Raw genomic sequence first — 144,179 nt, 5'->3', positions numbered from 1 at the left:
TTTAAATGAATAAAAATTCTTATAAAATTAATTAAAATCAAATAAATTCGTGGAAAATGGTTTATGGGCTCTCTCTGTCACAAGGAACAAGTTTGGGTCTTAAAAATATAGGCCCATTAGCAAGAAAATTCAAACTCCTTCGCATTTTTCCCTCCAAAATAGTCCAACTTTGACAAGGCCTATTTCTCTCAATTTTTGAGGTATGGAAGTGTTCTAGGATTTTTTAGAAACCTTAGAGAGTCCTCTAACTAGTGTCTTTGGTCTCATATCAAAATTATTTTCTATGCTTCTTGTGTGTCCTTTTGAAAAAAGTGACTTTTTGTTGACTTTTGAAAAGGACCTGTAATGTTTTGGTCCATATCTCTCAAATGAAGCATTTTTAGACTTGGCATGTGAGAGACAAAGTTGTAGAGAATCAAATTTCCTTCAAAATAAGCTTTGGATGAAAAATTTCTGATGTTCCATGTGAGAGTTACGGCTGGTCAAAGTTCAGTTGACTTTCTCCTATGAAAACCCTAATTTAGAAACTTTTTGATTTATTGATTTTTGATCTTTCCTTGATGAACCATGATCAATTCTTGATCAAATGGTGAATGATACTTCAATATGAGGATGTTGACAAAAAATTAGGAGTTTTGACTGTATTTTGACCACAGTTGACTTTTAGGTCAACCAGTCGATTATTGATCGTTTGGGCCATTGAGTGAGCAATCTTTGAGCTGAGACTTGATACTTGTCATGGAGGTAATGTGAGATATGTTGAGCCATATAGGATGCCTTGGAGCCATTGATTCATTGTTTTTCCTTTGAACAACCCAATACCTAGTTTATGAGCCTTGTATAGGAGAATGTGTCTAGGAGCTTTATGTGTTGATTTGAATTTGTATAAGAGAAATAGTATGGGCAAACTTTGGGGTATGACAACCTGAAATCTCCAGAAACGCGATCCGCCTGAAAAAGTCGACTGTACAAGATCACCATTGACTTTTTGGAAATTTTGGTCAACCATGACTTTTAAAGTTTTAAATCATCAATATATGATATTTGAAGTCATTTGATCAAGAAAAATTAAGAAAATCAATCAAGAATCAAAAAGTCAAAAGTTTGACTTTTCATACTTAGAAAATTTTCTAAGTGTTTTCAAGGTTTTTTTCCAAACTTTGGAAGGGAATATCTCAAAATTTCACCTACAAACTGAAAAAAACTTCCAACATGAAAGTTGTAGATTTTGATCCAATTAACAACTTTGTCACATATAATTTTTTTCCATAAGATTAACCATTTAAGAGATATGGAGCTTCAAAGTTGGTATCTTTAGAAAAATTCACTAAATACTTCATTTTTTCCAAAGTTCATGGATCTTTTTCACCCATTTCCTTAAAGATCTTGAATAAGCTTTCAACTAGGGATTTGAAGTACATAACAAGAGCTTTCTAAAATGTCCAAGAGCATGACAAAATATTGAGTGGAGCTATGGTTTTGAATTTTGCCATTAGTGACCATTTCACTTGAAATTACAAACCATTTTCACAAAGTTATGAACACTATATGACCTATAATACAAGCAATGACCTCTTGCAACTCCAAAGGGCAAGATCAAAGCATTAAAGATTGGATAGGAAAGAATCTCCAAACACTTGAGATTTTTAACCATGGTTAAAGGTTTTAACCTTTTGCATTTAATGCAAAGATGCCATTTTATCTCTTAGTGTCAAATCATCATTCTAATCTCAACTTGCAAAGCTTAAACTTCAGAATTCTTGGCCTATAAATAGAGGTCATTTCTCCATTCAAAATCACACCAAAACCTTCCAAAGCATAGGTTTTCTCTTTCTTTCTTAAGTTGCAAGTTTCTTGAATTTCAAAGAGGTAGAAATCTCAACCTCCAAATCCTTGAAGTTATGGCCAAAGTGATGGTTCTAACATCTCATAAACATCATATGGGATGTGTTTGATCCACTCACACACCCCAAAACACCCTAAAACTCAGAATCATCATCTCACCTCCATGTTTGCATAAAGTGAGCCTTAACATGCCAATTTCCATTCTAGCTCATTTCTGTCCAAATTAACACTTAAAACATCATCCATATATCACATATGAACTATCCAAACAATCACATATAGCCTGTAACCTCATAATCATCAAGCTCGATTCATACTTAGCCCTACTGCAGATCGGGTTCCACACTTTGATCCAGATGAATTCAATTCATTCCAAGCATCCAAACATGTTCCATAAGGTCCATTGAAGCTGTCCAGATCAAGAAACAACATCTGTAACACCTCCAGGCACGAATTCAATTTCCAGTTTTGCAAACTTTCAAGGTAAGTGCTTTGAACTTCAAACTCCATCATACATGCATCATAAATGAAAAATTGATTTGCCATCATGTTTCTGCATATGTATGGATCATTAACCCTCAATCAATTGCTAATTATCTTGCACATACACGATTTCATGATCAATCTCATAATTAGGGTTCTTCGTGTTCATCAGAAAATCAATGATCTTAGAGTGAAAATAAATGAAATTAAATGTTACCATCATGTTCCTTGTGAAAAATCGAGCAAGTTAGGCTATTCACTTGATCAAATTGGTTCAGTTTTAAGAAAATTCAAAATCAAAATAGGGTTAGTGTTCTTGGCGCCATTTTTGCGAAGGAAATTTGAAAATTGAGTTTGAAATATAATCAAATGAACGCGTGTTACTTATAAGCTGTGCGCGCAGCTCAGTTGGCAAGTGTTTTGGTTGATAACCTCCAGGTCGTGGGTTCAACACCCTTAGGGACCAAACCTTCTTTTTTAACACTTATTTTCTTCATTTTTTTTCACAAATTCAACACTTGTTTTAACCAATCAAAATTCATCATTTTTACTTCATTTTTTGTACACTTCTCATTTAATATACATATTTTATGAATATCCTAAAAAAATCACAAAAAAATATTTAGTTAATATAATTTTATTAGGTTTAAAATGACTTGTTTTTAAGTGTTTTTTAATACTTTAAATATTTTTTTAACTTGATTTTCAAAACCTAATCACTTGTAAATATTTTGTGATCAAACCCTAATCACTTAGGTCTTAATTAGGTATAAGCTTTGTCTTTATCTTAATTAAGTTGACTTTTGTCAAAATTCAAACCGTTTTCAACAACGATCAAAGTTTTTCAAACGACGAAACCTCGCGTTTTTAACAAAACAATCAACCATGTTTTATAAAATAAAACATGGGCATCCCTTATGGTATAAGTCCTATTCCTTTGTATAAAATTAGGTTTTTCTCATTGTATATATACCTATCTTTTTTTACCTCGATCAATTTGATTTAAACCCTCGAATAACAAATCAAAAATTAGGGTTTTCTTCAAAATCTTCTTGGGCCTCCCTCAAGGTATAAGTCCCAACCCCCTTTGTAAATATTTGTTTACATAGCTTTGAATAAACTCATTGGGCCTCTCCCCGAGTATAAGTCCCAATTCCCGTGTACATAACCTTGTTTGACAAGCCGTTCATCCTTAAAGCTATATTTCCTTCATAAACTCCAATGTACACACACACTTTGTCATATATGTACTTGTTCATATACTTGTTCATGTTTGTTCATATACTTGTTCATACTTGTTCATATGCTTGTTCATGTTATATATGTTTGTTCAACTTAGTACAACACTAGGTTCCCCATAGCCTCCTATTGGGCTTCGTGCAAAGAATCTCCCTTAGCTAGGTTAGGACATAGAGTATGGTTTCCCGGTGAAATCGCTCTAAGAGCTCAAACCAACTATACCATGCCTCCTCTTGGGCTTCGTACAAACGACTGTGCCTCCCATAGCCTCCTCTTGGGCTTACAATGCAAGGACCCTCGATTGTCCCTCCCATAGCCTCCTCTTGGGCTTACAATGCAAGGACCCTCGAATAGCCTCCTCTTGGGCTTCATTCAAGGACCCACGGGCTTCTTATAAGCATCCCCATATCCAAATCAAATACCCTAGGAGATTAGACATTTATCATCTCTATGATAGGAGTATCTCTTCTATATCATCACAATCAAACTTTCTTTTTGCCACAAGTCTGGCTAATTAATCAAAAGTTTTTGCCACAAGGCTGGCTTATCAAAACTTTTTGTCACAAGGCTGGCTCATCAAAACTTTTTGCCACAAGGCTGGCTTATCAAAAGTTTTTGCCACAAGGCTGGCTAATCAAACTTGTTTTTGCCACAAGGCTGGCTAAACAAAACATCTTTATCATTCTAAGAACCATAAGTGGCACAGCCCAGGTCTTATAATGAAAAGATTCAAACAAAATCAAACAGATGTATGTGATGAAATAGAGTAGATACATCGAGCATTTAGATGACATTTGTCTCTTATCCTTTGCTTCCACTAGCATAAGTGGGAACTACGATTGCTCTGACTTTCTCAACATCCCTTTGAGAATACGTAGGCACAAGGTCGTATCCTTGGCGAGCAAAACTTATATCTCCCTCAAACCACTCAAACCTTAGCACCCGTAGACCCCGAGCTACAGATGCTCTGATTTCCTCTAAGGGATATGTATGCAGAAGATTGCGATGATCTTTGCGAGCATAATCAAACAAACACCTTAGGTCCCACCTATCTCACAACAGAAAACCTCCTTAATAGCATAGCAAGAAATAAACAGACAAACATAACAAAGAAACCTATAGAGTACTATAGATACGTAGGGTGCTAATACTTTCCCTTCGTATAACCAACCCCTTACCCGGAATCTCTCCCCCTTTTTTGCATTGCTTTTAATTTTGTATTATTTGCTTTGCATATCTTTTAAGGTTTGTGCAACTTTTTTTCCTTTTCCTACTTTGGAAACAATAAAAAGTTTAGTCGTGACAAAAAAACAAAAATCATTTTCTTGAGCACTCGAGCCCAAAGAAGGCATCTGGTGTCTCATCCCGATTTTCACGCGACAAACATGGAATGCAACCAACCTCAAACTGTATTTTAGCTAAAGTTTTCTTCTGAATTGCACCTATGTAGATCAGAAAGAACTCTCTTATGTAATACCTTTGAGGTAAATAATGCAATAATCTCTGTTAAGTTATATGATTGTTTTTCCTAAATATAGAACAAGACACACGACCGACACGGCAAAACCCAAAATTGGACGTTTGAAGATACATTCGACATACCCCTTCTTGGTATATAGCCATTAAAGAGGTGGTGGAGCCCCTAGGTACCTTGACATCGAACCAATTTTTCACTTGGGCTACACCGCATATATGATGAATTAAAATCATACAAGAAGATATGATGAAATAAAATCATGAAAGAGTATTTGACGAAGATAAAATAATAGAAAATTATATGATAAAATAAAATCATTAAAGACTATATGAATAAATAAAATCATGAAAGACTATATGATGAAATAAAATCATAATAGGCTAGAACAACAAAATGAAATAGATCGAACGCGGGGTGATGAAATATAATCACCTATAAAAGAAAAGCAATAAGTAAAATTCATGCAAAGGAAGGAATTTAATCAATTATAAAATAAGAGTTATAAAGTTCATGTAAAATTCTATGAGAGAGGACAAGACGAAGTTTTCATTGAAGTAACGGCTCCAAAAAGTCTTGGGAACAGTGAGCACACAATTCATTATCGTGCATTACGTCCTACAAAAGTGGAAAAGTGATGTACTGTTGTACCATGTTTCTTCTTTTGTAAGTTTCAGATCGTTCTTCAGTTGTGATGTACTTCTTATCTGAAGTAGAGAGTGCAGTGAAAAGATCAAGTAACATAGACGTTCCAAGAGAGAGAATCCTTCAGATACTGAAAGAAGTCTTCAGAGTCAAAAGTAGCAGTCTATCTGAACGACGCATTCTGATTTCTGAACTGGAAGAAATAAGCATTTTTGAACTGAATTCTGATTTCTGAATAGTCGCTTTACTTCAGTATATTTGTAGATCCTTTTTCTGATGAGTTATTCAACATTCTTCAGAAATGTTGATGTCTCTTCAGAACTTAGATGAATAGTTCTTCTGATGTGTGATGACGCTGATTCTGATGATTATCTGGACAACAATCCTAATCAACCAAAATAGTGAATCTGCACACTTAAGAACCTATTAGAGTACAATTTTTTCATATAAATATATGTATTTTTATCATCAAAACTTAAAGATTGAATGCAGAACCAAATCTTGTTCTAACAATCTCCCCCTTTTTGATGATGACAAAACCATGTATTTTGATGTAACAATTTTACAGGGTAATATCACAAAAATAAACAAATTAGAGTTTAGATAGAGAAAACTCCCCCTAAGTTGTACACACTCCCTCTGAGTCAAAGACTTACAAATTTTATAAAGAAGGGATAAATGAGCATTGTTTGGAAGACTCCACCTAAGTTAAACAATCTCCCCCTGAATCTAAAAATTAAGACTTTAATAGAGATGAAGGGTTCTTCTTAGCCATGTTAATATTTCATCTGATCATGTTATAAGTATTCACTTTAGTCAAAGCATCAGATATCAGAGCATTTAGATCTTTAAATGAAGGAGCTTGTGATTATTCATAAGTTAGAGTACATATCTCTCATGCATCTCAAAACTTGGTTAATCATATCAAAGTGCAATAAAATCATATCATACTTGATAGAATAGTATTAGAAAATTTGATTCATTCATATCAAAGTTAGAATATGTGAATAAAATATTTATGGTCATCGAAGTTTGTAAAATTTTTTATCTCATCAGATAAATTGAACATCATGGTCTCTGCATATCTTTAGATATTCTGAACAACATATTTTTATCAGATATTGCTTTTTCAGATATTTCTGACTGACTATCAGAAGTTTTCTTATATCATTCAGAATATAATTCATATACCATAATTAGTGCATTCCTGAATCTCATTCTAAATCTCATTTGTTTAATTTAAAATGTAAGTAGCGAGATTTGTTGAGAATAGATATTATTAAAATTATCATTTCATTTCTCTCCCCTTTTTTTCATAATCAATAAGTTAAAAAAAATTAACTTTGTCATTAAGAAACATTCAAGAGAAGGTTTTGATGAAAGAAATGGTCTTGTCACATGACCAATCTATCTTGAAAAACTCAATGTATTTTAAACACATTAAAAAAATTCAAGAGATTTGTCAGAGCAATAAATGCGACGAGACACAAATTAGTAAGTATAGATGACTGTGTTTAATTAGATTCATCTTTTACTTAAAACGTGTCCAAAAAAAGGGTGAAACATAGATAATTTTAGCTATTCTCAAGAATATTTTGCACTGCTCGAGGTTATGTTGAAATAAACTAATATGATATAACTGACATAAGTCAAATAATATACTCTTATTTGAGAACATGTGACTTAATATTATCCGAGTCAGGAAACAAGCAGATTTCTGACTGAATGTGTTTTCGATCAGGACATCTTCTAAATTGTAGAAGTATTGTTTGTCAGAAAAGTAAGCTTTCGTAAGATTAAATTCTTATTTTCCTTAGAAGAAGAAAAACACATATATTCAAGATTCATTCTGGACAAAAATCTATCTTCAGCTAAGGATATTCAGTACACATATATCCATTTTCATATTTTTCAAAATGAACAGAAATATATCTTCATCTAAGGATTTTGTAAAAAATATCAGCTCATTGATGGTTTGTATCTATAAATTTTAAAAGAAGGTTCCCTTTCTGAACATGATCTCTTATAAAGTGGTGCTTGATTTCTATGTGTTTAGCTTTTGAGTGTAAAATAGGATTTTTACTTAAGCAAATAACAACAGTATTATCACAAAAGATAGGAATATTACTTACATATATTTGAAAATCTTCCAGCTGACTCTTCATCCAGAGAATTTGGATGCTGCATAATGATGATGATATGTATTCTGCTTCAGCAGTAGATAATGCAATTGTTGATTGTCTTTTGCTTGACCATGAGATAAGATTTTCATCCAGAAATTGACAGTTTTTGGAGGTGCTTTTGCATTCAATTCTATCTTCTACATAGTTTGCATCACATAAACTTAATAGCTTGTATTCTGATGTTTTCTTATACATCAAGACAAGGTTAGTTGTTCCTTTCAGATACTTTAGGATTCTCTTAACAGTTGTTAAGTGAGTTTCCCTAGGATCTGATTAAAAATGAGCACATAGACAAACACTGAATAGAATATCTGGATGAGAAGCAATCAGATAAAGAAGAGAGCCTATCATACCACGATAGAGCTTCTGACAAACCTTTGTGCTTACTCTTCCTTTTCAAGAATACAAGTAGGATGAATAGGAGTCTTTGAAGGTTTACATTCTTCCATTTCAAATTTCTTCAGGAGCTCTTTTGTATACTTACTTTGATGAATGTAAGTAACACTTGGAGTCTGATTGATTTGTATACCCAGAAAATACTTTAACTCTTGCATCAGGCTCATTTTGAATTCGGCATGCATAAGCTTAGAGAGTTCTTGACAAATAGATGGGTTAGCATAACCAAAAATAATATCATCAACATATATTTGACATATCATAATATCATTTCTTGAATTTTTACACAATCGAGTAATGTCTACTTTTCCTCTCGAGAAGCCATTCTCCAAAATAAAGGCACTTAGTCTATCATACCAAGCTCTGGGAGCTTGTTTAAGACCATACAATGACTTCTTAAGTTTGAAGACATGTTGAGGAAGCTTAATACTCTCAAAACTAAGAGGTTGGCGAACGCATACTTCTTCAGAAATATATCCGTTTAGAAACACACTTTTGACATCCATTTGATATAAGATAATATTATTATTAACATCAAATGATATTAAAAGACGAATAGATTCTAACCTTGCGATTGGAGCAAAGGTTTCATTGTAATCAATCCCTTCTTATTGACTATAACCTTGTGCAACCAATCGTGTATTATTTCTGAAAACTTCACCTTTCTTATTTAGCTTGTCTCTGAATACCCACTTTGTTCCAATAACATGAGTTCCTTTGGGTTTCGGAACCAAATTTCAAACATCGTTACTGGAAAATTGATTCAGCTCTTCTTGCATAGCCAAAATCCATTTATTATCTTGAAGTGCTTCTTTACATGAATTTGGTTCTATTAGAAACACCAATCTAATAAGAGTTTCTTCATATTGCTTAATCTTGGATCTACTTTTGACAAGTCCAGTCTTGTCTCCCATAATTGATTCTTTAGATATTGTTTGCCTTTGTCTTGGCCTTTTCTGAACTGATGCAACTCCAGAGGGTTCTGATGTATCATTTTTATCAGGAACATTTTCTTCAGAGTCCTTGATCTTTTGTTCAGATCCTTCGAGTGTAATCTCTAGATCTGCAAAACTTTCAAACAACTTTGACTTTTCTAAGTCAAGCTTGTCATCAACTTTAACATGAATTTATTCTTCAACAATGTGTATTTTTGTATTGTATACTTTGTAGCCCTTTGAGCATTCTAAGTATCCCAACATGATACACTTTTGTGCCTTAGAATCAAACTTGTTCAGATAATCTTTAGAGTTCAAAATAAAACAAGTACATCCAAATGGATGAAAATATGAAATGTTTGGTTTTCTTCCCTTTCATAATTCATAGGGAGTCTTTTCAAGAATAGGTTTTACAGAGATTTTATTATGAATATAACATGTTGTATTCACAACCTCTACCCAGAAATGCTTAGCCACATTTATTTCATTGATCATGTTTCTATCCCTTCCTTGCAATGTCCTATTCTTCCTTTCTACAAATTCATTTTGCTGAGGAGTTATAGGACAAGAGAAATCATGAGATATGCCATTAGAATCAAATAGCTCTTCAAACGGTTGGTTTTGAAATTTATCACCATGATCACTTTTGACTCTAACAATCTTAGAGTCAAACTCATTTGCACTTTGGAACAAAAACTGGTGAATGTAGAATGTGACTCGTCCTTATGCTTTAGGAATATCACCCAAGTCCAACGATTATGACAAGTCCATACTTCTTACCATTGAAAGATGTAGTTTTTACTGGACCGAACAAGTCAATGTGTAGAAGCTCCAAAGGTCTAGAGGTGGAAACAACACTTTTGAATTTAAAGATGCTTTAGAAAACTTTTATTTCTGACATGCTTCATAAAGAGTATTTGAAGAGAACTTCAGCTTAGATAAGCCTCTGACTAACTGAATTTTGTTTAGCTGAGATATTATTCTCATGCTAATATGACCCAAGCGTTTATGCCACACCCATTGATCTTCATTTCCATACATTAAGCATTTTACATTTTGAACTTTAAGATCAGAAAGCTTGATTTTAAAAATGTTGTTTTTCCTCTTCCCATTGAATAGAACTGTGCCATCCTTTTGACTAACAACCTTACACAATTTTTGATTAAATATAATGTCATAACCATTATCACTTAATTGACTTATGGATAATAAATTATGCATTAGACCTTCAACATAAAGTAAATTAGAAATAGAAGGAAGAGATCCATTACCAACTGTTCCAGATACTCTGATTCTTCCATTCTGATTTCCTCTAAATCCTACGTAACCAGCATCTTTAAGTTCCAGATTTTGGAACATATACTTTCTTCCTGTCATGTGTCACGAGCATCCAGAGTCCAAGTACCATGATAGGTGTCTTGACTCTACTACACAGGATATCTGCAGCATAAACTATTTTATCTCTTGGTACCCAGAGTCTTATGGGTCCTTTCAAATTAATTTTCCTAGAGTTTCTAACAACTTTGGGTTCTTGTGCATCAATGATATTTTGTGTCTATGCTTCAGGATATAGATAAGAGAAAGGAGAAAGGGGTTGGTTCTTTTTAGGTGATTTACGATCATCATCATAAGGATCATAACCAATTCCTCTATTTCCATTTCGACTAACACCATAGGTCATTGAAGCCATCATGCTTCTATCTATGTTGTTGTTTAAGAATTTCTGATTTTTTTTATCATATTTATATATGATAGTATCAAATGATGGAGGGGATTTAGAAAGGACTTTTTCAAGTTTTGAACATTCTTTATTTAAAAACTCATTTTGATTTTCTAAAACAAAAACATTTCCTTTTTGTTCAGAAACTTCTTTCTTTAGCTTTCCATACTCTTCAATTTCATATCAATGAAACTTTTTGAGGTTCTTGAATTTTCGTTGAAGCTTCTCATATCTTTTTAAAGATTCAGATAAACTTAGTTCTAATTCAACACGAGAGAGTTCAGAAAATACCGATTCTGAGTCAGACTCATTTTTTGATGAATATTCCTTTGACATTGTGGCCATGAATGCCATGTTAGCATGCTCCTTATCAGAGTCAGAATCATCCCATGTTTCCACGAGACCTTTCTTTTTGCCCTTGAAGCTTCCTTTTCTGAAGACTTTAGAGCAACTGATTTTCCTTTTCTCCGAGGTTCATCTTCTTCCATTTCTATTTCATGACTCCTCAAAGAACTGACCAGTTCCTCAAGAGTTATGTTGTTCAGATCCTTATCAAGCTTTAGCACAATTACCATAGGTATCCATTTCTTGGGAAGACTTCTGATGATCTTCTTAACATGATCAGCAGTAGTATAACCTCTATCCAGAACCTTGAGTCATGCGACCAACGTTTGAATCTTTGAAAACATAGTTTCCATTGGCCTTAGTTTCCACATTCTTCTTCCATTTTGAAGGCCTCATATTTTTGAATTAAGGCCAAGGCCTTAGTTTCTTTAACTTGAGCATTTCTTTCATGTGACATTTTTAAAGAATCAAGAATGTCTTTTGTTAAATCTCTATTTGTAAAATTCTCATATTCATTATAGGATATAGCACTGAGAATGATAGTTCTAGCTTTTTGATGGTTTTTAAACATACGTTTTTGTTCATCATTCATTCTTCTTATGGGAATGGGAATACTAGCAGCAAAAATAAGTTCTTCATAGCCATTTGTAGTCTAGAAAGAAACTTTCTAGTCTATCTTTCCAGTAATCAAATCTATCTCCATCAAAGACTGGAGGTTTATCATTATAATTATCTCTTGTATGATTGTTAGCAGCGGCAGAAATTTAGAAGTTTTTATCACACTGGACCTCTCTTACACAGTTAAGTGTTTAATAGAAATTAATCAAAAAGTCGGGGCTCTGATGCCAATTGAAGGTTGAGAAAATCGCAAAAAAAAAAAGGGGGATTTGAATTGGGTTTTTTAAAAAATTTATTCTTTTTCAAAAGGGTTTCAAAAGATTAGAGAGATAGTTCAAAAGGGAGAAATAAAAGAACACTTTTGGTTATCTAGGTTCACCTTAGAAAAGGCTAATCTTGTCCACCCGCCAAGGTGATTTTGCCTTAGAAAATGACGTAATCCACTAATCTTGAAAGATTACAAACAACCTCTAAGAGTCTAGAAAGAAACCTTAGCCCTCTCAAGTATATAGACTAACAACCTAGTCACTTGAGGAATACAAATATCAATAGATTTACAAATGGAATGGTTACAAGATTTTGCTTCTAAAAAGCAAGTTGAAACATAAATAGTTTAGCTCAAATGTTAACACAACCTACGAGCAACAGCTCTTGTGTTCTTACAGATTCTTAGAAACTAGATTTCTCAAAATGGAGTGTTTAATGCAGTTTCTCTAAGATCTTTCTTTCTCTCTTTTTTCTGTTTGAAGTTTATTTGCTGAGTTTGAAAATATTACTTGAGTAGAGTTGCAGCTCGGCAGCTTCTTCAAAAGAGAGTGTCTAAAATATATAGTTCCATAAAAAGATGACTTTTGAGAGAACAAGACGATCAAGTAAATTAGATGTTCCAAGAGAGAAAATCCCTCAGATACAGAAAGAAGTCTCAGAGTCAAAAGCAGTAGCCTATTTGAATAACACATTCGAATTTTCTGAACTAGAAGCAATAAGCATTTCAAAACTGAATTCTAATTTCTGAATAGTCTTTTTGCTTCAGTACATTTGTAGATCCTTTTTCTCATGAGTTATTCAACATTCTTTAGAACTGTTGATGTCTTTTCAGAATTGAGATGAATAGTTCTTCTGATGTGTGATAACGTTGATTCTGATGATTATTTGAACAACAATCCTAATCAACCAAAATATTGAATTTGCACACTTAATAAACTATTAGAGTACAAAATTGTTTCATACAAATATGTGTATTGTTATCATCAAAACTTAAAGATTGAATGCAGAACCAAATCTTATTCTAACAGACCTTGCCCTCAAACGATCGCCCACCATTAGATAAATAAGATGGTCCCATTGTCTATTATAATTGTCTACCATCAGATCATATTAGGAAGGTTTTAACCTCCCACTCTATATGAAGCCTAACACACACCATTTCATGGATTCTCTCTTCACACCCTTGATCCACTGTCATGCACGAGTCAAAAACGAGTAATTTAATCTGTAGTGAGGGAAGAGACATTTGATGTACTGTATCTCAAGGAATCTTGGATTATCATTAACCAACTAGAGAGATTATGGGGGGTTTGTTTTGTTTAATAAAATACAATAAATAAGTTATTATAAAATAAGCTAAAAAGTTAATCTGCTGATTCGGTTCCTACCTATCATCAATTATTGTAATTCCAATCTCCTAAGCAATTATATATTCCTATTCAATTACAAAGCTCATTGACAGTCGCAATTGATATTGTGTTGTTGCACCCTAAAATTTACCCTCCTATATCATGTATGCATTACTTGTTGTCTTGATACATGTGCATGTTTGACCTGAATAACATGTATGTTAGCTTTGCTTTACCTTTGCTTGCATGTTTGGCCTGAATAACCTGTATGCATTGCTTATTTTTGCTATATATGTTTGACCTGAATAACATGCTTAGCATTTACATGTTTGACCTGAATAACATGTATGTTCACATTGCTTTCTTTGGTATCACGTGATTGAATAACATGTAGGCATTACTTGTTTGCTTGATACCTGTGCATGTTTGACCTGAATAACATGTATGTTAGCTTTGCTTTACCTTTGCTTGCATGTTTGACCTCAATAACATGTATGCACCTGCTCGTTATCTTTGCTATGTATGTTTGACCAGAATAACATGTTTACCTTTTACATGTTTGACCTGAATATCATGTGTCATACCCCAAAATTTGCCCACTATATTTCAAGCTTTGATTCACAAAACAGCTCAAATGGTCAACAGTCGACTGATTTGACCTAAAAGTCAACTGTGGTCAAAGTACAGTCAAAATTCCTGATTTTAGGTCAACATCCTCATTTTGAAGTATCATTCATCATTTGATCAAGGATTGATCATGATTCATCAAAGAAAGTTCAGAGATCAACAAAACTTAAAGTTTCTAAATTAGGGTTTTTGATCTAAAAGTCAACTGAACTTTGACCAGCCATAAATTTCATATGGAACATAAGAAATTTCCCATCCAAAGCCTATTTTGAAGGAAACTGAATTCTCTACAAGTTTGTCTCTCACATGCCAATGCTAAAAATGCTTCATTTGAGAGATATGGATCAAAACATTACAGGTCCTTTTTGAAAGTCAACCAAAAGCCGTTTTTTTGTCAAAGCCCATATCATCAGGATAAAATATTCAAATGGAAAAAAGGTTCCAAAGTGGCTTTTAAAGGACATCTTGAGCTTTCCAAAAGATCCTAGAACTCCTTCATATCTTAAAAATTGAGAGATATATGCCTTGTCAAAGTTAGGCAATTTTTAGAGGAAAATGTGAAACAAAAAGGCTTCAAAATGGATTTCTTTGCAAAGAGGCCCAACTTTTTATGATCCAATATTGATCCTCAAGTTATCCAAGGCCTAAAATCTAATTGCCACAAATTTATAGGTTTTATTTGAGTTATTATGAATTTTTTATCCATTTAAAAGTGATTAAATTCAATAAATCAAGCAAAAAATCAAAGATTCTATTTGGCAAGGCATTCCAATCATATTCAATCATCAATTAGGCAATATATTTGAATCAATTTCGTGGAAAGAAGATTGGTGAAAGAATGAGCAAAATTGGCTATAATTAGAATATTTCAAAAATCAAATTTTACCAAATTCCAATCTTTGATTCAATAAAGATTTGATTCAAGTTTGTACCCTAAAATCCTTCTACTATATAGGCATAAGGAATCCTAATGAATTTAGGACGAAAAGCTGGCCTGAAGAACCCTAAAGAAGTCACCCAAAAATTCCAAGTTTTAGGGCACATTCAAAGTCAATCTCCCGGCCGTTCTCAGTCCATCCTAAGGGTTAATTCATCTCTCTGAGCCTTCCAGCAATTGATCCAAACCTTTACACAAGCCAAGGCGTGCCCGGAACCACCTCCACAAAGTTGCACCGTTGGTAAAAGTTCATGAATCTCAAATCTTTGTTTTACGCCAAATAAATGATTTTTATGCATTTGTTCATGTTCATATTAATGTTTGGGAATGTTTGGAACAATCGTTTGTAAGTTTCGACGCCTAAATTGAAAGCCACCATGATTAGGGCTTCGGAGCTCTCTTCTTCGTGTAGCCTGTTACAAGCATTTTCAGGACAAATGGATAGTACCATCAGACTCGCAGGGTTCTAATTAGTGGACTAGGGTCCTTTTTGCACTTGATTCCGTTCAGTTTTGCAGGTTCCATAATCAAGCTCGTCGGAGATGATGGAAGAAACCACCGCCGGTGGTGGTTTGAAATCTCCAGGAACCGGTCAATGAATGTGTGGCGTTTTCGTGTCATGCCATTGGCCAGTCTGAAATATGAGTCACATCTCTCCTCACTTGATTGGCCCGTATGAAAACCGTGGGGCCCCCTTTGACTTTGTTTGTTTGAATTTCAGGTTTTGATAATTCTTTATATTTATTAATCTGAAAGTATTTTCTTAACAAATAAATGATGAAGCATGGTTGGTGAAAGATGGGTTTGTGTAATTCTCAAAACCTGGGTTCGATACCCAGGTGAAGCGTTTTAATTCTTTTTTTTCATAGCTTTCCTCAGATTCCAGCGCGCTTCCCCCCATGAATTCCATCATGCGCCTTCAACATAGGGCCATCAGATTCTGTTCTCTTCAGATCTAAGGGTCCCAGATGCACAGGCTCACCATAACCCTCATGGACTCACCACACCAGATTCCGGTCCAGGTTTTTGTGAATACATTTATTTTTATTTGTTTTTTCTTTTTTATTAAAATCTTTTATAAGTTCTTTTTTTCCTTTTCAAACTAAATTCTATTTTTATGAATATAGAAAAAATCAAACTCTTTTTTATGTATATAATTTTTAATTTAGGTAACTACTTTAAATTAAGTTTAAATAATTAATTTAGGATTAATTAATTTTAATTAGGTTAAACAATTTAGATTAATTTAATCAGGATTAGTCGATTTTAAAATTAATTAGGTTAAAAACCAATAATTAATTTTTAGAGTTTGTCTAGACTCGATTAAATTAAAATCCTAGTAGCCACAGGGGTCTTAGGTAGGTGTCGTCCATTGACTTAGGGTCGTTTTTTTATAAAACCTCATTCCCTAAAAAAATCAGGGTTTACCCTGACGTTTTCAAAAACCTTTTATTTTTAATTTTATTTACCTTCTTTCTTCAAAAACCTTTGCTAAAAAAAATCAGGGTTTACCCTCTTTTCAAAACTTTTTGTTTGCCTCATACCATTTGCCTTGCCCTATTTATTATTTATTCTATTAACTGTGGTTAACTTGTTCCCCCATTTGGGGTATGCTTTTATTATATTTTTATTTGCTTAATATTGTATCTGCCCCAAAGCCTTGTAATAGCTTAGGGTTTCTATTATTTTGCCTCTATTCCTCTACAGGTGTTTATTGTAATAGTTTAAGTTTTCTTTTCCGCCTTTATTTTTCTGCCCACAGGTGTTTATTGTAATAGCGTAGGATCTTTATTTCTGTCTATTTTTCTGTTGTGGTTAGTAATATAGGGAGTGCAAGCCTGCTAATAAATTTAGTTTGCCTAAATTATAAGATAAATATAACTGAATTGAATCACCTGATCGTGACACACACACACCTTTAGGGTAACCCTTCTTATGCTGCCTGTTGCCTTTTAATTACGATTCTAAAATAGTCAAGTCCCTCGAATACGAGGATACCTAAGCAAAACAAATGTTACTCTCAATTCATCATCATAAGATCATAGTCCCTTCGAAGTTGCCTTAACAGTAAATGATCTTGTCCCTCGATGTTGCCTCGGTAATGATGATTGTCCCAATTGCTAAGGCATCCTCGCCGGTTGCCTAAAGATTAAATGACTATTCTATCCTTCCCCGAGACTGCCTACCCTCTATATGGTAGGGACAGTTTTATGGCGAACGATAATTTCTCGATGACGCTTAACATCCAATGAAAGGACTTCCTACCCTCTCATGGTATGGATAGCCTTTTCAAACCGAAAAGCTAAAAGAACAATTTTTCTAACTTAGAGTAGGTGCTCCTGATTGCTTACTCTTTTCAAATTCAAAACTCTTTTTCCCACTCATTTTCAAATACTTTAAAAAACAAGGCTACGCTTATTTACAAGCTAAAGCCCTTAACAAAGTTTTACTATTCACACACTACACTTCAAACATTTTGAAAACAAAGTGAGCTAAGCAATTAAGAGCCCATGGATAACCATGGATACAAAGGGTGCTTACATCTTCCCTTTGTATAACCTACCCCCCGAACTCAAAATCTTTTTAAAAGATCTTTTCCTGTTCTTTTAGCCTTTCTATATATTGGATAAAATAAAAGTCGATGGCGACTCTTGCTATCTGCAACATTTCTAAAAGTCAGTTCTCCCACCGTATTACAGAACTGGCGACTCTGCTGGGGATTTCTAATAAAAAGAGGGGTTACCTTAAAGTTTAGGATCACTTAAATGTTTTCAATAGTTAGTTTTGCTTGCTTTATTTTAAAGGTTGCTTGGGAATTAAATGAAGGACGAATCCTATACCCGGATTCAAGTACACTTAAGATAGGAGCGGCATAGTCATGGAGACCTCCCTTGTGCATGCTTGGGATTGGTCAATATGAGAGTTCCCGCTTGAGTTAGGCCTCCACTGGTTATTATGCACCTCTTTTGCATGAGAGAGGTTTACGTATATACCTTTAGGTGCGTCGGAGCTCAAGGATCTTTAGTCACCTTTAACCCATCCTGACTTTTAGGAACGTAGTGGGAGGGCTATTCTTGATGCATGTCAAGTTATGGTCGCGACCCGATACGACAACTCAGATAGGTTTCTTCTTAAAGTATCATTGCGTGGTATGCATGTACCATGTTCGAGGGTGCTTTAGAAGGGCTGGCAATTCTGAGTAACTGGTAGAACGTTGTTACTGAAATCTCTTTACCCATAGAAGTACCTTTGGGGAAGGGTATCTCACCTGGTCAAACTCCATGCAAGCCTCTAAACCTAAGGACACTTGTGTGACTTGCTTGTGTGTGCTACTAACCCTTTGGTTTCCTTGCAGGTTTTTCTTGTGGGACTCACTCGTCCTTATTACCTTATGTTTTTCCTGATACATTACATTCGCATGACATCATAACATAGCATGTTAACTAACCCTTTCAAGGATCGTAGGAATTTAGGGCTCACAATCTCAGGTGCCATTATCATAGACTAAGTTCTCATCAAGGGGCAAGAGGATTTATTTTCCTCTAGCCACATACCTTCTAATTCAGAGACTCAGTACCGATCAAGGGGCAAGAGGATCTATTTTCCTCTAGCCATGTACCTTAAAATTCAGAAGTATCCCGAATCAGAGGCTATGACCCACTCGATATGGTGAGCTTGATTCTCAAAGAAAGGACGTTCCAAGACGAAAGACGGAGTTCTTCAGACAAGGCTGCGACCAATTTAATTTCTAAATGTCGTGAACTAAATTTCCTAAAGATCCTTGAAAACATTGCATCTGCATTCATAACATCGCATAACGGGTTTCCTATGATGGGTTTCTCATCCTTCCTTGCTGTTTATTTCAGCATCATGAATCTCGAGTAATCTGTCAGAAATCTCCAGGCTCAGAACAACCAGTTCCAAGAGATGATCCTTAACTTGGCCAAGGGGCAAGAAGAATTGAAGGCACTACTGTTATACCCCAAAATATGCCCGCATATTTTTTCAAAAAAAAGAAGGCAACAGACTTCTGTCTAAAAATTTGGAGTTTTATATAATCTTGGATTTAATTTCATAAATATCCTGATTTTATGAATACCCAGTTTTTAGAATATTTTTATACGGTATTTTGGTTCGCTGTTGAATTTATTCTTACACAAGCGCCAAATACTGTTTATCACTTCACACGCTGTTTATTTGAGATTTATTTTCAGATAAATAATACTGACGCAATTGGTACAGAATCAAATTTTGCAGGCGCAGAGTCCGGGGATTCAGACTGTACTGGTAACAATTAAATTATTATTGGTTTTTTGTTTCCCACTAATTTTTTGTACTATATTATTTTCAAATCTATTCCTTTCTTTTCAAATCTCTTTCTTTCAAATCAAATCCTAACTTTATTCCATACATCTTTCTTTTCAAACCCTACCATACACTTTCTTTCAAAACCTACTATCATTCAAACTTTCCTTTTTTGTACGGTATCACTTTATTCCCCAACGTCTCCATCCTTCTTTTCTCTCTATAAATACCCCTCATTTTTTCCATAAAATCTCACATCAAATTTCACTCATTCCCCAAATTTCTATCATACTATCTCATAATTATTTCTTCTTCTTCCCCGGCAAAAAATGGCAAAGTGGGTGGATATGTTTTTTCTTATGGTCATCACTGTTTTTACGGTGTTCATGTCCTTTTTCTGTCTGCATAGTCCTGAAAAATGCGGACCTGGGATGCTTGCACTCCCGTACATCTATATATTATTGTTTATAGCATGGGTTTTTAATCGTCATACTTAAAGTTTGTCGTATCTTTCGCTTTCAGATAATGTACCGTTCATTATATTTGTCGTACTGTTCGCTATATTTTTATGTAATATTTGTACTGTCAGTATTAAATATTATACTATCTGTTATACCGTCGTTTAATTATCGAGATAATATTATGTGTGTTTATTGCTAGTTAAATATTTATTTCTGTGCATTAAATCCTTTTCAATTTTATTATCGGTAATTTCGTTCGCGTACGGTATATTTTAATTATTTATTATGTTTGTGTTTTTCTAACAACTCATGTAAATAATTTTTTCACCATTAACACAACAAAAACAAAAAAAAGAAAAAATTAACTTTAACTATTAAGTTTTCACTTTAACTGTTACGTTAATACCCAAACAGCTAGTTAATAGTCAAACCCGCTGACAGCACGATTCTCCGTGTTTTGTATCATCATTCAAATCAATCTTTCACATTTCAAAATTCCAAGATTTTTTTTCTAGAAGTCTTCTGATAATCACATGATCAGCAGAGACTCAACACTGCACAAAAATCAGGTACGCTTAACTGTCTCCTACACAAACAGTCCCTAACTAGGGTTTTTGTTTTTTTTCAGGAGAACAAGTTTTTTGAGACCTCAAATGGATTTCATGGATCTCCATATGTCTCAAAGTACCATCAGACAAATTTTCAAACTTCGATTCGCTCGGACGCACAGTCAGCAGCTCAAACAGTCAACAGACGACCAGTTTGACCGAAAAGTCAACAGACAGTCAAAAATGAAATTTTTTGTCAACATCCATTTTTTGTCAAAAGATTCATCATTTGATCAATGGTTGATCATAATTCATCAAGAAAAGTTCAGAAATCAACAAAACCCTAAGTTTCAAAATTAGGGTTTTCTCCTAAAAAGTCAACTGAACTTTGACCGGCCATAACTCTTTCCTCATTCATCCAAAAAATCCCAACGAAAGCTTATTTTGAAGGAAATTAAATTATCTTTCAAATGAAATTGATCCCATGGTCATTGGATTTACCATTTAGAAAATATGAGCTCAGACATTACAGGTCATTTTCAAAGTCAACAAAAAGTGGTTTTTTGTCAAAGCCCATAACATCAAGATAACTTCTCCAAATGCAAAAAAGCTTCCAAAGTAGCTTGTAGAGGACATCATGAGGTTTCTAAAAAGTACAAGAACTCCTTCATATGATCAAAATTGAGGGATTTATGCCTTGTTGAAGTTGGCTATTTTTTGGAAAAATGCATGAAACTAGCATTGATTAAAATTGTTTTTTTACCAAAAGAGGCCAAGCATTCATGATCCAAACATGTTTCTAATGATGTTAAAGGGCCCCCACGACCAACATTAGGCCCATGACATTTTTATTTCTTTTTTAATTTAATTTTATTTCATTTAAAGTTAAATTAAAAAAGAAATGGTTCAAGATAATGATTCAAGGCTTTTGTCCTTAGCTTGAGTCACCAAGTTTGATCCAAGTTCTGCAGCATAGAGGTATAGAAGACCTATGGAAAGAGGGGTGAAGAAAATTGAAGCCATGGCCAAGAAATTCAAAGCTTTTATTCATAAAATATTCAAAGATTCAAAGGCACTCAAGTATGGAAGAAAAGCTTGTTAGCTTAAGTTTGCAGCACTCCTATTGCTTATAAAAGGCTTGGAATACTTCAGCAAAAGACACACACGAAAATCCACCAAAGAATAGCCAAGAAACTCACAAAATTTTCAAAAAAATATCAAAACTTTGTAATTTTCGTTTTCTAGTTTCCAACCATTATCAATACAAACTAATTGTCCAAATCATCTTCTAAGACATAAATTAGTAAGTTTGGATCATTACTCATGGCTATATGCTCATAGAACTCATGTTTCAAAAGTAACATATTCATGCATATTTTCAACTTTTAATATCTCCATTATAAGCATGTTTAAATGAAAGCTAATGCCTTTGTTATCTTTCTGAGATCATATGGAGTAGGTTTAACGTATCACATGTGAGCTTAAAGCCCTGAACCATGGTGTGCCATGTTTGAAGCTCAAAGCTTCAATCTTTTCGTTTTCATATTTAACATGCTCAAATGAAGAAACTAACCCCATATTCATGTTCAGGAGGAAATTTTAAGTGGATCTGGGCTGGTTGTTTTTTTTGTTGGTTCCATTTTTGCAGGTTATGAGCACATGTAAGTTATGGCGTTTCTGCGAAGCAAAAAAACGACGGTTTAAACCGCCATAATTCGCGCAGAGAAAAAGCTGAAGGAGACGGAGGTTGAAGACGACCACGCGTCCAAGCGTGGTTCGCCAGTCAATATTGACTCCTCTCTCCGCTCGTGTGGCATCTTCTTGCTGGCCAGTCAACTTTTCAACTCTTCCTCCCTCAATTTCCATTGGTCCACGCAGGATGTGGTGGGCCCAGTCTGACTTTGGTCACCCCCACTAATTCAATGCTTTATTTTTTCCCAAGACTACCATGTGCCTCAAATCACAGCCCTTGGATTGTCACTGTATCATCATCACACGCACATAAACACATGAACACCATACTCCCTCATAGATCAAACACACAGGATCACAGATTTAAATATATTTTCTATTTTATTTAATTTTCTTTGTAAAATTATTTTAAAATAGTTTAAAAAATCAAAAAAATATGCAAAAAATATTTTAGGTTGATAAAATATTGTCTTAATTTTTGACACAAAAATATTTTATTTTTCTTAATAATTAAAATATTTTGTTTAATTAATTAGATAATATTTATATATTTATTTTTTAATTATTTCTAACCTATCAAAAAAATCAGAAAAAAAATATTTTCTTTTTATTAAATTAAGTTTATATATTATAAACTAATTTTGTGCATAATTAGAATATTTTTTCCTTTAAGTTTAATTTATGTGTATAATTATTGGTATAATTATATGTTAATTAACTTAATAATTTCAAAATCATTTCAAAAATAAAAAAAAAATTAATTTTATTCTAAAATTAATTAACAAACAACTTAGACTTAATTTTTTTTAGGTTCAAATTTTATTTCTAATTTTTTATCTTTTAATTAAATTAATTATGCCTTAATCTTAATTAAAATCAACCATCCAAAAATCCAAAAATATTTTCCCTTTATCTTATTGCAATTTAAATTCATAGATAAGTGTATAGGTTGTCAAATTCATGTAAATAGCGTAGTTTACATTTCTCGCACAATCGATGTAATAGCGTAGATTTACTTTCTGCATTTTACATTCCCGCACTTTAATTCCTGTACATATAAAACTGCGTGTATGGCAAGAATAAAAACTAAAGCGCTAGATCACTAATTTCAAAGACAAAAATATCTGAAAATAAATCACAATCACACTTGCACCTCTTAGGGTAATCCCTCTGCTACTCTTTCAAAAAATCAATTCTATTGTTCAAATACAATTCAAATTTCTTTCTGTATCCAGTCAAAGAAAATTTTCTAAAAAAAATGGGAAAGAACCTTATGAACTTAGGGTATACCTCCTAATTGCTTGCTCAATCAAAAACAACAGAAGTTCTTACACATCACTGTTTTTTCAAAACAAACTTTCAAAAAGACAACACTTTATATATATCCAAACAAGGATCATTACGAAGTTAAAAATCTTTTTTTCAAACCATCAAAATATCTTTCGAAAGATAAACACTTTGTATACATCCGCACAAGGATCATTACAAAGTTAATTCTTTATAAAATATTTAAAACCACATACAAGCATTTCAAAGCAAGACAAACGATTCAAACAAGTGAGCTAAGCAATTAAGAGCCCATGGATAACCATGGATACAAAGGGTGCTAACACCTTCCCTTTGATTAACCTACCCCCGAACCCAAAATCTCTTTAAGGTCTTTTTCTGTTTCATTTATAAACCTTTCCTTAAATTGGATAAAATAAAAGTCGGTGGCGACTCTCTGATTTTCACAACTCAAAAATAAAAGAAGAGTCAGTTCGCATCCCACAAAAAACCGAAGACGACAGAACTGGCGACTCTGCTGGGGAATTCAAAAACAAAATGTTTTCAAAAGGGGTTACCTTAGAGATTAGATCACTTCGATGTTTTCAATTGCTTGTCTTGTTTGCTCTATTTTTCAAAGGTTTGTTTGGGAATTGAATTTACTTGTGTGAAAGATTCTAACCCAAATCTCGAGATACCTTAAGTATGTGACAATAGACCAAGGAAACTGTACGGCATGTACCGATATGGTTAATCTGGTAGTCACCGTTAGTGCGACACTTTGGTCTGTACTGATATCCCTTGAAAACGATCAAGGAGTATGTTAGGCTTCCGAAATGTCATCAAGCACTAATTTGTCTTAGAACCTTTAGTTGAACTTGACTTATGGCCTATTAAGTGATTGACTTTGAAATTGATCGAAGTTGGTTGTCCTCAAGGAATGTTTTGATCGGCCGTCCGAGTGCCGTATTGAGATGTTGTCTCCAAGGATCATCGAACCCGAATACCATTCTAAGACAGGTTTAAACCAACTCAACTTCAGTGGGGAGGGTATCACCTATGAACCTCGTGCAAGCCTTTAAACCTAAGGCTATTGTGTGATTTGCTTGTGTTTTCCACATGTTTGACATCATAACATCATAACATCATAAACATATCATTTTTCACTAATCATTTCAAGGATCGAAGAGTTTACCTTTGTTCTGTTGTTGCAGGTAATGGCTCCCGCTACCAGAAATTATATCCGGATCAACATCTCAACAGTACCATCTGAGCTTAAGGAATTAATATCAGAATTTCCCAGAAGTGCTCAATTCACCGAGAGGCATGGTCACCTACTCCATTTGGTTACCTCAAAATTTAAAGAAGACATGATACGGGTCCTGTTCCAATTCTTTGATCACGAACATCATTGTTTTACATTTCCTAATTACCAGCTAGTACCCACCTTGGAGGAATTCTCTGAACTAATTGGGTTACCTGTTCGAGATCAATTACCTTTCACTGGTTTAGAAAAGATCCCAAAGCCTGAAATCATTGTTGCTGCCTTACATTTACGAAAGTCAGAAATCGAGTCTAATAGGGAAACAAAGAGTGGAGTCAAGGGTTTGCTTGCTAAGTTCTTAATGGGAAAGGCTCGATCAATATTAAAAGATAGGAGTTACCAAGCTTTTGAAGAAGTTGTGGCTCTTTTGATTTATGGGTTGGTTTTATTCCCTAATCCCGACCAATTCATAAGTGTGCACGCTATCAACATTTTCTTAACCCACAATCCGGTACCTACGTTGCTGGGAGACATTCTACATTCTTTACACACTAGTACCATGAAAAAGCGAGGAACTCTTATATGTTATGTACCACTACTAGCTAGATGGTTTACATCACACCTTCCCCGATCAGTGTTGAGAAACGAGCAAAGGATGCAATGGTCTCGCAGGATTATGTCTTTGTCTCATTCAGATATCCGGTGGAACAACTTCTTTCAAGAAGACATCACTCTTATTGACCATTGTGGGGAGTACCCTAATGTGCCACTCCTTGGCATTAGGGGAGGTATCACCTACAATCCTTCTTTAGCTTTGCGCCAATTTGGATATGCACGAAGAAATGGTCCTCACGACATGATCATCCACGGCATTTTGTTCGACTACGAAGATGATTCCCAAAGGTATCGACGAAGGTTTATACATGCTTGGGGCAGTGTCTACAAAATAGAAAGCAAGTCTTTATGGAGCCTTACCTCAAATGGGTGCGTGCTCGTGCTCAGAAGGTCATCATGCCATATCCCGCTATCCTACCTGTGACCATTGAGCCAGAAGTCGAAGGGGAGGAACCTCGAGTTATTCTACATCCAGACATGCCAACTGACCTGGAAGAGCTGAAGAAATCTTGGGTTCAACTAAAAGGAGAAAGGGACACCTTCAAAGCACACTGTCAAGACTATGAGAGGAAAGTGTTGGAGCTCACCAGACAACTCCATGAAGAACAGCAGATCAACACGTTCCTGGGTGCAAAGAGAAAGCGTCCATGGGAGGCTTGAAGAATCCTTTATTTTTTAAGCCCGAAAGAGACAAAAGAAAAGAAAAAAAATGTTTGACTAATAAATGTTTGTTTCTCTTTTGTTTAAACAAATTTAAATTCTAAGATCCTTGAAAACATTGCATATACATTTCATTCATAAACATTGCATAACAGGTTCACATAATAGGTTTCTCATCTCCTCGCTGTTTATTTCAGTTAGAAGGGATGGATTCCGAAACAAGCATCAAGAATCTCGAGGCACAAAACGCCCAAGTTCAGATAGCAATTCTGGAGCTAGCAAAGGGGCAATAGGAACTAAAAGCCCTGATGACCAAGAAGAAAAAGAAGTCCAAGGGATCTATAGGTTTAAGCCACCTCGTGAGGAAAGTCAGAGTCCCAGCCAGGATGCCCAGAAAAGCGCCAATCCCTGAAAAAGTCGGTGAAGGTGATCAAGAAGACAATCACAGCAACCAGGGTTCTGCCAAACTCTCTCTCTCTCCTGACGAAGAAGATTATCACTCCGAAGACGAACAGGGCGATAGCAAATACCAGCAGTTGGAAGAACGCATGAAAGCTATGGAGATACAAAAAATACCTGGTTTAGACTTCAATGATCTTGGACTTGTCTCAGATGTTGTTATCCCTCCAAAGTTCAAAGTTCCTGTCTTTGCAAAGTATGATGGAGTCTCTTGCCCAAAGCTGCATCTAAGGTCCTACGTGAGAAAAATACAACCTCATACGGCGGATAAAAAATTATGGATTCATTTCTTCCAGGAAAGTCTGTCAGGTACACAACTCGAATGGTACTACCAACTGGAAAGTGCAAAAGTTCACACCTGGGAAGATCTGGCTTCTGCTTTCTACAAAAAGTGTCAATACAACGCTGACCTTGCACCAACCCGTACTCAACTACGGGGCATGACCATGGCACCAAAAGAAAGTTTCAAAGAGTATGCACAAAAATGGAGAGATCTAGCTGGAAGGGTTCAACCTCCCTTATCTGATCGCGAGCTAGTCGACATGTTCATGGGCACTTTAACTGGCCCTTTTTACAGTCATTTGCTGGGAAGCTCGTCGTCAGGTTTCACTGACCTGATATTAACTGGAGAGCGTGTCGAAAGTGGCATTCAAAGTGGAAAATTTCAAGTAGGCTCCTCCTCTAGTACTACAAAGAGACCCATCAGTGGGAGAAATGAAGTCAATACAGTGCACAGTCAGAAAGGTCGCAAAAGTGAGCATCACCAATCTGTAGGGGCTGTTTTGATCTCTGCATCTACACCTCAAAAAGAGCAACCGCCGAAGTATACGCATCGACCAGATGCACCGAGAAGAAACTTCACCAAAATCAATATGCCAATCTCTCAAGCATTGCAGCACTTGTTAAAAGCAAATCTGATTACATTAAAAGACCCTCCAAAGAATGTTAACACTTCCTCTCCTAGTTATCGCCCCGACGCAACATGTGCATACCATTCCAACTGTCCAGGACATTACGCAGATCACTGTTGGGCCCTGAAAAATAAAATCCAAGACATAATAGATGTTGGGGAAATTGAATTCGATCCTCCAGAGACTCCAAATGTCATCAGTGCGCCTATGCCAAAACACGACAAAATCGTTAACGCTATCATGGATACCGTTTATATCTATGATGTGATAGAACTGTCAACTCCGCTCCTTGAAATCAAAAGAAAGCTAATACAAGCTGGTTTATTTCCAGGTTGTGACCCTGATTGCTTTTACTGCGCACACCTGCCCAATGGTTGTGAAAATCTGAAAAGAGGAATTCAAAAGTGGATGGATCGTCGTATCATTATGTTTGAGAAACTTCCTTCTATAGACAATTTGTGCGAAGTTTTTTTAAATGGGATGAAGATAGAGGACGTCTCAGTGGTTTCTAACATACCATTGAAAATCCCTACCAAGGCTCCCTTCAAGATTTCTGCTGCACCCAGAGTAGCATCTGTAATCATTACCAATCCGGCTCCATTTCCATATTCCTCAGATAAAGCTGTCCCATGGAGTTATGGCACTAATGTTTATGTCCATGGAGTTAAACAATACACCTTGACTGAAGAGGCCGTGAATTTTACTAATCCAACTGTTGATAATATTGTGGGAACTAGTAAGATTACAAGAAGTGGAAGGATCTTTTCGCCAGAAATTTCTCCAAACGTTACTACTACTCCAGTCCAGGTCCCGGTTCCTAATCAAAATGTCAATGCTCGAGGCAAAGAGACACTAGTTGAACCAGTTCAAGTACCTGTTGAAGTCACTATTGATGATCCATCGAGGCAAGAAATGGAGGAAATATTGAAAATCATCTACAAAAGTGATTACAATATTATTGAACAACTGGGGCACACTGCTTCAAAAATTTCAATGTTATCTCTGTTAAAGTATTCAGAAGCTCATGCCAAAGCCCTGATGAAATTCTTGAAAGCTGCACATGTACCACAAGAGATTTCAGTCGACCAATTTGAAAATTGTGTTGCCAGTCTAACAGTGGATAACGGTCTCGGTTTCTCTGATGCTGATTTGACCCCTGCTGGGAAAAATCACAATAAAGCCCTGCACATTTCTATTGAATGTAACGGCACCACTTTGTCTCATGTGCTGGTAGACAATGGTTCCTCATTAAATGTGTTACCAAAGGTAGTACTGGAAAAACTTGACTTCGAAGGAGTTGTGTTACAACCAAACGATGTTGTGGTAAGAGCCTTCGACGGATCAACAAGAACAGTATACAGAGAAGTTAAGCTCCCAATCAGAGTGGGCTCTCAGATCTTTGATTCTACCTTTTACGTGATGGAAATTTATCCAGCATACTCCTGTTTACTAGGACGCCCTTGGATACATGGGGCAAGTGCTGTAACTTCTACCCTGCATCAGAAGTTAAAATATCCTATAAAAGGCAAGGTCGTCACGGTTCATGGTGAAGAAGAATATGTGGTTAGCCACCTGAGTAACTCCAAGTTTGTTGAGATGGATGGTGAATTCATTGAAACTCCCTGCCAATCTTTTGAGGTGGTCCCTCCAGCTATCTCTACTGCCAGACATATTTCTGCTACTCCTGCTACAAGAATAACTCCAACAATGGCTTCTCTCAAAGATGCTAAAGCTATGATCGAAGAGGGTGGTTGCACAGTGTGGGGACAACTCCTTGACGTACCTTACAAGTTCGATAAGCTAGGTCTGGGCTATGCTAATGGAACTCAGAAGAATGATCAAAGTCCTCGTTCTGGAGGATTAATGTCCCATTTCATCAGCCAAGGAGTAAATGCTATTGAAGACGACGAAGTGATCTCGAACCATATTACTAAGCAACATCCAAATGAAGCTCCACCCGTTTCCAAGGAAGTTTGGGATACTTTGGGAGAACCAAGCGGCAAGTACGACTTTCTAGTGAAGTACACTGCTCCTCAGAGTTCTTTGATTGCCATTGAAGACATTGTCCCAACTGGATGGGATGATCAGTTCGAAGATGACATAAGTATCACAGGTTCCATTGCTAAGCAATACCAAAGTCCAATTATTCCAAGAGAAGTATGGGATACACTGGGAGAACCAAGTGGCAAGTATGACTTTATGGTGAAGTATTCCGCTCCCCTGAGCTTGCAAATCGCTATCGAAGACATTATCCTAACTGGATGGGATGAACATTTCGAAGACAATATGACAATCACAAGCCCTGTCACTCCTGAAGAAGTCTGGGAAGCACCAAATGGCGAGGATGATTTTCTGGTGAAGTACACTGCTCCCCAGAGTGCACAAGTCTCTGTCAAAGACATCATCCCAACTGGATGGGACGATCTTATCGAGTATCTCTCTCAGCCAACAGAGGTACCTCAGCCTGGACTCTCATATCCAACAGAGCATCTTGCTCATCCTGAAGGATCAATAGCTCATCTCGTCACCAAAGAAGTCAATGTTGTGGAAGACGAAGAAGACAACTGCAACTGGGGCAACTGGATATTCCCCACTCACAACAATGGATTGAACAATTGGGAAGCTGAAGATGTCATCTCCTTTGATCAGGAGTAAATGCAATTTCCTATTTTCGTTGTTTATATGTTCAAAAAATAAAAATGGTTCCTGTACTATCGAACCATGAACTTAAAAGCCAGGTGCCTTGCCCAAAGCACACTGGTCCTTTTTATAAGAGTTTGTCATACCATGATCATATGTTCATTCAATAAAATCATGGGACGTTTGCATGTTCAAATTTTGCGATCCTTTCTTTACTTTATTCGTTTTCAAATAGCTATGTGTTCTTACACACACCCACATAATAAATGCAGATTCACATTCACTCTGGATCCTGTTGATAACAATTCTGCTATTGCCAGTCATGACTTTGAAAATCCGATCTACCAAACTGAGGACGAAAGTGAGGAAGATTGTGAAGTACCTAGGGAACTTGCAAGGCTATTAGAACAAGAAGAAAGAACTATACAGCCGCATGAAGAGCCAATTGAGGTTATCAACCTGGGCAGTGACGAAGAAAAGAAAGAAGTCAAGATAGGGGCTGATTTAGAAGACAGTGTCAAGCAAAGACTGATTCAAATGTTATAAGACTATGTCGAGATATTCGCTTGGTCCTACGAAGATATGCCTGGTCTCGATACCAATATTGTGGTCCATCGCTTGCCAATCAAAGAAGGTAGCACTCCAGTTAAGCAGAAGCTGCGAAGAAGTAGGCCCGACATGTCCAAGAAGATTAAAGACGAGGTTGAGAAGCAATTCAATGCTGGCTTTCTAAAAGTTGTGAGTTATCCTCCATGGATAGCTAACATCGTGCCTGTGCCTAAAAAAGACGGGAAAGTCAGAATGTGTGTAGACTATAGAGATCTAAATCGAGCAAGCCCCAAGGATGATTTCCCTTTACCTCACATCGATGTACTGGTTGACAATACTGCACAATGCAAAGTATTTTCCTTTATGGACGGATTCTCCAGTTACAATCAAATCAAGATGGCGCCAGAAGACATGGAAAAGACAACCTTCACAACACCCTGGGGAACCTTTTGTTACAAAGTAATGCCCTTTGGTTTAAAGAATGCAGGAGCAACATATCAGCGTGCAATGGTAGCTCTATTCCATGATATGATTCATCAGGAAATAGAAGTTTATGTAGATGATATGATTGCAAACTCCAACACCAAAGAAGAACATCTGGGTCATCTGCACAAGCTGTTTGATAGACTCAAGAAGTACAGGTTGCGACTGAATCCGAACAAGTGTACCTTTGGAGTAAGATCTGGTAAACTCTTAGGTTTCATCGTCAGCAGCAAGGGTATTGAAGTTGATCCTGCCAAGGTCAAAGCCATTCAAGAAATGCCCATACCCCGTACCGAGAAATAAGTCAGAGGATTCTTGGGACGTCTGAACTACATCGCCAGATTTATTGCCCATATGACTACTACTTGTGTGCCAATCTTCAAATTGTTAAAGAAAGATCAAGTAGAAAGATGGAACGACAAATGCCAATTAGCCTTTGATAAGATCAAAGAATATCTTCAAAAACCACCAATCTTGTTACCACCAGTGGAAGAAAGACTTCTGATAATGTACCTAACAGTGTTAGAAGATTCAATGGGGTGTGTATTGGGGAAACATGACGAGTCTGGCCGAAAAGAGCATGCAATCTACTATCTTAGCAAAAAGTTTACCAAGTGTGAAACAAGATACTCACTGCTCGAGAAAACTTGTTGTGCCTTGGCATGGGCGGCTCGCCGACTAAGACAGTATATGCTAAACCATACCACTTTGCTGATCTCCAAAATGGATCCTATCAAATATGTGTTCGAAAAACCTGCTCTCTCCGGAAGAATAGCAAGATGGCAAATGATCCTAACAGAGTATGACATCCAATACACTTTGCAAAAGGCAATCAAAGGAAGTGTGGTAGCTGATCATCTGGCTCATCAAGCAGTGGATGATTATCAAGCGTTGAACTTTGACTTCCCAGATGAAGACATTATGCTAGTTACTGACTACGAACAACCCGGACCGGAGGAAGGACCCGAGCCAGGGTCTCGATGGACTATGGTTTTTGATGGAGCCTCTAATGCGCTTGGCAATGGCATCGGAGCTGTAATCATTTCTCCTGCAGGAGGACATACACCATTCACTGCCAGATTATGTTTCAACTGCACTAACAATATAGCCGAGTATGAAGCATGTATTCTGGGTCTCAAAGCTGCAATCGATCTGAGAATCAAGTTCCTGGAGGTCTACGGAGATTCGGCCCTTGTAATTTATCAAGTTAAAGGGGAATGGGACATGAAGCACCCGATTCTAATTCCTTACAAAGAATATGTGTTGCTTTTTATTCCTTTGAAGAAATCACTTTTGAACATATCCCGCGAGAAGAAAATCAACTGGCGGATGCTCTAACTACCATGTCATTTAATGTTCAAAGTCAGGTGGGATAGTGAGGCGCCAATAATCACTATTTACAGACAAGATGAACCAGCCTATTGCAATGAGATTGATACCGAAGGAGTGGAAGAAAAACCATGGTTCCATGAAGTAAAAAGATACCTCGAAACCCAGGAGTATCCTGAAGGGGCATCCATTAATGATAGAAAGTTTCTTAGAAGATTTGCTGCCAAATTCTTTCTAAGTAATGGAATCCAGTACAAGCGCAACCATGACTCGACTCTGCTTCGTTGTGTGAACAAGAAGGAAGCGGAACAGATTATGAAAGACATACACGATGGTGCCTTTGGTACTCATTCAAGTGGACCTACAATGACTAAAAAGATCTTAAGAGCAGGTTATTATTGGTCTACCATGGAGACAGACTGCCATCGTCACTCCAGAACTTGTCACAAATGCCAGATATATGCCGACAAAGTACATGTACCTCCAGTCCCATTAAACGTTCTGACGGCTCTTTGGCCTTTTGCAATGTGGGGTATTGATATGATTGGAGAAATCAAGCCAACTGCCTCCAATGGACATCGTTTTATCCTGGTCGCTATTGACTACTTCACAAAATGGGTAGAGGCAGCCTCGTTTGCTTCTGTCACCAAGAATGTTGTGGCTCGGTTTATCAAGCATAATCTCATTTGTCGGTATGGCGTCCCTGAAAGGATCATCATAGACAATGGCACAAATTTAAACAACGGGATGATTACCGAACTCTGCACGCAGTTCCAGATCAAACATCATAATTCATCCCCATATCGACCAAAGATGAATGGCACGGTGGAAGCTGCCAACAAGAACATCAAGAAGATCATACAAAAGATGACAGTAACCTACAAAGACTGGCATGAGATGTTACCTTTTGCTCTTCATGGTTATCGCACCTCAGCACGTACCTCAACAGGGGCAACTCCATTCTCCTTAGTCTATGGTATGGAGGCAGTTCTTCCAATTGAAATTCATATTCCTTCCCTAAGGATTATGAAAGAAGCCGATCTAGACGAAGACGATTGGATTCGGACTCGGTTGGACCATATAAACTTGATTGATGAGAAGAGGCTTGCAGCTATTTGTCATGGCCAGTTGTACCAGAAACGTATGATCAAAGCCTTCAACAAGAAAGTCAAAAGTCAGGCATATCAAATCGGTGATTTGGTTGTAAAACGCATCATCTTACCACAGGGCGACCCCAGGGGCAAGTGGACTCCCACTTATGAGGGACCATTTGTAATCAAGAAGGTATTCTCCGGCGGAGCCATGTTGCTTACCACTATGGATGGCGAGGATCTCCCACACCCTGTAAATGCGGACATAGTCAAAAAATACTTCGCTTAAAGAAAAGCTCGCTAAGTTGAAAACCTGAAAGGGCGACTTAGGCAAAAATGAGCGTCTCGGTGGATTGAAAACCTGAAAGGGCGATCCAGGCAAAAATTAGAGACTAAAAAAAAATAATTATCCCGGTAGGCTGAAAACCTGAAAAGGCAGCCTAGGCAAAAGTTAGGGAATAAAGCATACGACTATGTCCCGTTTGGCCACCTACTCACCTTCAAGGTTCAACACATCAAAGGCACCAATCAGTCCAATCATTTTCTTCCAACAAGTGAGGGATGAGATACTCAAAGACAGATCGGCAATAGCAGAGTTGAAACTTGACAGGATTATTTTCACATAGCTATCTCCCTTTATAAGTACTTTTCAAAGTTTTATGACAACTTCCTACTACTAGGATTTTTGTCTCCTTGTACTAATCAGCCTATTACGGCTCTCTTTCAAAATCAATACAGTTCATTCTCAAAATCAATGTTTTCATTTTTTCTGTTTTGAATGCGTAAACGTCCCAATGATAATTTTGAATGAACATATGCATTTAAATATGATTGATGTTTATCGAAAACATTAAAACAGGAATAGCATTCAGGTAATGTCCCAATCATCTGGACGTCACCCCAAAACCAGCAACATGGGAATATCCCCCAAAGAGCAATCTTCAAGGAGTTATCTCCGGATAAGCAAGGCCCAATTAATTCCCCGACGGAATGTTTCATCACCGACACCGAGTACGGGCATCAGAAGAAACAATTCCCCAACAGAGATACGTTTCTCAGCCGAATCCTCAATGAGATTTTTCTCTCCAACAAAATGATTCGAGAAACCTTATTCCCCAGCAGGGCTGTTCAAGATCACTATCCCCAGAAGGTGTGATCCTCCACACCAAGGCTTGATCAAATAGTGCATCGGAGGATTACACATCTCTCTTATTCTCATTCAAGGTGCATCAAAATCAGAACCTTCAAGTTACCTTCATCCCCAAGCGGTAATCAAAGATCCCTCAACAGAGCATCCTGGTCCGTAAGGAAGTTCCCCAGCTGAGTATACTCGAACGAGATAGCAAATATCATCAACAGTCATAATGCCATCGTTTCCGAAATAACAAGCAGGGATTTATTTTCCCAACCAGAAGTTTGATACGCTCTAAACTGCATAAGTCATGTCCATACATCATACATCATACGCATATTCATACATAGCATATAATGTTTCATGACAAACGCATACATAACATGCACGGTTCTCATTTAGTTTGAGAATCTCAACATATACATTACATGCATCATGACATTGCATGTCACTAACTTGGTTTTTCAGGTGGACGAATATCCTCAGCAAGTTATTCTCAATCACATGCAATATTCTCCTGGGTTCTGTCCAGACAAGCATTCCTCTCAGATATAATCAAACCAAAGATTCACTCTGAAGAGCTCTCTCTTTCCAAATCACTTATCAACTTTAAACAAACAAAGCAGATACGGTCTAATGGTGACTCGTTCTGACGCTTCCAGACTATACCACAGTCGAATAAACAACTTCAAATCCTTCAGATCTAAGTCGATACCTTGGACGGTTCCTTAATGATCTACCCTCAGATCTAAGTCGATACCTTGGACGGTTCCTTAATGATCTACCCTCAGATTTAAGTCGATACCTTGACGGTTCCTTAATGATCTACCTTCAAATCTAAGTCGATACCTCATACGGTTCCTTAAAGCAATCAATCTTCAAGATCTAAAAGCGGACATCTCGGACGGTTCTGTAACGATTAACCTTCAAGGTCTAAAGCGGATACCTCAGACGATTCCACAATGATCAACATTCAAAATCTATAGCGGAAACTGTGGACAGTTCTGTAACGATCAACCTCCAAGATTTAAAGCGGTAACCTCGGACGGTTCCGTAACGGTCAATACAGAGATTTAAATCATTCATCAAGATATAATCAATGGATTCATTCTGATGAACAAACCATCAACACATTCACTAGATGGCATTTGAAAGCCCATCTTAGCTAATGTTTTGATCCGCCAACAATATTTCTCAAGCCGCATTCAATGCAAATTCCAGCATCACTTCTAGTGAAGGTAAGTGCAAATTTTCAGGGCATCTAAATATTCGATCATCTTCTACCTTCAGATTCCAATCGGTCTCTTCAGGTTTAAGAAGATTGAATAGGGGCAACTGTTATACCCCAAAATTTGCCCGCATCTTTTTTCAAAAAAAAGAAGGCAACAGACTTCTGTCTAAAAATTTGGAGTTTTATATAATCTTGGATTTTATTTCATAAATATCCTGATTTTATGAATACCCAGTTTTTAGAATATTTTTATACGGTATTTTGGTTCGCTGTTGAATTTATTCTTACACAAGCGCCAAATATTGTTTATCACTTCACACGCTGTTTATTTGAGATTTATTTTCAGATAAATAATACTGACGCAATTGGTACAGAATCAAATTTTGCAGACGCAGAGTCCGGGGATTCAGACTGTACTGGTAACAATTAAATTATTATTGGTTTTTTGTTTCCCACTAATTTTTTGTACTATATTATTTTCAAATCTTTTCCTTTCTTTTCAAATCTCTTTCTTTCAAATCAAATCCTAACTTTATTCCATACATCTTTCTTTTCAAACCCTACCATACACTTTCTTTCAAAACCTACTATCATTCAAACTTTCCTTTTTTGTAAGGTATCACTTCATTCCCCAACGTCTCCATCCTTCTTTTCTCTCTATAAATACCCCTCATTTTTTCCATAAAATCTCACATCAAATTTCACTCATTCCCTAAATTTCTATCATACTATCTCATAATTATTTCCTCTTCTTCCCCGGCAAAAAATGGCAAAGTGGGTGGATACGTTTTTTCTTATGGTCATCACTGTTTTTACGGTGATCATGTCCTTTTTCTGTCTGCATAGTCCTGAAAAATGCGGACCTGGGATGCTTGCACTCCCGTACATCTATATATTGTTGTTTATAGCATGGGTTTTTAATCGTCATACTTAAAGTCTGTCGTATCTTTCGCTTTCAAATAATGTATCGTTCATTATATTTGTCGTACTGTTCGCTATATTTTTATGTAATATTTGTACTGTCAGTATTAAATATTATACTATCTGTTATACCGTCGTTTAATTATCGAGATAATATTATGTGTGTTTATTGCTAGTTAAATAATTATTTTTGTGCATTAAATCCTTTTCAATTTTATTATCGGTAATTTCGTTCGCGTACGGTATATTTTAATTATTTATTATGTTTGTGTTTTTCTAACAACTCATGTAAATAATTTTTTCACCATTAACACAACAAAAACAAAAAAAGAAAAAATTAACTTTAACTGTTAAGTTTTCACTTTAACTGTTACGTTAATACCCAGACAGCCAGTTAACAGTCAAACCCGCTGACAGCACGATTCTCCGTGTTTTGTATCATCATTCAAATCAATCTTTCACATTTCAAAATTCCAAGAATTTTGTTCTAGAAGTCTTCTGATAATCACATGATCAGCAGAGACTCAACACTGCACAAAAATCAGGTACGCTTAACTGTCTCCTACACAAACAGTCACTAACTAGGGTTTTTGTTTTTTTTTCAGGAGAACAAGTTTTTTGAGACCTCAAATGGATTTCATGGATCTCCATATGTCTCAAAGTACCATCAGACAAATTTTCAAACTTCGATTCGCTCGGACGCACAGTCAGCAGCTCAAACAGTCAACAAACGACCAGTTTGACCAAAAAGTCAACAGACAATCAAAAATGAAATTTTTTTTTGTCAATATCCATATTTTGTCAAAAGATTCATCATTTGCTCAATGGTTGATCATAATTCATCAAGAAAAGTTCAGAAATCAACAAAACCCTAAGTTTCAAATTTAGGGTTTTCTCCTAAAAAGTCAACTGAACTTTGAACGGCCATAACTCTTTCCTCGTTCATCCAAAAAATCCCAACCAAAGCTTATTTTGAAGGAAATTCAATTATCTTTCAAATGAAATTGGTCCCATGGTCATTGGATTTACCATTTAGAAAATATGAGCTCAGACATTACAGGTCATTTTCAAAGTCAACAAAAAGTGGTTTTTTGTCAAAGCCCATAACATCAAGATAACTTCTCCAAATGCAAAAAAGCTTCCAAAGTAGCTTGTAGAGGACATCATGAGGTTTCTAAAAAGTACAAGAACTCCTTCATATGATCAAAATTGAGGGATTTATGCCTTGTTGAAGTTGGCTATTTTTTGGGAAAATGCATGAAACTAGCATTGATCAAAATTGTTTTTTTTCAAAAGAGGCCAAGCATTCATGATCCAAACATGTTTCTAATGATGTTAAAGGGCCCCCACGACCAAAATTAGGCCCATGACATTTTTATTTCTTTTTTAATTTAATTTTATTTCATTTAAAGTTAAATTAAAAAAGAAATGGTTCAAGATAATGATTCAAGGCTTTTGTCCTTAGCTTGAGTCACCAAGTTTGATCCAAGTTCTGCAGCATAGAGGTACAGAAGACCTATGGCAAGAGGGGTGAAGAAAATTGAAGCCATGGCCAAGAAATTCAAAGCTTTTATTCATAAAATATTCAAAGATTCAAAGGCACTCAAGTATGGAAGAAAAGCTTGTTAGCTTAAGTTTGCAGCACTCCTATTGCTTATAAAAGGCTTGGAATACTTCAGCAAAAGACACACACGAAAATCCACCAAAGAATAGCCAAGAAACTCACAAAATTTTCAAAAAAATATCAAAACTTTGTAATTTTCGTTTTCTAGTTTCCAACCATTATCAATACAAACTAATTGTCCAAATCATCTTCTAAGACATAAATTAGTAAGTTTGGATCATTACTCATGGCTATATGCTCATAGAACTCATGTTTCAAAAGTAACATATTCATGCATATTTTCAACTTTTAATATCTCCATTATAAGCATGTTTAAATGAAAGCTAATGCCTTTGTTATCTTTCTGAGATCATATGGAGTAGGTTTAACGTATCACATGTGAGCTTAAAGCCCTGAACCATGGTGTGCCATGTTTGAAGCTCAAAGCTTCAATCTTTTCGTTTTCATATTTAACATGCTCAAATGAAGAAACTAACCCCATATTCATGTTCAGGAGGAAATTTTAAGTGGATCTGGGCTGGTTGTTTTTTTTGTTGGTTCCATTTTTGCAGGTTATGAGCACATGTAAGTTATGGCGTTTCTGCGAAGCAAAAAAACGACGGTTTAAACCGCCATAATTCGCGCAGAGAAAAAGCTGAAGCAGACGGAGGTTGTAGACGACCACGCGTCCAAGCGTGGTTCGCCAGTCAATATTGACTCCTCTCTCCGCTCGTGTGGCATCTTCTTGCTGGCCAGTCAACTTTTCAACTCTTCCTCCCTCAATTTCCATTGGTCCACGCAGGATGTGGTGGGCCCAGTCTGACTTTGGTCACCCCCACTAATTCAATGCTTTATTTTTTCCCAAGACTACCATGTGCCTCAAATTACAGCCCTTGGATTGTCACTGTATCATCATCACACGCTCATAAACACATGAACATCATACTCCCTCATAGATCAAACACACAGGATCACATATTTAAATATATTTTCTATTTTATTTAATTTTCTTTGTAAAATTATTTTAAAATAGTTTAAAAAATCAAAAAAATATGCAAAAAATATTTTAGGTTGATAAAATATTGTCTTAATTTTTGACACAAAAATATTTTATTTTTCTTAATAATTAACATATTTTGTTTAATTAATTAGATAATATTTATATATTTATCTTTTAATTATTTTTAACCTATCAAAAAAATCAGAAAAAAAAATATTTTCTTTTTATTAAATTAAGTTTATATATTATAAACTAATTTTGTGCATAATTAGAATATTTTTTCCTTTAAGTTTAATTTATGTGTATAATTATTGTTATAATTATATGTTAATTAACTTAATAATTTCAAAAATCACAAAAAAAAAATTAATTTTATTCTAAAATTAATTAACAAACAACTTAGACTTAATTTTTTTTAGGTTCAAATTTTATTTCTAATTTTTGATCTTTTAGTTAAATTAATTATGCCTTAATCTTAATTAAAATCAACCATCCAAAAATCCAAAAATATTTTCCCTTTATCTTATTGCAATTTAAATTCATAGGTAAGTGTATAGGTTGTCAAATTCATGTAAATAGCGTATTTTACATTTCTCGCACAATCGATGTAATAGCGTAGATTTACTTTCTGCATTTTACATTCCCGCACTTTAATTCCTGTACATATAAAACTGCGTGTATGGCAAGAATAAAAACTAAAGCGCTAGATCACTAATTTCAAAGACAAAAATATCTGAAAATAAATCACAATCACACTTGCACCTCTTAGGGTAATCCCTCTGCTACTCTTTCAAAAATCAATTCTATTGTTCAAATACAATTCAAATTTCTTTCTGTATCCAGTCAAAGAAAATTTTCTAAAAAAAATGGGAAAGAACATTATGAACTTAGGGTATACCTCCTAATTGCTTGCTCAATCAAAAACAACAGAAGTTCTTACACATCACTGTTTTTTCAAAACAAACTTTCAAAAAGACAACACTTTGTATATATCCAAACAAGGATCATTACGAAGTTAAAAATCTTTTTTTCAAACCATCAAAATATCTTTCGAAAGATAAACACTTTGTATACATCCGCACAAGGATCATTACAAAGTTAATTCTTTACAAAATATTTAAAACCACATACAAGCATTTCAAAGCAAAACAAACGATTCAAACAAGTGAGCTAAGCAATTAAGAGCCCATGGATAACCATAGATACAAAGGGTGCTAACACCTTCCCTTTGTATAACCTACCCCCGAACCCAAAATCTCTTTAAGGTCTTTTTCTGTTTCTTTTATAAACCTTTCCTTAAATTGGATAAATTAAAAGTCGGTGGCGACTCTCTGATTTTCACAACTCAAAAATAAAAGAAGAGTCAGTTCTCATCCCATAAAAAACCGAGGACGACAACTACTTATCAAGAAGGAGAAGGATCAGCATAGGCAGCAAGGTAGTCAAGATAATTGGAAATCCAAACCTAAGCGATCATTTACTCTGTTACTCATGCCGCTGTCTCAAGTTCTGCAACAACTGCTCAATCAGAACTTGATAACTATATTGCCTCCATATTCAGTTCCAGCCAATCCTGCTCCTGGGTACAACTATCATGCGAGATGTGCTTATCATTCAAATAGTCCTGGTCATGATACCGAGGATTGTGGACCGTTGAAGCACAGGATTCAAGACTTAATTGATGACAAGATCATTGATTTCAATTCACATGAGGAACCTCATATAGTTGATGATGTGCACAACCAGAAAGGTCGTAATGAATGCAACCAATTTGTTGGGGCAGTTCTGATCTCTACACCAGTTCCACAACAACGACGCAAGCCAGATGCACCTAAGCGTCAATTCACCAAAATTAACATGTCATTAGATCGGGCATTGCAACATCTTTTGAAGGAAGGAATGATTACTGTGAGGGATCCTCCTCAACACATCAACACCTCATCTGTTAAACACAATCCAAACGTGCGATGTGCCTACCATTCCAATAGTCCTGGGCACGATACCAATAAATGCTAGGCCTTAAATATCAAGATCCAAGACATGATCGATGTTGGTGAAATTGAGTTCAATCCTCCTAAGACCCGTATGGTGATCACTGCTCCCATGCCTAATCATGACAAGGCTGATTAATGTCTAGAAGGATGGACTATTGGCTCATTAGCTTTACTTTCATTTGCAATTTCTATCCTGTTTGTTTAAACATTCGACTTATGATAGACATTATCTGTTTTAATAATCATCATCAGTGCATTGCATATGTTTGTCTTGAATAAATTATTTCGTTGTCACTCATTTAAATTGTGTCTTTAATTTGTCTTTGTTTTGTGATATTCAACTCCTGCAAAGCTGTATGCCTTTTGAGGGAGGATGACAAAAATGATACCGCAACCTCATACAATATGCTTTCGAACAGACTATGCTGACGATGCACAGGCATTGTTTCAATTCCTAAAAAGTGGAGATATAAGGATGTTAATCCCTCGTCAACCCCTTTGAGCTTAAGGTGTAGGAATTTTCTTTCACGTGCAAATTGAAACCCTTTAATCATAACCTGGGGCAGGGTAGTTACTTAATTAACTCAATTATACTAGCCGTTGTTTACACAAATAATGATGGGTCCCCGCAACCATTAAGTCAGGAAGTCAATATCCACCAAAAAGAAAAAGATGTTAAGTCAAAACCTATGAAGGAGACTTATCAAAAATCAAAACATCCCGCTGACTGTAATCTCAAAATAAACAGTTCAGGAAAAAGTTAGGGATAATAAAGTCAAAAAACCAAAAGAGGTTGTTATAAATCCTCGACAAAAAAAATATTACAAAAAAGGATGACTGCCTGTCCAAATAAACTTACAACGCCTTAACCATCATCAAATGTCAGTGGTATGACTTCAAGACCTGCTAGAACTTAAATGCAAAGTTAACTGAGCATAGGATCGAAGAACATCACGAAGATTGGGATGGGTACAAATAAACTTTGAGCCATTATCCTTTGTTTCTTAAACCGTGAAACAAGCCACGTTACAACCCTTGAAAGTCCTAACTGAAGCATGGTTAGTTCGAAAGCATACTGTCACAAAAAAGGTATCCTGACTCCTTAAGGTTTACCAAAAATGCTGAGTTGATACAAACATCTTGTCTTTACATACATCACGCTTTTACACCTTCTGTTTTAATGTTTTTCAAAAAAAAAACAAGACAAACATATGCATTGCATCTCATGAGTTCATTATTAAACATAATCTGCTACATAATTTCAAATGTTAGCATCAGAAAGAATTTGCACAAGGTACGACTAATGACTAAAGGTTATCCCGACAGACAAAAAACACTTACACCTGACTCAGTTGACTCAAGTCAATAAACACAAGGGGCATGACATGCTTTGTACAATCAATATGGGGCAATTAAGTCAAGATTCCAAGAATCTCTCAAGAATGCCAAACAATCAGGGGCACGCACCCAAGTGGGTTTGAAGCTACTTCCCGATCAGTCAGGGGCATCACCCTAAGTTTATGAGTATTAGGGGCATCACCCATAATGTATATCTCAAGAAAGCCCTCACAAGGCGAATCTCTCCAAGGTCCCTACCAGCTGGGGCAAAGCTACGCAAGGCATTTTCAACACTTCGATCAATACTCGTTGGTGTGCCCTAATCAATATAAGTCCAGGAATGGCAGTTACTATAGCTACTTGGGGAAATATTCAAGGCACTCATGTCTTCCCACAGTGTCGGTTTCACAAGATCATATCTCCACAGAGTAATCCTCAAGAAGGAGACTTATTTCCTCAACAGAGTTTACATCTTCGACACTGCCGATTCTCCGATACTTTTTTCCTCTTCTCCAAGCAGGGTTATTCATCTCTCTTATCCCCAGTCGTTACATCAAGATCAATCATTCAAATGGCTCTCATCCCCAAGCAGAAATCATAAATCCCCAGCTGAGCATCTTCAAAATAAGATCAGACATCAAAATCACAATGATATAGAGATTTGTTTTCTCAATCAAGAAAAATCACTAATATACTCCAGATAGCATAAACATATTCATACAGTGCATACATTACCTCATAATAAACATGCAAGTTTCTCATTTATTTTGAGAGACTCGTCACATAATACATGTGTCATGACTAACTTTACCCTTTTCAGAATACAGGTACAAGAAGATAAGAAATATCTCCAATTTTCAAAGATCTAATTCAGTTACCACAAACAGTACTGACACGATCGACCTCAAAGGTCTAATTCTACCACCACGGACGATGCTGACACTCAATTCAGAAAAGAACATGGCAATGAAGTCACGACAATGGAGTCACGACAATGGAGTCACGACAATGAAGTCACGACAATGGAGTCATGATACTGAGTCACGATAATGGAATCACGACAATTGAGTCACGATCACGACAACTGAGTCACGATAATGGAATCACGACAACTGAGTCACGACAATAGAGTCACGACAATTGAGTTACGATAATTGAATCACGACAATGGAGTCACGACAATTGAATTACGACAGCAGAGTCACGACAATGGAGTCATGACACTGAGTCACGATAATGGAATCACGACAACTGAGTCACGATAATGGAATCACGACAACTGAGTCACGATCACGACAATGGAGTCACGACAATGGAGTCACGACAATGGAGTCACGACAATGGAGTCACGACAATGAGGTCACGACAACTGAGTCACGATAATTGAATCACGATAACTGAGTCACGATAATGGAATCACGACAACTGAGTCACGATAATGGAATCACGACAACTGAGTCACGATAATGGAATCACAACAACTGAGTCACCATAATGGAATCACGACATTTGAATCACGACAATTGAGCCACGACAATGGAGTCACGTCAGTTAAGTCGCATATCTAATCCTGGTATTCAATTCAGAAACGAACATGACAATTGAGTCATGACAATGGAGTCATGACAACAAAGTCACGACAATCAATTCACTTATATGATCCAAACGCTCAAGGCAATTGAGCCAATAACTTAATTCCGACACCACAGAAACGGTCTAATGTACGACTCAGTCTGATTCACGTCAATACATCAACCCGATGGCATCTTTAAGCCCATCTCACACATCCTTCTGCCAACATCCGGATGGCATCTTTAAGCCCATCTCCGGCAAAAGTCCCAGCCTCAGCAAGGGCAAATTCCTCGGTATTCTAGTGTTCAATCCTCTTCTACCTTCAGATTTCGACAGGCAAACATGCCAATCTACATCCTCAGGTATAAGGAGATTGAACAGGGGCAGCTGTCATACCCCAAAATTTGCCCAATATATTTCAAGCTTTGATTCACAAAACAACTCAAATGGTCAACAGTCGACTGATTTGACCTAAAAGTCAATTGTGGTCAAATTATAGTCAAAATTCTTGATTTTTGGTCAACATCCTCATTTTGAAGTATCATTCATCATTTGATCAAGGATTGATCATGATTCATCAAAGAAAGTTCAGAGATCAACAAAACTTAAAGTTTCTAAATTAGGGTTTTTGATCTAAAAGTCAACTGAACTTTGACCAGCCATAAATTTCATATGGAACATAAGAAATTTCCCATCCAAAGCCTATTTTGAAGGAAACTGAATTCTCTACAAGTTTGTCTCTGACATGCCAATGCTAAAAATGCTTCATTTGAGAGATATGGATCAAAACATTACAGGTCCTTTTTGAAAGTCAACCAAAAGCTGTTTTTTGTCAAAGCCCATATCATCAAGATAAAATATTCAAATGGAAAAAAGGTTCCAAAGTGGCTTATAGAGGACATCTTGAGCTTTCCAAAAAGTCCTAGATGTGAAACAAAAAGGCTTCAAAATGGATTTCATTGCAAAGAGGCCCAACTTATTATGATCCAATATTGATCCTCAAGTTATCCAAGGCCTCAAATCTAATTGCCACGAATTTATAGGTTTTATTTGATTTATTATGAAGTTTTTATCCATTTAAAAGTGATTAAATTCAATAAGTCAAGCAAAAAATCAAAGATTTGATTTGGCATGGCATTCCAATCATATTCAATCATCAATTGGGCAATATATTTGAATCAGTTTCGTGGAAAGAAAATTGGTGAAAGAATGAGCAAAATTGGCTATAATTAGAATGATTCAAAAATCAAAATTTACCAAATTCCAATCTTTGATTCAATAAAGATTTGATTCAAGTTTGTACCCTAAAATCCTTCTACTATATAGGCATAAGGAATCCTAATGAATTTTGGACGAAAAGCTGGCCTGAAGAACCCTAAAGAAGTCATCCAAAAATTCCAAGTTTTAGGGCACATTCAAATTCAATCTCCCGGCCGTTCTCATTCCATCCTATGGATCAATTCATCTCTCTGAGCCTTCCAGCAATTGATCCAAACCTTTACACAAGCCAAGGCGTGCCCGGAACCACCTCCACAAAGTTGCACTGTTGGTAAAAGTTCTTGAATCTCAAATCTTTGTTTTATGCCAAATAAATGATTTTTATGCATTTGTTCATGTTCATATTAATGTTTGGGAATGTTTGGAACAATCGTTTGTAAGTTTCGACGCCTAAATCGAAAGCCACCATGATTAGGGCTTCGGAATTGTCTTCTTCGTGTAGCCTGTTACAAGTGTTTTCAGGACAAATGGATAGCACCATCAGACTCACAAGGTTCTAATTAGTGGACTAGGGTCATTTTTGCACTTGTTTCCGTTCACTTTTGCAGGTTCCATAATCAAGCTCGCCGGAGATGATGGAAGAAACCACCACCGGTGGTGGTTTAAAATCTCCAGGAACCAGTCAATGAACGTGTGGTGTTTTCGTGTCATGCCATTAGCCAGTCTGAAATATGAGTCACATCTCTCCTTAACAAAGTTTTACTATTCACACACTACACTTCAAACATTTTGAAAACAAAGTGAGCTAAGAAATTAAGAGCCCAAGGATAACCATGGATACAAAGGGTGCTTACACTTTCCCTTTGTATAACCTACCCCCCGAACTCAAAATCTTTTTAAAAGGTCTTTTCCTATTCTTTTAGCCTTTCTATATATTGGATAAAATAAAAGTCGGTGGCGACTCTTGCTATCTGCAACATTTCTAAAAGTCAGTTTTCCCACCGTATTATAGCATGTATGTACGCATTGCTTATCCTTGCTACGTATGTTTGACCTGAATAACATGCTTAGCCTTTACATGTTTAACCTGAATAACATGTATGTTCACATTGCTTTCTTTTGGTATCACATGTAGCCGCTACTCCAAAATTCAAAATTCTGAAACAAAAAACGCTCTCACTCTTCCGTCAACAAACCACTTTCACGGCGGAATCAACAACGTTCACCGCCGATTAACCTCGATGAACTCCGACTCAGATTTTTCTTTGAGAAACAAGGATATGAACAATCGTCGCCTCAGCATCATCGATTTTTTATCCACTGATGATTCGCTCCTCGATCCCATTTCTTCCAATTACCAAAATTCAAAAAAACGAGGCTTGGTACACTCTGAATTCGAAGAAGTTCGAAGACGCTGCTACCAAAATTGAACAGTGGGAGGATGAAACTCAAACTATTGAGAAATTACAATGAGAAACCCTAAATGCAATTTGCGTAAGAGTTTAGCTTGAGACAATGCTTTTTTCACTAGTGTTCGGGTTCTGCATCTGGATGAGTTGTCTAGTATACTTGAGGGTGTTGAGAAAGAATCAATGCCGAGGATTGAAGAGGATGTATTCAAATCATGTGACTCCATTTCGACATTAGGGAGTGATAGTTTGACCTTTGAAAGTGCTGATTTGGAGGGTGATTTGTTTGAGGATGTTCGAGCTTCAATTCAAAATTCTAGCCGTAAGTCCAAACTTGCAACTGCAACAACTAGAGTGTCATCTGCCTCTGGGCTACCAGGGTTACAAACTCCATCCAGAAAAGTTAGTGCGGTTACTCGCAACAAGATAAAGGCCCCACAAACCCTTAGGAATCCAACAACACCATTTATGAGAGGAATTGGGGAGGCTACAAACAATAATACTTTTACACAAATTCTACATCCTCTTGCTACAAGGAGGGAATCATCTATTTCAAAACTATCAAAGTTACCAGCAAAGCCTATTGCAAGTTCCACAATTTCAGTCAAGAGAGCATCAATTAGCGGTTTGCATGCCAAAAATGAACAGGACAGAGCAAAACATACAATTGGTGATAGAGTCAGCCCAATTCCAAAAGCATTTGTTATTGGAGGTTCACGTGGTACACAGCCTAAGCCCACAATATTATCCAAATTAACTTCTGGTCAGTCAGTATCAACCAAGGCAAAATCAGTATCTTCCATATCTTGTGGTAGCAATTTATCTGATAATATTGGTAAGTATCCAATTAATTCTGCAAGAAGAAAAGTTATTGGGGGAAATTCAAAGCCTCCCGCATCTCCCCCTCCGGTCAAAACACCGTCAAGTTTTGCTTCAAGAAATAAAATTGAATCTGTGATTCTAGTCTCTCGAGCTTGATATCTGCCAACAAGCTTTCTTCTAGTGTTTCCCCAACTAGCTCCTAGTCTTCAAAGGCATCCATATCAACTTCTATGCCTAAGTACATGTGTGAAAGTTCAAGGTCCAGCATTGATAGTTGCATCATGGGTGATGTAAGTTCCTATTATCCAGATTAAGCAAACGGGTTGAAGCTCTCGTGAATTAAGCAAATGCGATTTAATCGAACACGATAACAAATTAAGAAAATGCTAACGTGATTATAGTTAACAATCATACAACAATCAAATTAAATCAACATACTCTAGGAAAATCAGATTAAGCATGCAAGTACCATAGAATGAAGTTAAAAGGAATAAAAACTGAATTGAAATTATTATAACCTAAAGGTATTGGAACCTGAATATAGCAAATCATCAATTGAAATTAGATCTCCATGAATTCCCTAAGCTCTGAGTTATCAATTCGTGAATAGTGAAAAATTCGGTGATGAACCGTGAATAATTTGAGAGCATGACCAGTAGCCGTGACTACTAGGTATGGGAAAAACATAGAAATCTAACCCAACCGGGTTGAAAAACATAAAATAACCCGACCCAAAACTAACTATTTCTTAAGTCTGGAACTTCAACAAATTATTCGAGACCTCTACACTCCGAACCAGCTTTTGCCTCCAACACAAAACTTGTAGCTCTTTCTATTAGCTTTTCAACGCATATCAGAACGTGCAAAACAATATCCTGTAGCTCAAGTTATGGTCTGCACAGTGAAAAGGTATCAAATAACTGTTAATGGTGAAAATAAATAAAAGAAAAAGATAAAATTAAATATAAAAACACAATAAAATAGTAAAATTAATTAAACAAACTAGAGAAATGCCTAAGTACAATAGTAGAATAATGTGCATCAAAATACACTGATCAAACTCCTCAAACTACTTTCTCCCTTATTCACTAGCTTAGGCGTTAAAGTACTAATCTTGCACGTCCACTCCCGCTCCCCCATACTAGAACCTCACTCCATTGCACATGAACTATGTTCCATTCGATCTCCACCTATTTCTTGTTCCTGTACAAAACATAAGTAATAAACAAACTGGGAGAATTATGGACCATAAAATAAAAAAGAAAATTGAAAAAAGCTTTTTAAGTTAAGTACAAAATGATAAATGTGATCACCAATAGAGAGTACAATTATGTTTATAACTGCAATACTGCCAAAGAAGTGTGGGACATTCTTGAAATGATCTAAGAATGTTCTGTTGATATTAAAAGGAACGGGATGAACACACACGGCCAATAATTAGAGATGTCAAATGAAAATTAAGTAAATCTTAGAGATAGTTCTCAAATGTTAAAATTATTGGCAATACTTTCAAAAATTACATCTCTAAAAAATATCTAAGATTTAAGGACTCGTGTTGAAAACCAAATCCAGTACTAAAATATGGAGATATGAATTTATTAATAATTTATAGGAAACGTTAAATGAGTCAAAGATTTCCAAGAAACTGAAAGAAGAAGAATAAATGCAAATACTCCAAAATAAGAAGAAGATCACAATAGAAAATTCAAATGCATCTAAAGAATCAAGTGAAGAGGTAAACTTTTGTATTATGACTAACCATGAAGATTATGGTGAGGTAACCATTTTTTTCTATAAAAAAATGTATGATCTTAGTGTAAAAGTTAGCAAAGAAAATGATGAGCTAGAATAGGTTATTATGACACATAAAAATCATATTAAATCTCTAGAAAATGAAAATTAAAAATTGTAGATGAAATGAATGAGTTTAAAAGGAGAACCTTAAAAAATGGTAATTTAAATTGTAAAAATTATGACTCCCTTAAAAGTGAAATGTAAGATTTGTATGAAACCTAAGCTAGTTTATCAAAGAAAGATAAAATCTTGATATGATTATATCTAGTAAGAGAGCTACCTATCAATAACATCTACAATACAAATAAATCCTCCAAAGTTAATGTACTAAAATGTAATGAGTGAAATAAAAATGGTTATAATTCTCTATTATGTTTAGTTAGAAAAAGTCATGAAATTAAAAAAAAAAAAAAAAAAAAAAGTATTATTACATGAAGATTTAGAGAAGGAGGTGTATTGAAAGATTCCAACTGACTTTGATTTTACAAGTGGAACCAACAATGTGTGTCGTTTAAAAAGGCCTTATCTAGGTTAAAGTAATCACCTCAGACATAGTTTGGAGGATTGCCAAATTCCATGGTATGTTTAGGCTATAAGGAAAGTCAAGGAGAACACACTTTCTTCATCAACCATTCACAATGGGAAAACACTAATTATATATAGTGTCTTGTTTATATTGATGATATTATTGTTGTAGGTGATGATTTTATTGAGAGACAACTAATCAAAGAAAACTTATTAGTGGTTGAGATGAAAGACCTTGGGATAATCAAGTACTCCCTCCATTCCTATTTATAAGAAAATTCTAATTTTTTAGGTTCATTTAATAATTGATGTATCTAACCTATATATAGTCCAAATATATCATTTATTCAATGAACCTAAAAAATCAAAATTTTCTTATAAATAGGAATGGAGGGAGTATTTCTTAGGAATTGAGGTATCCTACTCAAAATAATGCATCTTTATCTCTTAAATAAAATATGTACTTGATCTATCGTAGGAAACAAAAAACTTGGATGCAAACCCGCAAGTGTTCGCATTGAGAAAAGTCATTGGATAAACATTAAGGAGGAAAGTGCCAAGAGTCGGTATTAGAGATTAAAGGGAAAGTTGATTTACTTGGGACATATTAGGCTAGATTCGCCATATGAAATTAGTGTGGTCATATAATTTGTGCAAGATCCAAGGGAGAGACACTAGCAAGTTGTAGAACATGTTCTACAATATCTTAAAGTCAACCCAAGGAAATGGGTCTTGTTTAAAAGAGGTAGAAGTCTAACTATAGAGGTTTACACTTATGCTGATTATGAAAATTTAGTGAGTGATACAATATCTACTTTAAGCTATTGTACGTTTTTGTGTGAGAAATGGTTGATTGGAGGAGTAAGAAAAAAATGTAGTTTCTCAATCAAGAGGTGAAGCAGAATTTAGAGGTATGACACAAGGAAATTATGAATATTATGGATGAAACAAGTGCTAGAAGATTTGGAGATACAATGTGAAAGCCCTATGAAGTTATTTTGCAATAATAAATCAACCATCAATATTTGACATAATCTTGCTCAACATGAAGTGACAAAACACATTGAGATTGGTCGGTATTTCATCAAAGAAAATATGGATAATTGAATTATAACTACAACATATCTTTCTTCTGGGTATCATCTCACAATATGTCAATGGAGGGTTTACCACCAGAACGATTTAACCATCTTACTTACAAACTTGAAATGATTGATATGTATATTCACCATCTTAAGGGGGTGTTCTAAATATTAAATATAAATAGTAATTTGTAGTATTAGTCTAAGGCCCGTTAAGCAAAGTTTATTAGATTTATTTTTCCTTTTTATCTAAGTAAGATTATTCTCAACATTGTGATTACAACTTTCAATATATTAAAATCTTATTTTGAAATATTTTAAGAATTATGGTAAGGTCTAACTCAACCTTAAAAACCTATATATAAAGTGAAGGTTGTCTCCACTTATAAACATATGTTTAGGTCACATATTGTCTAATGTGGGACTTTTAACACACACCTTCACGCCCAATACTATTGAACTTGGTGCATGGATATAAATGGTGGTTGACTCGAGAACAGAAACCTGATGTTTGATGGTCCAACAAATGTTGATATCATCTTAAGACTTGTGGTTGCGAAAAACTCAACCTTGCAAAATTGACTTGTATCGTAATAATTTCCCCCACTTAAAAACATATGCTCATGTCACATATGTTTTGATGTGAGACTATTAACATATGAGAAATTCCAAACTTGGGTTCACATGTGAGTGAAATTTTGGATTTATAAGAGAGGTGACTCATATACCTGATGCCTTTGGGTTTTGAATATAGATATGGTCTCTCTCTCTCTCTATCTCTCTCTCTTATGGTTTTGGAGTATTGATTGCATTATTGCTCCTGGCTTCCTCGGCCTCTCCAACAAATAGTATCACACTTGTAGAAAGATTGTTGGGTTCAAATGTGAGTGTTTAAGTGTAGTATAACCTATGAATGAGTGAAATGTCTAATTTATAAGGTTGGTGACTCATATGCTCGATGCCTTAAGGTTTTGGATGGAAATGTGACATCTCCCTCTCTTTTGGTTTAGGAGCCTTAAGGTTTTGGATGGAAATGTGGCATCTCCCTCCCTTATGGAAATGTGGGCTCAAATGGAGGAGTTACATGACAACTAAAAAATCACCACTATGCCATAAAAGACCTACGAAAGCGCTTTTTTGGGGCTTTAAAAACGCTTAAAAGCGCTGCCGTAGGTGGCGCTGCTATAGGTTTTAGCAGTGCTTTTTGTTTAGGCAAAAGCGTTGTCGAAGGTAGGCCTAAGGCAACGCTTTTTCTTAAAAAGCGCTTTAATATATAGGCCTAAGACAACGCTTTTTTATTGAAAAGCGCTTTCTTAGGCATACTTTAGAATGCCTTTTATGCTTTTTAAAGCCTACCTACGACAGCGCTTTTAAAAGCGCTTTCATAAATAGCCCTAAGGCAGCTCTTTTTCTTAAAAAGCGCTTTCATAGATAGGCCTAAGGCAGCGCTCTCGTTAGTATTTTTAATAAACCTATTATTTTTTTAATTTCTAAACCTGCATTTTTGGCATCATTATTTCATGAACCTGTAATATACCATTGTTATCCCATAAACCTATAATTTACAATCGTAATCCCATTATTTCAGTAATCTCATTATTTTAACAAAGAAGCGATTTCGATTATATACAAAAAAAGCATTATAAATTATACCATTGTTTTTGAATCTGCAACAAAAGCATGAAGTAAACTCAGTCAAGCACTTGTTCTTGAATGCCTTAAATAAATACAATATCAGATGATCATGACAGTTCTTAAAAAAAAATAAAGTTTAAACAGAAAATCATATGGAAGAATTTTTCAAGCGTACTATATTCTCTCTTTTATTAAACCAATTTGGACAAGAGATTTTTATTTGGAAGGGGGGTGTAGAAGGTAATCACCGACTCCAAGTTAACATTTTGAAAGAAATTTAGGAAAACATGTCAAGTTACATCGATATCAGGTAAACTCATCGAAATGCAGCGGAACTCATCAGGAACAAACTCGGAGCGAGGAGGAAGACACGACTGTCTTCGCAAACAGAGGAAAATGTGAGCACGCTTCGTGGTGGCTGGAAATCTTCACGTCGTTCTCGCAGAGGGAGGGGGTTCTTCGCAGTTGCAGTCGCGGAGGGAGTAACGTTTTTTTCCTGCCCCGTTTTCTTTGAATGTGGTCCGAGTTGCGTTCGGAGAAGGCGAAAAGACGGCGGTAGAGGTGGTGGTGGTGCTGTTCGTCGGCGGCTGCTGCGAGTAGGAGAGTGAGAGGTGATGGAGCTGGTGGTGGTGTTGTTCGAATTAGGGTTCTGAGAGGCAAAACGCGTGTTTTGTTAGTTTTGTTTAAAAATTTTAATTTTAAATGAGCTACTCCAACGCTTTTATAAAGCGCTTTCTTAGGTATCATATACCAGCACTTTTTCTCCTAAAAGCGCTTTCGTAGCCTACCCCTATAGCAACGCTTTCATATCCTCCCCTATAGCAGCGCATTTATAAAGCGCTTTCTTTAGGTAGCCTTATAAAGCGATTTTAAAAACGCTTTCGTAGGATCCCATATAGCAGTGCTTTTTTCCCTTGATTTTTAGTTTTGTTTTTAGCAAAACCTATAGCAGTGCTTTTGCCTAAAAGCGCTCTCGTAGAAGTGCTGCTAAAAGCCAAATTTGGCTTAGTGCATGTTGTTGCTGATTGGGAGAGTTGAATGACAATTAGAAGAACAACCTCATAATTCTACGTGTTTTTTGGTCTCGTTGTTGCTGATCGGGAGAGTTGCATGACAAGTAGAAGATCAATGTTTTTTAAAAGCATCCCCATTGGAAGAACTAATTTTTTAGTGCTTGAGCTATTTTGTGTAGGATCAATTGCCACATTGCATTTAAGCAACATTTAAGCAAATCAAACCAATTTTACTTTCAATAAAAAAAAACAATTTTACTTCAATAGTGATTTCAATAAGCAATCTATATGCTTTTTATAAAAAAACAATCAATCAATTTATATTTATCCTAGCCCCAACACTTATCAAAACTAATATTATTTAATGATAAACAACACATTTGCTTCAAGAAACAACTTACACAAAAATTCAAGTAACAGGAACACTACAGATATCTACTCCAATGATTTAAAAAATTACTAAACTTCGGAACTTTAAATTTATATATGCATTAAATAACTTCCATTAAAAATACTCAAAGAAATTTAGTTGTCTTTTTGGAAGGTCAAAGAAAGTTTTTACCTTGAAAGTTGATTATTAATCTAACACATAGGAGAATGTGTAGATAAGTTTACTATACCCATCTAATTCATTTTAATCAGAATAATTAGAACTTTTTTGATATAAAATCATTATTCATCCAACCTTCTTTTTCACATGAGAATTTATCAATTCATTATCATTCAATAAACACTAAATAATTGTATTTATTATTATTATTATTTAAGGTGTACAGGTATATGAAAACGATAGCATTCAAAATCAAAATCAAATTGTTAGAGGTGGTGGATGTTCTTGCACGTCTTCTGGAAATCATAATTGGAATACATATGATACGTATAATTAATAGAAGTAAACGCCTGGTTTTTCTGGCTGCTATTTAGTATACTGACTTGGTCCAAACCATGCCCATCAATGTCCTTATACATACATTATCCTTCACAAAAAATACAAATGTTCAAATCAAGCCATTATCATAATTTTTGGCAGTACTTACTATTTAATCTCACCCATTCATGAAGTCTCATCTCAGCTAATTGATACGACTAGTTATTCCTTGTAGCCTTCAAATAGTCTCCACTATATTTAGAGGTTTAAAGAAAATTTTATAATAATATTTTTTAAATTAAAGAAATATATAATTATTTGTTTAAAAGAGTTGAATCATCGTTAAATTAAATCAAATCAAATCAAAAGTAATTGTCATCATTAAATTAAATGAAATCAAAAGAAATTGTCTAATTAAGGCAGCTTAGTTAATACTAGTCACTAAATTATTTGATTAAAAAATACTTTTTTAGATTTAGACCATTATCGAAAAATAAATACTGTAGTTTTTCTTCCATGGCCTTTAAGTAAGAAAGAGTAAAACTGCATCATTAATAATATCTGTTCGGGATTGGACCGGCGTTTGGCCCAATTAGACTGAAAGGCCCAAACCTTTCTTAGTCCAAGGGATTTCCCTCCCCGTCAATCCATGCCCGGCATAAGCAACACGACGTCTAGCTGAACAAAGTTGCTACCCTCAGTCCCGACCTCGAGCAGGTGCTCCCTGGGAGCACCTCCACTTGTCCTCCTTGTGGTCTCGGGTAGGCACTCCCCGCGAGCGCCTCCGCTCGCTCCTTATGTCCGAGGACCCTCCTCCTCGTAGGGTTCGGCAGTCAAAGCTTGCGAAGAGAGAAAGAAGAACTAGAGAGTGTCTCTCTTCTATGATGAGTGGTGCGTTGTTACTAAGGATGATTTAACGTCTTTCAAACACGCTCTCATTGACTGGAGTGTCGTTACAAGCAAAGCATCATTACAAACGAGGTAACTATTTATTTCAATTAATACCTTACTAGAAGCCAAGAAGGATAAGAGTATTGATCCAAAAAAGATTGAGTCTACTGTTGGAACATCTACTGGAACATCAGTGACATGGAAGAATTTTGTGTCAAAGATGAAGTCCTTCAAGAAAAATTATGTTCAGTTACATGACTCTGACTCAGATGCTGATGAAGATTGGGTCAACTTAAAGGACTCAGGTGGAAGGATTTGATAGTTTTGTTTTTTTAGTTTTTTTGTTGTCAAAATAAATAAATAAAAACAAAAAAATGTTGTTTTTATTTCTAGTGTCCTTGTACACTCACTCTATTTTATCAATTTTTGCCTAAAAGGGAGAGTAAAGTGTTAGTAATTGTTAGTAGGATTAGTTTGTTTTTTTGCTTTTTTAGAAGTAAAGAATGTTGCATGTCACATGTCTTGACATGTTATTAAATATTAGGATAGCGTAGTCTAGTGTGGTTGCTAGGTATATGCAATTACTTAGGGGAGCATGATAGTCTGTCATGCTTGTTAGTGCTGATTGTTACTGGCGTTGTGCTATTTGCTGCTGCTATTACTGCTACTTCTACTGCTACTACTGATGTGTGCAGGATGTCCTACCAGATATTCCAACATCCTGTCTGTTGAGGTTTATGGAGTACCTTGGCTACTGTGCTCTAAGTTATGTGTGAGGCTTCTGCTGCTGGTGCCTCTGTTGTATGGTTTTGGATATCTCGTGCTTAAGATTCTTGTGATTTGGATTTTCCCCTTGAGGGGGAGTAATGTGGTTGGTTTTTTCTTGTGCTTTGGGTTTTCTATCCGAGGGGGAGAATTGGTTCTGCGTGATAGGGGGAGTAATGGACCTCTCTGATTGTACAAGTTATTGAGTTGTGTTAATGTGATGTTTCTGGAATATTGAAAATGATGATTTGTAACTGCATGTAATCTCAGATATAATGATATGATTGCATAATTTACAAAGTTTACATGTTTTCATGTAGCTTGTGTTTTTGTTTGTGGTTTTATTCCTATCTCCAGGATTAATTGTGCTTTGGTTGTTTTAGCCAAAACTTGCCAAAGGGGGAGATTGTTAGATCCATGGTTTTAGGATTGATGGAAATTTTGCTAAAATATGGTTCATGATAGATGTTGAGCAAGATGTCATAACATCTTGATTAAGCTGATACAGCAGATTGTGAATGTTGCGTTGAAGACAGGTGTTCTGACATATGTTGTGACGTGCTAAACCAGAACATCAGTATAGGTTGTTTTAAATCTTAACAGATTTGATTTGATTTTGTGATATCTCTTTTGGATATATCTCAATTATTTTTGCAGGTCAAGAAGATTTAATCTAGAATAAGTGATTTGATCTCCAACTGTAGATAAGTTTCTAAAATTGGATATTGAGACAATTTAGGAAACTTAAGGTTTTGTTCCAAGATTTAAGGAGATATCTCAATTATTTACCATTCTATAATTTATTCCTGCATATTTTACAGTCTGGTTTATTGGATTCTGTCTCTCAACAGATGTTATAACATTTGTCTTGACATCATGTCTTGATGTTGGGACATCATTAGTGACATGTTTTAAAAGTTCTAGAATTTCCGTTATTGTATAGAAGATTCTATTTATACTTCATATGTAATGATTGGTGAGAAGTGGGAGCTTTTTTAGAAAATTAAGACCCCTTCGAGAGTTAACAAGAATTTTGTGGAATTTATGTACGAATTGTGCGCAAACTAGAATGTTTTTTTTATGAAAATGTGTTCAAGGTCCTATTTATTGCGGTTTATGTGGAGAAGGAGTTAAAGATGTTAAGCATATAATTTTACATTTCTTGGAGAGTATTGTGTGCTAGGAGAAAGTAGGTCATTGGTTTGTGTTTCCTGGAGAGTATTAAGTGCATATCTTTCAGCTTTATTACTAGTTCATAGGTATTATGTGACAAATAGAGTGCTATTCTTTAATGGAAAAAGACAAATTATAGAGAATGATTTTCTTTCTTTTATATGTTTGTTTATTTTTACAAAAAGACTTAGATTCAGAAGGAAATGAAGGTGGTGTCTAGAGTATGGAAAATATCTCATATGATCTATAGTGACACTCCTCGTAAGTAGAAACTCATAGTATTGATCTCCCCATAATTGAGATGGTGACCCAATTGGTGCCGATTCAATTTAACAGAAATAAAATTGTGCCTGAAAACACAACTTATGCTCGTTATTTCTTGATTTTGTTGAACAAAGGCCGGTTATATCACTATCTTAATCGGAAGGATATGGAGGACCCTGAACTTCTATTGCTCAAACTACAGAGATAGATGAGGAGGAACACGAGAGGAAGCAAATGCATTGATAGAGAGCTAAAGCATAAATATAACAATGTTGTAAAAATTTCATTAAAGAATTTCACGACACAATTTAGCATGGCTATAACATTTTATCATGATGCCTCACGAAACTTCATTCTTTTAAGGCATTTCATCGAACAGTTCACATGCACGATCAAGCTAAAAAGGCATTCCTTTGCTTCAGGTGACAATCTCTTTGGCTGCTTGCATATACTTGCTTAATGAAAAGGTGAAGAGTTTGGCTAGAGCGCTCATTCCAATCAACTAGAGAGAATACATTCACAAGTTGAACTCAACTTGTTTCCGACTTGTTTTTTCCACTATATTGAGTAACAATTAGCTAGTGGATAGTAAACAGAAAAATAATGACAATAGTAAACACGCAAGGTGTTGATGAATGGAAACAACATTTCAGCATATTCAAAGGAATTTAGGAAGGTTTGTGACTCACGCAATCTAACACGTTTTTTTGCAGTCAAATATAATGTTGACCTTAAGTGATGTGGCTTGTCACGTCAGCTTCTGTTAGAAAAAATAGACAGTAAAGACCAAAATTATGAACGAAAAATTTTAAGAGAACCACAGTTCGAAGGAAATATTTATATGAACTAAAATTAAATTTTGAGTTATTTATAAGATCACATACATTTTTAATTCTATATATTTTAATTAAATTAAATTTTTTAGAAATCTCTTATATACTCTTCAATACCTAAAACCCTAATTTAGATTATTTAACCTAGGGGTGTTAAAAACCAAATCGGTTCAATAGAAAACCGCAAAACCGAATCGAAACTGCAAAAAATCACATTTAATTAGGATGTGTTTGAGTCATTTTCTAACAGAATTGCACGGTTCGATTCGGTTTGCGGTTTATATTTTGCAAACTAAACCAAACCGCATTATGTTACAAAATCTTCCTAACCAATATATATTTCTTTAATTTTTTTTAGAGAAATCAACTAGTATTATGTGTATATTTTATCATATTCTTTGTATGATATTTATTTTAATTTATATATGATAAAAAACAAAATACTATTCATTTATAAATACTATTTTTACAAAATATATTTTATCGTACTCTTTGTATAATATTTATTTACGAATGTAATTTTATATATATTATTCCTTAGACCTAAGATAAAATTGTAAGACGCATTTTTATGTATTAAATTATAAATTTATTTTGACAATTATAAATTTTTTTATGGTAATGTATCAACTATTAAACACAAAAATTATATTTTCCTGAATATGTGTATGTATGGCTCGATAATTTTTTTTTTTTGTAAAAAATCGAACCAACCCAAACCGCATTAGTTTGGTTTGGTTCGATTTTTATTTTTGAAAGTCAACCGAACCAAATCATACCGCATATTTTTTTTCTCATGTGGTTCAGATGATTTTTAGCGTCAAAACCGTTCAAACTGCACCGTGAATATCCCCTGGTTTGACCCTTTAATCGGTTCCATTGTCTTAATATCTTTAAAATTAATAATTTTTTCTCTCTTTGAATTTTTTTTAAACTAAATCCCACCCTATTCTCCTAGTGAGACTCTTCTCATTTATCTCTGTCTATATTTATACTAGCATATACTCAATATCTATAAGACAAACGACATACTCCAATCTATAAGACATTGGTTGACTTGTCTCATCTCTCATATTAGAAACAAATATACCTTAAAAAAGACTAAAACTATTAAGGATGATGCTTCAACTTAAGCTAGTCTTCACAACGTTGGTGTGTTGGAACATAATAATTAGTTATAACTGTGTAGTTGGAGATTCACAAACAAGTATAGTAATAGACAGTGGATGCAGCTCATATAACGCATCAAATTTGCGCAGCTTCTATGCAAACATTAATGGAACATTTTCAGATTTGAGAAATGAAATTAGCAATGGAAGCAAACACTTTGCAACGGCACAAGAAGCAAGAGGAGATGTGATAGTATATTCTCTTTTTCAATGCAGAAATTACCTCTCCAAAAAGGATTGCGTTGCTTGCTTCAACACAGCTTCTACTAAAATTCGTAACTGCTCAGCTTCCAATGGTGCTAGACTCATCTACGATGGCTGTTTCTTAAGGTATGAATGTGTCTAAGTAATTAATTTTAATAAAAAACTTTAAATATTGTTTTAAAATATATGTTTTTTTTATATTTATGTTATTTGGATGAGATGTCAAAGAATCTTTTCTCTTTTTAAATTTCTATCAAAAAAAAATTTTATATCATTAGTTCAAATTAATTTGGCAAACATTTAAGTTCAATTCGATAACTAGCACCAGCTAGTTTATGTCATAATATGATTGAAAATTTGTGTTCCTTTTTCTTGCCGAGTTCTCTATATTTTTAAATCAAAACAAAAAACTAGTTAAAAAATTCACTTTCATTGAAATTCATCTTTCTATGTATTAGTCGTTTAATTTTGTTCTTCAAGGGTATATTATTATTATTATTATCATTATTATTATTATTATTATTATTATTATTATGATAATGAATATGAACCATTAGATTTTAAAATAAATGGTGCAGATTATGTGTGAATTTTTTATTATCTATCCTCCATTATTAAAATAAATGATGTAGGAGAGAAAAAAAAGATTCACACATAATCTCCACCATTTATTTTAAAATCTAATAGTTCAGAATCATTCTCACATTCTCATATAAAGAAGACATTCACATATGATATGTGTTTTATATATATATATATATATATATATATATATATATATATATATATATATATATATATATATATATATATATATATATATATATATATATATATATTATGTGTGACTTTTTTATTATCTATCCTCCATTATTAAAATAAATGATGTAGGAGAGAGAAAAAAGATTAACACATAATCTCCACCATTTATTTTAAAATCTAATGGTTCAGAATCATTCTCACATTCTCACATAAAGAAGACATTCACATATGATATGTGTTTCATATATATATATATATATATATATATATATATATATATATATATATATATATATATATATATATATATATATATATATATATATATATATATATATATATATATATATATATATATATATATATATATATATAGGGGACGACTCAAGTGAGAACACTTGGTTATTATGAGAAATGAGAACAATGAATCACGACCATTAAATTTTGATTTTGTTGATTTTAATGGACAAGATTAGTTTCTCTTTCTATGATCCTTAGTATTTATTTTAAATCAACATAGAAAGAGAAACTAATCTTGTCCATTAAAATCAACAAAATCAAAATTTAATGGTCGTGATTCATTGTTCTCATTTCTCATAATAACCAAGTGTTCTCACTTGAGTCGTCCCCTATATATATATATATATATATATATATATATATATATATATATATATATATATATATATATATATATATATATATATATATATATATATATATATATATATATATATATATATATGGAGGAGAGATATATTTACTTCAAAAGTAAGTTATTATAACTTACTCCATATATTGACCATTAATTTTTTTCAATCTAATAATTAAAAATAATAAGGAATAGTTTTCTCTCCCCACATTTAATTACTTATTATTTTTAACCATTAGATTGAAAAGAATAAATGATCAAGATGTAGAGTAAGTTACAATAATTTACTCTTGGAGTAAATATATCCCTCCTTTTATATATATATATATATATATATATATATATATATATATATATATATATATATATATATATATATATATATATATATATATATATATATAACTTATTCATTGATATGTCTTATATATGAGGACATATCATATGAGAATAGGTAAGTTATATGAGAATGAATAAGAACCATCAGATTTTAAAAGGAAGTCTGAGATTAAATTGTGATCTTTACTAAATCATGTGCTATTAAGAGGAAAGATAAATCATTAATTAAATTTTAAAATTTTCTTTTAATCTCAACCCTTTCTTTTGAAATTTGATGGCTCTTATTCATTCTCACATTCTCTTATAACTTATTCATTCTCATATACTCTTATAACTTATTCATTCATTCATATATATATATATATATATATATATATATATATATATATATATATATATATATATATATATATATATATATATATATATATATATATATATATATATATGTGACGTATCAAATGAGAACTTCAGTTATTATGAGAACTGAGAACTTTTAGTAATAACCATACGATTTAAAATCAATGTTCAGATTTGCATATATGTGATATATATTTAAACCAAAATCTATCTATTAATTATTGTCTCTTAAAATTTGAGTGAAATCTGAGCCATTAATTTTAAATTATATGGTTATTATTAAAAGTTATAAGTTTTCATAATAACTAAAGTTCTCATTTGATACGTGCTATATATATATATATATATATATATATATATATATATATATATATATATATATATATATATATATATATATATATATATATATATATATATATATATATATATATATATATATATATATATATATATATATATATATATATGAGGAGGGATCAAATTACACCAACAAGTTACACTAAATGTTACACTCTTTTATAACCATTGATTGTACTTTAATCTAACGGTTATTAAAAGACCTATTTTAGACTCATGATTCACGTGATTCTTTCTAAAGATAGTTTCCTCTATTTTTGGTAATAAATAAAAACATGATTTTTTAAATATTTAATAAATCAAAAAAGTTAGAATTCTTAAATAATTCTAAAACAAATTATTGATTATTAAAAAAATATTTTCTTCTTATTTTTAAAATAATCTCAACTTTTGTATTTTCTTTATAATAACTTTTATTATATTCAACTAAAGTAAATAATGAATTATGATTTTAAATATTTCTTAAAAAATCATAATTTTTAATAAAAAATGTGAATTTTAATATTTAATAATATTTTCTAAACAAAACAAAATTTTATCCACGTTTTTCTTTAAATCAAGTTCTATTATATATAAATTCAACTAATACCTTTTAAACAATAGTATGCAATAATACATTCAAAACATGTATGAAGAAAATAAAACTAAACAACAAGTAAAGAGTATATAATATAATGTTTAAGTTTTGAATAAAATAAATTAAAAAATGATATAAATTAAGTTCAATAAAATGTTCACTTTTTTTCCCGATTTTCAACATGATAATTATACACACATTACTCACTATTTTATTTTTTTCAATTTATGTTTATTAATACAATTTTAAATTTTATTTAAAAACTTATAGGTTTTATTGTGTATTTTAAGTAGATAAATATTGTTTTATTTAAAATAAATTAAATAATATTGTTTTAAAAGGATAAAATTAAAAGAAAAAGTAAAATTTAATATTTTTTAAGTAAAACAAAATTTTATTCTTTTAAAGCATACTATGAAATCTATAAATTTTTAAATAGATTACAAAATCGTATTGAAAATATTAAAGAAATTAAATAAAAAATAAATTCATTTAAAATTAAAAAACTATTTTTTATTAAGAATTATGATTTTTTAAAAATATTTAGAATCATAATTCATTATTTGCTTTAGTTGAATATAATAAAAATTAATATAAAGAAAATACAAAAAGTGAGATTATTTTAAATTTTTATTAAAAATTATGATTTTTTAAAAAATATTTAAAATCATAATTCATTATTTACTTTAGTTGAATATAATAAAAGTTAATATAAAGAAAATACAAAAGTTGATATTATTTTAAAAATAAGAAGAATTTTTTTTTTATTAATAATCAATAATTTTTTTAAGAATTATTTAAGAATTCTAACTTTTTGATTTTTTAAATATTTAAAAAATCATGTTTTTATTTATTACCAAAAATAGAGGAAACTATCTTTAGAAAGAATCACGTGAATCATGAGTCTAAAAGAGGTCTTTTAATAACCGTTAGATTAAAGTACAATTAATGGTTATAAAAGAGTGTAACACTTAGTGTAACTGATTGGTGTAATTTGATCCCTCCTCTCTCTCTCTCTATATATATATATATATATATATATATATATATATATATATATATATATATATATATATATATATATATATATATATATATATATATATATATATATATACACACACACACTAGGTAGTTGTTACTTGTTCAACAAGTTTATGCTTCATTTAACAAATTAACAACAAAAATTACCTCTAACTAACAAAATTAGTTATACGAATTGATTCTAACTAACTCCTACTTACATAACTTGAATTAAACTCATCACTCAGCATAGTCAATTTTTGATTTGACTTTGATGTTGAATACTACTTCTAAATATAACAATGATGATATTAAGGTACGAGAGTCAAAGATTCTACGATCAAACAAATCAACCTGGGGGTGGTATATTATGTGGGAACAAGACTGCAAAGGAAGGTGCCTCTTTTGGAACGATTGGACTAAAAGTGCTAATGGATCTCCAATTAGCAACACCAAAAATTAAAGGCTTTTTTGCAGCTACTAAGACAGTGGTGAATCCTGGTAGCAATAGTTCAATTTATGCCATTGCACAGTGTGTTGAAACTGCCACAGAAAGTACTTGTCTTGATTGCATGACAGTTGGATACAACAGCTTGCAAACTTGTCTTCCTAATACAGATGGTAGAGCATATGATGCAGGGTGTTTTATGAGATACTCAGAGACACCCTTTTTTGCTGATAATCAGGCTATTGATATCACAACCTATTTAAATCAAGGTACAAATATAATATAAAGTTCACTTTTCATTCATGTTAGATTAGCAGTACCTCATTTCAATGGAACTGGTGTAAGCTCTTCTTTTCTGTTATGAAGGTGGTTCAAGCAACAAATGGGCCATTATAGGTGGTGTTGTCGGAGGTGTAGGTGTTATTGCAATCATTCTTGCAATATTAGCTTGGCGACAATATAGAAAACCCAAGAGAGCTCCTAGAGGTTTGTGAATTGTGATGCGTGTTGCTTTAGTGTGTATTCTCTTTGTTGTTGTATAGAAAAACACTTCAATACACTTTTACAACGGTTTAACTACTGTGTTCTCTGTGATGTTTGGTTCTGTTCCTTGGCAGGAAACATATTGGGAGCAACTGAGTTGAAAGGTCCAGTTAACTACAAGTATAGTGATTTGAAAGCTGCAACAAAAAACTTCAGTGAAGAAAACAAACTGGGAGAAGGAGGCTTTGGTGATGTATACAAGGTAATCTAAAGTCTATTTTATAATTTCAATGAGAAGCATCATGTTCGAAGACAATAATGATTATGTGAATGTTTTGTCAACCATGTTATTGAAATAGGGTACTCTAAAAAATGGAAATGTTGTAGCAGTCAAGAAACTGGTTTTGGGAAAATCCAGCAAGATAGACAATGATTTTGAAAGTGAAGTAAAGCTCATAAGCAATGTTCATCATAGGAATCTTGTTAGACTTCTTGGTTGTTGCAGTAAAAAACAAGAGAGAATCCTTGTTTATGAATACATGGCAAACAGCAGCCTAGACAAATTCTTATTTGGTAAATCACTTCAATTCATATAATTATTTAACTTGTTGAATGTTTCTTCTTCTACCTTTTTCATAATCTTAAGTATATAAACCTGTTAATTAAATAGGTGAAAAACAAGGTTCCCTCAATTGGAAACAAAGGTGTGATATAATTTTAGGCACGGCAAGGGGACTGGCCTACCTACATGAGGAATTCCACATTTCCATTATACATAGAGATATAAAGACTAGCAATATACTCCTTGATGATAATCTTCACCCCAAAATTGCTGATTTTGGATTGGCGCGGCTTTTGCCCGGGGATCGATCTCATCTAAGCACAGGAGTTGCAGGAACTTTGTAAGACAACAATTTCATTCACATAGATTACATTTAACTAAAAAACATATGTTATAAAAGAGAGAACTAAGTCTCACGTTATGTATATTATCCATTGGTCAGGGGATACACGGCACCTGAGTATGCAATTCATGGCCAATTATCAGAAAAGGCTGATACCTATAGTTATGGTATTGTAGTCCTAGAAATCATAAGCGGTCAAAAGAGTACAGAAATAAAGGAAGATGATGATGGTGATTACCTTCTTCAAAAGGTAAGCAATTTCTCACAAGTCATACATAGGAATTTTTAGTTATTACCACCTCTCTAATCATTTTACCATATGGTATTTGATTTTCACTTAACAGTCATGGAAACTGCATGAGAGAGGCAGGCACTTGGAGCTCGTGGACAAGACCTTAGACCCTAATGATTATGATGGAGAAGAAGTGAAGAAAATGATAGAGATTGCTTTACTATGCACTCAAGCATCAGCAGGAATGAGACCAACAATGTCTGAAGTAGTAGTCCTCCTCCAAACCAAGAGTTTAGTGGAGCACCTACAACCAACTATGCCTGTGTTTGTAGATACGAATCTTAGGTCTCGTGAAGGAAACTCTACCTCAACTGGTTCTTCTACATCTAATGCTACTGCCTCCTTTTCTATTTTATCAGCTCGTTGATTAATTATATGCAGCAGTAAAGGGATGAGTCGTACATTTCCTTCGCTGTTACAAGAAAATTATACTATGTATTAAGGTTTTGTAACATTAAATGAAATAAGAGGAACAATATAAAAATTTCTCCATAAATATATGTTGTTATTCTCAATCCATGCATGATGTATGTCTCTTGTGAATGATGATATAGTTGAAGTTACACAAACTATTGATAATAACTAACTTAGAGAGTTAGTTATTCAGTTAGTAAAGTTTGTTATCTAGTTAGTTGATTGTTATCTCCTCACTAGCTATATAAGAACTACTAACTGATGTAAAAGATTGAGATTGAGCAATATACTTTCCCTTTCTTCTTCCTCACATGCAATTCTTATACTTTCTTATTCATCAAGCAATAGCTGCAACTGTTTTCATTCATGAAGTTGCACCATTGCATGTTCACATGGTATCATCGACCTGTGATCCAATCTTGTTGGAACAAGCCTAAAGCTCTAAGGTGAATCAATGGTGAAAATGGGTTTTGGGGAAGATGAAGATGAGAGAGAGATAGAGAGTAATTTGAGAGAGTAATTTGAGGAGAATTGTAAATGTTTTTTATTCAAAATGGCATTACAATCAATGTACACATTTGGAGCTATTTATAACAAGCAATTAACAAAAACAAACAAAACACTACAACCAAAACTGCTACTGTCAGCACACAACAAAACTAGAAAACGTGTTGGAAACCGGTTCCCTTCGAAAGTTTGTTTTTCTGCTTCAGTGCAGAAACAGCTTTTCCAAATAAGCTGTTCTGCACAGAATCACTTCTGAAGCTTCATGTGCTTGACTTATACTTTCAACACACCACCTTAAGTCAAGCACTCCACATTCTTCAAGCTCAATTTCTTCACAAGCCTCTTGAACACTTCGTTTGTTACCGCCTTCGTCAACAAATCCGCAAGTTGTTCTTCGCTTCGACAATGAGCAAGCTTCAGCTGTCCACCACACACCAGCTCCCTCAAGTAATGAAACCTCATCTCTATATGCTTGCTTCTCCCATGTGCAATGGGATTCTTAGCAAGGTTGATAGTTGAGAGGTTGTCCACAAATAGTGTGACAACTTTCACATCAAAGTTGCCCAACTCACCAAGTAGATTCATAAGCCACACGGATTGACATGCACACATGGAGGCTGCGATATACTCGGCCTCACAAGAAGAGAGTGCCACCACGGATTCCTTCTTAGAGCACCAAGAGATTGGAGCTCCTCCGAACATAAAGACATAACCGGCGGTTGATTTCCTATCGTCTTTATCTCCACACCAATTGGAATCCGTATAACCGAGCAATTCGCACATGTTGCCCACATCAGCCGCGGGAAAGAGAATTCCACAGCCAAGAGTACCTTTGACATAGCGAAGGATTCTCTTAACTGCTGCCAAATGAGACACCTTCGGTCTCGCCATGAATCTACTCACAATACCGACACTAAATGCCAAATCCGGTCGTGTATTGCACAAGTAACGTAAGGATCCAATCAATCTCCTATATTGAGTTGGGTCTACGTCATCCTCTTCCTCACTTTTGGACAGCTGCAGCCTTGGTTCCATAGGTGAATTGGCAGCATTACAATGCTCCAAATCACACCTTTTCAATATCTCATGAGCATACTTTCTTTGGTGCATGAGAAGTCCCAACTTGGACTTGTGAAACTCAATGCCAAGAAAGTATGTCATGACACCAAGATCACTCATCTCAAACTCTTCCATAAGATCTCCTTTGAACTTGGAAATAAACTCCTCATTGCTGCCCGTTATCAAGAGGTCATCCACATACAAGCAGAGAATGATCACACCTTTAGTCTTGTCCGTCTTCACATAAACTCCATGTTCGGACACACACTTCTTGAAGCCTACCTCAATAAGAAAAGTGTCTATGCGTTTGTTCCAAGCTCTAGGAGCTTGTTTCAAACCATAGAGAGCTTTCTTCAATTTGTAGACTCTACCCTCTTGGTTTTCTATCTCAAAACCGGGGGGCTGCTCTACATAGACTTCCTCTTCAAGTGTACCATTCAAAAATGCGGATTTCACGTCCATTTGGTACATTTGCCAACTCTTACTATTGGCAATACCAACAACCAGCCTTATGGTCTCCAATCTAGCTACCGGAGCAAATACCTCGTCATAGTCTACACCTTCTCGCTGCAAAAATCCTTTTGCTACTAGTCGAGCCTTATGCTTGACAATCTCGCCTTTAGGATTTGTCTTCACTTTGTAAACCCACTTTACTCCGATTGCTTTCTTCTTTTCCGGCAAGTCTACCAGCTCCCAAGTACTGTTTTTCTCAATGGATTCCAGCTCCTCTTTCATAGCACAGACCCATTTTGCATTGCTTAATGCCTCTTCCGTACTAACATGTTCGGATTCGGCCATAAGCGCAAAATGAATGAGATCACCATCATGATCAATCTCGTTGTCTTGGAATACTTCACAATCTTGGAGCCTTTGTGGTAGACCTCTGTGTCTTGTTGGTCTTCTACTGGAATTAACATTGCCACCTTCGATCGGATTCGGAACAACAACTGGAACCTGCTGCTGCTGCTGATTTTCTGCATTCTGCACTGGAAACCGATTACCAGTTTCAGAGGAACCGATTTCTTCTTCAGAAATTCCCATTTCAGCCAGTTTTCGCGAAGGAAACCGGTTTCCCTCTGTTGAGGAACCAGTTTCTGCACCAGAAAGAGCAGTTTTTCTGCTGTCAAACTGCTTCAGCTCCTCGACCACTACGTCCCGACTTATCACGATCTTTTTGCTACTCATGTCAAACAGTTTGTAGCCTCCGGTAGGATGGTATCCAACAAGAATCATCACCTCACCTTTGTCATCCAACTTTTTTCTAAGTTGGCCCGGAATATGTCTAAAAACGATCGAACCGAAAACTCTTAAATGCGCTAAATTCGGTTTATGACCAGACCATACCTCTTCCGGTGTCACTTTGTCAAGACTCTTAGTAGGGCACCTATTCAACAAATAGGCTGCTGTAGAGACCGCTTCACCCCATAGTTCTTTCGGCAAGTCCTTCCCCTTCAACATGCTACGAACCATGTTCATAATTGAGCGATTTCTCCGCTCGGCAATTCCATTTTGTTGAGGCGTGTAAGGTGGAACAACCTCACGCACTACACCCTCCTCATCACAATAATTCTCGAACTCACTTGAGGTATATTCACCTCCACCATCCGTTTTGAGAATTTTCAACTTGTGTCCGGATTGCCGCTCCGCCATGGACTTAAAACGCTTGAATACTTCGAACACCTCACTCTTCCTCTTTATGAGGTAAATCCATAGTTTCCTACTAAAGTCATCAATAAAAGTAACAAAGTACCTGTTCCCTCCATACGAGTCGACTTGCATTGGGCCACACACGTCGGAATACACCACCTCAAGGTGCATCTTGGTCCTATGACCAACATCCTTGCTGAAACTGTTTCTATGTTGCTTCCCTTGCACACACTCTTCACATAGTTCAGCTGGAAGATTAATCCTTGGCAGCCCGGTTACCATGCCATGCCTTTGCAACGCGTCGAGGTCTCTAAAATTGAGGTGTCCAAACCGGTAGTGCCACAACCACTCTTCTCTACTAGCGGCTGTAGCTAAACACTTATGTTCCATGACTTTCAACTCTATTTTGAAAGTTCTATTTGCAGCCATAGGTGCTCTCAAGACTAAAACGCCTTTTTGGTCAAAAACGCGTAAAATCTTGTTTTCCATCCGAATTGTGTAGTTCTTCTCGAGCAATTGGCCAATACTCAAAAGGTTACACCTTATTCCTGGAATGTATAATACATCTTTGATCAAAGAATGACTCCCATCTTTTTTCTTGATCAAAACGTCACCTACTCCGTCGGCCGCTAACGTAGTGTCATCCGCGAATCTCACTCTATTCCGCGTAGCTTGATTGATTTTCACAAACCAATCTTTTCTACCGGTCATATGCGTTGAACAACCCGAGTCCAAGTACCATTCATCACTGTTTTGGACTCCACCTCGAATGGTAACCATTGCGTTTCGCTCCGTATGCACTTGTGCAGAAAATTCTGCACTGTTATGCTTGCTGCCCAGCCACTGACGCGTCACTGCGTTGCTGTCCAGCCCTTCCTTACAGCCATTGTTCTCCTCCGTGATCATAACAAGAAGCGTGTCATCTTCCTCTACCTCTTGCCTAGCAACTTTAGCTTCATCCCCATGATTTTCCTTGGATTTTGCATTACACTCTTTTGCAAAATGACCAAGCTTTTGACAATTATAGCATTTCACATTGCTTTTGTCAAATCTCTTGAAGTTGCTACTTTGACCACCACCTCTAGTGCTACTCTCTCCTCTTTGTGCCATGGAATTCCTAGAACCTTGGGAATCCTTTCCACTAGAATTCTGAAAATTTGCCTTGCCTCTTGAAGACCACTTGCCTTTGGACTTCTTGTTCTTCTCATTGAACCTTGCTTGCAATGCAATTTCCGCCTTGGCCTTGTCATTCCCTCTTTCATCTAGTCTTTGCTCATGTGCTTCCAATGAACTTTGAAGCTCTTCCTTGCTCAAAGTGAGAAGATCCTTGGACTCTTCCAAGGCTACAACAATGTTATCAAATCTTGGTGTTAACGAACGCAAGATTTTGGCTACTACATTTTGTACCGACACGGTTTCACCACATGCCTTCATTTGATTCACCAAACGCGTTATACGCGTTACGTATTCATTGATCGATTCTTTCTCCTCCATTTGCACTAATTCGAACTGCCGTTTGTGAGTTTGTAACCTCACCACCTTTGCTTTGTCGGCTCCTTCGTATGCTTTCTTCAAGATATCCCATGCCTCCTTTGCGTTTGAACAGTCTCCAACTTTCTCAAAGTTGTCATTGTCAACACAAGAGTGGATCAAGAAGAGTGCCTTGTAGTCTTTCTTCTTCTCCTCCTTGTGTGTGGCTTGTTGAGCAGCTGTGGGCTCTGCTCCAAGTGGTGTGACTCCATTGTTCACCACTTCAAGCACTTCTTGATACCCAAACAAGACTTTCATTTGCTTGCACCATTTGTCGTAGTTCTTGGATTCAAGAATTGGGAGGTTGGTGGGGATTCGGTCAGTGGATGTCATATTCGCAGCGGATATTGGATCGTAACCAGGCTCTTGATGCCAGATGTTGGAACAAGCCTAAAGCTCTAAGGTGAATCAATGGTGAAAATGGGTTTTGGGGAAGATGAAGATGAGAGAGAGATAGAGAGTAATTTGAGAGAGTAATTTGAGGAGAATTGTAAATGTTTTTTATTCAAAATGGCATTACAATCAATGTACACATTTGGAGCTATTTATAACAAGCAATTAACAAAAACAAACAAAACACTACAACCAAAACTGCTACTGTCAGCACACAACAAAACTAGAAAACGTGTTGGAAACCGGTTCCCTTCGAAAGTTTGTTTTTCTGCTTCAGTGCAGAAACAGCTTTTCCAAATAAGCTGTTCTGCACAGAATCACTTCTGAAGCTTCATGTGCTTGACTTATACTTTCAACAAATCTTTCGGCTGTGATTCGAAGGTCCTCAATCTCCTTCATTGAGTGCAAAAAGTATTTTGAATTTTGAAAATTTTAACTCAAAAGAGAAATGCAAAAATGGAAAAGAATCGAGGAAGAAGAAAAAGAGTTTAGTATTAAGATTTTAGAATGTAAACTATTAATTAACCCATTTAAAATTTTAGAAATCAAGTTCAAACAATATTTTTGACAATTCAATATGTTTTTGAGATGTTTGAGAGGAGAAAATAATTTACATATTTTATTAGACAAGTTTTAGTATTTTCTCATTTATTAAAGCTTCGACCTGTTTGTTTTAATTTCTGTCAATTAACAACAGTGTGGCAGGCTAGCAGGACTAATTCAGAGTCTTCTAGATTATTTTTTTGTTGGATAATAAACTAATACTAACTTATTTTCTAGAGACACATGTTAAACATAGACAAAAATATTGTATTAAAAATAGCAATGAAAAACATTAATTAAATTTTTTTAATAAAAACAAAACATAATTTTCAAAGCATTATCTTTTTTTTCTAACCAAACATATGACTGGCGTGTGAAAGATAAGATTGAGAGTAGAATGCTAAATAATTAGAATAATGACAACATTAAATTCATTGCTAAATATTTTATTAGTATGGGACTTTTTATGTTTCTATATTACTCAAAACTTTATCTTATATGAATGCCACCTCACCTGATAGCATTTGTTAATTACATGGAAGGTCAAGAAGCAGCTCCCAGCAAAATAAAAAATTCAAGATCAATAAGTCAAGAAGAACGAAAAAAATATAAAGAAATTAATAAATAATGATGAATCAAATTGCTGATAAAAGATATTGAGTTTTCATTTTCTCTTCTATAAATTATTTTTTATTAAATCCTCCTGTGCTCCTACATGGACTCTTCCCATTTCTGTATCTATAAGGCAAACGACATGCTCCTATCTACAAGACATTGGCTGTCTCATCTCTCTCATATTAGAAACAAATATACCTTAAAAAAAGCTAAAACTATTACGGATGATGCTGCAAGTTAAGCTAGTCTTCACAACGTTGGTGTGTTGGAACATAATAACTAGTTATAACTGTGTAGTTGGAGATTCACAAACAAGTATAGTACTAAACAGTGGTTGCAGCACATATAACGCATCAAATTTACATAGCTTCTACGCGAACATTAATGGAACATTTTCAGATTTGAGAAATGAAATTAGCAATGGCAGCAAACACTTTGCAACAGCACAAGAAGCAAGAGGAGATGTGATGACATATTCTCTCTTTCAATGCAGAAATTACCTCTCCAAAAAGGATTGTGTTGCTTGCTTCAATACTTCTTCTACTAAAATTCGTGACTGCTCAGCTTCCAATGGTGCAAAACTCATCTATGATGGGTGTTTCCTAAGGTATGTATGTCGTTGATTCCTAATATATTACCATCTTAATTTTAATCGGTTAAAATTTTAGATTTGAATATATAAATGTCGTGCCTTTTATGTAGATCTTTGTTTTGGTTTTAAATGGATCTTTGTTGATGATCTACGAGATTGGTGATTGGTTCTTTGAATTAACCGGTTTTAAGTTTAAATTAAAAGTTATTTTTTAAAAAATTATTTCATTTTATATTTAAATTAGAAGTACAAAGAAAATATTTTCACAAACATTATAAATTCAATTTGATAACTAGCACAGCTGGTTTATGTCATAATATTAATATGATTGAAACTTTCTCCTGTCAAAAAAAAAAATGATTGAGACTTTTTTGTCGAGTTCTCTATCTTTTAAAAGTCAAAACAAAAATATCTGTCCTTGAAATTAATATTTTAAAATTTAAACTATTAGTCGTTTAAATTTGTTCTGCAAGGAAAGAAAATTTAATAAACACGCATTTTCATTTTCATTATCTTATTCGTATTTGTGTAGTCATACGAAAAACACATCATCTTATTATTAATTTATATTTGATTTATTAAATAATAAATCTACATCACTTATATGATATTACAAAATTATTTTATATAATAAATCTTAGTTATTCAAAAAATTAGTGAGGAGATATCCTAGTTGACTAGAAAAAATATTATGTTATTCGTAAAAATAAAAATGAAATTTTAGTCTTTTCATAACTCAATTGTTAAACAGCATTCTACAAGTGTTAAAAAATTCTCATAATATAATTAATTTTATATATATATATATATATATATATATATATATATATATATATATATATATATATATATATATATATATATATATATATATATATATATATATATATGGCATATCATATGAGAATGACATATTTATATGAGAATGTGAGAATGAATCTGATTCATTGGATTTTAAAATAAATGGTGGAGATTATGAGTGAATCTTTTTTCTCTCTCTCCTGTATTTTGAAATAAATGAAGTAGGAGAGAGAAAAAAAAATTCACTCATAATCTCCACCATTTATTTTAAAATTCAATGGTTCGGATTCATTCTCATATTCTCATATAAATATGTCATTCTCATATGATATGCCATATATATATATATATATATATATATATATATATATATATATATATATATATATATATATATATATATATAACATTTCTTCGTACCGGAAGAATGACTACCACTTTTCAATGAGATAGCTTGTTCAACCACAACACAAATAAATAAAGGATATTATTAAAAAAAATATTTTTTATAACAGATTTCAATATAATTTATGGTATGTGATAACCACCATTTTCTATCACGTGCTAGTGACGGTTGTAAGAAATAAATAACGTTCACATTTCACTATAGTCCAGATTATCAACAATGATAAAATGTTACTAGATTATAAATTCGATTCTCAGTTAAATTATGGATAAAAAATGGTTGGTATACCATATTTCATTATGATTGGGCTAATATAACCATTGTAAATTCCTTTATTATTTTTTTTATATTTTTTAAAACTTTCTATTATATACCATATTATTTTTAATTTTTATATTTATATATTCACAAAAATTTGTAACGAAACTATACATTAAGCATCAATGGCTTCTATCCAATACCAAAATATTAAACAAACATAAGGATTATTTATATCATAATCAATATATTGTAATCATATATTATATATATATATTATAAAATCAATGTCAATTTAACATATAAATCTCATTGAAGCAAGATGTCTAATGTATAGTATCGTTTTTAAAATTTTATGATGTGAATGATGTAGTGTTGTTAAACATCAATATAAGATTATGTTTGGGATCCATTTGCTAACTGATAGTCTATAGTTTATAGTTGATGGCTGATGATTGATAACTTATAACTTATGGTTGATGGTTGAGACTCATAGCTGATAAGTTAATTGAAGTGTTTCGTAAAATTAGCTGTTCAAGTATTTTATAAATGTAAAATGACATAGATATTTAATACATAATTATTTTGTTTTAAATTAAAATAAATTATAAAGGATAAAGTGAATTTTTACTAAAATAATAAGGATAAAAAAGGAAGAAAAATGATAAGTTATAAGCTATAAGCTAAAATGCTATTTGAAATAGCATCTGAAAAATAAGTTATAAGCTACTAAAATAAGTTATAAGCTCAAGATGAAAAGACTGTTACCAAACAAGTATCAGGGTCGGCCCTAGGGGTAGGCCACCAAGACTACCGCCTAGAGCCTCATTTTTTTTATATATTTATATGTTCAAATTAATTTATTTTTTTAAATAATAATCTTTTCAATTATTTTTTATATCAATCAAATAATAGCAATTTATTTATAATTTATTATTATAACAACCATTTAGGATGTGTAGTGTATAATTGATTAATTTAAAATCAAGACCTCTAAAATTTTCGGAGGCTCTGTGTAGGTTTACGTGAAAAATAAATAGGGGTCTTATTTTGTTATTGGTTAACCATAATCAATATTTTTTAGACCCTTTTAACCACAACTTAAGCGTGAAATATTTTGAGTCTGTGTGATAGCCCGCTTTTAACGCTTTAAAACGGCCATGTTAAAAACCATACTTATAAATAATAATCTTTTAAGTTCTCTTACATAGAAAAAGAATACTTGAAATTTAAGTTTTTTTAAAGAATTTTGGTGATGTTTTTTCAATTATGATTTTTTAAATGATAACAAGAGTGTTTAGATGTGTTGATTTTATTATCCATAGAAAATAAAATTGATTAGAATAATTTAATAATTTTACATTCTAAAAAACATAAAATTAAAATACAATAATCTAAAATAAAAATGTTTCTATTATATTAAAATATTTAATTTAAATTTTTGCCTCAGGCCTCTAAGTGTGTTGGGTCGACCCTGTCAAGTATAAATTATCATATGAGCTTATAAGCTATAAATTGTGTCTTACCAAACAAAGCCTTGGTAAGACATAATTTTGAGCTTATAATAACAAACTTTTCAGTGGTAAAAATTATTATGTTATTGTAAATATATTATTATCTCTCAATAATCAACCATGTTGACAGAGATAATGTCTATCATGTGTTTTCTGACATAATGTTCACTTTCGTATCCTCCTTAATATTTCAATATCTATAAAATTATATAATATAGTGAGTAATAATACATATAAAAAACACATGTAATTATAGATAAATGAATGTCACAAATAATACAATTATTAAAATAATATAAATTTTAAGATTTTTCTAAGTACATTCAACATATTTGTTCCCTCCACAACTCTATATAGTCAAAATATTTTAAACATTATGTAAGAAACAAGACAAATGATAGATATTTTATGTAAGAAAAATGGCAAGATTACCTATTTAAGATGGAGAAATACTAAAAAAATTGATTTTGTTGGTATTCTAATAAAGACTTTCTCTCTTTTTTATCAATGATAGATATTTTATGCGATGAAAATGTGACATGAGATAATGGATTTCCCATGAAAAACTTTATGTACGCTGTATTGATATAATTCCATATATTTTGGAGTGTGTAGCTACAGCATGAGCTAATTTTTTATTTGACTTTGATGTTGGATAGTAGTTTCTAAATATAATAATGGATAGTAGTTTCTAAATATAACAATGACGAATATTAAGGTACGACAGTGAAAGGTTCTACGATCAAACAAATCAACCTGGAGGTGGTATATTATGTGGGAACAAGACTGCAAAGGAAGGTGCTTCTTTTGGAACAATTGGACTAAAAGTGCTAATGGATCTCCAATTAGCAACACCAAAAATTAAAGGCTTTTTTGCAGCTACTAAGACAGTAGTGAATCCTGGCAGTGGTAGCAATAGTTCAATTTATGCCATTGCACAGTGTGTTGAAACTGCCACAGAAAGTTCGTGTCTTGATTGCATGACCGTTGGATACAACAGCTTGCAAACTTGTCTTCCTAATACAGATGGTAGAGCATATGATGCAGGGTGTTTTATGAGATACTCAGATACACCCTTTTTTGCTGATAATCAAGCTATTGATATCACAACCTATTTAAATCAAGGTACAAATATAACATAAAGTTCACTTTTCATTCATATTAGATTAGTATTTAGTAGTACCTCATTTCATTGGAACTGGTGTAAACTCTTCTTTTCTGATATGAAGGTGGTTCAAGCAACAAATGGGCCATTATAGGTGGCGTTGTTGGCGGTGTAGGTCTTGTTGCGATCATTCTTGCAATTTTAGCTTGGCAACGATACAGAAAACCTAAGAGAGCTCCTAGAGGTCTGTGATGCTTGTTGCTTCAGTGTGTATTCTCTGTGATGTTTGGTTCTGATTTTGTCTCTGCCTTCAAACTCGTGTGTTCTTTGGCAGGCAACATATTGGGAACAACCAAGTTGAAAGGTCCAATTAAATACAAGTATAATGATTTGAAAGCTGCAACAAAAAACTTCAGCGAAGAAAATAAACTGGGAGAAGGAGGGTTTAGTAAAGTATACAAGGTAAGCGAAAGTTTTTATATAATATCAATGAGAGGCGTGTTCAAAGACAATAATGATTCTGTGAATGATTTTTCAACCATGCTTTTGAAATAGGGTACTCTAAAAAATGGAAATGTTGTGGCAGTCAAGAAACTGGTTTTGGGAAAATCCAGCAAGATAGACAATGATTTTGGAAGTGAAGTAAGGCTTATAATAAGCAATGTTGATCATAGGAATCTTGTTGGACTTCTTGGTTGTTGCAGTAAAAAACAAGAGAAAATCCTTGTTTATGAATACATGGCAAACAGTAGCCTGGACAAATTCTTATTTGGTAAATCACTTCAACTAATTTCTTGAATGCTACTTCTTCTACCTTGTTCATAACCTTAAGTATATAAACCTGTTGATTAAATAGGTGAAAAACAAGGCTCCCTCAATTGGAAACAAAGGTGTGATATAATTTTAGGCACAGCAAGAGGACTGGCCTACCTACATGAGGAATTCCACATTCCCATTATACATAGAGATATAAAGAGTAGCAACATCCTCCTTGATGATAATCTTCACCCCAAAATTGCTGATTTTGGATTGGCGCGGCTTCTGTCGGGGAATCGATCTCTAAGAACAGGAGTTGCAGGAACATTGTAAGACAGCAATTTCATTCACCTAGATTACATTTAATTGAACAGCATATGTTATTAAAGAGAGAATTAAGTCTCATGTTATGCATAAATCTTGTTTTGTTGATCATGGAATGTATAATATGCACTTGCCAGGGGATACACAGCACCTGAGTATGCAATTCATGGTCAATTATCAGAAAAGGCTGATACCTACAGCTATGGTATTGTAGTCCTAGAAATCATAAGCGGTCAAAAGAGTACAAAAGTAAAGGAAGATGATGATGGTGATTACCTTCTTCAAAAGGTAAGCAATTTCTCACAAGTCATAAATAGGAATTGTTGGTTATTACCCGTCTAGTCATTTTAAAAGAACCGAGGGGAGTATGTCCTAATATTTTACCATATGGTCTTTGATTTTCACTTAACAGTCATGGAAACTGTATGAGAGAGGCAGGCAATTGGAGCTCGTGGACAAGACCTTAGACCCTAGTGACTATGATGGAGAAGAAGTGAAGAAAACGATAGAGATTGCTTTACTATGCACTCAAACATCAGCAGGAATGAGACCAACAATGTCTGAAGTAGTAGTCCTCCTCCAAACCAAGAGTTTAGTGGAGCACCTACAACCAACTATGCCTATGTTTATAGATACGAATCTTAAGTATAGTGAAGGATACTCAACCTCAACTGGTTCTTCTACATCTAATGCTACCGCTTCCTTTTCAATTTTATCAGCTCGATGATTATATGCTGCAGTAAAGGGAATTGAACCAAAAAGGTAACAAAATAAACCAGATGGGGATTACTCTTCATTGATTGTTCACCAATCATACAGGTAGAAAATATAATGGGAAATAGTGACTAATGAGGTGTTCGATTTCAACAATAGAATTAAGAAATAGTATTATACATTAGACAGATAAAAAGGTGCAGCTGTGTTTGTTATGAACTTATTGTGAGCTAGTTAGTTTGTTACAAAGGAGTTTTCCTTATTTATTTTTCTTGTAATATAAATACAAAATGTATCTCTTCACTAGGAGAGAGAATATCTCATAACCAAAAGCAACACTTTCATCAAAGTGCTTGCATGCCCAGCATAGTGCTTGCATGCTCAGCATATTACAAGTCCTTCAAATTCAACACGATGATAGCATACATCCACTTATATTGAGTCCTTTGATAATGGACAAGTGTGGTGATGTTTATTCATTATTATACTAAAAAGACTACTAGAAAGATACTTGAATACCGAGTAGTGCCACCAACTGGGCAATGAACTCAGGGTGCCCTGGCCATGCAGCTCCAGTAACCAAATTCCCATCAGTGAAGCAGCGGCTTATGGGGTCAGGCTCCAGCCAAGTTGCTCCTGATAAAACCACATTAAGCTTCACGGCTGGATAAGCAGTACATTTCCTTCCCTGTTACGAGAAAAGTATACTAGATATTAAGGTTCCGTAACAATAAATGAAATAAGAGGAACAATATAAAAGTTTCTCCACAAATATATCATATATGAGGAAAAAGTGAGAATTAATGAGTAACACAAGTCATGCTAGCATTTCATGAACACAAATACACACCAGAGGATAAATTACAAATGTCGTGATTCTCAATCCATGCATGATGTATGTCTCTACCGTCATACCACAGAAGAATAAGTACCTCTAGAATGAAAATAAGGAAAAAAAGCCAGGATGGCAAGATTCACAAGCAGCTTGTCCACCAAGTATAAGAGTTGTCATTGCAAAGAAGAAGAAAAGAAGGAAGGATACAAGAATATACACTAATGTATTGATGAAAACCGAAAGGACGTGTGAGCATCAAGAAATTAATATGACATTATGATAATTTAGATAAGAAGTAGTTAGGAACCCAGGATTTGAATTTGAATTCCAAAGAAAGAACATTTTATTTTAGAAAGGTGATAGAATAGGAGAAAATCTCTCCTCCAAGGATTTCCCCTTCACATTAGAGTTGATATTTTATTCACAAACTTTACAATATTCAACAGATGATTTCTTTCCATTGTGTTCTCTTATTTACACGTGATATCTCTAACTTAACCTCCCGAATAAACCTATCCTTATCCTATATTGTTTCGAACTTCTGTTATCGCATATCCTAACAAACTCGCCTCTTATACCATATCTTAACAAACTACTCATTATCAATAACAACACTATTGCACTACGTGTACATGACTTATTTAAGGAAATTACTGTATCCTTGTCAATGATAACTTCCTACTTGCCCAGCCTTGTGATAGGAACCCAAATTAATGAGAGTAAAAAAAAAATGTAGTATTATTGATTAAAAAGAAAATATTACTGAGGCTAACCACTGTAATCCCAGAGTAAGTGCTCCTTCAAGAAGAGAATATTCTCTCTTTATCCAACCTTGAAGGTTCTAACAGAAAAGTTGTTGATTGATACTTCTCACTCTCCTCACACTTCTTATAACAGAATTGGTAAATCTGCCACATCACCTAACTCCCTCCTATTTCCTATATTTTCCCCACAACACTCTTTAGGCCCGCGTTTCTCAATTGGAATCCTAACACCTTGCTTCTTACAACACCGTAACCCAACAATTCAAAAGAAAGATGGACAAAAACAGGTGTGGAGTGAGCATGAGTTCAAGAATATTAATAGCTACTCCATTGAAATGTTGGTTAATAGCATATGTGAACTAACAAAAATGGTATCTCTAATGAGTTTTCGATAATAATACCTTGAGAACACCAGCCGCAGCTAAAATCTGCTGGCCATGACAGATTGATGCAACTGGCTTATTGGCTTCCATGAAATGCTTCACCAAGGAAATAACAGACTCATTCAATGACAAGTACTCAGGTGATCGACCTCCAGGGATGACAAGAGCGTCATAGCCTGAAGGGTCAACGTCATCAAAGTTCGCAGTTAAAGTAAAATTGTGTCCTGGCTTCTCACTGTAAGTTTGATCTCCTTCAAAATCATGAACAGCAGTTGGGCAAGTATCACCAGCCTTCTTTGAGGGGCAAACTGCATCAACATGGCATCCTAAAGCCTGAAGAGACTGAAAAGGAACCTTGACCTCGTAATCTTCCATGTAATCCTGTGATTAAAAATTGTTAAAGCATGTCTTAACAACCAACGCGGCAATAAAGGTAAAACGATTAGTGAAAGAACATAAAAACAAAAGAAAAACATACGAACATACCCCACAAATAAAGAGAATTTTTTTATCAAATCCACTTATTGTGCCTCCTAATGCCTTCACAAAATGCCGAAGAAGTTCCGGATGCCCTTCATAAGTAGGTGCAGTAATGAGATTACCATCCACCACAGTAGTTGACATGGTCTCAGGTTCAATCCAATGGGCACCAGCAGCAACCAACACCGGTTTAACAGGAGGAAAAGCCGTGCACTTGCGACCTTCAACTACACCAGCAGCAGCCAGAATCAAATGGCCATGACAAATGCAAGCAATCTGTTTTCCAGAATTTACAAACTTGGCAACCAGTTCCACAACACTAGGAATGTGAGCAAGATACTCCGGCGCCCTTCCTCCCGGCAACCATAACCCATCATAGTTTGTGTGATCAACTTCATCAAAAGTTGCATTGAGCGTAAAATTGTGACCAATTGTCTCAGTGTACGTCTGAAACAACCAAAAATCTATTACGCAAGATTATAAGATAAGCTCAAATAAGCCCACCCAAACATACCCTAAGTTTGGAAATAAGAACTAAACTCCAGTTATGGGAATTGATTGAATATCTCTTCATGAGTTTTTGTAGCTTTTTTCCTTTAAAAGATAGGGTTCTTAAGATTGCATTATTTGAGTTTATCTATTAACAAGACACTTTTGAGAATTATTAGATAGCTTATGAAATTTTTTTGACTTAAGCAATTTTAAAGTAGAATTGATTCTACCTCCAAAACTGGTTATACTTGAAACTAGAATATGTAGCTTCTGAGTTTAAACGTAATTTTTACACTGAAATTTTATGTTTAACTAATTTTTACATAAATGTATCCAAACATGAATCAATTATGCTAAACACAATTCCCTTAAAATCAATTCTATCAAAATTAATTTTGTTCTCACTCAATCCCAAAACACAGTTTGTGTAACCATTTATATGATAAGCACTTATAACACACTTTGTGTAACCACTTATATGATAAGCACTTATAGTATAAGTGATTAATTAAACTGTATATTCAAATATGGCGTAATAAAATTAAATCTGACTTGCGTTGAATGCAAAGAATAAAAGGAAGAACGGAGACCTGGCCACCGGAAAGAATATGAACGGCGGTGCGGCAGGCATCACCGGATTTTTTACTGGGACAAACAGCATCGACGGTGATACCGAATGCTTGCAATGCCTGAAAAGGAACAATACCCTGCAAGAGAAAGAGTGAGTGAAGTGGATGATGAAGTGAAGTGAAGTGAAGGGAAATGAAGAGTGCTTACTTCGTAGTCTTCCATGAAGTCACCGCAGAGGAGAAGAACCCTTTTAGGAGCCATGGATGATGATTGATGATTGCAACGCTACTGGTTTTTGAAGTGGTGATAGGAATAAACAAAGAGAATATGGTGTGAGAGATTGAGTACAAAGTTTACTCATTCCTTTACGATACTTAAATAAACAAAAAGCAAAATTGACAACAAAGTGGACGTGCCGGAGTGGTTATCGGGCATGACTAGAAATCATGTGGGCTCTGCCCGCGCAGGTTCGAATCCTGCCGTCCACGATTTATTATTTTGATTTCTTTTTATAACCGATTTTTTATCTTCATTATTTTTTTTCCTTTTTCTTCTTTTACATACCAGACAAAGAACCCGTGTCCCATGCTAACCACGGGTATGAGACATCTCATATCAGCGATATAATTATTGATTAATTAATGGGACGTAGTGAGCTTTTTCTTTTTCATATGTTGCACTAAATGTAGAAATTAAAATAATAAGTGGTTTAAACAATGGTATTATCTTATTTGATATTCTTTTTTTTTTAATGCAATTATTTTGTGATCAAAAGGCTTTGTAAACTACACCACGTCCACATATCATATATGCACCATAATTTTTTTTTAAATATCTCATTACACCTCTCTCAAGGACATGAAGAAATTTTAATTATGTCGCATCATTTCATAGATGCACATTCGAAAGTTTTTTTTTTTGTCAAAAGTTAAATTTTTTTGAGATTTATATATAAAAGTATTTTAAACTATTAAACGTTGGGAGAAATGCAAATTAATTCAGTTCAGGAATTTTTTCATATGTGCATCTACGGAACGACTTAGCGCCAAAATTAATTCAGTTCAGGTAAATAATCATCTTTGTCCATTGCATTGCTCACATTATGCATCAATTTTATGTCAAAAAAAGTAACGTTGCTTCCGTAGGTACATCTACGGAATGTGTTGAAGATGAACAAGTTCTGAAGGTGCATCTACAGAACGTGTTTATGCTGTTTTTTCCAGCAGTCTTGTGATTTTGTGTTATTTGTGTTATTGTTTACAAATAGGTCTGGTGCACCCCGATAATATCTCAAGAGAATTAGTTCCTTTAGTCGATGTTTCTCCGAATGATGAAAGGGTAGCCGTTAAGACGGTAGATGTCAGTGGTGACTTTAATGACAAGCAAGAGTTTGATGATCGTGAAAGCATATTCACATGGATTCGTAGGAATGCAACAAACCTTGGTTTTGGTGTGGTAATAGGTAGATCAGATAATGGTACGGCAAGAAGAAACGCTTTTGTAACAATGTTGTGCGAAAGAAGCGGGAAATACCATACTCATCTAAGGAAGTTTAAAAGAGACGACACACGTACTAGAAAATAGAGTGTCCATTTAAAATTCGTGGTTATATGTTGGCTAGAAAGAAGTGGAAATTTAGCGTTATTTGTGGTTTGCATAACCATGATTTGTGCTCAAAGTTACAAGGTCATCCTAGTGTGTCGGCTCAAACCGGAAGAGAAGACAGGTATTAGTGACATGTCCTTGAATCTTGACCAACCGAAAAATATACTTGTGTTGTGAATTCAATGCCACGAATAAAGTATAATAGGGAATTAGGGAAGAGAATAAGAACACAAGAATTGGTTATAACTGCTATTCTTTTACTTTCTCTTAAAACAAGATTACAAGCTTACAAGAATAACAAATAACCTCTCTCACCCAAATTAGGATTTGCAGCTTAGCAATGATGAGAGACTAGTATGCTATTTATAATAAAACCTAACATACTAACTAATGGGCTTTTTCAGCAAGGCCCATTACACAAGCCAACTTAATACACAAGCTAACTTAACAAATTAGGGTTTAAACACTAAAACCTAATTTAACATGCTAACAACTCTAGCATCTTCGACATCTGCATGCTAGACCCATCTTCGACTACAGCATGCACACTTCGACACCAGCATGTGAACAATCCTTCGACTTCATGCTTAACTCTGTCGAACTGTCGAACCAAGAAGCTACCCTTCGACAATACTAGAGTTCGATCCAATATCTCACAAATCTCCACCTTGGACCTAACTCTACAACGTCAAGGAACAAACTAGCTTTCTTCATGCAGCTTTATCAACTGCATACAGTGGAAAAACTTGCAACTCGGCAATGTCTTGGTGATCATATCAGCAGCATTGTCTTCAGTCGAAACCTTCAGCACTTGGACTTCTCCACGCTCGATTACTCCTCTGACGAAATGCAGCCTCACATCAATGTGCTTAGTTCGCTCATGATAGGCTGAATTCTTCGACAGGTGTATTGCACTTTGACTATCACATTTAACAGTGATACCTCGACCTTGAAGTTTCAGCTCCTTTGCAAAACCTTCAAGCCACAATGCTTCTTTCACAGCTTCAGTTAGGGCAATATACTCCGCTTCAGTGGTTGATAGAGCAACAACCTTCTGAAGTGTTGCTTTCCAACTAATTGCAGTGCCAAACATAGTGAAAACATATCCAGAAATAGATTTTTTGGAATCCATACAACCTGCATAATCAGAGTCGACATATCCTTCTATTACTGCTTTACTATCTTCACCCAAGGCTCCACCATAAATTAGGACTCTATTCAGAGACCCATTTATGTACCTTAAAATCCACTTCAATGCTTGCCAGTGAACCTTTCCAGGATTCGCCATGTACCTGCTTACAAGACTTACTGCGTATGCTATGTCGGATCTAGTACAGACCATAGCATACATCAAAGAACCAACTATATTAGCATATGGGATGCTATTCATATAGGCTCTTTCGACATCAGTACTGGGACACTGATCAATACTCATCTTGAATTGAGGGTTTGTTGGAGTCACAACTGGCTTCGAATTCGACATACCAAACTTTTCAAGAATCTTCCGTAGATATGCCTCTTGAGATATGCATAACTTCGACTTCTTTCTATCTCTTCGAATGTCAATTCCAAGAATCCTAGAAGCAGCTCCCAGATCCTTCATATCGAACTCCTTATTGAGTTCAGCCTTCACCCTCATCACATCTTCAACATTGTTGCTTGCTATGAGAATATCATCCACATAAAGCAACAAAATAACAAATGAATTACCAGGTCGAAATCTGAAGTAAACGCAGTGGTCGAACTGACTTCTAATGAAACTTATGCGTGCCATGAACTTGTCGAATCTCCTATTCCACTGTCGAGGAGATTGTTTCAGCCCATACAAAGATCTCTTTAACTTACACACATAATCTTCCTTCCCCTTTTCGACATACCCTTCAGGTTGCCTCATCAGGATCGTTTCATCTAGATCACCATACAAGAACGCAGTCTTCACATCCATCTGTTCCAGTTCAAGATCGAACTGTGCCACCATGGCAAGCAACATTTGAATGGACCTATGCTTCACAACAGGAGAAAACACATCATTGAAGTCGACACCTTCTTTCTGAGTGAAACCCCTTGCAACTAACCTTGCCTTGTATCTTTTCGACGTCACTCCTTCAATTCCTTCCTTAACTTTGAAAATCCATTTACAGCTGACTAACCTTGCCCCAACAGGTTTCTTGATCAGTTCCCAAGTATGATTATCATGAAGAGATTTCATCTCATCATCCATGGCCTTCAGCCATTCAGTCTTATTTCGACTCCTCATAACTTCCTTATAGTCTCTAGGTTCTTCGTCTAGAACCTCACTTGCAGAGATTAAGGCATAAGCTATAAGATCTGCATATCCAAGTCTCTGAGGTGGCTTGATGACTCTTCTCGACCTATCTCTCGACAATAGGTAGTCATCGTCAGTTTCCTCAACTTCAGCATCTTCTGCTTCTTCTTCGACTTCATCTGGGATATGCAATTCAGCATCAACATGCTCCACCTCAACAGGAATCTCTACCTGTTCCAGCTCTTCGTCAGATGTTTCTGTACTTCGACCAACATCATTAGTTTTCTTAAAAGCCATTTCAGCTTCATTGAAAACTACATCTCGACTGGTGATACACCTCCTGTGACCTGGCTCTAGGCACCATAGCCTATAAGCTTTGACTCCTTCAGGGTATCCCATGAACATGCATTTCAGAGCTCTAGGTTCGACCTTGTCTTGCCTAATGTGAGCATAGGCTACGCAACCAAATACTCTCAGTTTGTCGAGATCTGGTGGATGTCCCGACCAAACTTCTTCAGGTGTCTTCATATTTAACGCTGTCGAAGGACATCTGTTTATCAGATATGTTGCTGTCGAAACAGCCTCAGCCCAGAACACCTTTGTTAACCCTGCACTAGTCAACATGCATCTGACTCTCTCCAAAATAGTTCGATTAAACCTTTCAGCCAAACCATTTTGCTGTGGAGTACCTGCAGTAGTTCTATGCCTTGCAATACCAGAGGCAGCACAAAAACTGTCGAATGCCTCATTGCAAAATTCAAGGCCGTTGTCGGTTCTCAACCTCTTGACCTTTCTGCCAGTCTGATTTTCAACCAGAGTCTTCCAACTTTTGAAATTCTCAAAAGTTTCATCCTTAGTCTTCTGGATGAATACCCATAATTTTCTGGAATAATCATCTACTATGGATAGAAAATACCTTGCTCCTGAATGTGATGGACACCTTGCAGGCCCCCAAAGATCAGCATGGATGTAATCAAGGGATCCATGTGTTCTTTGTTTGCCTTTGTTGAACTTCACTCTGCAAGATTTTCCAAGTACACAGGGTTCACAAAACTTCAGCTTTTCGACTTTGTCTCCACCAAGCAGATTTTGTTTCCCTAATTCGACCAGACCCCTTTCACTGACATGGCCCAATCTCATGTGCCAGATTTCTGTTTTCGACAAAGGTTTCGTGGATGCAACATTTGTCGAACCACTTACAACTTCAGCCTCAAGGGTATACAAGCCTTGTTTCTTCACGCCTCTCAAGACTTCCTTCGAACCCTTCATGACTCTTAGGATACTTTTCTCTCCTTGGAAAACATATCCTTTCTTGTCAAATTCACCAAGAGAAAGCAGATTTCTCTTCAAATCAGGAACATACCTGACTTCAGTCAACAACCTTATTGACTCATCATGGAGCTTGAATCTCACAGATCCAACACCTGCAATCTTGCAAGCCTTGTTGTTTCCCAGCAATACTGATCCACCATCTTGATCACATAATTTCTCGAACAAGTCTTTGTTTGGAGTCATGTGCCAAGTGCAACCTGAATCCATAATCCACTCCTTCTTAGAGTCATTGCTTGAAACCACAAGAACATCAGATGATTCGAAATCATCTTGAACAATGGCAGCGTTGCCATTATCCTTACCTCCATGATATTTCAAGCGTTCAGGGCACACCTTTCTTGTGTGACCCTCCTTCTTACAATGGTAGCATCGAATGCCAGATGCTTCGCCACTGTAAGTCTTCGACTGGCTTTTGCCTTTCTTCTTGTCGAACTTACCATCCTTTCGTAAGAGTTTTCCTTTAACGGCCAAACCTTCGCCAACAGTCGAAGGTTTATGCTCCTTTCGTTCATTCAAGTCCTTAGAGTACAAGGCTGATTGAACTTCTTCAAACGTCAGGGACTCCCTTCCATACAAGAGAGTTTCTTTGAAGTGAGCATGTGATCGAGGCAAAGAACACAATAGTAACAGCGCTTGATCTTCATCATCGATCTTCACATCAATATTTTCAAGATCAATAATCAGCTTGTTGAACATATCCAACTGCTCAGCCAATACTTTGTCTTCAATCATCTTGAATGAATACAAAGCTTGCTTCAGGTAGAGTCGATTTACCAGCGATTTGGTCATATACAAACTTTCAAGTTTCACCCATAACCCTGATGCCGTCGTCTCCTTTGATACCTGCCGGAGAACCTTATCACCAAGGCTCAACAAAATTGCGCTGTGTGCTTTCTCGATCATATTCGTCTTCTCCGCTGCCGTCAATTCTGCATTCATGGCTGCCTCTCCCTTCAACGCTTCCAAACAACCCTGCTGAACCAGTAGGGCTTTCATCTTCAAGCGCCACAGACCGAAATCATTCACTCCGGTGAACTTTTCAATCTCATACTTTGTTGAAGGCATCTTCCCCACGCTCACCGCACCAATTTGTTGTGAATTCAATGCCACGAATAAAGTATAATAGGGAATTAGGGAAGAGAATAAGAACACAAGAATTGGTTATAACTGCTATTCTTTTACTTTCTCTTAAAACAAGATTACAAGCTTACAAGAATAACAAATAACCTCTCTCACCCAAATTAGGATTTGCAGCTTAGCAATGATGAGAGACTAGTATGCTATTTATAATAAAACCTAACATACTAACTAATGGGCTTTTTCAGCAAGGCCCATTACACAAGCCAACTTAATACACAAGCTAACTTAACAAATTAGGGTTTAAACACTAAAACCTAATTTAACATGCTAACAACTCTAGCATCTTCGACATCTGCATGCTAGACCCATCTTCGACTACAGCATGCACACTTCGACACCAGCATGTGAACAATCCTTCGACTTCATGCTTAACTCTGTCGAACTGTCGAACCAAGAAGCTACCCTTCGACAATACTAGAGTTCGATCCAATATCTCACAACTTGCCACATTGAAACGGAAGGAACCCGACAACGTATCAAATATAAGCAAGTGTATAACATCTGGTGCTGCAATAATGAGGAGAATAGGGGAGATAAAAGTGAGATGCAACAATTGTTGAAATTGTTGGATGATAACAAATACGTGTCACGGTACCGAACTTGCCACGATGGAGTTATGGTCTGAGATATTTTTTGAACTCCTCCAGATTCGATAAAGTTATTCAACACGTTTTCAATAGTGATCATTCTCGATTCTACCTACAAAACCAACAAGTATAGACTTCTATTATTTGAGATGGTCGGTGTTACATCCACCAAGAAGACATACGCGATGGGTTTTGCTTATTTGGAGTGTGAAAAAGAGGATAATTTTACATGCACATTAGGGGTGTGTAGGTCACTTTTCAAGGAACAAATAGATACGCCTAAGGCAATTGTTACGGACTGCGATACCGCGTTGATGAATGCGGTGGCAAAGGTATTTCCTTCTTCTAATGCATTACTTTGTCGATATCACATAACATGTAATGTGAGAATTAAGGTTATATCCGCAGTAGGGACGAAACAATTAGAGACTGAAGGTGGGAAATCGGTGAAGCCCGGTGTGGTTGTTGAACAAATAATGGACGCATGGAGTCGTATTGCAAATTCTTCGACAAAAGAATTATACGCCGATTCCGTCATTCAATTTTTGGAAAGTGTGTGAAAAGTATCCTGATTTATTGAAAACATCGATTACGGTATTGGAACATCGATTCAAGGACAACATACTTTATTCTCAATTGATCGACAATGTGTCTCGGGCCGGGTTGAACTATATTTTTCACAAGAGCAAACGAGGTGAAATTGTAGGTTCCGATAGCGTAAACTATGGTTATACTATTTCTAAAATGTATGGTCTCTCGTGTGCGTGTGTTATTGCTAAAAAGATGAAACTAGGTGAGGCAATAAGAATGAACGAAGTTATCCCTCATTGGAAAAGACTTAGTTAAATGATGATGGTTGCATCGAAGGTGGGAAATTGAATGTCTCTATTACTTTCGAATTGGAAGTGATACAAGAGAGGTTTTCGAAGGTCGATGTCAACATGAAACTCCACATTAAAGAACAATTGCGGAAGATTGGGTATCCCGAAACAACCGACATGAAACCGCCTTCTCAACCGGTTAAGACAAAGGGTGCTCCAAAGAAATTGAAGCCTTTACCGAATGACGACTTGACTACACGGGCTCCTTTGTATTGTGATCATATCGATAAACTTTTTCCCAACTCATCGATGCCTAAATCTCAAAAATATCAAACAATTTCAAAAAAAGGAGCTCGCATAAGCAAAACCGCCTCTGACAACTATTCCACCAAAAATTCCAATCATTGAAGAGATGCTTATTCCACCAAAAATTCCATTCATCAAAGAGATACCAGTTTTTATGCACAAATACATCGAGCGGATCATCAATGTTGTGGGGAACGGTAATTACGGTTACTGGGCCGTCTCGGCGTTGCTTGGTAATGGACAGGATAGCCATATGTTTGCGCATCGTCAACTTATCCAAGAGTTGATGACGCATAAAGACTCGTACACGTGGTTATATGGAGAGGAGGTTAAATTGCAGTGGTTAACGAAGCTATTGTTCCTTGGTTGGGTGCTTACGCACCGGAGTCAAAATGGATGAGATTCCCGGGAATGGGACATCTTATTGCATGCGTGTATGATAGGGTGTGCATTAACTTGACGCATTATGGTTTTTCGGAAACATTTCCCCCTCCGCACTGCACCACCTACAAATCGAAATGATTGCATCATGTGTATTGGATGACTTTCAAAATTGAGTCATTTTTTGCAACTTTACTTAAAACCGAGATACCCCATACCACCTACGTCACCGAAATGGGCGCTTCATCATTCTGAAGAGGCCGAGATGTGGCCGGATCTTTTTGTTGATAGGATGCACAAATTCGAAAGGTTGAACAACATCGAGAATGAGGAGAATAAGGAAAAGTAAAAATTGGAACCACTAATAGATTTAGCCGACGATAGTTCTTTTGATGTGTTTTGTAGTTTCAAAGTGTAATGTATTCACTCTTTAACATTGCAATATAATTATTTTTTGCCAATATATGCATTCTCATAATTGTGCCCTGCTATATTATTTTGTTCTGCTAAAATAACTTATAGGAAAAATTCCGTCGATGTATCTACGAAAAGTTCAAAATTTGCAAAAGATGGGTTTTTTCCGTAGATGCGTCCACGAAAAAAAATATCTAGGATTTTTCCGAGGATATACCTACAGAACATTTTATGACAGAAAATAGGTGGTCCATATTCAACTAGGTTTTCTATAAATATGGGGTTTCTAATCTTGTATTTCACACAAACACAAAAATGTCTCATTATGAGTACAACATTTGTTGGTATGTCGCAAGTGTCTCCTACTCCGACGGCAGAACACCTGGGCAGACGTTCAAATTGCACGAATACACCTCGCTCGATAATATCATTGATGAAATTCACTACCGCCTACCTTACTGTGACAAACGGAAGATTGTGAAGCTCGAGTATCGTTCACCTTCATTTGACAACGGAGGGAACGTCATTTACTGCAACTTCGAGCTCAAGAACTGAGAGGATGTTTTGGCGATGTGGCGAACGTATTACGGTTCCGAAGAGAAAATCCCGCTCGAGTTCGTAGCGACGGTGCAAAGAACGGTCAAGCAAATCTTAGAGATGGGCAAGCGTCCACCGGACTATTGAAATGTAATATTTAATTTGCGGTTTAAATTATCGATGTAATATCGATTTTAATCTATGAATGTTGTTTTTATCGTTGTAAATGTTGTTTTTCTGGTTTTCGAAGTCTGGTATATTTCGTAGATAGACGTATGAAAGTGTTCTGTATATGCATCTACGGAAAGTTTTCACACAAATATAAAAAAATGTCCTCCTTAAGTACATCTACGGAAGCAGAGGGTTGTTATTGAAAGCACACATGGTGCCTAAGAACTCCATGGGGTGTAGTAAGAGATTCCTTTTTTAAAAATAAATATTTAAAAGTTGACATTATATTAAAATACATTAAATAATATAAAGAGGAATACATAATTAAAAAAGAAATTATATATATTTTGTATATAAATAATAATAAAATTTAATATTGGATTACAAAGTTCGACTAAATACATTTATTTATTTTTACTAGAGAACTATTATAGTTCCATCTTATCATTAGTGAAAGGATTAGGTGTCTCACTCAGTTTCATCGGTCATCTATGTCTACTTATTAATACTTATGTGTCATATTCAACGGTCACCACCTAATTGAATATTAAACATCATACAATAAAGATTTATTATATGATGTTTACATCCTAGCATCTAAAAGTACATCTTTTGCTTAATATTGAGAAATGTTCTTAAAAAGACTGATGTGGTTCACAAAAGAGGTGGTGAATCCGAATCTTATGGTAAACTTTGGTGTATTGTTTGGAGTTTTGTGCTCATATCTTGTGTCGGAGTACTTCGAAACACTCTAACGCTCAAGTTATTGATGGTCGGAAGTGAGAGGTATTTAGAGTTAGAATAGTGTGTACATCGATGTGGCTCCTAGGTGACATAAGATTGTTCCTACGGTAATATGATGTCTCTGTTACTTCTAATTGCTTTGAAGAGGTGTCATTCTAGGGCATTCCCATCTTAGATTCCCCAGTGCTAGGATCTTCATGTGGATAACAACTCTAAAATAGTGACATCATCAAGCTAACATCATCGTGGGGACTTTCGTATCCATCGATCTTTAGATTTAATGGTCTGAAAACGTATTATTCCTACCGCTCCCAGGAGTTTCTTTATTGGGAAGGATCACCATTAATTAGGCCTTGAGTCTAGGTTGGAATAATTGCCCTCCCGCCTAAGCCAGGACTGGCAGAGTCGAGTTGTAAATTGTTTTGGATTTGCCAAGTATTATTCTGTTGAAGGGTCAAAGATTCTAAATGTGTTTCTCTTTGTGAGCCTCTGGTTTTTGTTAGGTTGACTACAATGGACATTTAAAGGGCCTTGAGTCTAAGTTGGAATTAAACCCTTAATCCGATGTATAATCCACCGGGTATAAATCAAACCATTTGGTTGCTGCACCCTAAAATTTGCCCGATTGATTTCCATAACAATTGACTTATGCTTCACATTCATCTGCATCTATTCATTAGGTCAACAACCTCTCAATCATGAACATAAGGTATACGATCACATTTTTTCTTGTGATTTGGGTTTTCCATTTAAAAGTGGAATATTTATCTCTCAAGGTTTGATTAATCATCATGATCAAAAGGATTAACCTCTACTCAATGTTAGGGTTTCATTAATTATTTCACTAGATGCTTCTATGGAACAGGGGTTTTGAATCTATCAACACATCAAGACATCTTTGATTGGATCGAGGGTTCTCAAGCACCTTAATTTGTTATTTAATCAAGTCTTAGGTTCATCAAGACATTGTGTGTGGAGGTTTAGTTTTATGGTCTTTCATTAGATAAAATCAGGATTAGGGTTTGAGCATCAAGGTACAATACTCAAAGAGATATTCAAGGATATCATTTCATTTGCCTTTAGAGTGTCTCAAGATTTCCAACATCACTTTACGATCACAAGATTCCAATTGGTTAAAAGTCACTTGATTCATCTCATACAAAGTCAATTGCTTAAAATTAAATTTTGACTTTTGAGATTTTTGGTCAACCATGGGCTTCTCAAGTCAAGAATCATGAAAATATGGCCAATATGTGCATTTGATCCAGCCTAATCAAGAAAATCAAGCAAAAGACCAAAATAAGGGTTTAGGGATTTTTCTAAGTACAAAATTTTTTGTTCATCTAGCTCACTTTTCAAGATCATAACTTGCTTCTCAAGTATTCAAAAATTACAAACAAGGGCTCTTTGGAAAGGTTTCATGGCATATTTCAATATGGTGAAAAAATTTGAAGTCAAAAGTGTAACATACTGTTTTTCGTAGTTATTATTTTAGTAATTATTTTAATTATTTATTTTATTAATTATTATGTGGTATGATTGTAACACCCCAAATTCTACCCGAAATTATAATGCAGAAATCAGAGTATTTTAAAAACTATCAACAAGCACTTGGGATATCACATTTACTTCATAGAAACAACACATAATCATATACTCAACACTTCAATCTCAGAGGATCACAAACGACTTATATCGGCTCTAAGAACAAACCAACTTTTATTTAATATGCAACGGAATCATAACATTCGACTTTATAAACAGATCATCTTTATTTAATCAGAAACAACTTTAAAACATCGTATTACTTCTCATTATTCAACTTAGAACTCAACAACTTATATATTAACTACATGAAACAACAAAATAAACATCCCCCTGAGTGCTACGTATCAGAGTGACAGACCAACTGGACTCGATGAAGCTACAAACTTCCACAACTATACTTGAGTACCTGCCCATTTCCCATGGTAGGGGAAACATCAGCCGAAGGGGTGAGATATCAAACTGTATAAAAGAATGTATGATAATACTTATAGCGAATATAAGACCATACACTATTCACCACCTCTCATCTCAAAGCAACTTACATCACAACAACAATGTTAATAACCAATCATAATAACATATTCAAATTCACAACTAAGTCATCCACAACTACAACATTTCCTTCATAATAACAACGAGAATCAATGTAACTATCATCACGACAAACATCAATAAATCATAGCAATGAATTCACAACCACGAATCCAACTTAAACAACAACATTATCAATTTAATCCAACTTAAACAACAACATAATCAACTTAATCTAACTTAGACAACAACATAATCAACTTAACATAACAATCATTCATCAACACAACAACTCGATATGCGACTCATTATGCAACTCAAACTATGCAAATGCATGTGGTACCATTCGGAGTAAACTCCCAACTTAGAAACAGAGCAGAACTCCCAACTTAGAACATTGCTAGTAATTTCGAGGCATAAGGCAAAGCCTTCAACTTAGAACGTGCCAATCCAGGCCAACTTTAATGAGCATTAGCTCCAACTTAGAACACTGCCAATCCAGGCCAACTTTAATAATGCAATGTATGTCATGTGACGCAATGATGCAATTGTTTATATGTGTTATGTATCTATTATGATTATGAGCAATTGTTTGTGTTATGAAGTAAATGTGACATATTAGTTTTGATGAATTGTTTAAAATGGTGAATTTTATACTCTGATTGTTATTAATATTCGACGGGGTAAATCGGGATGTTACATTGAATGCCCCTCACACAAGAATTTATCAACATTCTTACTCAAAACTCCATTAAAGCAGCAAAAAAGTCATTTCTTCAAAACTTGCTTCTCTTGTAAGATTTTGTTGAAATTTTCATTCAAACACCATCCATATATCACCATTAACTTACTATAAATATTAGTTTGCAACTATAATCACTCAAACACCATCACCAACTCCACCATTTTCCACTTGCAAGTTAACTTGGTCAAGGAGTTTCAAGGCATCTCAAAGTATTTTAAGCATATCATTGTGTTTGAATTTTTAGGATTCTTACTTTAATTTGAAAAATTAGAACGTTTGAGTAAGAATTAATAAAAGCTAAATGCATATTCATAAGCCTCGTGAAATTATGGGGGAAATGGAATATCTATTTGTCATTTTTGGTGCTTAAATGAGAAATTATGATTTTTTCCATGAATGCTTGAATTTGAGTTTCACTAAGAAGATGAAGATACACAGTATGTGTTGATGCATGGTGGGCAGAAGCATTTTTTTCATTTCCTTGTTCCGTATGCGTCGATGCATATCGGGCATAAGCTTTTTTTATTTTCCTGGTTTAGTATGCGTCAATGCATAAGAGCCATGCATCGATGTATGGCTTGCATTTTCATTAAAAATCATGTTTTTAACTTGTGAAACCCACATACTTGTCCATCTACAATTCTATGCATATTGATCTTCATTAGGGTTTAATCTTGATCTCACAATATTTAAATGATTCATGTTTTGTCTTTCCTTGTCATTATATGGATGTGTTGATCATTACTTCTATTTATTCACATACTTGACATGTTCACACACACACACACACACACACACACACACACACACACACACACACATCTATGTTCACATGATTACTCCATGTTTACCATGTGCATACACAAATCATGTCCATACACATATCCATATTCATTCATGCATGACCACATGTTCACTTCACATTTGCTCACCATTTTCACATACATATCCATGTGTTTGTTATGTTCACATTTTCATACACATCTATGTGTTCATATATCCATGATCTTTGCAACATACTTGGTATTGTTTAGATTTTAACATGTTAATAATTGAATGCTTGCTACATTCCTTGTCTTAATCTTGCTTGAGTATATAACATGATCACTTGTGTATATTTGTCTTTGTTTGATCATTACTCTTGATATTGTTAAACATTTGTCTAGATGTTTATCTTGTGCATGATTAGATGTCTATGTCTTTTTCTCTTACTTAGGGTTTTGATGTTCATCCTCGAGATTTGTATAATCCATTTTTGACTTTGTCTTTTGTTTATCCACTCTTTGATTGCTTGCTCGATTCACATTATCCATTAGGTACTCATTCAAATTTAATCTTAGATTAAGGTTGAATTGAGATAAACTTTAGGATTCTTAATCCAAGCATGACAACATTAGGATAGTTATTCCCCTTCAATCAAAATCTTAGGACCATCGATGCATTGCAATATTAGGTTAGTCTTTCCTCTTCAATATCAACTCTAAGTCCATCATACATGACAACGATTAGGATCAAGTCTCCCATTAGATTTGTTTCCTTCTTTTGCATTGCATTCTCGTAACACTAAAATATTTTCATAATAAAAAACCCAAAAAACACTTAATCATATCTCAAACACTTTCAAAATTAAAGGAGAAAATGTTTAAGTATCCCTTGTTTAAGGGAGCCACTTGAAATAGTTCTCCTAACAAAAACACAAACCAAGAAGAATTTGGGAAAACACCAGACAAGGAACTTGAAGAGCATTGTTAAAGCTTTCCAAAGAGTACTAGCACATCTCCATAGCCTTCTTGAGCTAAGAGTTTCGAAGGCATGAAGTTGGCCTCTCATTCTTGAATTTTAAGTCACCAACCAAGAGGAATCAAGTTGCAAAACCAATTCAAACTCACTTAATCTGCAAATACAGGTCCTATAAATTGCAAGAAAAACAGGCATGCTCAATAGGCCGGAGCCGTTTTGCCATCCATACTCCTAGACACTAAAATTAGATAGCAACTATAATTGCAATTGGATGGCAAGGAAATCACAAGATCGCTCACTTAAAACCTAATTTGCTGACTCCTACTGGCTCTCCTAAGTCTCTTTCCCTTTCCTGCAACTGAAATTATAAATATAGCACTTCTAATTTTTTTCCAGTCATTTCCCTAGAGTTTTCCCCTGGGGGCTATACCATTCGAGCCCACCTTTTATACCAGATTAGCCAAAACCTAATGCATTTGACTAATGGTTTGATCTAATTTGTTAAGATGGTAAAAAATAGATTCGTCCATTCTCTAGTTAAACTTGCAATTCAACATAGTAATAAGACCATAGTTTATGACCTAAAAGGGTCTAACTAGAAAAACAATAGCGATGTAACGCTGACTATTTGTTTTCTTCTATTTTTATTGTTATTTGGAGTGTGTTAATCCAAAACATTTGTTTTGTTTAGAGGTTAAGAAATAAGAAGAGTAGTGGCCGTAGAACTGTATTTTTTTTAAAACTTTCACGACGTCGTATTCACTGCACGTGCCTTATTCTTCACTTTCATCCAAAACCCACAAAACATACGCTAGGGTTCACCCACAGTTCCGACGACAATGGAAGTATCCACCACCCGTAACCAAACCTCCAAACGCAAGTTCGACGACACCGTTCCATCCTCATCCAACGGCGTCGATCTCTCTCTTCTCGAAGCAATCGAGAAATCCCAACACACCATAGAAGCAGTCGACAACCGAACCCTAAAGAAGCTCGTCCTCTCCTTCGAACGCCGCTTGAAGGAAAACATCGAAGCTCGTCTCAAGTACCCTAACCAACCCGACCGATTCGCGGATTCCGAATTGGAGCTCCACGAAGAGCTTCACAAGCTCAAAGTCCTCGCCGGAGCACCGGAGCTTTACCCTGACTTAGTTAGTCTCAATGTCGTTCCGTCGATTGTCGATTTGCTTAACCACGATAACACCGATATTGCTATCGATGTAGTTCAGCTTCTTCAGGATTTAACGGATGAGGACGCGCTTGATGAAAACGATGAGCCTGCTAGGGTTTTAGTTGATGCTATTGTTGAGAATAGTGCGTTGGAGCTTTTGGTGCAGAATCTTCACCGTTTGTCGGAGTCTGATCCTGATGAGAATGCTGCTATTTATAATACGCTTGCTACGATTGAGAACTTGATTGAGGTGAAACCTGCTGTGGCGGAGTTGGTTTGCGAGAAGACGAAGCTGTTGAAGTGGTTGCTGGGGAAGATTAAGGTGAGGGAGTTTGATGGGAATAAGCAGTATGCTTCGGAGATTTTGGCTATTTTGTTGCAGAGTAGTTCTGTGAATCAGAAGAAGTTGGGGCAGATGAATGGTGTGGATGTGGTGCTTCAGGCTGTGGCGATGTATAAGTCGAAGGATCCTAAGAGTTCGGACGAGGAGGAAATGGTGGAGAATTTGTTTGATTGTTTGTGTTGTTTGTTGATGCCTTTGGAGAATAAAGAAAGGTTTGTGAAAGCGGAAGGGGTTGAGTTGATGATAATTATTATGAAACAGAAGAAATTGGCTTATGCTTCTGCGATAAGGGCTATTGATTTTGCAATGACTAATTACCCTCCTGCTTGTGAACGTTTTGTTGATGTTTTGGGATTAAAGACAGCTTTTGCAGCTTTTATGGGTAAGGCAAGTGATACTCCTTTTTCCACTTTTACCAATTTTGTAGAACCTTCAAGAGTTTATCTGTTGTATTATGTGATGTTATTGTTATCTTATAAATGGGTTGCACTTGTACTAAAAGGGTTGTACTTATTGTACATAGATTCCCATCAATAAGAAGAACAAGAAAGAAAGATACCAGGAGGAGTTAGAAGAGCGCATTGTGTCTCTGGTTGCTTCATTATTCGGTAAGCAGGCAAGTCAAGTTTCATATGAGTTTTAACATACTATGTGTACTCACTGACACTGCATTGTGCTTTTCCCTTATGAATTATGTGATATTAAACTTCAGTATACCATATACTCTACCAGTGGAATCTTGAGTTGTTTTGTGAAAGAAAGATTAACTTGTTTGAAATGAGTGAGTCAATAGACAAGCATATACATTTTTTTTCATACAATGAAAAACCATATAATTTTCTAATACAACGATGTATACAACTTGTACATTACCCCTTGAATTCTATGCAAATAACCCGTTATAGCAGAATAGTGTAGCTATAGTAGAATAGTGTAGCGGTGGTAGGTTCGACACTTGCTATTGGCCTGCAAGCCACTGTCTGTATAACAGCCACAAACCGCTATCATGTCTGCTATTAGGTTTTCGGGGAGAAATTGCCCAAATCCTATTTTTTAAAACCGTTGTATGAACGAAGCTTTTTAAGGGTAATGTTTTGTTCTTCCCTCTATTATGTCCTTGCTCACGAACAATCATTTTGTTCTTTCTACTTTTAGTCCAGTTCTGTCATGTTCTTCTTATTCTCTGTTTAAGTTTTGTACTTTAGGTTCTTTAAGTATATTAAGTATGATGATGGTATATTTAATTTTGGGTATTTTTTCCTTCTATTTTTGAATATTTATATAAATTTTGTATACTGATTGATAGTCTTTCCAATAGCTTATCTCGCTATAGCATTTTAGGAGGTCTGAGAATCATAAAAGCTAATACTTTGCAAAGTGACATTAAGTGCATTCATGTGTTAATTGAAATATGCATTAGTTTGACATGATGTGCGTATTCCTTAATCTTTTCTTGCTTAGATGTTGAACTTCAGTACTCTATATCTTCCCAGGTGGTATCTTGAGGGGCTCTAGGAGAGAAAGATTATTAAGTAAATTTGTTGAAAACGAATGCGAGAAGATAGATAGGCTAATGGAACTATACATCAGGTAGGTTGATCTTGTCCTTTTCTCCTTATGATGTTCACTCTTGCTGAACTTAATCCATTTGTTCCGTCCTGTATTAATTTGAAGTTAGTACACATCTTTGTATGTTTAGAGTTATAAAAGTTACGGCAGTAGGAATCTTGATTTAAAGCTTATTTTTCATTTGAGCACACTGAATTTTTTCCCCGCCAGATATTCGGATAGAGTCAAAGCTGAAACTGAACGGTTGGATCAAATTGAGTTTGATGACTTGGAGGTAGTTCACTTATTCATGTTGCATATATCAGATTGAAGTAGCTTTTTTGATAGCAAAATTTAATATGTTTTTATTTTATAGATGGATGAAGATGAAAAGTACAATCGTAAACTAGAATCTGGACTTTATACTCTCCAGGTAAGTTTATTTTACCGACTAACTGCTTCAAAAAATACCAGTGTTTTAGTTTTTTTAAAACATGTTTGGAATTTGTTCTTTTATACTTAAACACCCATATAATTATTAACCAAAAAGGATTTTGTGAAATTTTGTTTTTCTTTTCCCATTTCAAATTGCATTTGAGAAATTTTTTAATAAACACCAGTCGTGCTTATAGGAGCACCCCACCCCCTCTGTACGAGATACCAGATTTACAGCACCTTTTATGTACTGACGAATTTATATTTGATTTTTCAGTTGGTTGCTGTCATTTTGGGTCATATTTGGTGCTCCGAGTAAGTATTTGCACCCTTATATGGTAAAGTTAGGAGCTTTTATGTTTTTCACCTGGCCCGACTTAATTAATTATTCATTATTAGGCATTCACAAATGAGAGGAAGAATTGAACTACTTCTCAAGCAGAACAAACTTAGTAAAAATCACGTCAAGGATATACTTCAGGTATATATCCTCTTTGGCTATGTTTGAACAAATTTGTATTTTATATCTTGTGTTGGTCCGTTTTTGCAATTAAGATGCATTGATGAAGTCACAACCCCAAGTCCAACTTAAACATCAGTTTTGCGATAATTCTCATATTTTTCCATATTTCAAGGCTCTAGCAATTTTATTTCATGATTTAAAAATGATACATTAGTCCTTTCCCACTAAATAATTTGAAGATTTGAATGAGTCTGGAACTGGGTTGTCCATTAACAGTGCCTTGTCTTCGGTGTACCTGTCCTTTGTACTTTAATTTTTGTAATGTGTTTACGTTCTCTTCTCTTTAGCTGACCAAGCTCAACATCTCTGCTTATGATGTGCTTGTCTTTAGCTGACCAAGCTCAACATCTCTGCTTATGATGTGCTTGAATACTACTACTATTCAGTTGATCACGCCTAGAAACCCATTATTTTGAACAAAAGAAATAGAAGTCAATTAAATTTTTTTCCTTCATGTGTTTTAGGAATATCATGACAATATTGGCGATCTTGATGGGCCAGAAGAGAAAGAGCGAGCACAGGCCAAGATTCAGAAGTTTTTAACGGCGTTATAACTATTGTAAAACTTAATAGAGAAAACTTCATTGGAAGTGATCATTCATTTTTCTTTTTCTCCCCTTTTCGAATGCATGTAAAATCTTTAATCCAGAACAAGAAATAGTTTAGTTAGTATAACTGAGAAAGAAACTCTGATATGTGAATGTTGTTGAGATCATAGTTACCTACAGTTTCGTTTTTCGTTGTTATCATGGATAATATATTTTCCTTTGCCCAGAGGGGCGGGCGGTGTTTGGTCTTTAATCTTCTTCCTCCATGAAATAATTTTAGTCTTTTAGGGAAATCTTCTAGTTCTGATAGGTAATTTTAATGTCTATTATTGTGAGATTAATTCAGTTTGAAAACAATAGTGTTAACAGTTGCATTTAGTCAATGTCTGAGTTGCTATTTATTTTTCTAGGGATCAACTGCTGTCAGGGTTCTATTGGAGAACCTAAATGTATTTGATTATATAACATTCTTGTAAACACACCAATTGGATTAATATGAAGTTTATATTAAATATGCAGGTAGAAATATACATAAAGTAAGAATATGTCAAAACACAATTTTTTCCATCACATTGAAGGGATCTGAATTCTACAGTCATATAGAATTGTAGATTAATAATCCTTCATCCTTGTTTTTTTTAATGCTTCGTCATACAGTCTCCAACACTTTGACTGGTATTTTAAACTCTAGAGGTCTCCGTTATAAAGGAAGCAACACAAATGTGTGTTAGACATATCCATGGGACTGGCACTAGACACATCCTGTCGACCTTGCAATACAGAGGTTTCATATTATCACAGCAAACTGTTACAAATCCTTGGATTTAGCAACATTATATTGGATGATGTTGATTTAAAATGGTACATGGTGCACCATATTCAGTCAAAATATTTAAACCTGTACTGTTCACCCGGTCGAGGTGCAATCCATATAACTCCATTCCTTACCACCTTGATTGCTGTGGTGGCGGCCGCCTATCCCTGCCCCTGGAGAAACCTCTGGTATACAGTGAACCTCTGGTATACAGATAGAATTAGCTCTTCAGACAAGGAACGTGGCAAAATATAACATGCTCATTATTTCGATGCTTTTAAATGTTCGGTTTGAGTTAAAAGTAATTTTTCTTCATTTTCATTTGTCAATTTGGTTATGAATGTGTAAACGAAAATTTATCATGGCTTCTGTTTCATATGCTTACCTGGAAGTGGTAGCAAATCTTCCTGATCTGTCCTGTAGACTAAGTTTCTTAAATGGCAATTCAGGTTCGTCAAGCAATTCAATCTCAAGCAAGGCATCCTCAATAGCCTCAGCCAGTTTCTTGTCCTCATCGGCATTATGGAAACACCCTCTTTCCTTGGCGTCAAGGACTAGTTCTTTCCATACAGAGTCACTATTTTCTAAAGTTGTTTCATTCCCTAATATCCAAAGGCAATGTCTGCAAGAATCACCCAGATTATAATCAGCTTACGCCTTTATGCATGCTCTCAGAACATGCAAGAAGAATGAGTATCACATATAATAAGAGAGTAGCCTACCTAGCTCGAGTCAATGCCACGTTCGCTCTTTGCCTATTGGAAAGAAAACCCACTTTTGCATCGACATTAGATCTCACTGTAGAGATAATTATTATATCTTCTTCGCCACCTTGAAAGCCATCAACAGAACGAACACTAACAGAAAAGTCTGGATCAGAAACAGAATTGCTTAGCTTTATTTTCTCTTGGATTTCATACACCTGAGCATTATATGGAGATATGATTCCTATGCTAACTTTCTTCCTTGTCCTCAAAAATTCTGTAACAAATAAAACAGTGTATCAAAAAGAAGCATTCTTATTTGAGAACAAAATGCAGCACTAAATTTTCACAAACTCGTACACATGGACATTAGATAAGGAGAAAGAGGCACTTGCCTTCTTCAAGGTTTTCAATAATCTTGGAGATAGCAGCAGCCTCAACTATATTCTTCGAACTATGTCCACGGCCTCGTTGCTCTTTACCCTTAGCTATGTTTATAAAAGAAAATGAAGTATACATTTTTCCTTCAAGGAAACACCTATTATATCCCATTTCTCTTACAATAGGGGCATCAACAAGTTGGTCATCATAGAATTCTTTATTTGGGAATAAGCTGATGGATGGATGCATCCTATACTGTGTGTTCAGAAGATGCTTCTTGTATCCCAACAACACCAACCTCTCAAACAAACTTCTTCCATATCCAGCCTCTTCAGTAACCTTTAGATTTGATAATGATAATCATATATGAAAATATTCTTTATAATGATGCGCTGCAGAAAAAAAAAAGGCAGAAAAGCAATTACCTTGCTTTTGACTACTGCAGGAAGTTGTCTCTCATCACCTATGAGAATAGCATGATGGAGACCTGGCAGCTGCAATGGAATAGCTGATTCACATTCTTTTAGCTGAGCTGCTTCATCAATAACTAGAAACTGTATCGGTGTCATTCCTTCTGCGAATAGTCTAGTAGAGCTTGATGCAGTACAGAAAATCAGGCGTGCATGCATCAGGCACAACTTTTCTACTCCATATTTGTCAGTAACTTTTGGAAGTGAAACTGTCTCAAGAAGTGATCTTAGTAAGCTAAGACACTCTTTTCTTTTGATGTTTAACCCTCCAAGGCAGTTAAAAATGCTTTCTCCGTCGGCATCGTTGTCGAGTGCTTGTTTCAACTTGGCTTTACTCAAGGAGCTTTCAAGAGATGTTAGCAAATCAATAGCTATAGGAATTTTCTTCATCTCCTCAAATGGAACTAAAGATGTTGGTAGGTGTGTATACAAGGTTTGCATACATACCTTGAGCTCAACTGCGATGTAACTGAATGTCTGCTTAACAAATTGTTCAAATGTCATGGCACTCTTCCTTTTATTTTCCTTATATGAAAGGTATTCCTTCTTCATAAAATTCTCTAATGTCATAGGATCACCATTCTTCTCATCTTGCTTAGATGAACTATATGCAAGTTCTATATCACTCTGTTTTTGCTCTGCGAATTGTTCTAATGACATAATATCATCTTCTATACGAAGCTTATACAAGGCAAATTGCTTTGAGGGGTCCTCTAGCAACATGATCATTGATTCCAACTGATGTTTCCATCCAGTGGATGGAGCAAAACACCTCAAAAGATTACTTGCGCGATAATCAAGAAAGATATCCTGGAGATAGCGGTAATCGTCTACCTTCATTCGAGATCTGTTGCCGAATATCACTATGTCACCAAAACCATATGTTTCGGTACTATGCTCGAGCGACTTCTTAACTAAATTTTGCAGGCGAGCAGCCACTTCCAACACTGCAGTATTAGTCGGAGCACATGTCAATGTTCTGGTTTTAAACTTGAGCAGGGAAAATAACAAGGAAGCCACTGTCTTTGTTTTGCCAGTCCCTGGTGGACCCCAAATAAGTTTAATAGTTTCACTGTGATGACATTCACTCATGGAAACACAGCTTAAAACTGCATCTTTTTGGGATTCATTCAGATCCTGAGACTGGATCATGGTTTGTATTCTAGAACAAGCAGCAATATGGTTTTCCCCGGAAATGCATAGTTGACAGTTTTCTCCATTCTGTAAAATGCAAAGCACTAGTGTGTCAATTATTTAATAAATTAAACATGTTTCTTGGTCTGAATTTAGTGATTCTTACATTTGAATTAGCTTGCAGCACTTTCTTAATCATGTCCGTGTTTGCTCCTTCCAACTCCGAGTTCAAGGCTTTCCAAACACGAATATTTGTCGTCAGATTCAAAAGGTAGGTAGCATAAAGCTTTGGTTCATTGTTGCTCCTCAAGTAATTAGAGTTAATCTCCATGTCAATGCATTTAGAAGACAAAACCGAGATCTTGCCTGTACTTTCTTTTGACCCATAAACATAAGCAATGTGATAATATCTTCTAGGCCGGTTTAAGTCTTCGATAGTTTTCGGTTTGAAGTCTGTCAAGGCAACGAGATCTCCAACTTCTGGTTCATATGTTCCAACATCCTTTGAATCATTGTAAGTTCTGTTCACTGAGATTTCATAAAGCAAGAACTTGGTTGGTATGTAGCTTTTGGATCTTTCAGGTTCAGCTGTCAATACCTCACAAAAAGGAGCCCGGGACACGCCATACAAGCTTGAAGACAGATCACTGTGAGTTTCTTCAATCAATGAAGGAATGAACGAGCGTAAGTAATTTGTTACTGACATGAATGTTTGTGGGATCTGTTGCACCTGAGATTTACAATAATATTTCAAGCTACATGTTTATGATAACGTGTCTTCCGGTCCCTCTAGCAAAATTTCAGTCGTTGGATTATATCAATCCAACCACTAGAATTTTACTAGAATGAGATGGAGGGACGAAACTAAGAATCCAATATAACCTCGTGTAATGTGTTTAACATTCAAATTCATTCTATTGAAACTTAGAGAAGGAAATATAACCTGGTGTTTGCAGTGGTTTTCGTTGCGAACATCATATAAACTCCAAGAAAATACAGTTTCTACCAAACTTGCAAGATCAATTTCCTCCCTCTTAGCATTAAAACTCCTCTCCATACTTTTTTTTCTCTATTTTTATGACCACTTCTTTCCAAACAAGACAGTCAAAAGCATGGAGCAACAATGTCTCTCAAAGCTTCTTTTTATACAAACTAAATAACCAAAACACAAGGACAGAGAAAATATAAAGAATTACTTAGAGCCGAAGAAACTAAATAGTTAGCACAAAACTTGCTAATGAGGTATACCATAGTAATTTCATAGTACAAGTGATGAAAGTGAAAAGAAGATTCTCCTCGTATATTAATTTAATGGTTCCTTGATTTATCGTCACATAATAAAGCAACATGACGTACACAAGAAACGTCACAACTAAAGGAGAAACAAGGGTTGATAATAGTAATAAAAGTGGTGTGGAATGGTTACTATAATTTTAGTATAGTGTAAAGCAAGGAACACTACAGGACAAAGGTTCAAAGATATTGACGTCAAGTCAACTACAGTAGTACAAAGGAAAGCATTACATTATTTGATTTGAGCATGGAAAAGGGGTCGGTTTCATGCAATATTATTGGTTACTTTCATAGAAATTTTGGTGGAATGTTGTAAGGAAGCTTACCAGAAAGAGTATAGATAATTGCTATGACATGTTGTAGAAGACTGGTAATTTCCATTACATAATGTTCTGTGCTTGAGAAAAACTTACTTGGATACAGCCTAAAATAAGTAAGGTTTAGGCACACTCATTAATATATAAGTTAAGGAAAAAATAAATTAAATTGATATTAGATGATTTGACTAAATTGTTTATTTTTAGTTTATTTATTTATTTATTTATTTGTGTGTTCAAACAATTTAAATTTGTGTTTGTGCTTGGGCTTAGCTAAGACTTGCACTGTGTGCTTATATATTGCTATTAGTTTGGTTAATTTAATGGAAAATGTTGAAAACCAATGACTGAGACTGATATTAAAAATGAGTAGAAGTAAAATCTAATAAAGTGAAAATATACGAATTAATTATTGTGTAGATCTCTTCAATTCAATAGCAGAAATTTCATATTTTTCTAGTGCTAATATACAATGGAGGTAATTTTTTGGAGTGTACTCTAAGAAATATTGTGTACTCTAAGAAATATACGACTTTATAGGCGCACTAAAATTTTTAAATTGTCTTTCTTTTCCGTCGATATTAGGAGAAAAATCGAATTATTTTAGAGAACTTCAATTAAGTTGGAGACTTCGTCGTTGGTAGTCTGGAAAATAATTTTTAGGTATTAGTTTGGAAATGATTTTTTTGATAGATGAAGGAAAAACTCATGTACGCATTTTGATTGATTTTAGAATTCTATCCTCTATTTTTACCATTAATGGTTTTAGAACCCCATACTCTATCTTTATCATTAGTGGATGGAGTGTCTTTCTTAGTTTTGGCAAGTGGTTTTGGTAAATTTCTCGGTGAATTTTAATATGTTGATGGTGGTTTTGGCATTACGGGCAATAATCTAATTCTAGGGTTGGTCTCTTGGTTGGATTTTTTTGGCAATTTCTCTCTCCACCCTTGTTAGATGGGACACAGCTTTGAAATTTTAAAAATGTCACTGAGTTAATTCGAAGATGCCTCTATAATATTTAGTTCGGAGATGCATCTACGAATTAACCCATAGGATAAATTCGGAGATGCATAACCGAAGTCACCTTTTACCTTAAGAAAATTGGATCGGAGATGCATCTCTGAATTTTTCTGTGTGAAATTTGGACATAATTAGTTTTCTAAGATTGTGGTGTTTTCATTCGAAACTAATTTCAATTCGATTAAAATTGCGTTAACGATTTATAAAAACAAATATTATAGAGGCCCATAAAACTTTAATAAAACAAAAATATAATAGAAACATGAAGATTATAAAAATAGAATATAATTGTACAATTATTATTCTCAAAGTCAATTAAAAATAAACAAAATATAAATCAAATACATACTCTATTGTGTATGCCTAACCCTAACACCCTGGTTTCTTCTCTGCATACGGTAAGCCATCGCACTCCGTGCCTCGGAAAGAATGGACTTTGTTAGGTCGACCACATCATCCCCACCTCTTGCAAACACTATAAACTCGAGGCCCTTGCGTGTAAGCCGCATAATGCTCTGACAATGCGCCAACACATTGACGACATGGTTGTCCAATGCATGCTGATCCTTTAGGAGCTCCTCATGAGCAGATCTGGGTGCCCCAGGAGCGTCATGTATCAAGTAAGAGTGTAACACTTTATAGAACCATGTCATGTACCCCTTAACATAGCTCCATTGAGAGGTGGCCTCATGAGTCTGATACTCCATCGATTTTAGATGATTCTCCCAGTCCGCCCGAATATCATCCAGGTATCTCCAGACAGTACAGGTAGAAGCAGTCTAGAAGAGTGACTTGAGAATGATCTGCACGTACCCAAACTACCTCATGCACCGCTCGGACAAATACCTGCACATGATATTGGCCCCATATGCCAGTCATTCAGAGTATAACGAAATGATGTCAAATGGAACTCTCTTCCTGTGTGTATCGTATGACCTCCATTTTATGTCGTCGTGGTGAGTGCGACAATTTTCACACGGTACGACAAGATATAATTATGCCCTCTGCTAGGGATAAACCGGTAAGCAAATAGTCAATCATGAGTATAGACCGCACGTGAAAACTTGTAGATGTAATGATAGTGAGCAAGGATCCGTCCCTGAAAACCAATAAGAAAAAAAAGTATCAGTAAGACAGTAACAAATGTAAAAAGAAAAAACAAGTTTGTAACTTAATAGTGGGATTTGGAAATTATCGTAAGCAGGATGCATGAATCCGTCATCTTCCTTGTCGTCCATTTGCAAGCTTCGTTTAGGTTATGGTATAGGTAAAGCAAGCACGCTACCACCCAATTTCACTCCCGAATGGACTCCAAGTTAATAAAATAATTGAGGTAGGCCACATTCACGTAGGTTGCACTTTTGGCCATAAACATGTATGTGTCATCCAAGAACATGAAGTAACACCTCAGGGAACACTCCCTGTGGTACACAAACCATAAATCATTGGCGTCCGTGTCTCCATCTAACTCCAGGTTGTTGTGATACAACATTGCCAACCAAGAGACTTGGCATGTGCACCCCTGGTTATTCTACACTGACCAAATGCTTCTTCGGGGCCAACTTCCAAATAAGCCACCATCATATCAATCGCATCAGTCATGCTGATATTAGAATGATCAAGCAGCCTTCCTCTGATGGGAAGGTGTAAGAGGCAAGCTACATCACCGAGCGTGATAGTCGTCTCGCCGATGGACAGGTGGAAAGATGACGTTTCGCTATGCCATCTCTAAGCAAAAGCAGCATGCATGCCACTTATGATGTTGGAGTACCCCGAAGCGCAAAGACCAGCAAGACCAGAGTTTTGAAGTATAGTTTGGAACCACACATCCGTAGGCTGATGAAGATGGTGAATCTTTCTTGCATGATTCACACTTTTCAGACTTGCACGCTCATGTTGAAAATAAAATATAACATAATCAGTTGAGTTTAATTTGGATACAAGTTAAATAATATAGGAAGTTCAGAAATATATCTCTCATTCCCAAACATGGGGAGTCACATGCTCACTAAAGTATATCAGCAAGGAAGTGTCTGTCGACCCTCATTAAAACTAGGGTTGGCAAAACGGGTCCGACCCGTTGGATATGCCCGTTTTGACCGCATTTTTTCGCGGGGTTGACCAGGTTCGCACCCTTAAATATGTCTGTCCCATTTTTTCCCAGGTTTTTGCGGGCACGAAAATTTATATAAAATTTTACATTTTTAAGCCTAAAAGGTGCAAAACCCGCAGGCATTCCCCACTCCGTCCTCATTTTTTTTGCGGGGCAGGACAAGGTTTTAGGCCCTCATCCTTAACTATGTTTGTCCCGGCCTGTTCCTTTTTTTTTGTGGGCATTTGTGGGGCAGGTCTAAACGGGCCTATTTTCCACCCCTATTGAGAACGGATCTGCAAGGGGGCATCCACAACAATTGGAATCTGGGGTGCAATAGACTCATCTTCGTCATGGGTCGCATGACTCTCAGATCCCAACCCTCGTGAAAGTCGACTCCTAGAGCTCGATGCCTCCATCTCGTGAGGTAGGGGACAACTGTAGCATGCTCGTGTCGACAAACCCTCTCGCGACGTGCTGAGGCAGTGAGAGTGGGTCGCCCGAGCCTCACCCTTTCTTGATTTGCTTGGTTTTTAGTCATATGTTGAAGAAAAAACAACAAATTATGGCACATGATAGAATTCGGATATGCCTTTCTGAACACCTAAAACAACCCAGTTTAGAGATGCATTTTCGAAAAATACTGCGTTTTGCTTCAATGGCAGAAGCTTCGTTCTGCAATTGCCCTAACTCATTCAAACTCAACTAAACTCATCCAAATCATATAAAGAGAGTCTCTAAACTTGAACACTAACCTATTTGAGTAATCTAATGCATTAAAACTAGTCTATTTGAACTTATACATTAATCAAAAATTAAAATAAGCTTAAAAAAAAACTTATTCAAAAATGTGTTGGTGAGGGATTGAAGTTCTCTCATGTTGAATGTAGTAGGTAGAAGGAGTTGGAAATGGAAAGAAACAACTAGATGTAGTTTTAAAACTTGATTTTGAGTGGGAACTTGAGATAGGTAGAATGAGGTAGAGAGAAAGTTTTTTTTTTCTTTCTGAAAATGAAGAAAGGAGAAGAGGGAAGGATCTGATGCGAGTTTTAAATAAGCTTCACTAGTTTGGAGATGTCTCTCCGTACTTTTTTTTTTATTTTCAAAAAAGGTCTGTTCGCATATACATCTCTGAACGCACCTTTAAAGTAACTTTAGTTATGCATCTCCAAAAAATGGGACATTTTGGAAATTTCGCGCAAGGTCTGAAAACAATAGCAAGGATGTGATGAGAAATTCTTTTTTTCTTCGTTTTTTTTATTGTATCAGTAATATTCCTCTATGCCCAATTTAGAATTGAGTGAAGACCCATTTTGGCCCCTCACAAATATTACATAACCCAAATTAGTCTCTCACAAAAAAAAGGACCCGATTTAATCTCTTACAAAATTTAACCGGGCCATATTAGTCCTTCTGTTAATATTTTTTTTTCAATCAAGTTTTTTTCATATTTCTAAACTGTGACTGGACTGCCACGTTGGTTTTTTTATTTTTTAAATACTAAATTGATTTTTAATTAAATTTTATTTTAAAAAAAATATGAAATAATAATATCAAAAAAGCCAAAATTATTTTTTATATGGAATTGAACCCAGAAACTTTGACCGGTATCTTAAGTCTTTACCACTAGTCCAATGTACATTCACGACGACAAATTTCTATGATTTTTAGTAATATTAAATAATTATGAATTTAAAACAAAAAAAGATAAAGATTGTATCAATGGGGTCTAAAACCCAAGCTCGTTCAAATTAAATGAAAGTCATTTTACGACTAGACAAATTAATTTCTATTGTTAATATTCTTAATAATTAATACTTAAGTTAATAATTAAGCACAAACATTTATTTATTTCAAATAACAAACAAATAAATATTTACTAATTTTAAATAATACAAAAATTTAAAATAAAATAAATAAAATATAAATCCTAAATATAATTAATTAGATAAAAATAAATAAATTAATATTTAATTAATTACTATTAAACTAATTAATCACTATTTAGTTTGAATTAATTAAATAATTTTAAAAATTAATTGATTAAATATTTTAACAATTAATTGAATTACTATTAAATTAATTAATTAATTTAATTTGAATTAGTTTGAAATAAGTAAATATTTATTTGTTATTTAATTTCAATTACATATAGTTTAACTTATATCTAATTGATTAAAAATATTGAAGATTTATATTTATAAATTTTATTTTTAAATTGGTGTATTATTTGAAATTAGTAAATTTTGAAATAAGTAAATATTTGTTCTAAATTATTAAGTTAAGTATTTATCGTTAAGAATATTAACAATAGAAATTGATTTGTCTAGTTGTAAGGTGATTATCATTTATCGGACTTAGGTTCGAGACCCCATTTGTATAAATTTTGTATTTTTTATTTTAAATTCTAAATTATTTAATATTATTAAAAATTTGAGAATTATTTGTCATGAATACATATTGGTCTAGTGGTAAAGATTTGCGATATTGTTTAAAAGTTTTTGGTTCGATTCCTTTTAAAAATAATTTTGACTTTTTTTGATATTATTAAATCAGAATTGTTTAAAAATGAAATTATAATTAAAAATTATTTAGTATTTGAAAAATGAAAAATGAAAAAAAAATCAACGTGGCAATTCAGTCACTGTTTAAATTTTGTAAGGGATTAAATCAGATCCTTTTTATTGTGAGTGACTAATTTAAATTGGATAATTTTTGTCATGAACTAAAATGGATCTTTAGAATTATATTATAGGTTCAAGACTTCATCCATTATACTAACAAATTGACCCTCTCATTTACTAAAGTATCTTTCTCATCAAATCCTATGTATTGTAAGTTGAGGTTGGCGGAGAAAAGCATGACATTACCTCTTTTGAGCCTCTTAATAGCCAACTTCGAATATGGAGCATTAATTAATCATCTTATATAATTATTATTTTCAACTTTAAGCTAGACTTGTTATATGCAAGTGCATTAAGCTAGAAATAAGCAAATCAACTAAAACAAGACCTATTTAATGACAATCACAACTGTTAATTGCCACATGCTTCAAATTTCATGTTTGTGAGCATAATGCTCTATTATCCCTTTGTATTTGCATTAAGCTAACCTCTTCTGTACTATACAAACAAACCAATATACCAACATTCTATTTCCAATTTAAACATTCCTCAAATGGAGCGAAGCAAGTTGGTTACATAAAAACTGCATCGGATCATCTTGTGGCAGATTATGATTGGTTTGATAATTCAAATTTGTCGACCATCTCATCGGAGAATTATACCCGTTAGAACACCTGATTTTGCAGCATCTATGAATATCAACAGAATAATTCTTGCAGAAGATGTTAATATCCCTCACCATCTTGGATACCTCAGAAAATGGCAAAACATCCCAAATCTTCAAAACCTCAACAGAATTTGAGTTTTCCTCAAGAATGTTAATGGTCCATACAATATAAAGTGACTCATTGACTTTGCACAGCCCCAACAGTTGGGAAGAAGTATCATCTACAACTCCAATATTTATATCCTTGTCAGGCTGATGCCATCCACCTGAAAGTAGCATCAGCAGGGAACATATTTTCTTGCAATCCTCAGTGCTCTGGATTCTTGCCATTGAGATCAGAAAACTTTGATTGAAGCAAACCTATAATTAGGATATATAGTCACAAGATTGAGAATACATCAAATTATGAAAATGATTAAGCTGTTTAAAAAAATATTGAGAACACTTTTATCTGCTGCATGCATCTGTCAAAATGGTTAAAAAGCGGCTAAAATTCATCAATATCAATATTTTTTTTCCTTTAACGAAAGAGGAGTTTAACTTTAGTGTACTCTTCAGGAATGATGAATCCATTGAGCTGTAATGAATATCATTATATAAATTTGAGGTGTGAAAACAATTTGGATTTAAGCAAAACTAACTGGTCAGGGCGGAGCGCAAGTCTAAGCTAGGTTAAGAATGAACATAAGTAGATGTTGATGGTGAAAGTGAAAGATGTATTTTCAGGTTTTCCTAACTGTATAAAACATTAGAGTCAATCTTTTATTAAGTGCTAAAATATAGGTAATATCAGGGGTATACAGCCTCTACAGCCTGCTTCATCTCAATCAGAAGAGCCCTCTAAAAGTGATCATCTACAATGTGTTTGATGCTAATAATACACGTGACAACAAGGAAACATGTTGCGATTAGGAATTTTCTATACGGGATAAAAATGGCAAATCCATTGATTGACTGACTACGAATTGCCTATATAATTTAGACAAAAAATGTGATTTAAGGTCCAAATTGATGATGTGTACTCTATAAATAAGGATTGGATAACTGAATATTTCGACAAAGTTGATTATGATTGTTCTCACTTTGTAATTTGTTAGTCCCTGTTTTAGTAGTTGTAGTTGTATATATGTAGGCAAATCAAGTTCAGTTGAATATGTTTAGTCTCTTGTGATGCTTCTTTTGGGGGTATAACTTGAAGTACTATGACATCTTTAGTAATAAAATAAAATACAAGAACAACATCAAGCAGCATACCTTCCATCTCGCTTTTCTAAAGAGCAAAGAATTTGTATTCAGTAGATCACAGACTTGACCAAGATCAATCATTGCAGTAGCAATAAAATGAGACAACCTCTCATCCTCATCAGCACTATGAAAACACCCTCGACCTATAGCATCAACGGCTAATACCTTCCAAATGGAGCCACTATTCATCAAAGTTTCACCATTACCTATAATCCAAAGGCAATACCTACATAGACAGGGTAAAGAACATCCATAATTTGAAAAAAGAAATTTAGAGCAAATAGTGTGTCTGAGATCAGGATACAGATCATACAGTTAGGTGTCTGTTAGGTCTATTAGTGAGAATTAGTTGGTTAGTTAGGTCAGTAATGCTGAGTCAGTTAGAGCATGTTGTTCCTAACTATTAGAGGGGAAGTTTTGAGTGAGAAAGTATCATGTCATTTGAGAGGAAGCGGGATTATTTCCAGAATAGAGGTTATAAAATATTATTTTGAAAAGATGATTGCAAGAGTTCATCTTGGGATTATTTCAGAGAAGCAGTAATTACAAGGTTACAGTCTACCATGATGCAGAATTCTAGGGAGCAAGCTGATAAAATAGAAAATGAAAGTCTGAAGAGCAGGAGTCGGGCATGTTGTAATAGAGAACAAAGCAGCAAGATAGAAACACGGGAAAGACAAATAACACAAGATATGAGATGGTGGGAGCAGTATTGTCGATGGCGGTCCATGGTGGAGAGCCAAAACCCCACCATACCGGCCGCTTTGCAGCGCTGTTATAGCGGATTATGGCGGAAACACCCGCAGTAGCGCCCAATATTTACCATTGTGGCGAGCCCATAAACCGCCATGTGTATCCGCCATAGCGGCCATGGAATCGCAATTTGATAACACTGGGTGGGAGAAGTTGATAGTTAAGGAAGAGAAGGGTAAGAGTCAAAGTGCAAAACAAAAGGGGGTTTGAGCTGCAAAGGGAAAGTAGAAACTGAGGGAAGGATGATGCCCCCTGTGGAAGCCGAATGAGGGGAGCATATTATGGCAGAGGACAGGAACTAGCACAAGATACGAAACTTATGTCAAACCCAGCTGGCTAATAAGGCGCAGTTTTACGGTACTGTGCAGTTTCAAAAAATACAGATTGTTACTGACAAAGGGTATGATGCTCGAGGTGGGTTACGGCCACGGGCTGTGCAAATCCCCGGTGAAACATTCAAGCAAATACTACAAGTTGGTCTTGTTGACAAAGTGGAGGAAGCTTTTACTGAGAGTTGGTAGCAAAGGGTCTAAGTAGTTTCTTATTTCACATTTGTATTGCTCGGTGTCTGTTAGAGACCGGTTGTCAAGGAGTTAGTTAGGTTAGTTTGGCTTAGATAGTTGAAGCATATTGCTTATATAAATAAGAGGAGAGGTTGAGACTTAAGAGAGAGACATTTAATTCTAATTTTTTATATGAAATTAGAGCTGTTGGTCAGAGAGAGGAGAAAACTTATGCTTATGCAGCATTAAGGCATACTAGGTTCTTAACACGTACCTTGCTCTTGTTAGAGAAACGTTAGTTCTTTGAATATTGGAAATGAATCCCACGACTCCCATGTTGTTATGCCTGACGGTGGATATTATTATCACATCCTTTTCACCCCCTTGGAAACCATCAACAGTGGAAACCTTCACGGAAAAGCAATCATTGACATCACCGCCAAACCTTTTGTCAAGTGCATCTTGGATTGCAAAAACTTGAGCTTTATATGGTGATATGACACCAACACTAACAGTGTGTTTTTTGGAAACTGATTCTGTAAAGATTCAATACATGATTAATAATACAAATAAAGTAACCTATAACAAACATTTGTAATTCAATTGTTTGCTTTTACTCATCTTCGTATCTTAGATGACATTACCTTTATAAAGGTCATGAACAATCCCAGACACCACAGCTACTTCCACCATATTTCTTTGGCTATTCCCTTCATCCAATTCATCTTCCCCGGAACAAACATCTATGAAAGAGTAGGACTTAAACATATCTGCACATAGAAAATGTTTCTCGTAGTTTCTATCTTTGACGCTTGAAGAATCCAAAAGTTGATTGTCATAGAACTGCATATTTGGAAAGAAGCTAATGGATGGATGCATTCGATACTGAACATTGAGAAGGTGTTTTTTATGACCCAGAAGAGCAAGCCTTTCAAACAAACTTCTCCCAAATCCTGCCTTATCAGAAATCTGCATATTAGCAACAAACAATCCCAAGATGTTGAAAACTGCTCATAAATTTAACAAATGAGTGAGTGAGTGAGTGAAGTGAAGTCGGGAACTAACAAGAATGGAACGCACCTCACTTTTGACTAGTGCAGGCAATTGTTTCTCATCCCCAATAAGTACAACATGGCGAAGACCGGGAAGTTGTAGAGGTATATTTGACTCACATTCTTTGAGTTGGGCAGCTTCATCAATAACTAACATTTCTAGTCTACCAAGCCCTTCTGCGTGCAATCTAAAAGAGCTTGAAGCAGTACAAAATATCATGCGCGATGTTTTGAAACAAAAGCTTTTAATTGAATTTTCATCAAAAAAATCAGGAAGAATCAACAAATCTCGAAGAGATTTCAGTCTTTTAAGGCATTCTTTCCTGGTCATATCCAGCTTATATTGCCAAGTAGAGGAACTTAATTTACATTCATCAGTATAAAATGTGGCAAGGGCAAGTTTAAATCCTTTATCAGTAATGGAATGGTTTGATAGTATTGTCGCAAGGACTTCGAGCCAATCAAGACATTCAAATAAACTTTTCACCACTCTTAACGAAACAAAAGAAGTTGGCAAATGAGTACACATTTGCACAGCGAATGTCCTCATCTGCATCCTGATGGAATTCAATTCTTTCTTGACAAACTCATGAAACGTCAATCTTTTGATACCGTTCTCGAGAAAAATACAACCCTTCTTCTCTTGTTTGCCATATTTACTTTTGTTTTCCTCCTTAAAAAGTAACCTATTTTCTCTTAAAGTATTATTAACTATCCTCTTCCACTCATTTTGCTTAGAAATATTTGGATCCTGGTAATAGATATTTTGTTTCTCCAGATATGTTTGTTGATTTGCAATAGCAAGTACTTCCTTCTCTTCTTTCAAACAATCATCATAATCATCTATCTCATAATCCCTCTTTACCTCAGAATTCAAGTATTCGAGATACTGTTTTTCAGGGATTTCAAGTAACCATATCATGAGTTCTAAATGATGTTTCCAACCAGACAAAGGAGCAAAGCATTTAGAAAGAATCTTTACACGGTAATCAAGAAATATATCCAAAAGATCATCAAGATTGTCAATCCTCATCCGCTTTCTGTTACCAAATAATACTATGTCCCCAAGACCGTAAGTGAGATAATCAAGGGACTTCGTTACTAGCCTAAGAAACCGAGATGTCAATTCCAGTACTGCCACATTAGTTGGGGCACAAGTAAGTGTTTTGCACCTCCTCTTGAGAAGGGAAAATAATAATGAACTAGCCGTTTTAGTTTTCCCCGTCCCTGGAGGTCCCCAAATCAATTTCACTGTATTCTTATGAGAACATTCCCTCGCAGCTATACAACTTAAAACCCCTTCTTCCTGAGCATCATTCAAATCAAATGAGCGGATGACAGCACCAAGTATTGATGTATCAATAGAGTGCTTTTCCCTGGAGAAACATTGAGAACAATTTTCTCCAACCTGTATGAAGATGAAACCATGTAAGCTATGTAAACGCATTGATCCAATCAATAAGGCTTCCGTGAGTAGGTAAGGAATAAAAAACGGAGAAAATATCTAACTTCATATACAATTGAACTGCCATACAATAGATAAGTATATTACGAGGTATAAATCACTGTTCTTACATCAGAATTAGGTTGCAAAAGTTGCTTAATGATATGGATGCTTGGGCCATCTGGATCTGAGTTTAGTACATTCCATATGCGAACAAATGTTGTTATGTTGCAAAGATAGACACCAAAACCGTATATAAACGTGCCATCCTTTTGCGAGTGCTGTTCCAATTCAACGGACTTTGAGGTTAGTATTTTAACCTCATATACATCTTCAGTATTGTCCTTCTTTCTCACCCTTTTAATTGAAGCAATATTATACGGACTACCAGGCTTACTCAAGTCATCAATACAAGTCGGTCTCCTATCAGTCAAAGCAATGAGTTGCCCCGTCTCAGGCTCAACAATATTCCCATGTTCGTCACTATCCACTCCTGTTTTGATTTCAATCTTGTATAACAAGTTAAGTGGAGGCTCGTAATCGTCAGAGAGTTCAATATCAGTTATTTCCCATGCTGGAGCTTTCGCCACCATTTTTATGCTTGAGCATAACTCCGTACGAGTTTCCTCAATAAGCGGTAAAATAAACGAGTCGAGATAGTGACTTGCTGACGAGAATGTTGTTGGAATTCGCCTCACCTTTTAATAGATACAAAAAATTATACTTTTGAAGTTAATTCCAGAATGAAATGAACATTGAGTACACAATCAAACTCTAAAACTTAAACCCTAAACCCTAAAAGTAACAACAATACATAAATACCAAATATGGAATCATCAAAATGCTAAACAGTAATGGACGATAATATTCATGACAATCACATCATGAATAAAATAACACAATCAGTGATGAAAATGAAATTTGCAAGGTGAAATTTTGATGGTTGAAAGTAAGGAGTGAACAGACCTTGTCTCTAAGAAGATCATCGTTGAGTATATCTTGAAGGGACCAGGAAAATACCAATCGAACCAAGTCATTTTTGCTCCGTTCCATCACTTGATTTACACGGAAAACGCCGATGATCGGAGTTGAAGAAATCAACGGTGATGAAAATTTCCGATGATCGGAGTTGAAGAAATCGACGGTGGAAAGTGTGAACAAATTTTGGAGGAGCTGTTGATTTAGGAGGGAAGGAAAGAGCGGCAATGGTAGAATTTTTGGGATTTATATGCAAGACTTCATCTTATTCCTAGTCGGATACTCGTATGTAACGTATTTAATCATTAATTTTAACTTTTTAATAATCAAACAAAATCATAATAATAACTAATTAAATAGCCATTACTATTATTAATAAATAATCATTACTTTTCCCTCTCAAAATAAACCTCGTATTCAATAAAATTATTTGTCTCAAAATAAATAAACTTCCCATCAATTAGTTATTATTAATAACATCTCTAACACGGGTCATATTTAGTATCTGTAGCAAATTATTTATAGCAACATAATATAGATATATTATATATATAAAATTATAGAAAAATAAATATTTAATAAATAGAAATAAAAGATATAAAAATAATTCTTGATTTGCCTTTAATTTATGTATACATTAAAACCAATCCGTTTTAAAATTACATTATTAATAGAAAATATTAAAATTATTTAATGTAAATGCATTTATAAAACTATCAAAAAAATCCAAGTTAAAACTACACTATTCATAAGAAATATTATTATTTAATATATTTGTATTTATAAAATTATAAAAAAATGATTATTTGATAAAAAAAATAAAAATAAGAAAAAATTGAATAATATTTTTTTTAAATCAATAAAGACTTTGATTAATTCAAAAAACTAATATGTACAAAACGATCACAAATGATTCAACTCCAAAGCAATCCTAAGAACAAAGAACCAAAAGAAACTAACTAAGGATCACTCACTAGGATGAAATTAAGTCATCAAGCTAGCTAGATGATTCCTAAACTTAGTGTTAGCCCAACCTTCTATAATTTTCTCTTCTATTTTCATATTACTTACATCTTTGCTAAAAATGTTATTGTTACGATGCTTTCATATTCCGTAAAGTGTTTTTGTAGCACCAATCTTGAGTAGCATAGTGCGCCATCCTTTGGCTTTGCTTCTTTGAGTTAACCAAATAATATCATCCTTCCATTCTAGAGGATCATGTTTCTCATTAATTCAATTCAAGGCCTTCTTTCAAATGTTCCTGGTCTTAGCACAGTGGAAAAATAAGTGATCGAGAGATTCTACCTTATTACAAAAATAACACTTATCATCTATTATCATTCCAAATCGCAACATTTTATCGTTGGTGGCAATATCATTCCAAATCGCAACATTTTATCGTTGGTGGCAAGCTTGCCACGACAAGCCATCCACGTGGTAATTTGGGCTATTGGCCTAGCAATATTTAATTTGTATCCTTGTCACGTTTTCCTTTTTAATATAGTAGGCATGGATCCACTTGACCCAAAGGTTATCTGCCTTGTTGTTAATGTTCCACTGAAGCTTCATCAACATTATTAGGTTCCACTTCTCCACATCTATGATGTTCATACCATATTTATTTGTTGGGTTGCACACATCTTCTAGGCAATAGAAGATTTTCTAGTGACCTCTTTACCATTTGTCCACAAAAAACTACGGCAAATTGCTTCAATCTTATTAATGACTTATTTTGCAATGGAAAGGCATTGCACCCAAAAGTTGTGTATCGCAAAATTAACACTTTGAATAAGTTGTATTCCCCTGGATAACTCAACAATTTAGTACTCCAATGGGTGACTCTACCAACAGTCTTATCAATCAACCATATATAATGTTTCATAGCCAGTTTTTTACAAGTGAGAGGGATGCCCAAATACTTGAATGGGAGAGACCTTTCTCTGAAACCCGTTGTCCCTTTGATGTCCTTTTTTGTGTCTTCATAAACCGCTCCAAATTAAATATGGCATTTACTAGGATTAACTTTCATCCATGTTGTCCTTGAGAATTTATTAAATTTGTCCATCATGAGCTCTATAGATCTCTTGTCACCTATAGAAAACAAAAGTAAGTCATTTGCAAAGTTAAGGTTGGTGATGTTCATTTCTTCACATTTTGCGTGATAATTATAATCAGACTCCATTTGAAGTTGTTGCATCACTTTATTGAGATACTTCATTACTATCACAAAAAGGAAAGGATATATGGGGTCTCCTTGCCTGAGATCCCTCTTAGTTGCATGATAATAGTATAGTTACCATTCACATTGAACCTATATGATACATTTGTCACAGTCAACATAACCCATCTCTTGAATTTACCTGGTATACCAACTTCCTACAGAATATCCTCTAGGGCCCTCAAATCCATTTTTCATAGATCAAGTTGCATCATACACTTTGGAGATCAAGTTTTATAACCACTAATCAGTTCATAGGCCAAGAGAATATGGTCATAAATGTGTTGATTAGGCACAAAAGCAGCTTGGTTCTTGTTAACTATACTACCTATCACCTTTTCCAGACTGTTTGTGAGAATCTTGTAGATGGTCTTATTGTTGGTGGTGCAACAAGAAATAGGTTTATAGTCCTTTACAACTTTAGCTTTAATACTTTTAGGAATTTAAGTGACAACTGAGCATTTTACTTACTTTTAGGAATTTAAGTACAACCCTTTTAGGTTAAGCTTATCCCTAATATCCTTGGCTTTATTACTCTTAACCCTAGTTTCAATAAGAACTACCCCAAGAGGTCTAAAAGAAAAGTGATGGGAGCTAATCTCCTTGAATTTACCTGCTTTATTCATCCTTCTCACATTCCATGTTACAATCATGTCTTGTCTTGAAGCCTTAATGTTGTAAAGCCATTGTCACACTTGATATTTCCTACTTTTTATCACCTTCTTCCATTCCTCTTGCTCTTCAACAATTAGAACTTTTACATCAGATTCTTCTTGAGTACTTGCTTGAGGGGTTTGCCTTGGCTTCCATTCTTACATTATTTTCTTTGAGGTTTGTTCTCGCATCTATGTCCTGCTTTTTGGCTTTTTTCACAATATTTGGACTTTCATTTATTCTCTACAGACTACTTAATATTTCTTCCTTCAGTATCCTTGATGGTTATCTCAGTTGCCAACTATTGAGTGATGCCAATCTCTACAAGAATACATGCATACGAGATCCTTAGTTTGTTGGTTGTGCATTAATCAGTTATCAAAGGGTTTCCCAGCGCGCTTCCTATTTTACTTAGGCTTTTTTATCCCAAGAGAAGAAGTGGTAGTTGGGGTTGCTTCATCCAAATCGGTAAAGTCCTCAGCATATAATTCTTTAGATTGAAATCAGGCTTCCAATCTCTTAGTAGCATGGACATGTTGTGAATAATGTAGGGACCCTGCATCATCACCACATCTTTATCCTGGTAAGAATGGAATCTCAAAATGAAGTATCCATCATCGTTGTAGAACATGTCCGGTAACTTCACAAAATTCCATTACTTCATCATGAACTGCTTGACTGTGTTCATACTCAAGTCTCCCCCAAGCACATATATGATGAGTGTTGAATCCCGGAATTTGAGCTCTGCTTCGATATCTTCCTCTTTTATTTCAATCTCCACTTCCCCGTTGACCAATTTGGGTGCAACGAATTCTATAACCAAACCGTTAGCAGGATTTCGATTGTCACTGATTACATCCACCCAAAATTTCTTTTCTTCGCGTGGTTTCCTGTTTTCTAGGTTTCATCAAGCTTCATTTTCTTCTCAGAATCTTCATTTTCCTTCCGATTATCTACCTCCCCATTCGAATTTGTGTTATCCTCAACAATCTGAGCGCTTGATTAGCATGATTCTCTGGTTGCAAAAGACACCTTTCACGGTCGTCCTCTCACCCTTTCCCATGCTTTTAAGAGATACTTTTTCCATAATTTTAAAAAAATGAATAGTATATTTTAAATAATATGTCATTTAACATCAAAATATATTGATATTGAAAAAAAATATTTTTAAAATGATTATGTAGCCCAAAAAAATATAATATTTTGTTAATTTTTTGTTTAGTACACAAAATAGTACTAATCTTAATAAAAATATTTAATTTTTCTATTAATAGTGCTAATAATTCTAAAATAAATTAATAATAAATTTTATTAAAAACATTAAATATTTTAATATTATGAAAATTAATTAAACTAAAATTTAATTAATTTAAACCAAAATATTAAAAGCTATTAAATCAGGCAAAAGTAAGGATATCGAAAGGAAATAGTATTACGTTAATAATTTAATTAATATTTTAACACATATGTTTTAATTATATATTTGTTCAAAAATTAACAATAAAAAACCAATTAATATTTCAAAACTACGAAAATTTTAATACCTTTATCAAAATTAATAATATCTACTTAATGAAAATTTATCGAAATCAATTAATAATAAACTCGTCATACTATTTAAATATAAAATGAGAATTGATTAGAAAGAAAAAAAAATATATTTAAAAAAAAATCATAAAAATCATTTTTAATACTTTCGTTCTTCCATTCCATCTTCTCCAGGACCCTCGCGACCAGCATCGCCTTCTAAAACTCTGCCTTAACCCTTCCCTCAATCGCTATTTTCTATCTCGTAAGTTTTTATTTTCGTTTTTTCCGTTCAATTTCACTTTAATCGATTCCGTATTTTTCTTCTTCTTCTTATACTCTAATCTTTAACAGCTGTAGATTTCAAACCTTAGTTTTTTTTTGCAATGGATTTTTTCTAGGTCAATTCCAACCTTAGTTTTCATGATAGATGTTGGTGGTTGAATTGCAGGAGAAGGTGTTGTTTGAGAGAAGATGCATCCTCCTTTAACATTGCACAAACACCCTATGTGCGCTGAAGTGAGTTTCTTTGTTTTATCACTTTTTTTAGTGTTTAATTATTTGTTATTAAAAGTGTTTATGATCTCATTGTTATTCTTAATAATGTGCTTGTTGCTTAAGATCAATTTCATGTGATCATGGCTATTAGTAGTTGAAAATGTGGTAATGGAAACTCTGGGAGTGTCTTGGTTCTGTCATAAATATTAGGCAGTATTGGGGTGACACTTATAGTTGAAAGATGGGGGAAAATAGATTTAGGTGGTTTGGGTATGTAAGGAAAATTTTGGGGTAAGGAGAGTAGATCAGACGTAGAGGAATCAAATAACTAGAGGTAGAGGAAGATCTAGAAAAACTATAAAAAAAGTTATTAAGAAAGATATTGAGATTAACGATTTAGATAGAAGCATGATTCTGAATAGAACCTTATGACAAAAGTTGATCCATGTAACCGACTCCACTTAATGACAAATGAACTCCTCAATTTTGATTAGTCCAATGCCCATAGTAAACATGATTACTGGTTCTACATATTTTAGTCCAATCACCAGCTGTAAATATTGTTACATGTGGAGTCAATTATGATTTATATTGTTAGAAATATTGTTACAGTTAATTTGTGAATTTACTCAATTTAGAAGTTTAGATCATTTATCTTATTCTTTTGGTAATGAAAGTTATCATATATTATGGTCCAGCAAATATGATCATACTTTGATTAAGGATGCTTTTATGCAGATTATTGAGGAGTTTCAAAAGTGTCATGTGGAACACCCTATTGCAAAATTCTTTGGCGAATGTACAGATTTAAAAATAAAATTGGATCGTTGCTTCAGAGCAGAAGTGAGGTTTTCAAATTTTATTATCTTTTCGTTATTTTTTATTTTAAAGTTCTTTGCTTTAATCTGGTTTTCCTTGACATGTAATAATTGTCTGTGTTCAAACAGAAAGCCGTGAAGAGAAAGGCCAACTTTGAGAAGAGCAAAGAGTTAAAGGAACAGTTGCGAGTTTTCAGGAAAGAAAATGCTGCAAGCAGCAGTCAATAGAAGGATTTCCTGCTTCTTTGAAAACCAAAACTGTTGTGCAAAATACGATTCTTAGTTTTGTACTATGGCCTGATATGATATGTTGCCATTTTCAAAACATTGAATTATTCTATTATATTGTTAGAATTATTGCCATTCCTTTGTTAGAAGAAGGATTTCCTCCATATTAGAGAGGCCGTGTAGCTTCTAAACAAATGTATGAAAAAAGAATCAAAATAAATGAAAAACATTATCGTTAAAGCTAGTGACATATATTTTGTATAATTTAACTTTTATACACTCAACATTAATAACAGAGCTCTCTATTTGTTTACAATAAATAGAGGAATCCTGCATCACCATTACCTAATAGAAGGAAACTCATCACTCAGATAAAGTTAGATTAGATTGTTCTATTTGCTTTTTACTCTACTAGAAGAGAACTTCATGCAAAATTAATCGAAACACAGCTATTGTTGGGGGATCTTTTAAAAACATTACTATGTTTTGAGATTCCTATTTTGTGCTTAAATACACAGCTATTGTTGAATTTGGGGAAAATCATGGTTCCAAACATAGGTATAGTTGGTATTCACTTTGCAATTTGCAATTTTCAAAAGCATCTCAATGTCAAGCTTCCTATTTTATGCTCAAATTGTATGACAAGAAATACAATAGAAAAACATGTTTAAGAGTCACATAGCATATATTTATCATCCACAATAAAATACTTTTTCACTAGCAAAATTACAAAAAAAGCACCTATATGGAGAAACGAAAATATACAACTATGCTAATCATGCATCCGATAGAGATGATTTCTTCATTTTGAGTTACTCCTCAAGTTGGGGAGAAAAGAGCCTAAGTGCATCTCTCAGAGGAATTGCCTCTCTTTCACTCTCACCTTTCTTCCATACCTTGAAATCTAAGGGAGATGAAAAAGCAGATTGAGATTCAGAATAGAGTTTGAGTACAGACAATGAAAATGGTCCTCTTTCTCGACCACCAAAAACACCCGAACATAGCCAGCTAGGAGTTTCAGGAGTCTCCAATCTCTTTCTTCCGGCTGAAATAACTTCGGGAGTTTCTACTCCTTTTCTTCCTACAGGAGTGACTTTAGGAGTCTCAACTTCCTTACTTTCAGCTGAAGTGACTTTAGTATTCGACTCATCTTCTTCACTGTCACTTAACATAATAACATCTGTGGCGGTCGCCTTAACAGAATCAGCAAGTGTAACGCTCTGGCTTTCTTTTATTGTCTGATTGGCATCCATGTCAACACTCAGATTTCTACAATCTACATCAACAGAATCAGATTTAGTGTTACTTGGTTGGACATGCAAATATTCAACAGTGCCAGGAAAGACTACCAAAGATATAATTGATACAAACATATGGTATTGTAAGCTACATTTTATATATATACTTAGTGGCACATTAAATTTTTCCTGTGAAAAACCTCAAAGAAGGATATAGTCAATCAAATATAATAACAAAATAATAAAATATCACCCTTGGATTATATTGATCCTTTACTGCATAATAAAACATTAAACGGCTATATTATATTGAACTGATACTGAGATATCAGAGTACATGAGTAGAAAATGGAAACAAGCATAACAAAATCAGAAGCAGCAGCAGATAAATGCCAACTTCCTGCCTAACTAGGCCCAAAGCCGATTCCATTAAACCAAAATGCATCTTGCCTTCCATAAAAAACCATGTCCCTGCCCTCTTCACAACCACCTGCCGTCTTCTATTCTTCCTGGCCCCACTCAATTTCTAAAAAGCATAACCTTCCCTAAGTCTCTTCCGTGTTCCTATCTTCCCTTTCCTGGAATATACCTTCTCTAGCCCCAAGTCTCTTCCCTGTGTTCCTATCTTCCCTTTCCTGGAATATACCTTCCATATCTTGGCGCTATAACTCAACTGCTGTACTATTGGGCTATTAACACCAGCCAGTATATTTGGCTCCTGAGTCGTCACTGTAGAGAGGATCTCGATGAAATGATAAATCACAGCATGTCAAGAATGTAAAGATAACAACAGATGCAGTGTCATGAACACAATGTAAAAAATGTTTAAAAATTGAAGTAGTTATAAGCATGTAATAGATATTTATGAAAGCAGAGAGAGTTTAGATAGGAAAGCCTGACAGACCTACAACATCTGTTTGCTTATCCAGACATTGAGCAAAACCATCATGTATGGAGTATTGTTCAACAGAGCTACAATTCTCGCCAATGGCTAATTCTGACAAATCATTTTGCTCAAGCTTATCTTCTCTGGAGGAGTCTTCTCTGGTATCAACCATTTCTGGAATTACTTTTGGAATTTCACTCAATAAACGTGTTTGTTCTGATGGAGATTCCAGTTTCATTTTTCGATCTATGTATTGAGCAAGTGTATGAAAATATGGTTAAGGTACAAATTGTCAGCATTAAATTAGGGAACAATTCATAACATTTTGGATTATAGCTTCTAATATGACGTAATATTAGCAAAAATGTCATGAAAGGATATTCTCTCCTCCATCCCTTTTCATTTGCCAGATCAATACGATTTCGCAACACTGCTATCTCTCTTGAGATCCACTGCCATATAAAGATAAATATCAGTAACAAAATATGATAGACCAGAGGTTCTTTTATATTCTAAAGGAATCAGAAATGTTCAATAATGTTAATAAGTATTAGATAAATGAAGTGTTGGGGATAAAGGATTGAAGGGGGCGTATTTTAAATTTTCAGTATGATTTATAGATTTACCGCCTCCTGGCACATGCTCAAGTAAAATTCAGAATTATGCGAATGTAAATTTTATGCTTGTATAGTAGTAAGTTTTTTGAATGCTGGAAAATAGTGAGATTTTGCACTTGCTGAATTTCATGATACATAGCCCATGTTCACATGCTAGATTCCAAGTAACTTCACTTTGAATTATATTCAGCTATATCTTAACAATAGGAAAAAAAAGGATTTATTACTCAGCACAATAATATTGATATTCAACTTACATGCTTCATGATATCTTTGTGCAGAGTTCTAGCTTTCTGCTCAAGCTCCAGCTGTGAAACACACAAGTGGTTATCATTTGGTCACTACAAATCCTATCAGTTACTATTTAACAAATCAAATTCTTACTCATAAGAAACACAAAGCTCACACAAGGGAAAGCCCATAAAATAAATGTGGGTCAAAATGACAATAATTAAAGGTGACACAGAACTAATGCAAAAAACACCTAGATTATGAGACATTAAATCAATAGGTTGCTTATGTTTCTCAAGACAATAGGCTGAAAATTCTAACTATCTGAAAATTCTGAACAGATGACCATATTATGGTCCCCGTAAGATAATAATAAATTATAACTATAATGTTACTTAAATAATATGGTCCCCACTCCCCGTAGTATGCTGACTATAGACTGATTATTTATTATTATGTTTGTCAAGACAGTAGGCTGAAAATTCTAACTAAAGTACAGTCAGATAATATAATATGGTCCCCGTAGGATAATAATAAATTTTAACTATTAAAATCTGAAGACTCATGGGGACCATATTATTATCTGAACAGATGACCAAGCATAAATGACTCACACAGCAAACTTACTGTAGTTGGCTTTTTGAGCACACCACTACTCATTCTCTGATACAGATCTTGACATTCTTCCTGCAGATAATGCTTATAATTAGGAATCCATGGAATATACATGAACAAAACAAGGGTGAGTGCAAACTTTACAGCAGAATCCATAACCTAGGCATAATTTCTTTGAAGAATATACACAAATCATATCTGATGACATCAACACACTTTGAAATCAATACCATATAATCACTTTCATATAAGAAACCCAACTATGCTCTTACTTTGGAAATAATACACTATAACCAACATCTTATAGAAAAGTGGTTTAGAATATCAGTTTCCACTTTTACTTGGAATCTGCTACCTTGTATGCAACCAGGTTTCAAAAATGGGAGAAATTGCAGCAGAAAATACTGTTAGCACAGTATTAATACCTCAGAAAAGTCATCATCAGAAATTTTGCTGACAGGTACACCTTTTGGCACATTAGAAAGTCGGAGCAGAATTTCTTGATTGATTTCGCCTTTTTTAGATGATCTATTAATTCCTGTGATGTGGATACAAATATTAATGTATACATATAAGAAAAGTATGATATCTAGTAAGAGAACATCACTTGTGTTGCCTTCTTTCTGCAGTAATGTAATATGCCAAGAAAGAACACTAGTTAAACCATTCAATTTTATACTTCATTATTCTTTTCTCAAATAGTTTTGGATATAATGTATGATTTAGTTATGTGCAATATTCTTTTCCACCCAATGAATGCTTCGGATACAATGTATGACTTAGTTATGTACAATATTCTTTTTCTACCAATTATAGCAAATTGTTGTCAAAATTACATGTAATTTAGAATCAAGAAGCAAAACCAAATTTGTCATATACTTAATAAAATTTAGGTCTTAAATATACTATGAAAATTTTAATATTACTCAATCAGAAGAAAAAATAGTATTTCACTCTAATCAAAATTGAAAAAACAGACAATCAGTACATATACTAGAGCCATTTCACACAACATATCATTCTATACAACATCTCATATAACATTATTTTATAACAAAGTTGTCCGTTTCAATATTAATTGTTTTTAATATTCCATTTTCCCTTTATTTAACTGGCGTATTTTAAAGTGGTAATTCATTTCTAGTCAAATTTGAAGTTGATCATTACGATATACTAGTGTCATTTCCCACAATATAGCATTCTATACAACATCAATAATTTTACTTCATAACAAAGTTGTCTGCTTCAGTATGTACAACTATGCACATTTCATTTTTCTTTAACTCCTTATTCTACCACAATGTTGACTAGGCTAAACAAGCATATCTTACTAAAAGCTGTAACATCAAAAGTGTTCTACTGTGCATTATTAGGGAATTGATGCTTTTATTGAACTTATGACAATATTTTAGAAATAAAACCAAAAAAACAACAATACGATACTATGGTAATGTACTTGAAAACCTGAAGCTAGTAGAATTAACTACTAGACTTCTGGTAAAAAAAATGGTATAGTTGATTTTAAAAGTCATGGCCAAGTTTACCTATTACTTGCGAGAGCAGATGGGAATTATTCTGTAAATAGTCATTTGGGTCGGACTTGGTTCTAACAAAACTTCCCAATACTTTGTCATCAAAGTTTTCTGGCTGCTTCAAAAGCTCCTCAATTAAGCTCCTCTTCAAGTAGACAAGTTTTAGGTTTGAACTAACTATAGCTGCAAATCCACTTAGAAGCTCTTGAGAAACTACGTTCAGACAAGATTTTGTAGTTGAATTCAAATGTCTCTGCTCAGAAAACTTGAATGCTTCTTTGTTACCCATTTCTTCTGAACTACTGACCATATCATCTGTTTCCTCAAAATTCTCAACAAAATGCGATGCAAGAAGGTTTTGTATACTGTTTTTATTCACTGATTTACGCCTTAGTAAATTCTGTAACTTTGCATCACATAATACCCTTTTCTTTTTCACGGGGTCAAAAAGCTGGTTTTTATGGCAGTAGTCAATGATGATCGATTTAACATCAAGTTCTGAAAACGCTTTGGTAGTGTCTACACCAATATTTTTAAGAAAATCTATGAGACTTCTTGAACCCCATCCATCAAAATCTTTTTTCTTATCTTTCCCTATTTTTCCTTTTATTGATTCTAGCTTTTTCATGCACTTCTTCTTTCTCCCCGAAGATTTAACTCCTGTTGTGCCATCTAGGTCATCACTATCAGAATCCATAAAATTACTCACATCAGATTCACCACTATCATCTTCCTCATCGCCTATTTCATATGAATCCATGTCACACTTCTTTTTTTTATTTTTAATGAAGTCACGGGCAATATGAGCATGCTGAGAATTCAGCCCTTCTTTTCTTTTAATTAAATCATAATACTCTACAAAGTAACTTTCATATGTAGCTGGATCTTTCATATCTATTTTATCCTGCAAATGAAAAAGCACATTATTATAAGATATATAATTATAAAGAGGAATTTTATACAGTTAGGATAAAGAAATGGACTTTCTTTACTCAATTCAACGTTTCCCACCAACAAAAAAAATGAAAGAAACAGTTTTAAAGTTCAATGAAAAAAATTTCAAACCTGGTTAAAGTTTATAAGGTAAAATTCTATGACTAGGCCCAGGCTAAAATTTTATTCATTAAAGTGAAACATTCCATTCATCACAATATAATAAGTAACCCACATTCAAAATAGAACCTGTTTGGACAATCTAGGATTGTTTTTCAAACATAAATAGAACCTGCATGTTGTTTTAAAGACATAAAAAAAACACACAAGTCCGATGTTTCCAAAATGGAGAACAAAATTAACAAAAAAAAAAAAGAGGACAGGTGCCTGTTTAATTTATAGCTGTAGCATAACAATCCTCTATAGTTTTCAATGGAAACTCTTCCCACAAACATTGACAATTTGTGCCAAAAATATAAAATTGTAAAACATAAAATATGCAAATATCAAGGTTTTCGAATTTAGATTCCACATACTGTTGTACATTTTAGTTTCTTTCTTTTGCTGTTGATAATAATAAGGCATGATTGAAAAAAAAAAACTTACACCATCAGAATCAACGTCAGCATTTTTCTCAATTAGAACTGCAAGTTTTGAGCAGTGCCTACAAAATCCTTTGTTTCTTTTGACCTTGGCAAAATCAGCATCATAGTAGCATTTTCCGCAAACAGCTGTTGGGCAGAAGAAGCACATAAACTTTGATGCTCTACGACATAGGCAGCAATAATGTGACCCTATAAATGTTATTCAAAAGTCATTCAGCATCAATATAATTGAAATACATTTTACCATATTCTCTTAAACATGAACGGACAAAGAATGCATTCAATCACAACAATTAATTACTAACATAGGTTAAAAAAAGGTTACTACGACAAGTTTTGAGCAGTGCCTACAAAATCCTTTGTTTTTTTTTTACAGTAGCAAAATCAACATCATAGTAACATTTTCCGCAAACAGCTGTTGGGCAGAAGAAGCATATAAACTTCAATGCTTTATAGGCTAAAAAAAGGTCGCCAATTCTGGTGCAGTGCTCTATCGCAATGCTAGGAAAATAGATAAATATATCCCTTAAAAAGTAAAATCTCTTAAGGTTGAAGAAGATATAAATCAGAATTCAAGATATGAAGGTTCAAACAATATATAGTGTTCAAAAGCAAAAGGTTGCAAATTCTAAGATGGTATCCCAAGCAAAACATTTAAGACGGCCAATTGTCATGGTGGTATGAAATGCATAAATATGTACTAGACCAGCAAAAGTAAAGCAAATGTATCTGAATGCCTCATAGTAAAGACAGAGATAAACAGGGAAGCAACTTACCACAACACCAATTATTGTTACTTGTCAAAAAGGAAGCATCTTCGCTCACGCATTCAGCATGATAAGTTTTAAGGCAATCCCTTTAATCAATCATAAGAAAAGTTAGTCACAAGAAAAACAAAATGTCTGTACAAAATGATCCAACATTAAAGCATACTAATGATTCTGATGACAAACTTTGGTAGTAAACCACAAATCGATCAACAAAAAACTTAATAAAACCTAAATACCAGCAACTTCTGTATTAAAGCTACCTCACAGTTATCCTCTTTTTTTGTAAGGCTAAGCACTAGGAATAAGATAGGAAACAAGTCCGAAATGACAGCTAGAAATCATAAAAACAGCAAACAGGCAGATGCTAAACTTACCCACCCGCCAAACCTTTTTCAAAATAAATATGCTTTGACAACAAAAACATATTAGTGAAATTACAATCCTTTTGTACTGATTCAAAATGCCAAGGACTATAAATTCAAAACAAATTAAAAAAAACTAAGATATCACATGTTCCTTTTACTACAGAACACATATCAATTAGTTACCGCCAAGGAAGAAACTCAATTTAGCATACTATGTTAGGAATCCACTTCTCATTTTGTGTTTGCTTTTAGGGGAAAAAATAGCTCTTTGATTTTAGGATGATATCACTCAATTTCACATATGATATTATGTTGGTTTTAAAAAATGCCGTGGTCGCATTGCGGTTGCGTAAAGGTATTAGCAATTTCGATGTTGTGACACTGAATGCAGTTGTTGCAGTATGAATTAACCACAAATATTTCGTTTTGCCGCGACCGTTATGATAAATGTTAGAAAATCTGTTTCGTTTAAAGATTTTGTTCACCCAGATTAAGAAAAACAATAAGTAACTAGAAAAATGGAGTAACAATGAACCAAGTAGTATTATTTTAGGGAACAAAATTAAGAAGAAAAAAAATGAATTTCAAGGAAAACCTAAAAAAATGTCAGTAAAGAGGAAAATCTTAACCATTAAAACGACTAATAAAGAAATGCACATGATCATGCTCATGCAACAGAAAAAATCATTATGAAGATCTAAAAAGAAATTTTTAGGGCATAGAACTAGCTTAATGTCACTTGATGATGATTAATAAAGAAACGCCCTTATAAAGTTTCCAAATATATAATATAATAATAAACATGAAAACTACCATAAGCGAAGTTGATGAGAAAAAAGAAATCAAATACTGAAATTGATTTTGATTTTGATTTTGATTTTTCCAAAATGAAAAATAGCATGCATTAATTTTTGCAGAACTTACTTAAAATCACAGACTCTCATGTTACCACCATCCTTGCAAACGAAACAATGATCCTCAGCGATTTCTTCCTTCTTTCTTTTACCGTTTCTTTTCCCCATCTTTTGAGTTCAACAATGAGGTCAATGTAGCTGAAGAAAACTGAAAAAAGAGAGAAAATGTGGATGATCGATTTCACAGAAAAAATGAAATTAGCAAAATCGGAGAGAGTAAATGAACGGTCGAAAAGTTACCTTGCAAGGAACGTTGGATGCTTTTAGGAATGTGGAAATGTGTTTGAGTGCATTGTTAGAAAATGGGAAAGGGAATAAGGGTATATAACAAAAAACGAGAGAGAGAGAGAGAGAGAGAGAGAGAGAGAGAGAGAGAGAGAGAGAGAGAGAGAGAGAGAGAGAGAGAGAGAGAGAGAGATTTGAGAGTGGGAGAGGAAATGGAGTATGAGTGGAGTGGGAATTGGTAGTTTCTAGAAGTTTTTTTGGCACTCGCGCAATGAAGCAAAACAACGGATTTTTGTGGAACGTACATAGTACACCAACACCGCAACTAAATTCGAATCATTATTAGTACATGAATTCTCTAACAATAGTAATAATCACAAACTTAAAAATTAGATTAGGCATCAAATCGGTGAAAGTGGTTTATTGATCGAATCACTGGATTACCGATCAAATTGTATGATTAAATTGGATAATTCGATTGAATATATCGATCATTATAATAAAATTAAAATCTATTAAATCGGATGATTCGGTCTCTATAAAATAAATTCACAAGTTTATAATTTAAATTCAAATTTTAAACATAGGTATCACACATAATAAAATAGGACAAAATTACAAAATATAACTGCAAACAAAGTTTAATTTAAACATAATCTAATTGAATAATTCATAACGAAATAACTCCATTGTCTACTAAGTTTAATTTTAAGAAAGGAAAAATTATTTCAATGTTGAGATATCCCTCTTCAATATCAAAACTATTGCAACAAAATCAACAGCATCCACAATATTTTTATTTTTATTTTTATTTTTTATTTTATTTATTTTATTTTTATTTTATATTTTAAATTTTCATTAAAATAATCAAAACGACATTGTTTTAATTTTTTTAAATTAAAAAATTAAAAAAGCATTTAAATCGTCGGTTCAGGAAAATCGTTGATTTTTTTCGATTTTAGCAGTTTACATCGGTTCACATTGATTGAAGGATATATCGGATCCAACAATTGAATCAGATCAGTTACTTGACCGATTCTCGTTCGGACCGATCCGATCCAATATTTAAACAAAGTAATAATACATTCTTGGAGAGCACTTTTTTTGACTAATCACATTTAGTATTAGTATTTTTGCATTAAATTATTTGAATTATCAAACAAAATGTCTTGTGAGACTAATATGATGTAGATTATTGGAATTTGAATCTCTTATAAATATAAATCTTAACCCTTAATTACAACTAATAATATAGGTTTCTTCATACCCTTAATTGTCATTTCTATTTTAAATATCCTGTATTAATGAGTACTCTAATAACCTTTATCAATATTAATAAATTTAATGACTCTAATAACCTTTATTAATATTAATAAATCTTCTATCAATATTAATAAATTTTTGGGAAATCAACATTGTCATGTTATTTGCATTTAGTTGTTTGTTCCAAAATTTATCAATCGTTCTTGGGAAATCAACATTATCATTTACAAGGTGAAGAGGGATTTTTCATTAATTACAGTTTTGTTTTGAATTTATCAATCGTTCTGGGCAAATCAACATTGTCATTTACAAGGTGAAGAGGGATCTTTCATCCAAAATTTATCAATAGTTCTTGGAAAATAACATTGTCATTTACAAAATGAAGAGTGATTTTTCATTAATTAGGGTTTTGAATTTTTCAATAATTCTTGGAAAATTAACATTGTCATTTACAAGGTGAAGAGAGATCTTTCATTAATGGATTTTGAACTGCTTGATAAATATCTTAGAGAAATAGGGTTTTTAGTGTTTTTAGCATTAGGCGAATGATTTTGGCTTCTAAAATGTTTCAACGAAGATTTCAATCTAAATACTTTTTGTTATTTTCTGCCTCAATTACTTAATAGGATGTCACACCATCAAATGATTTAATGACTTAATATCAATATTTTCAATGCAAATTATATTTTAATTTTAATTTATTTTAAAATAATATAAAATAAAAAGTGATTGGATGAGGGTAACGGGGTATTCACGTTAGCGGAGTATGCGCACAAACTTTGAATTACTTTGGCCCATTTCCCGATGAACCAGATGCATAAAACATTTATGCACGAACTCTGAATTACTAGGGCCCCTTTCTCCTAGGAATTAAAGTGCATTAAACAAAAAAAATGAAATAATATATCTAAATAATAATAATACTAATAACAATAATAATAATTACCACCAATATCACTTATTAATCTTAATTATAATTAATTAAAAAATTGGAAGACAATAATTCAATGAAAATAGGAAAATATTTAATGTTAATATATTTTTATTTCAAATTTAATAAATAACAATTTTTTTAATATTTAAATCAAATTATATTAATTATTAAAATGATTGAGATTTTGTTAATTTAAATGCTAACAAATTTCTATAATAATAAATACTATTATGCATTGTATCATTTGTATTTGATGTTGGCATTTGAAAACTATATGCATTTCAAATAAATATAATTTGAAAATATAAATTAATCATCGTTATTTTTCTTATCTATATAAATGTAATTATATTTAACATTATATTTTAGAAACTATAAATAATCATGATTTTAGAGTCATTAGAAATAATTATACATTATTTAGAAATCATAATACTATTTACTACGAATTACTAGTAATTTTTTTTATTTATAACCAAATCTATAATATAAGAAAACTCTATCTTTTTGAAGAGTTCCTCTCATGCTGCCAAGTGGCTTATTCTGAGAGTAGGAAATGTTGCTTATTGATGCGCCATGTGGACTATTCATTTATGAAGTTATGTTCTTTCATCTTTCACTGTGGATGTGTTACATAATTAGCATTTGTGTGGTACTGTCCATGCATCTTCTATTCTGCATAATTATGTGTTACATAATTAACATAATGAGGACTTTATATTCTTCTGTCCATTCAGCTTCTGCATCAGTTATGTAATGAAGAGTTTGTAACTCCTACATTATACCTAATGATTATGTTATTTATAGCATTTGTGGCTTCCACTTTTCTTTAGTATCAGACCACTTTTACTTTGCTGCTTGTGCTAACTGGTTGTACAATATGGCGAGACCATTGGCGAAAATCTGTGACATCAACGATAGCAAAGAACTTTGGAAAGTTTCTGTTCGAGAGCACCACAAATGGAAAGTTTTTTCGAACAAGAGGGAGCATTTTGAGATGATTTTTGTTGACGTATCGGTAATGAAGTGATATCTTTGGTTGGTTTTTCCTATACTGTTTTTGGTTTGTTGTCTGTCTAATATTATTTTTTGTGTTGCACAGGGTGGTGACATACATGTTGTTGTTCCTGCACCACATGTATCTCTATTTTATGAAAAAATGGCATAACAAAACTCATGAGGTATGTTTGTTTGTTATTGTTTTGATTTTGATGAGGTTTTTTCTTATATTCTATTATTTTGGTCTTATGTTGTTTAGATACGATGGTGGAATGAGATCAAGCAACATCAGAACAAAACCAACTGACATCTTGGTTTAATTTTTTACATTTATGTACTTTGCTGGGGTTTTCATCAAAACTCATCTGATCAAGGGAAAAACTGTCATCAGGGTTCTCAAATCATTATTTTTAGTTGATTTCTGCCATTTTTGTAAGTACAATTATAGAGTACGTAAGAATTAATACAAATGTAAGTACAATTTTTGTAATCAGAGTGCAATTTATTTTTGTAATAGGATGAAAAGAAAATAGATAAATTATATTGTGATAAGTGTGATGATTGTATGTGGTTCATTGACGTGGTTTGTTTGTTACTGTTTTGGTTTTAATGAGTTTTAATTTTCATTTTTTTATGTTGTTTTGTTCTTATTGTTGAACGGTTCCGTTGGTTTTCTACCTTAGAAATGATTCCACTTTTATAAGTCCTGTCTTTCCAACTTTACTTTTGAACGGTTCTTCCAATTCTTCTGAAATTATAAGTTTTCAACTTTACTGTTGGACGGTTCTTCCGGTTCTTCTGGAATTATAAGTTCCGTCTTTTGAACTTTACTGTTGAACATTTCTTCCCGTTCTTCTGGAATTGCGGTGATTTTGGGTCTCAGTTTTTGTTGATATTTTTTTTAACAGAATTTAAAGAAGAAAAAAGAATAAGAGTAAAACAAGAATAAATAAAATTTAATCCATTATATCTCATTATATCTATTGAACTTTGATTTGTTTTATTATTTTTATATAGGTTACCGATCAAAAAGAGAACATAATCACGATTTGATCATTAATAACCTATATATTTAGTTAATTTCAAAATATTTTTTTATAAAATTTTTAACCCAAATAAATTATACTGTACTTTAAATAAATAAAATAAAAAATATTCTCTATAAAATTCAAATCAAAAAGAAGAAAAGTGAAAATAAGAAAAATATAAAGAAGATAGACATAAAATATAATTTTTGTTTCAATTGTTGAGTTGAGAATTCTATTTGTAAAATTATTATTATTACTACATTAAAGTCTAAAATGGATATAAGTTTCCAACTTTACTGTTGGACGGTTCTTCCGGTTCTTCCCGTTCATATGGAATTGCGGTGATTTTGGGTCTCAGTTTTTGTTGATATACTTTCTTAATAAAATTTAAAGAGAAAAAAGAATAAGAGTAAAACAAGAATAAATATATATCTGATGAATTTTGATTTGTTTTATTATTTCTATATATGTTGCCGATCAAAAAGAGAACATAATCACAATTTGATCATTAATAAACTATATATTTAGTTAATTTCAAAATATTTTTTTATAAAATTTTTAACCCAAATAAATTATACTGTACTTTAAATAAATAAAATAAAAAATATTTTCTATAAAATCCAAATCAAAAAGAAGAAAAGTGAAAATAAGATAAATTAAAAAATATTCTCTATAAAATCTAAATCAAAAAGAAGAAAATTTAACATAAGAAAAATAAACGGAAAAAAAGTATTGCTTTTATGTTATTATTCAAGTAATTTAAATTATAAAGAAGATAGACATAAAATATAATTTTTGTTTCAATTGTTGAGTTGAGAATTCTATTTATAAAATTATTATTATTGCTACGTTAAAGTCTAAAATGGATAAACATTTATAAATATTGTAAATATATATTACAATAACTTAAAGGGAAAAAATTACAATAACTTACCTATATGCGGAAAAAATATAATAAAAAATATAATAATGATCAAAATAAGAGAAAAATAGAATGTGATGTTTATTATTGATCAAAATATGAAAAAACATGTTACTATTGAAATCTATGTCATTGAAAGAATGATTTAATAAATATGTACTAATTATCTAAATACGAGAAAAGTATTAAAATTGTCATGGTAGGGAAACCGATGGAGCAAAGATACAGTGAAATCTTGGACAGGCCAATGAAGGGTAGACACAACATGATTATTTTGAATGGAGGGAGATAAGATTGCAAATAACTTGCTATTATGTGTTATATTTTGATGAACAACTAATTATAAATTTTAATTTTTTATACGTATTATTTAATAGTTATAAGATTTATTTTTATACTAAGAAATTATTTATTTTTAATATAATTATCCATATAGGTCTATTAATTTGTCTATATTTATCATTTTGTTAATGTAATAGTGTTATTAGATAGCAAAATCGACACCAAACAGTAATATAATATGCATTTGATTTGTTTCCTTTTTTATTCATTTTACTTTTAATTGATAATAAATTTGTTATTTTTTTATATTTTCTAATATCTACGGTATATTTCATTTTTCTATTTTAAAAATATGAAATGTTACATTCAATTAAAAATAAATTATAAAATATTATATAAAAATGATTTTATATAAAAAATACAATAAAGATAATGTTATTTTTATAAACGGGGAACAATTGTTTTTATGAAAATAGTGATCCAGATATTATTTATATACAAAAAAAACCTATAGGCACATGTTTTGTTATTCAGCTAAATTTCAACTTCTATGTAATGCTTATTTATATATACTCTAATTTTTTTTAAATAACTATATTAGTTATAAAATAAAAGATAACCATATTAGTTATAAAAAAGTTAGTTACAATTATTTAAATTAATTATCATAAATATTACTCTAATTTTTAATTTATATTTTTTAATATTTATTTATATTATATTATTTAAATTATATACATATGATGTTAAAAAAAATTAAAATTAATAATATATTAAATGCATGTTTTTATCTTTTATTTAATTAATTAATAAAACACAAATGTGTGTACTGGTGGAGTGTTTACGGAAAAAGTTTTGATTGAAATGAATTTAAGATGAAATCTTTTATATTTTGTATCTTGAATTATTTTAAAGGTTGGAGACTTTAAAATATATATATATAAAAATCAAGTAGAAGAGAACAAAGGGAAGAAAAAGAATATAGAAAGACATCAATATCTACATTACCTGTATTCTATTTTTTTAATACATATCAATTTAATGCTCCTTTATTTTCTTTTATGGAGGGTTAATTAAATAGTCAATACATAACTTATAAAAGTAATTTATATTCTTGGAGAATTGATTTCTATTACAAGCAATCTTTATAATCTCTTAAAAAATTAGGCATGTTGGAAGGGAGGGAAAGAGAGATATCGTGGAGTCAAAATATTGTTTTAATTATTTATAAATCAATAAAAACTTATTTCTCAATCTATTAAAGGTTTGTATTATTTTCAAGATTGAACTTTATTTTTTTTTTAATATTTTCTAATTTAAAGTATTCTCATATTATATTATTCATATCACCTTTTTTTTCACCTAAATAATTTAATTAAAATCAAAATTATATATATTTTCACCCTTGACCTATTTATAACAATGGTGTATATCACAAATTTTATAGAAACGCCGATCATGATCTTATTTATATTTACACACGGGTACTTATATGGTACGCGTATATGGTACTGATATTAACACATTTAATTCAAAATTATTTGATTGATTCGATTGAATATTAAATATTAACGGAAAAATAATGTTTATTGATCAAAATATTTAATATTAAAACAAATGAGCGAACCACACTGGTCCCAGTGTGAATGCACATGTATCCCGTTAATATTCAAAATATTGAATATTAACTGGAGCACGGAGTTATTGATCAAAATATTGAATATTAACGGGAGCACGAAGTTACTGACCAAAATTTTGAATATTATCGGAAACATTAAGTTACTGAACCAAATTTTGAATATTAACGGGAACAAATTTTGAACATTAACGGAAACACGAAGTTACTAATCAAAAAAATAAATATTAACGGGAATACTGAATATTAACAAGAACACGAAGTTACTGATAATTTTTTTGAATATCAACATAAACATTAACTTACTGATACATTTTTTCAATATTAACGGGAACACGGAGTTACTGATCAAAATAATGAATATTAACGGGAACATGACGTTAGTGATAAAAATATTGAATATTAACGGGAAAAAATTTGGAATACGTTGAAAGTAAATGCGACTAAGTTTATTGCATTGTACAATCAACATTGTGTATTCTTTATTGATCTTCCCAATTTTTATTGCATATTAATAAAATAACACTTCATTATTCTATTCTTTATCAATTTTATTTTTAATTTTATTATGTATCTTTGCTGAACGAAATGTATCATAATAATAATTACATCAATTTCTTTTTTTTATAAAAAAAATATAATATTGAACAAAATAAGCAAGAACATGAAATTACTAATCAAAATATTGAATATTAACGGGAACATGAAGTTACTGAATAAAATATTGAATATTAACGAGAACATGAATTACTGATCAAAATATTGAATATTAACGGGAACATGAAGTTACTGATCGAAATATTGAATATTGTAACAAATGAGCGTACCACATTGGTCCCTGTGCGAATGCACGGATATCCAGTTAATATATAAAATATTGAATATTAACGGGAGCACGGAGTTATTGATTAAAATACTGAATATTAACGGAAGATAAAGTTACTTATCAAAATTTTTAATATAATCGGAAACATTAAGTTACTGATCCAAAATTTAAATATTAACGGGAACACAAAGTTACTGGGAACACAAAGTTATTGATAAAATATTGAATATTAATGAGAACACGAAGTTAATGATATTTTTTTAATATAAACGGAACATGAAGTTACTGATAATTTTTTTCAATATTAACGGGAACAAATTTGGAATATTAACGGGAACACAAAGTAATTGATCAAAATAATGAATATTAAGAGAACACGGAGTTACTGATAAAAATAAAGAATATTAACGGGAACATGAAGTTACTGATAAAAATATTGAATATTAACGGGAACAAGTTTGGAATATTAACGGGAATACGAAATTACTGATCAAAATATTAGCGGGAACATGAAGATACTGATCAAAATATTGAATATTAACGGGAACATGAAGTTACTGAATACAATATTAAATATTAACGAGAACATGAATTACTGATAAACATATTAAATATTTACGGGAACATTAAGTTACTGATCGAAATATTGAATATTAAGGGGAAAATAATTTTTATTGATGAAAATATCTCAAACTTTGCCCCAACCTATTAACAAGAAATTTCTATATTTCACAAATCTGGTTTTATGACATTTACCTCTAGAATAATATATATATTGAACAAAATAACACGGCCACAACGGGTACCCGTGCGAACGCACGGGTATCACGCTAGTTTTTTTTATTTAAAAACAATTTCATTTAGTTTTATACTCCATCCAATTTTATTTAATAGATCTATATTAAAACAAGTTTTAGTTTATAACGGGATTTAATTTATAATAAAAGATAAATAATGTATTTTAATTAATATTAAGAATATGTAAATTAAAATTACACGTAATTATATGTCGATGTAAATTGTATTTTTTTTAATAATAGAAGGGTAATATTTATATTATAAATTGTTATAAATATTTCCTTACTAACAAAACATGAAACAATTGTTTTAGAAAAAAAAAATAGACAATTATGATGGGAGAATACATAACTTTATCATGAAACACATTAATTTGTCATATTTTTTAAATTTAAAACATAATCAAAAGATAATGAATTATGACGTGTTGTATATCGTACAAATACATGAAAATATAATTATAATGTTAAGCAATATATACAAACTTAAACCCTAATATTAATAGAAAAAATTATATCTCACTCAATTTTTTTTTTAAAAAAAATTGACTCTTAAGATAATATTTCCAAAAATTATATTTGTGAATGATTGTAAAGTATCCATCTTACTAAAAAATTTAATAATAATAATAATAATAATAAATAATTTAATTTTGTTTTATACATCACTCAATCTTATTGAATAGATTCATATTAAAACGGGTTTTAGTTTACAACTAAAATACAGCTTAATATTTATGATATATTTTAATTTAAGACTAGTAATGTAAACATTGAAATTACACACAATTATATACCTATGTAAATTATAGTTTTTTAATAATAAAATGATAATATTTATACTAAAAATTGCTGTAAATATTTGTTTTAATAAAAAATAAGAGACAATTATGATATATGAAAAACACAACTTTTTAATGAAAAACACAAATTTGTCATTCTTTTTATTCAATTTATTTTATTATGTATTAAATTTATAAGAAATATGGATAA

The 144,179-nt window shown here is 34.0% G+C and overlaps 8 protein-coding genes, 1 non-coding gene and 1 pseudogene across 12 annotated transcripts; 6 read left to right on the top strand and 4 right to left on the bottom strand.

Moving 5' to 3' along the window:
- Positions 1-46,814: 46,814 nt before the first annotated feature.
- LOC131622117 (uncharacterized) lies at positions 46,815-47,732 on the top strand (annotated as a pseudogene).
- An 11,664-nt stretch (positions 47,733-59,396) lies between these two features.
- Positions 59,397-66,736, top strand: LOC131622097 (cold-responsive protein kinase 1-like). Its single transcript, XM_058893148.1, has 8 exons — positions 59,397-59,918; positions 64,182-64,582; positions 64,680-64,799; positions 64,931-65,058; positions 65,156-65,369; positions 65,467-65,698; positions 65,801-65,951; positions 66,046-66,736. Exons 1-8 carry the CDS (start codon positions 59,536-59,538, stop codon positions 66,358-66,360), a joined length of 1,944 nt encoding a protein of 647 aa, XP_058749131.1. The 5' UTR covers positions 59,397-59,535; the 3' UTR covers positions 66,361-66,736.
- Positions 66,737-72,802: 6,066 nt separating this feature from the next.
- On the top strand, positions 72,803-79,583 carry LOC131622096 (cysteine-rich receptor-like protein kinase 2). 2 transcript variants are annotated; one of them, XM_058893147.1, is made up of 8 exons: positions 72,803-73,308; positions 77,000-77,397; positions 77,502-77,621; positions 77,712-77,839; positions 77,933-78,149; positions 78,234-78,462; positions 78,595-78,745; positions 78,870-79,583. In XM_058893147.1, the coding sequence occupies exons 1-8, from the start codon at positions 72,926-72,928 to the stop codon at positions 79,182-79,184; spliced, it is 1,941 nt and encodes a 646-aa protein (XP_058749130.1). In that variant the 5' UTR covers positions 72,803-72,925; the 3' UTR covers positions 79,185-79,583. The 2 variants fall into 2 exon arrangements, with proteins under 2 accessions (XP_058749130.1, XP_058749129.1); XM_058893146.1 differs by having other exon boundaries at positions 76,991-77,397.
- LOC131622098 (protein DJ-1 homolog D-like) lies at positions 79,410-83,101 on the bottom strand. The gene is made up of 5 exons (XM_058893149.1): positions 82,903-83,101; positions 82,716-82,832; positions 81,640-82,080; positions 81,172-81,534; positions 79,410-79,859 (listed from the first exon to the last, which is right to left on the bottom strand). The coding sequence occupies exons 1-5, from the start codon at positions 82,954-82,956 to the stop codon at positions 79,671-79,673; spliced, it is 1,164 nt and encodes a 387-aa protein (XP_058749132.1). The 5' UTR covers positions 82,957-83,101; the 3' UTR covers positions 79,410-79,670.
- On the top strand, positions 83,102-83,183 carry TRNAS-AGA (transfer RNA serine (anticodon AGA)). The gene has a single exon. It is a non-coding gene; the product is annotated as a tRNA-Ser (tRNA).
- A 15,050-nt stretch (positions 83,184-98,233) lies between these two features.
- LOC131622095 (uncharacterized) lies at positions 98,234-102,384 on the top strand. The gene is made up of 8 exons (XM_058893145.1): positions 98,234-99,464; positions 99,601-99,685; positions 100,571-100,667; positions 100,857-100,920; positions 101,002-101,058; positions 101,338-101,375; positions 101,460-101,541; positions 102,048-102,384. The coding sequence occupies exons 1-8, from the start codon at positions 98,403-98,405 to the stop codon at positions 102,135-102,137; spliced, it is 1,575 nt and encodes a 524-aa protein (XP_058749128.1). The 5' UTR covers positions 98,234-98,402; the 3' UTR covers positions 102,138-102,384.
- Positions 102,385-102,616: 232 nt separating this feature from the next.
- On the bottom strand, positions 102,617-106,916 carry LOC131622094 (uncharacterized). The gene is made up of 7 exons (XM_058893144.1): positions 106,578-106,916; positions 105,801-106,364; positions 104,456-105,721; positions 104,045-104,369; positions 103,668-103,926; positions 103,331-103,567; positions 102,617-103,148 (listed from the first exon to the last, which is right to left on the bottom strand). Exons 1-7 carry the CDS (start codon positions 106,689-106,691, stop codon positions 103,076-103,078), a joined length of 2,838 nt encoding a protein of 945 aa, XP_058749127.1. The 5' UTR covers positions 106,692-106,916; the 3' UTR covers positions 102,617-103,075.
- A 6,237-nt stretch (positions 106,917-113,153) lies between these two features.
- Positions 113,154-119,898, bottom strand: LOC131622093 (uncharacterized). The gene is made up of 7 exons (XM_058893143.1): positions 119,614-119,898; positions 118,779-119,345; positions 117,232-118,611; positions 116,796-117,120; positions 116,426-116,687; positions 114,905-115,121; positions 113,154-114,010 (listed from the first exon to the last, which is right to left on the bottom strand). The coding sequence occupies exons 1-7, from the start codon at positions 119,698-119,700 to the stop codon at positions 113,522-113,524; spliced, it is 3,327 nt and encodes a 1,108-aa protein (XP_058749126.1). The 5' UTR covers positions 119,701-119,898; the 3' UTR covers positions 113,154-113,521.
- Positions 119,899-124,153: 4,255 nt separating this feature from the next.
- LOC131622092 (uncharacterized) lies at positions 124,154-125,808 on the top strand. 2 transcript variants are annotated; one of them, XM_058893141.1, is made up of 4 exons: positions 124,154-124,289; positions 124,476-124,543; positions 125,261-125,365; positions 125,470-125,808. In XM_058893141.1, the coding sequence occupies exons 2-4, from the start codon at positions 124,499-124,501 to the stop codon at positions 125,566-125,568; spliced, it is 249 nt and encodes an 82-aa protein (XP_058749124.1). In that variant the 5' UTR covers positions 124,154-124,289; positions 124,476-124,498; the 3' UTR covers positions 125,569-125,808. The 2 variants fall into 2 exon arrangements, with proteins under 2 accessions (XP_058749124.1, XP_058749125.1); XM_058893142.1 differs by having other exon boundaries at positions 124,157-124,289; positions 124,426-124,543.
- A 349-nt stretch (positions 125,809-126,157) lies between these two features.
- Positions 126,158-134,661, bottom strand: LOC131622091 (uncharacterized protein At5g08430-like). 2 transcript variants are annotated; one of them, XM_058893139.1, is made up of 11 exons: positions 134,515-134,661; positions 134,285-134,422; positions 133,002-133,081; positions 132,227-132,414; positions 130,700-131,591; positions 129,581-129,693; positions 129,168-129,227; positions 128,567-128,617; positions 128,074-128,144; positions 127,711-127,955; positions 126,158-126,844 (listed from the first exon to the last, which is right to left on the bottom strand). In XM_058893139.1, the coding sequence occupies exons 2-11, from the start codon at positions 134,380-134,382 to the stop codon at positions 126,381-126,383; spliced, it is 2,262 nt and encodes a 753-aa protein (XP_058749122.1). In that variant the 5' UTR covers positions 134,383-134,422; positions 134,515-134,661; the 3' UTR covers positions 126,158-126,380. The 2 variants fall into 2 exon arrangements, with proteins under 2 accessions (XP_058749122.1, XP_058749123.1); XM_058893140.1 differs by lacking the exon at positions 126,158-126,844 and adding an exon at positions 126,856-127,535.
- Positions 134,662-144,179: the final 9,518 nt, after the last annotated feature.

This window comes from Vicia villosa, unplaced genomic scaffold (assembly GCF_029867415.1).
Source record: "Vicia villosa cultivar HV-30 ecotype Madison, WI unplaced genomic scaffold, Vvil1.0 ctg.000024F_1_1, whole genome shotgun sequence".
In the NCBI taxonomy this organism is placed as follows: domain Eukaryota; kingdom Viridiplantae; phylum Streptophyta; class Magnoliopsida; order Fabales; family Fabaceae; genus Vicia; species Vicia villosa.
Note: the sequence above shows the minus strand (reverse complement) of the source record. Positions and strands in the feature narration are given on the sequence as shown.

Coding starts and splice junctions, on each gene's coding strand:
- LOC131622093 (XM_058893143.1), bottom strand. CDS start 119,700: ATGGAACGGAGCAAAAATGACTTGGTTCGATTGGTATTTTCCTGGTCC. Junction 115,122..116,425: donor GTTTCTCTAACAAGAGCAAG/GTACGTGTTAAG, acceptor CTGTCTATGTAG/GTATTGCCTTTGGATTATAG. Junction 114,011..114,904: donor TTAGAAAAGCGAGATGGAAG/GTATGCTGCTTG, acceptor TCCTAATTATAG/GTTTGCTTCAATCAAAGTTT.
- LOC131622092 (XM_058893141.1), top strand. CDS start 124,499: ATGCATCCTCCTTTAACATTGCACAAACACCCTATGTGCGCTGAA. Junction 124,544..125,260: donor AACACCCTATGTGCGCTGAA/GTGAGTTTCTTT, acceptor GCTTTTATGCAG/ATTATTGAGGAGTTTCAAAA. Junction 125,366..125,469: donor ATCGTTGCTTCAGAGCAGAA/GTGAGGTTTTCA, acceptor GTGTTCAAACAG/AAAGCCGTGAAGAGAAAGGC.
- LOC131622091 (XM_058893139.1), bottom strand. CDS start 134,382: ATGGGGAAAAGAAACGGTAAAAGAAAGAAGGAAGAAATCGCTGAGGAT. Junction 128,618..129,167: donor TGCTCAAAAAGCCAACTACA/GTAAGTTTGCTG, acceptor TGTGTTTCACAG/CTGGAGCTTGAGCAGAAAGC. Junction 127,956..128,073: donor GAAAAGGGATGGAGGAGAGA/ATATCCTTTCAT, acceptor ATATTTTCATAC/ACTTGCTCAATACATAGATC.
- LOC131622095 (XM_058893145.1), top strand. CDS start 98,403: ATGGAAGTATCCACCACCCGTAACCAAACCTCCAAACGCAAGTTCGAC. Junction 100,668..100,856: donor CTAATGGAACTATACATCAG/GTAGGTTGATCT, acceptor TTTCCCCGCCAG/ATATTCGGATAGAGTCAAAG. Junction 101,059..101,337: donor CTGGACTTTATACTCTCCAG/GTAAGTTTATTT, acceptor TTGATTTTTCAG/TTGGTTGCTGTCATTTTGGG.
- LOC131622094 (XM_058893144.1), bottom strand. CDS start 106,691: ATGGAGAGGAGTTTTAATGCTAAGAGGGAGGAAATTGATCTTGCAAGT. Junction 106,365..106,577: donor AAAACCACTGCAAACACCAG/GTTATATTTCCT, acceptor TGTAAATCTCAG/GTGCAACAGATCCCACAAAC. Junction 103,149..103,330: donor AGATTTGCTACCACTTCCAG/GTAAGCATATGA, acceptor TCTGTATACCAG/AGGTTCACTGTATACCAGAG.
- LOC131622097 (XM_058893148.1), top strand. CDS start 59,536: ATGATGCTTCAACTTAAGCTAGTCTTCACAACGTTGGTGTGTTGGAAC. Junction 65,370..65,466: donor CCTAGACAAATTCTTATTTG/GTAAATCACTTC, acceptor TTAATTAAATAG/GTGAAAAACAAGGTTCCCTC. Junction 65,952..66,045: donor GTGATTACCTTCTTCAAAAG/GTAAGCAATTTC, acceptor TTCACTTAACAG/TCATGGAAACTGCATGAGAG.
- LOC131622098 (XM_058893149.1), bottom strand. CDS start 82,956: ATGGCTCCTAAAAGGGTTCTTCTCCTCTGCGGTGACTTCATGGAAGAC. Junction 82,833..82,902: donor ACTTCATGGAAGACTACGAA/GTAAGCACTCTT, acceptor TTTCTCTTGCAG/GGTATTGTTCCTTTTCAGGC. Junction 81,535..81,639: donor AAATTCTCTTTATTTGTGGG/GTATGTTCGTAT, acceptor TTTTAATCACAG/GATTACATGGAAGATTACGA.
- LOC131622096 (XM_058893146.1), top strand. CDS start 72,926: ATGATGCTGCAAGTTAAGCTAGTCTTCACAACGTTGGTGTGTTGGAAC. Junction 77,622..77,711: donor ACCTAAGAGAGCTCCTAGAG/GTCTGTGATGCT, acceptor GTTCTTTGGCAG/GCAACATATTGGGAACAACC. Junction 78,463..78,594: donor ACAGGAGTTGCAGGAACATT/GTAAGACAGCAA, acceptor TGCACTTGCCAG/GGGATACACAGCACCTGAGT.